The sequence below is a fragment of the Pseudopipra pipra genome, chromosome 8 (assembly GCF_036250125.1).
Source record: "Pseudopipra pipra isolate bDixPip1 chromosome 8, bDixPip1.hap1, whole genome shotgun sequence".
Classification (NCBI taxonomy): Eukaryota; Metazoa; Chordata; class Aves; order Passeriformes; family Pipridae; genus Pseudopipra; species Pseudopipra pipra.
Window position 1 is genome coordinate 18,317,956 of NC_087556.1, and position 144,179 is coordinate 18,462,134.

General features: G+C 42.1%; 4 protein-coding genes and 1 long non-coding RNA gene across 5 annotated transcripts; 1 reads left to right on the forward strand and 4 right to left on the reverse strand.

The window, feature by feature from the left end:
• Positions 1-977: 977 nt before the first annotated feature.
• LOC135418002 (uncharacterized) lies at positions 978-8,252 on the reverse strand. Its single transcript, XR_010432292.1, has 2 exons — positions 8,104-8,252; positions 978-5,384 (listed from the first exon to the last, which is right to left on the reverse strand). It is a non-coding gene; the product is annotated as an uncharacterized LOC135418002 (long non-coding RNA).
• Positions 8,253-11,552: 3,300 nt separating this feature from the next.
• Positions 11,553-25,080, reverse strand: LOC135418003 (annexin A8-like). Its single transcript, XM_064662783.1, has 13 exons — positions 24,978-25,080; positions 24,820-24,866; positions 20,812-20,902; positions 20,460-20,554; positions 19,218-19,331; positions 18,302-18,392; positions 17,641-17,720; positions 16,965-17,024; positions 16,306-16,399; positions 14,515-14,610; positions 14,203-14,261; positions 13,231-13,353; positions 11,553-11,937 (listed from the first exon to the last, which is right to left on the reverse strand). The coding sequence occupies exons 2-13, from the start codon at positions 24,838-24,840 to the stop codon at positions 11,881-11,883; spliced, it is 981 nt and encodes a 326-aa protein (XP_064518853.1). The 5' UTR covers positions 24,841-24,866; positions 24,978-25,080; the 3' UTR covers positions 11,553-11,880.
• A 15,577-nt stretch (positions 25,081-40,657) lies between these two features.
• Positions 40,658-94,764, reverse strand: ANTXRL (ANTXR like). The gene is made up of 18 exons (XM_064662784.1): positions 94,241-94,764; positions 82,737-82,808; positions 82,531-82,602; positions 80,370-80,451; positions 80,234-80,267; positions 78,192-78,271; positions 78,002-78,070; positions 77,722-77,802; positions 77,560-77,620; positions 70,830-70,928; positions 68,491-68,560; positions 67,306-67,384; positions 63,032-63,127; positions 62,608-62,646; positions 59,399-59,497; positions 58,115-58,282; positions 56,888-56,968; positions 40,658-41,139 (listed from the first exon to the last, which is right to left on the reverse strand). The coding sequence occupies exons 1-18, from the start codon at positions 94,399-94,401 to the stop codon at positions 40,909-40,911; spliced, it is 1,674 nt and encodes a 557-aa protein (XP_064518854.1). The 5' UTR covers positions 94,402-94,764; the 3' UTR covers positions 40,658-40,908.
• Positions 94,765-98,636: 3,872 nt separating this feature from the next.
• Positions 98,637-123,632, forward strand: ZNF488 (zinc finger protein 488). Its single transcript, XM_064662786.1, has 4 exons — positions 98,637-98,810; positions 111,475-111,697; positions 115,535-115,763; positions 117,693-123,632. Exons 2-4 carry the CDS (start codon positions 111,482-111,484, stop codon positions 118,859-118,861), a joined length of 1,614 nt encoding a protein of 537 aa, XP_064518856.1. The 5' UTR covers positions 98,637-98,810; positions 111,475-111,481; the 3' UTR covers positions 118,862-123,632.
• Positions 123,633-123,945: 313 nt separating this feature from the next.
• RBP3 (retinol binding protein 3) lies at positions 123,946-142,135 on the reverse strand. The gene is made up of 4 exons (XM_064662787.1): positions 138,043-142,135; positions 130,439-130,629; positions 127,576-127,718; positions 123,946-125,701 (listed from the first exon to the last, which is right to left on the reverse strand). Exons 1-4 carry the CDS (start codon positions 141,085-141,087, stop codon positions 125,373-125,375), a joined length of 3,708 nt encoding a protein of 1,235 aa, XP_064518857.1. The 5' UTR covers positions 141,088-142,135; the 3' UTR covers positions 123,946-125,372.
• Positions 142,136-144,179: the final 2,044 nt, after the last annotated feature.

A 144,179-nucleotide genomic window follows, 5' to 3' on the forward strand; every position in this document is an offset into this window, starting at 1 on the left:
TGGTTCTGCTGTTCTGCTCATGCAAACTGAGTGACTGGGTGCTGCTTATTTTAACTGTCTTCAAACCACGTCATCTCTGTGGATCTTCTCTGTGGATCATCTCTGCTGGGAAGAGTGGCAGACATATGGAGTTTATGAACTAGTCACAGCATGTATGTCGCCAGTATCACCAATTTCACAAATGTGACTCTAAGATACTCTTAATTAATACATCAGTTTAGAAGAAATCATCTGGTGTGCCCAGGCAACCCTGATCACATAGCCTGGGCAGTGTCAGAGCAGAAGTAGAAGCAGACTTTGTACGGAATAACTGTCCAGTCTCTGCCCTAAACAATAACACATGGGACCAACAAAAAAAGGAGGCTCAGCTCTCAGAGCATGGTCAAGACTGCAAAGTGGGAAACTACTCCTGGGACTAGTATTCACATGCAAATCCTTTAGACCTTTAGAAATATAAATCTTGTGCTGCATATATTTATAGGGCAGACATGTAACACAATCTATAGGAAAAGCAGGACCCAGGTAGTGATCTGCCAGAGCTTGCAGTGACAGATTCTTCTCAGTCTTTTCACATTGCTGTGACTCAGCATCTACTTCTGTCTATTTACTATGACAGGCACTTGTTACACATACATTTATTTATTATTAGAGGTGCTTAGCATCCACACCTCTTATTGAAGTCAATGGGAAAAGAAAGTTTTGTGCAGCTCTCTGCTTCAACCGTAGGCCATGATCTCAAGAAGATGTTAATGGGACCCCAGCAACCCAAGAGAACTTTGACAAAATCCATGGTCCTCAGTCACAGTGTTGAGTCTGTCCATACAAATCATCTGCCAATACTGGAGACCAGACTAGCTGTGATGTTAATAAATCCTTTTAAAGTGAGCCATTTCTGGGGTAAGGTTTCAATTTCCTTCACACACAACATCAAGGCCTTATTGATGGCCACATGCTAAAATTAACAGGAAACACAAGTGTGGTTTTTTCAATTGGTTTATTCTAGAAGAAAACGGGAAATATTTTAAGAACTGTGTTGCAAGTTCAGTCTTGACCCCTGGGATTATTTGGCCTTAAGCCTGGATGTAATAACCCTGTCTTCAAGACAGAAATGTTGTTGTGCTTGGTAGCATGCCTGTCTCAGCACAAACTTTTGAGACTTTAGCATATAGTGTCTCCACTGACCATAACAAGTGCTATAACAACAATTAGTGGGACAATGTCCTTCGTTAAACTGATGTACAAACAAGTACTTTTAAAAATAATTTTGGCTTCTCTTTGAAAGGCTGCTGGCTCTTGCAAAGTAGGACCTGTAGTGGTGTTGAACTCCAAGCTCCTCGGCTGGCAAGTCACAAAACCTGAAGTCTATATGCAGACATACAACTATTTAACTGGTGAGTGGGAGGGAGGGCTTGCAGGTTGCCACCTCATCAGGTAGCTTCACATGTCAGGTCCTTACAGGTCACCTTTGCACAGGACAAAAAAGGTAAGCACAACTAACTTTATTTCTACATTATACACAAGGCCTTGAAAAGGGCTGGTTACAAATACAGCTAACTTAGAGTTATGTGAACAGTCCAAACATCAAAATTCAGTTCCCAGGCAGAAACAAGCCTCAAGAGCTGGTTCCAAGTAGACAGAAAGGCAAATCATCTGTCCAACAGGGTGGCAGGTTCCTTTAGAGCTCAAACTTCATTGCTTGTTTAAGGGAGTGTCAAAACCAAGCTGTACCACATAGTGAATCCTGCCCTGTATGTTTGATAAAAATTATTTACTTTTTAGCAGAGGGGACTTGGTATCTGTCAAAACCTTCAGCTCTAGAGAGGAGGGAATTTCAACTTACCCAGAATACAGACAAGGATAGCTCAAACTTCCACTTTCCTGACATTGGTGCCGTTCTTACTCTGGGAATGGGATATAGACACATCTTTTCTTGGTCCCTTTGACACTCATGTCACCCTAGGACTGAGTCTGATGAAAGTTGTTTAGAGACTGTACCTGGATCCACAATAAAAGAGGGAGATGCAGTTGGCAGAGTCCCAGCCTTGGATCTGGGAAGATGTGATTTTGTTCCTTGCAGCATCACCAGTTTACTATGTGACAAAAGGCACAGTAAAGTCCTGCTGTAGGGAGTAGTAATATCCCCCATATTCGCTCAGTTCTGTACTCTAAAACAGAGGTGAAATATAACAGGAATTATTCAGATAAAACAATAAAGGTGATGTATAAATACCTTCAAGTAACAGCAAGGGATGTTTGTTCTGCATGACTATCATAATGACATCCAAAACTCCCTGTGCCAGATTTATTTATCAGCAAGACACAGTCATAAGTACATGATGTCTTTCAAGCACTGTGACATTCCCTTCCTGCAGATGGCTGGAAATGTTCTTAGATACAATATTTGCAATTAGCTTGCTGATGAAATTAGTGCTCTGAAATGGTTAGTTTTATAGATGTCCCTGCTAGTGCCTCTGTGGCTATTACTGATTTAACCTCTTTGAGACCTTGGTTGAGAGCACTTTCCCGGGATGTCAATTTTGAGAGCACAGATCAGAAAAGAAACATAGCCCGACATGAGCAGAGAGAGAAGGTGGAGTCTCCAGGTGGGGAATTTACCTGGGGCTCTGATGAACCGCATCCTAATTCCTGCTGACACTGAACCAGTCACTCACCTCTGTTTCTGCCTCAGCAAAATGCAGACAGTGCTACTTACTGCCTTGCAGCCCTTCTGCCCCTGGCAGAGGACATGCCAGGGGAGAGCTCAGTGATCAGCGTTCCCAGTCGCCAGTTCTGGCACCTCCCTTTTAAGGATTCTTGACATGTGCTGCCCTGCCCCTCTCATTTATGCAGCAGGAGGGTTTGGAGTATGTGATCAAACCTTTAGGAAAATTCCCTCCAACTCCTGCTCCTGAATTTCCCAGGAGAACTGTCCTGGTGCACGCTGCTGAAGATGCCTTGCCCTTGCTGGCTGACTGGAAGAACATCAGTGATGGGAAGGATTTGTCAGGAATACAGGGACTTCATAGGTCACATTGGGGATCTAGGGGGATCCCATACATTCAGGGCACTGTTGCTTCAACACATTTGACACTGTTCACTGCTTTGTGCCACTGGGATGTGCAAGAGCAAAGTTTCTTCCATAGGAAGCAAGCAGGAAACTCAGAATTTGATGAAGCTCCTACTCTCTTTGCACCAAAGCCCATCGATGTCTCAGGCTGGTTTTCACCTTTCACTGACAGTAATTTGCTCATAACAAACAGCTGCTCATCTGAAAGAGGACTGGCATGAATCATAGCGGAGGCATGAATCAAAGAGGACTGGCATGAAAAGCTCATGCTCATTTTTGAACACTACATTATGCCCTGATTAATTGGCAGTGGCTTATGGCTCTATCAATAGGACACGCTCCCTGGAAGAATGACACATTTCCGAGAAATCCTCAGCAGACCCAAGCATGTATTATTGATGAGCTAGGAGAAAATCATCTGGATATTTTTACAAACCCAAGCTTTAAATCAGTTTTGCTGAAATGTCTGCCAGTCTTTTTGATTATGCTTCCCTCTGAAATAAATTTCCCTTGAGGCAAAAGATTTACTTACGGCACGAGCCTGCAGCTCAGGGGACCTGACCTTCCTCCTTGATTCTGTGTCAGACATGATGGGTGATCCTGAACAAGACATGCTGAAAAGGTTTCCTAAGCCTGCTGAGCTAGAGTCTCATTTTTAAAAGCACCTGTATGGGTGCTCAAGGAGGGCAGCCAGCTGGATGACTAGCATAGCCCTCCCCTCCCCTCCATCTATACTTTTTCTCTGCTCCAGTGGTAGCCACAGCCTGGTGACCTGATTAGGGTGGGGGGCTGAGCCAGCAGGGAAGGAAGGAAGTGGGTTTGGTATTACTGCAGTAAGACTTCCCTGTCCACTGAAGGGGGCTTCTCCTTTGCCTTGACTATGATCTCAGCTTAAGCTGAATGCAATTTTCTTCCTGGGGAAAGAAATACTAAAGCAGTTTTTTGCTATTAGGACTGGCATGTGATCAGACATGGCCTGGGAGCAGTGACAGTGAAGAGTGCGTGGTTGGGAGCCAGGAAGGGGGAAGAGAAGCCTTCAGTGAGCTGTTCAGTTGGTTCAGGCAAACCCTTGAAACAAATTGGCAGCCTCAGGCTACAAATACCGAGATAAGTTCCCCAGAACCAGCTTATCTCCCAGCCAGTTAAGTGCCAGGGTAAGGGAGGTACATCAGGTCTGCAAGGGCAGCAGGTAGCTGTGATCACAGCTAATCTGCCATTAAAGCACAGCCTAAACTGCTTATTTCCCCCTTAGCTACATCTACCACCTCTCCCATTGGTTGTGTGATTTTCTATTTAAACTCAGCCTTACAGCAGGAGCTTCCCCTTAACATTCACTTGTGCAATGCCTAGCACCATGGAGATCCAATCTTAATTGTATGCCTGAAGATCATACTCCAAGTAGTCTCACAAAAAAATGAAAAGCATTCAAGTGCTGCCAACTATCCTGGCTGTCCAGTAGTGCTCCCTCATCACTGCAGTATTTGCAGACCTACTTTGGAGAACTTTTCCATCTTCTCCTGTTTCCGGCAGGGGTATTATCTGTGCTTGTGAGGATTCAATTAATGCCATTGATGTGAAATGTTGTTCCATTCATCACTGGCCACAGCATCTAATGAATAGGATAATCTAATTCTGCCCAAATAAATATGACACCAAATTAAAAGAGTTCATAAACAGCCTCCAAAACAAGTGAGTTTGTTTCAATTTATTGGCTTTTAAATTACACCGGATCCCTCAAGTACCAACCTAGCTATAAACAAATCTGTGCCTGAGTTTGAAAGTTTATTATCACTAATGTTTGCCTTTATTTATACTAGAATTGAGTGTTAGTATTAGCTGGAAGAACAGAAAAAGGGAGGTCATCCAAATGCCACAGTTTTTAGCCACAATTTTCCTAAACTAGTAAGAGAGCTTTAAGGCACAATGTATTCTAGACAATTATTTTTGCTTTGTTTACTGTCACTGAAACATTTAACAAAGTAGTTATGACCGATCATTAGAACCATGTGAAAAGTTCACCAGGAAACCAGAAAAAAGAAGCAATGCCTAGTGGGTATTTGGCTAGTTTAAAAACAGACTCCTTTCCCTATCTGCCACCAAAAACCAAAGCCACAGTTCTAAGTTTTTTTCTGGTATAATTTTATTTGGGAATCAGCTGTTAGAAAAATTATTATGTATGTAAAGACAGATTATCTTGTCAAGCTCTTCTTTGAATTTAGCCTGGTTTTCAGTATCCTAGGTTGTCTGACCAGCCTTTACAGAATGGTTGGCAGGAAAAGAGGTAATCAGTGTGGTTGTGGATTTCTTACAGGATGATCTAGATAAAAGAGAAAGAGGAAGGAACTGTAGATTCATTGTGGTTCTTAAAACATAGATCATAATAGATCACTGATTTACTTGTGGACAATACCTGGTGCTTCAGAAGAACCCCCCTTGTGCTTACTAATTGAAAATCCTATTTATTTAACAGCTTCTATAATGGATTCTGAACCCTTTCATCAAAATCAATTTAGCCTCACTACAGACAGTCCCATGAAGAAAAGATCTGTCTCCACCTGGCTTTTCCAGTTAGCACATTACTCATAGTAACACAGCTCTGGCTTAGAAATCCAGAGCTATCGTGTCTGCAGAGCAGAAAACTGCCTTGTGCATGGATTTTCTTTCAGTCCCAGATGCATGACAAGCAGTGAGGAATAACTGGATTAACCATAGAATGGTTTGGGTTGGAAGGGTCCTTTAAAGGTCATCTAGTCCAATGCCTCTACAATGAACAGGGACACTCTCAACTAGATCAGGTTGCTCAGAGCCCCACCCAACCTGACACTGAATGTTTTCAGGGATGGGGCATCCACCACCTCTCTGGGCAACGTGTGCCAGTGTTCCAGTTCTGGCAAGGCTAGAAATTATCTCCTGTACTCCTCCTATTGCTTGCTGTCTGGATCTTTTGAGATCTCTTTAAACTCAGCAATTAGACACCACAACACTGATCTCTTCTGTTAGAGAAGATTGCTAGTGACATTTAAAGCAATGACTCTCCCTCCCTTTTGAATAACATCAGCCTTTATCATGGCTAAAATAACAAGGAACCTTTCAGCTCAGTGGCTAAGCCAAGGAACTGAAGGGGAAACCATGGTTCTTTTGCTTAAACTAAAATAGAAATTTAGGAGCTATTTCAGAAAGTGAAAAAAAAATGTTCTCAGGAAAATTGAAATATTAAACTTTCTCCCCTCCAAAATGTCATATTTCAGCTTTAGATTAATGAAACCTTTTAATAATTGTTTTTCAGCTTGTATTAGTTTTTAAAATAAAGTTGCCATTTTAAAATCAATACATGGAAATGTTGACTTTTATCTTTCCCCATATTTTTCTGCCTGATATCCATTTACAAGCTCAGTTAAATTTCATTTATGTTCACCAAATGCCTTTTTTTCAGTGAAGATAGTACTGTCAATAATATTTTTTCCACTACCGACTGTGATTCTATGTTTCCCTAGAACATTACTACACATGACTCAGTTCCTGTTTGGACTGTAACTCAATTTCAGAGCTCACTGCCATCTATAACTCCAAAGAGCAATTTCAGCTGAAATCCTAAATTGAATTACAGATTTGTATTGTGCTGCTCACTATTTATTAATAATATTGTGCCTACAACATATCCTGTTCTTCATTACCATGGAGAGAACAGTACTGGTTCCTCTGTGGGACCCAGAGCTATTTATTTTTTCAAATGTTAGATTCTTGCATGTACAGAACCTACAGACATCTGTGTTTCTTTTGTAATAAGTTCTTTTATCTATCCAGAGACGCAGAAAAGGTTTCCCAGGACTATAAAACTGCTTGGATGTATCACATGATTTATATATCATAGAAAAACATCACCATAAGTATTTCTTTGCAAGTAGAAGAATGCAAAGTATTATGGGATAAAGTCCTTGGGACCTTTGAACTCCCATACCAGTGATGCTCTTAAGTGTCGGGCATGCAACTTTCAATCAGAAATGCCAGTCCTAAGCCTCCAACAGTCATGAGCAGTCCAAGGTGTGATGCTGATGCACCATGGTTAATTAGGATTTGTAGCAGTAAGGAATACTGGGGAAACAAACACAGCTTGAACAAATAATACTTTTCTCAGAAAGGTACAGGAGCCCAGGTTCCCAGGGCTGGGTGTTTCTATCATCTTCTCAAAAGAGAGGCAGATACAAACCCTAAAGTATGAATTCTTTTCTACAGCCTAACATAAGGGTTTTATTAAAAAAACAAAAACTATAGATAATTTCTTGGAACCTCAGGGCAGAGTTCTTTGGGTTCAAATGGATGACACCAGCAGACTGAACAACTATTTACAAGGCCAGTAATGTTTGCAAAAATGGAAGTGATGGAGAATTGGAGTTGACCTTGTTTACATGTGGCCTGAGAAGAGCTCACTGCACTGTGTCAAACAAAACATCTCTTGCTGCTGCAGTATCCCAGGCATGGAAATGTTCTTCAGATATTTATCTCAGCCACTAAAGGGCCTTTGGAATCAGCTCAGGCATTTGGTTTCAATGCAGAAGGGGAAGGAAAGCCCATCAGGTCTTTGGCACAGGCCCATCTTAGCATGTTACAGTTTGCTGTTATCTTCCCTGCAAGGGAGATTCCATACAATAGCCTCGAGGAAGATGTACAACTTATTATCAGATGGCCACCTTGCCAGCAGAATGGACTGCTTCAAGAAAGCCAAGCAATAAGCCACGACACTAGGAGACTCCATTATCCCATCTGGATGCCTGTGGCAGGAAGTATTTCCTCACTGCAGCATGTTACATTAATAAATCAACACTAATCTACCATTAATTTATTAATTTAAGAAAAAAAAACAATCAGCAGTTTCCATTTAGAAAGGCTCCCATCTGCCCAGCGATGAGGATGCTCTCCTCTCGAGCCTTTCTCCAGCCCACCCCAGAGCAAATACTGGGGCCATCCACACTGGCATAGCCCACCTTCCCTTTCCCCCAGGCCACACACTGTGCTGTCCTGTGTTTTGCCAGACTCACCCTCTGCTCGGAAGAGAAGAAGTGCTTCTGGGCTTCTTCAAAGACTCTCCAGTGTCAGCTCCGGTGCCTCGGGCAAGGCTCTTGACCTGCCCCACCCCAGCCCCAGCTCAACAGCCTACAGCAGCCGGGGTTGGCTCTGTTACTGGCAAGGAAACTGTAGGGAAAGAGGAAGACTGAACATCTTTCTGAGATTATTTCCTGCCCTTAAAAACACTTTCTTAAGCATGAGGAGATAGGAAAGAGATCTTCCACTTTCCCAACTAAGATATTTGCTATTTTCTTCATCTACTTCCCAACAGGAACAATGTATTTTAACATCTGTTTGAACACCTAAATATATTTTATTCAAAAATTACTCCAAACTGTTGCAAAATAGAAATGCAAGTGAAGCCAAACCTATCCAATCTTTTCGTCTTCTCTCCAGAAGTCACAGTGATGACATACTTCTTAAGAAGCAGAATCTTTGCCTGTGTCTGGCCTTTTGGGATTCAGGCCACATATGGACTGGGATGCTGGGAGAACTAACAACACTATATAAAGTGAGATTTCTCTGGAATAGAAACCTTCAGAGGTTAAATGATGTGTGCATTAGCATCCTCTCTGGAATAGATTTTTGTTAGTTTTCCAGGCATCAGGAACAGAGCCAGTAGTTGGAGACAGCTATTCCTACGGACACCTGGGTGTGAGTTGAGCAGAGAGCTAAAGTACCTACACCCCACCAGGCTGATGGATAGCACAGCTCCTGCTGTGTGTGGACTGCATCTCAGGACACCAAGCAGCCACCTGGGGGGGACAGCAAGGTGGCATTACTACAGTCCCTGAAGACTCCCTATACACAGGTCTTTCTGCAGCACAGGGAGGGAAAAAGACTGGCACATAGGCAGCAGAAGGCCTGCATAAGTCGTGGGCACTTTTTACATTGCCCGTATTACCTTTTCCTTGCTGAGCTTTTATCTTGATTTTTGTGCAAGAAAATCATGTTAATAAAACTGTGAATGAATAGAAAGGCCCTAAGTCAATCTTTGCATTTAGAAAAGTCTGGTTAGAACAGCTTAGGAATTGATTCCGATTTATTAAAGTACCTGTTCACCCAGGGAACATTTTAGCAGCAATCAATATGTAATTAAATCTTTATTGATGTTTTACAATTGTTTTGTTTTCCAGCAATTACAGTGATAGAATCAAGCTTCCCGTGATTGTTTCTCCTTTCCAGCTTTACTACCGATCTTGTGTGAGCATACTGGCAACTCAACATCTCCCAAGCTATTATTAAAAAATTGGGATCACAAACAGTGAAACAGCTCTAATCCTGACCCACTGTGCTAAGCACAGGCCAACAAAAGCCAACCTCTGACTTGAATAACCTGATAACAATAATAACAGGGAGCTTTGGGATGATATAAGCACAAATGTTTCAGTGAAATCATCAGATAACTCTGAACTAAAATATGTTTGAAGGGCTGAATTTCATTAGGCTTTTCTAGTCAGAGTTTGGGTCCCTCAAAGTTGGGATTGCTTTTCATTTACTGCTTGTCCAACTTCAGGAAACGGAGGTGTTGCTGGTGCAGCCATGTAAATCATTCCCACTCCCTGCTCAGGCAGCCACGAATTCCCATTTGGCCTTTCTGCAATAATACCTCAAACACCGGGAATGGGTCATATCTACGCTAAAACCTCATCACGTGAGTCTGGTCAGAGCAGTGCATTCCTGCAGAGACCCTTAGCCGTGCCAGCGCCAAGGGACTGCGGGGTGAAAGCCCCGAAAGTGGAGTCCAAAAGGGGACAGCAAACGCATCCTTCCCCCTCCCACCCCTCGCCCCCGTTGCAGCCTTTACGGCAGCTGGGAGGGAGAGCAAAGGGGGAAAGAGGGCAAATCTCGCCTGTTCCTCGCCTTTCCCGCGGGAGCCCTGCCCGGAGAGGCGAGGGATGCCCGGGGTGCAGCCGCCGGGCTGCGCGCAGGCTGTGCCCTGTCCCCAGCAGATGGAGGTGTAAGCACGGCTTTCCCTGCCTCCCCTCCTCCTCCCGACCCTGGCATGCCTCTCGTGGAAACCAGCGCCCGAACCGGCTCAAAAAACCAAACAAGCAAATAAAAAAAAACAATCAACCAAACCAAACCAAAACACACACACACACAAAACCCAAACAACTCCCTCCAAACTCAAACAACAAACAAACAAAACGAAAACAAATAAAACCCAAACCCCAAACCAAACAAATGACAAAACAAACCCCACAAAAAACACCCAAACAAACAAAAAACCCCCAACTCCCTCCAACCCAATAACAAACAAACAAACAAAAACAACAACGAAAGAGAACCACACCACAACCCCCCTGCAAAAAAGAAACCCAAAACCAGGGAACGCTGATCATCGGTATCAACTAGAACAAGTGGGGCCTTTGGCCAGCAGAAGGGACGTGCAATTCCCTGTCCTTTGGTGCCTGTAGCCAGCCCATATCCCTCAAAAACTGAGAGAAGAACCCCTACCTTGAAGCTCAGTTAAGAGACCTGTCTCCAACTGATTTTAGTCCAGGTGAGGAATTGGGATATCACTGAAAACACAAGCACTTAAAGGGGCAGGGATTGAAACCTCCTTCTCTTTGTGTTCACCAGAAGTGTGCAGACATCCTGAGCCCAGGTCCCAGGTCTGTGTCCTGGACTCCTTAAAACCTTTTAACTCACCACTCTGACTGCACTGGTTCCTGTTACTTTGAGCAGTGCAAGGAAGGTATTACCCCATGGCCAATAAATTCATCCACTTGATTGGAAAAGCTCCTTTCCCGAACACAATGCCTTTTGGTAATTACACATTTAAATGATTTGCTCTAAGTGTGGAGAATCAGTGGTCAAGGCAGACCCGAGCTTCTCAAACCATTTTATCCTGTTCTCTCTGTATCTCTGTATCACTGTCCACACATCTGGGGCCTCACTCAGCAAGTGGTAGGTGCAGTCATGGAGGTTGGAGGCAACTTCTGAGGGAGTGTATGGACATCTGAGGAGTTACTGTGAAACTAGGAGCAGAAACAGGTCTGCTCCCAAGGGCAGGATATACTACAGTCACTATAAACAAATCATCTACTCCAATTCTGATTCCCCCATGGTCTGACATTGATGTCAAGCCGTGAACTTGCTGATCTTCCTCAACAGACAAGCAAGAAGGAAATCAGGCGCACAGCTTTCAACTTTCACGTGCTTACAGCCAGCTTGGCTCTGCCATTCACTGCTCCTTGGGGAGACCCTACTGAAGTTATGCAGATAAGGCTGCTAAACCAACCCCCGTGGCATTCTGACCCATGCCCTAAAGCCTCATTAATATCAGGGACTCCTTCCAGACCCACCCTGCTAGCATCAAACAGTCCGCACTCTACCAGCTTATGCTAGTGAAGTTAGCAAGGCTTCAGGACAGCCCAAGCTCTGTAGAATTGTTCAGACTTGTGAAACAACTATAGAGGGTTTAAAAGAACCTTTACTTTCTCTTCAAAGCATCATACTTCACAAAGAATTAAAACAGAAGGGAAATTACAATGAACAAAATGGAAACAAAAAAAATAACATTCCCCCTTGTGTTTGAAAAACTGTTGGGGAAGTCAATAGCATTTAATGTGTAATGAGCATCCACAACCTTCAGAAAGCTTTGGAAATCTTGACTATTAATTTGATCTTCTTTTTCTCCCCACTTGGATCAATGGAAATATTTTCTACATGCACATTTTCAAGACCCTTGTTCGCTGTTAATTTTCTCTGTATCCTTTTCAACATCTTCCTCCTAAAGTTTGTCAGTCACTGCCACAGAGATTCATCAAGGCTGTCTTGTAATCACCACTGGTGTCATCCTGACAGGAGAAAAAATTAAAAATAGGTGAGCATGGAAGTTCCTCTATATGCTCAAAGTGCTGACTTTGTCAGTCTGTGGAATATGCCCACACAGGAAAAGGATTTTGGAAAGAGCAAGCCAGAGTTACTGCCAACTGACACACCATCAAAAGTGAATGGAGAAATGAAGCCTGTAGCTGCCACCTGAAATAACATTTATCAAGTCTAATTCTTTCCTTTGGAATGCAGGTGAGCAATTGGTCAGGGTTCTGTCCTGCAGAGCAGCACGAAGTCAGCACAAATGAGAGCAATCAAGCCAGCTGTGTTCAGATTTTATATCCCTGGATATTTGTGTACCATCTCTTCCTTACAGGAAGGGAAAGGGTAGTAGAGTTAGCCCTGACACATGCTATTTTTTAAAAAGCCAAAACCAGGGTCATTTTTATCTAGAAGCACACACAAAATATTCACTAGATAAAAAAAATTTGCTCCCTTTGAATGTTTTGTCATGACAGGTGTAAAGCAGTTCCACTTCTCAGAAGGAATGAATATGCTGTACAGATCCTTGAAGACTGATCATTAATCAACATGACAGACTCTGACAGTGTCAATTATAGGAAAGGGCCTTCATTACAGAACCATTACTTCCCATGGGGACTACTAAGGATAGGGCTTCTGTGCCATTTGCACAGGGGGAGAGGAATGTCCCAGCGTCCTTAGGACAAACGGTAAAAAACAGCATTTCAGCCCTGAGAGGGGAGGCACATTCAAATGCTGCAATAAGCTTTGACAAGGTTCAGTTTCTAAACCTGTCTCATCACAGTATATACCAGGCTTTCACCTGGGGTAAAGTCAGCTAAAAAATCCCAAACAACAGCAACAACAAGAAAAAAAAAGGAAACAAAAAGAAAAACCCCCAGCACTTAATATGGTACCAGCTTGAGGTAGTTAAGGATAGCAGAGAGAGAGAAGAAAATGGCACAGAAGTGTGGGATAGGTGTAACAATTTAGATTCATCTAGAAGATCATGCAGTGCATGGATACAGAGTCTGGTCCATGAAAAACCTGGCGCAGTCTCTTCTTGGGTTTGCTTTGTCCAAGTCACTTGTAGAGCATACAGTCTGACAACCTGACTCACCTTGCAAGCATATGTCTCTGAAGGGGATGATAGTTAATAGCCCTAATGAAGGAGAGCCATGATCACAGCTGAAATGACATTGTTACTGCAAACAACCATGGAAAAATCCCACAGTGCTAGACAGGTTAGGAATACATGTAATGGCTAAGAATCATCATATCAAGATTCTGCTTACCAAAATCATACTGGAGAGAGACTTTCCTGCAATACGCTGGAATTCAGGCTTTATAAGATTCAGGTCAACTTCACTTCGAGAAACAATCACCCTTATAAGAGTTCCATCATCTGTGCCAGCCCCCTGGAATAACAGATAGATCAGTCTGTGATGTTACTGGGTGTTCAAGGGATAAGCTGTGCAAACTGGTTCAGGACAGGAGGAGTCAGCTTTCGAACATCATTTGTCCTGCAGAACATCTGCATCCCTTTCTGGAGGGCCAACCCTCACACCCGTCCCAGGGGCCACCATCAACACCACATGCCCACCACGGAAGTGTTCTACAAGGTCTGTTTATGACAAATGCAAAAGCAAACATGCTACAGAGTCAGAAATCAGCACTGAATACACATTGTGTAGCATCATCCATGCAATGTTTGGCTTCAACCAATATTGTTTAATCACTCACAGGAAAATTAAGATCACATCTATAACAAAACAAATCAGTTATCTCAGCTCTCCAAAAAGTTGGGAGAGCTGATGTCTTTTACATATCAATTAAGCATTACAGGGGCACAATCTGCAAATGCCTTATGTGTCCCCATTTAGAACTCTCATTTTATACTGCCCTTGAGAGAATTGCTTCCTAAAAAGAAAATACTGTGTTCCAGTCTATTAACATGGAATGCAAAGCTTCACCATAATCAACCCCCTAGAAAAACTTCTTCCAGAGGTTTTGTCTGTGTTCCAGGAAGTGGGATTGGGCTTCTTGCAGACTCTTAAACCAGAAAACCCAGACTCCCTTGGTATCTCAAGCTTAAAGGGTACTTTTCTACCAAAAGTTTTTGAAAGAATTCTGCTACTTTTTGCAAGAATTGCACAAAACTTGCTGCATTTCACCAAAACTTTGGCTCTTCTAGTTTGAGCTGGTGGAAGCCAGGTTACAAGTTAAGTCCAATATGAAAACAAGTGTGTTGCAATGAAGAGCCTTACCTTTAAAGCATGGTACAGCCTCTCTGCAAAGTAGCAACGGATGTTCCTGGTGCATTTCACTAGACATACAAAAAGGTTCAGTAAGAATCAATGGTAGTTCCAGTCCAGGGCAGCAGGTGATTTAGACACAGATTCAACATCCTTTCCATTAATTCAGTGTGCTCCAGAAATCTGAGTTTATCTTACCCAAGAGGCATCCTTTACTACCTGCCAGATACCTTTATAAAGTAGATTCACCTCATAACAGTCAACTACTGCAGGAGAAAAGGCAGCAGATTCAGACAAAGCAAAGGGAAAGATCATCACTCTTACCAATAGCCAGCATGGCATCCTCAAGCGAACCATGAGTTTCACTCTTGATAGAGTCTTCTATGCTCTTACCAGCCAGTTTCTGGTATTCTTCAAACACTGTTTGAAACACAAAGAACTTCAATTTTTTACCAAGGAACCTCTGAGGCATTTTGTGCCCAATATTTGCAGGCACTGCCTGTGTGGTTATATGAACACACAGATCCTGCTAAAGCAATGGTCACATTTGCACCAGCAGGAGGCTTTAGTCAACATCAGAAATAAGGTACAAAAATGGATGGCAATATTCACAAAATCCAAACCATCCCTGATTCTTAATTTCTTGCCTTCATTTGAAAATGTAATTTCAGTCATCTCAAGTTCATTTGGAAATCTGACCCTTCACTGCTGTCTTTAAACACAGAAATGAAGCAGAATACAGAAGGTGAGGCACACCTTTGGTCTTGTGATTGGTGATGTCATTAGCTTCAAGAGCCAAAATAAAATCAACTTTAATCTAGGACTATGCTGCTCATGGCCCATGGACTTTAAAATGATGACCACACATTTTGGGAAAACTTACTATTTCAACCACAATTTTAAAAAAACAACTGAGAAAAGATGAGCAAAACACAGGTGCGTATTCCAAGATATTTGACTTCCCACATTAACAAAAGCTCAGGAACAGAGTCACTTTTCACCTTACACACTTTGTATACTCCAGGGTTCAGAAACATAGATATCTGTTTTTATTCCTAGCTTTCAGACTAACAGAGAGGGAAAACTTCTATATAATACAATGGACATCTTAATAAACTTTGCTCAGCATCCAAGACCATCAACACTCAAGACACTTTGAGGAAAGGGAGTACAGAATAGATAGATGGATACAAACTTCTCAACTCAGGCCCACTCTATTAAAAAAAAAAAAAAAGGCTGCAACAATTATATGCAGATTTTAAAGACAATCAGCTCCAGGCTGCCATAGCACAGAGGAAATTGCCTGGTGCCACAGTAGGTTTCAAAGATTGGTTGCATTATGACAACAACTAGATGAATTTTGCTTTTTAAAGGCAGATACAGACAAAGACTCTAGAGGCCCCTTTTTTTTGTGTGTTTATTTTTTAAGTGACCTTGGGAGATTGAATTTGAAACACAAGGGGGAGCTGGCTTCCAGGGCATAGAAACAGCCTCAGGAGACCTCAGCTTGAAAAAGTTCAGGCATGCTTAATTTATCACCAGCTACATTTATCAGTTTAGGTCCAGCTGAATTACATAGTACTTGATATGCTTAGATTAAGTCAACATAACAAAATCTGTTATGCCTCAAAAGTCTTGAGATGACAAGGTCGGGTCTCTGCTGCATGGACAGTGAGGAGCTGAGGTTTCTCTTAGCTGGAAAAGGGTTAGTGTCTTCCCTCCCAGCAGACCTTGATGCCTTTTTTAGTGATTTTTTTTCCCCCAAAGGAACCAGATTCAAGGGGTCATTTGTTTGTCCACCACATGCTCCTTGGTTAGAAAGGGACTCACTTACTCACTTCTTGGGTTTATAAAAACAACTATACCAACCATCCTGTTATCAGCACTGTATAAAGGACTCCTAGATAAGCCACTTGGTTTTCAGCAAAACTAAGTCTTCATAATCTTTCATAGAAGCTGCTAGCAGCTTTTGGTTACTGAATGACTAAGGATTAGAAAATAGACTCAGGTACTTATTTCCAACCACCCATCTCTTCCACCTATAGCCCTGTCTCTTCTTTTTGGCTGGAGTGATTTCTCATTCCAGAGCTTGGGAGTGTGGGCTTTGCTCCATACCTTTCAGTAAGTGTGTGGCACTCCTTTTGCACAAGATGGTGATGAACTGTATCTCATCAGTGCCCCGTATCTTCTCTCCAGCAGCGTAGAGAGTCTGTAATTTAACACACAATTATTAGTGAGATGTTCTGTGTGTGCAGCTGATAAAGGAACAGAGTTTGTCTGAAGGCATCACTAGGGTAAAGGGGTTTGAAGCAACTTAAAACACCATGTGAACTAGGGTCTTCTAGAATGGTTGATTATGAAAACCTTTGACTGTCTTCTAGACAAATTGGAGCAGCTGCTATCTCCATCCTTTCCATCCCTCCTGCAGCAGCTGGAGCAGCCAACAATACTCTGGAGGTTTCTTCCCTTTTCTTTCCTCTTCCACTCTACTATATCCATACACTTCACACATCAAAAGCAGCTGAGCACAAGCCCAGGTCTCATCACTCCTCTTTGGAATTGCAAAGCTCAGCAGTGCAGGCAAAACTGAAGAACCCCAAGTTGCTTACTTGAAGATCACCCCACCCCACACTACTGGGAGTCCAACCCTCTGATAACCAGGACTCTGTTGCCCACTGAAGCACTCTGAATTTCAGGAAGGTGGGGATGCAGACATATCTGAGGCATATCTGGCATATCTGCAGGCATATCTGACCACAGGCATTTGAGAGTACCTCTGCATCCTGGAGAGCCAGGGCTGTGTCCACATAGAGAGTGGCATTGTCTCTCTCACCCTGTGAGAAGAAAAAGAAAGGTAACCATTTTGCTTCAAAGATTCTTCCATCAATAAGGATCACAGCATCTGTTCTGGGCAAAGACCAATTATCCTTCTCAGCTATCTATTACTGCAGAGTGCTCAAGCAGTAATGCTTCAGACAGCACAAATGCTAACTCCTTCTCTGAAAGGCACTGAAATCAGTTATGGAGTAAAAAAATTCCTCAGTTATTCTGCTGCTAGGCAGAAAAATTGAGAAAATGTGATAGAGCAACTGCATCCAAATACACTGAACATCAAAGGCACAGACCCTAGAAAAGTGGTGAATCATAGTGGAGGGCCACTGTTTTCTAAGGCCCTTGTAGAGTGCAGTGGCTTTACACATACAGAAAAGTGAGGTGTCTCCCTGCAGCAGAGCTGGCTCTAAGATTCCATCTCTTATTGCTGCTAAAGGATGGAGAGTTCCCTGCTTCAGTACATGGAAGCTGAAACAGATCCACTCCAAGTGACATGGTTGTCTCCGCAGTTTATCTGGTGATCATGACTGTACTGGCTTTTCTATTGCATGTTTTCTCAGAAAAGGAGGAGAAAAATGTGATGATCTTTATACCCTCATTTCTCTTTTCTAGCATTACCTGAAGAAGGCAAACCAGAATCTGTTCTAAGTAGCCACTTGTTTCCGATTTTATATCTTCTTCCAGATCAGAACCATATTCTACCCAAAGGAAAGAGAAGGACAAGGGAAGGATTTGTTATTTGGGTGGTATAGTCAAGATATTACCAGTAACCGAAGGACGATGGTCAAAAAGGTAATTAGGGAACAAAATAGGGCTGAGACCACACCCTCAGTGATACCCAGGCTGGCACTTGCATCCAGCTGAGTCACTAGCTCCCCTGATGCCCAAGGAATAAACCCAGAGCTAATGTTAGAGGTATAGTTGAAGGGATCAAAGAGATCAAATATTTACAAATACATATTTAATAAAATCCCATCTATTTAATGGGGAGAAGCAGTCAGGTGCACAGCTCTAGTTTTGCTTGTGTTCTGACAATAGCCCTTGTGGCCGAACTGAGCCAAATCTGTGGTTTGCTGACCCTCTGCTGTAGCTGGATGAAGACCTAGAAAGGGATTTTCAAATTATCTCAGCACAGCCATGCTGAAAACAAAGTTAGGTTCCACCTTCTGGCTTTTAAAAAAGCCATTTTCCTGCTGACAGTGCTAGCTGGTAACACCATTAGTGCTGTGCAATCAGGCTCATTGCTCTGACCACAGAAATCTGAGCCCCAGGCACCTACCTTCTTTGTAAGCCTTGATTATCTCTTTGATCTGTGCTTTAGTCCGAGATGCCAAGATCTCTATGATAACACCTTCACTGGTTCCCACACCCTTTAATAGAAAACACAGTGGAGAAATAAAGGTGGAGAAAAGGATCCAGTCATGGAGTGTGATTTATTGCTAGAAAAGTATGGTCAAGGGAGGCGTTGGATAGCAGCAGTGTCAGGCTGTGTGCTGAGCTGTAAGAAACTGTCATGATGAAAGCTGGAGACAGAAAGCACATTTGATTTGAACACGGTTTCTTTTACTGAGGTGCCTAATTTGTCAAGGATGATTTTATGTAACCCCACACTTCTGCAACGCATTTCTGGAGTCAGATCTTTGACAACAGACAGCATTAGAGGGATGTGGGGAGACCAGTGCTTGGCTAGACAGTCATCTTTAGACCACTTTAATAGACCACTCTACATCTGAAACATGTAAAGATACAGTACCAATAGGTAGGATCCCTGCTAACCCCAGCCTGGCCCTTTTACCACCACTCCTTAATTTCTTAAAGGTTTCATGGCTCAGGTGGGGCATCAGGGTAGCAGCTTTGTGTGTGAATTTAGAATCAGAGAATATTCTGAGTTGGAAGGGACCCACAAGGATCTTCAAGTCCAACTCTTCAGTGAATGGCTCCTCCAGGGACTGAACCCACAACCTTGGGGTTGTGGCAACAGCAAAACCATGAGACACACATTACAGAAATTCTTTTATAGCCATAACCACAATATGCATTAATAATACAATTAACTATTTCTCAAAGGCTACTGCTAATAACAAACTTAACAACGTAACAGTCCACTTATTACTAATTACATTAATAAGCACAGTTACAGGAATTTAGCACTGCATTTGTGCTATTACGTAAATATCAGCATGCAATTTGCTTACCTTCATGGCATCATACAGCTCCTTGGCATCATACTTGAATGGGGGGTACATGAGAGCTACAATGAGCCTCTCAAAGTTGCCACTCAGTTCAGACTTCAGACTTTCAATCAGATCCTGTTAAATATGCATCACATAGTTACATAAACAGCTTCACAGGATCTTTTTACTGCCCATGCTGTTTCCATCCCCATGGCCTAAGTAATGAAGCTGAATGACAGTATTGTGTTGATAGTTCATTAAAAAAGGTCCTGGGACTGAAATGGCACCTAACTCCAAAATGAGATTTGTCTAGGTGCTTCCGCATTCCCTGTTTTCTCAATACTTAAGCTTTTCCCAGGTAGTAAATCATCCTGCAGCAAATCTTTCTCCATCCTGCTCTAGTTAGTGAGCAGATTAGGCAGCTGAAGGCCTTGAATTGAACACAGGTGTAGCTTCAGGGAAAGCTGATTCCCAAAGCCTGAACATAAAGTTGCACCCGGGACATTTGCAGAATCAGGCATGAAGTTTGCTTGAAGAAACACTTCAAGTTTTCCTTTCACTACAGTGCAGGTTTTTTGAGGGTATGACTGTCTTTGTTTTAGTGGGATGCAAGCATTCTGTTTATACATTGTTCCATATTTGCCACTCCCATATTTGCTTCCTTTTCTGGGGCTCTTGCATGGCAGTTCTGTTTCCAGCAAAGGGTCATTGGAGACTCCAGAGTAGGGCTGGTAGCACAGCTGGCTTGTGGAAAAGTTTTCCCATTAAAAGTAAGATTTTTATCAAAGAAACAGAGAGCCACAGGAAAACATGGTTGTCAATAACCAAGATTGTTTTCATGTTCAGAATTTCCAAAGAACTGTAATTAAATAAGTCTTTAAATTGAACTTTCCGTGACACTTAAAAAGGCCTGAAACCAAACCAATATTTTACTCAAAATATCACTTAAAAAATATCAATTTTTGGTACAGCTTCAAAAACAATAAAAAGCTACACTCTAAGTTGAAACTGATTTTTAAAAAGCGTTTCTTGTCAAAATGCATTTTACAAAAAAATTTAAATCTTTGGGAGAAAACCAAGTTTTTCTGATCAAAAAAAAATTTCCCACATTCATCCCAGGCCTTATAAATAGATATTAATCTAGTTATATGCAGAAGACCTGCGTATTGTTTGCATCATGCTTGCAGGATGAACTGTACACCCATTTACTACATCCCGGCTGCAGTAAAACAGTGATTGAATATGGGTTTGCTTTGGCAGAACCTTTCCAAACTGTGCTTTGAAGGATTTGGCAATCTCTTGACGCTGTATATTGCTCCTCTTGGTTAGGACATCAATTATAGCTTGTTCATCAGTCCCTGTGGAGAGCAACAATAAGTCATAAACAAAGGTCACAGAATAAGCTGAGACTAGTCCAAAATCCCAGTTTGAATATTCAGATAACTCTGCCTAGTTCATTGCCTTCATGTAGAAATTTAAGTACATACTAAGGAAACTTTAATTTTTCACATGAAAAAAAGTTATATCTCCGTATGCAAATTTCCTAAGGAATGGATTTCAACTTAGCAAGTATAACCAAAACTAGAATTTACATATGTGGTTGGAGTCAACTCACCAAGCCCTTTCATGGCCTTGTACAGAATCTGGGCATCAGGTGCAGCATCAAACCGTAAAGCACCTGCCACAGACTTGCCCTCTTCTTCACTCTGAAAGAAGAAAAATACAGGACTTTTCACTGCTGTATTTCATCAGCTGAAGAAAAAGCATTTGAAAAGTACAATAATGCCATTTGTTGCCTACACATGGGGGAGTTCCAGAAAATAGGAGAGCCTGTTTCAAAGTTTCTCAGCAGAGCAAAAAGAGAACACAAGTTTCTCTCCAAAGAGAACACAAGTTTCCTGTCTCCACCTGTCTGTACCAGCCTTTGGCTCCCGGCAGAAACATGAAGTGCAAAGCACGGCTGACGCTGCTGCAAGAGTCAGCAGGCAGTGCAGGCAGTCTGGCAGAAAAACCTCAGACTGTAATAGATTGGACTTTCCTGTTCACCCCTTCAATACAGTGCTTCACAGCATGTATGCTATAGCATCATACTGCATTTCCCAGTGGGTTGGCACAGGCTAGTTTTTAGGTAGTTTTTTGATTTCCTGGAATAGTCTTGCTCTCACAAGCAATTTTTCTAAGTAGCTGCTGCTGCACTTCTGCACAGCTGGTTCCAGGAAGGAAGCATCTGCACTGGAAGGATTTGGGCTAAGAGACTACTTTGAAGGAAGAGATACATCCAGAGGAGTGCAGGTTTGAGTTCTTTGCTGTACCAAGGGCCAACTACACAAGAATCCCCCTGACAGACCCCTAAGGTGCCAATAGTGCCAGAGTTCCAGGGCAGAAAGACACACTGAGAATTATTTCAGTCACCACAAGGTAAGCAAGGCAATCAACCAAAACCCAGGCATAAAAGCTTTGATTTAACATAGCTTTTAGTCAAGGGACTGGCTTGGATATAGTGTCACATCTCTAACAAGCTGGTCCTATCAACAGGAGAGTCATAATCACTTTATTCCAATAAGACAGTTTTCTCTTTCTTAGCAGCAAAGATATTTAAGTTGGAAACAACTATATTCTCATAAATTTACTTTCAAAGATTGTGTTAATATTGAATTAATGGTATCAGTATGACCTGCTGGATTTTTCAATGGGGGTGACTTCCCGGCCAGAAAAAAATCAGAGCTCACAGACCAGAATGTCCTACCTGACTTGCATAATATGGACCACTAAGTGCCACCCACCAGCCTCCTGCTGTGATGCAAATACCCTCTGTTCTTATTTCCTGTGAGAGAGTACCAGTAGATACAGCTGGCACATGTTTGCTTGCTGGCCCCTTTGCCAGCCAAGCTCCAGGAGCAGTGACAAGGGACCAAGAGGCAAGGATGAGTATTGAGAGAGGCAGTATGTTCATCAGTCAGCAAGACTTGGAGAAGTTTGCTTTACAGCCAGCACAGACTCCTGCAATACCACACCTTGTCCCAGCAGAAAGAGCAGCTGTGAAGCAGATGGTGTCAACAGGAAACTTCTCAACAGATGAAGCTTTGAATTCAAATAATCACTGAACAGCAAGTTTAAGGCTGTGGTGAAGCTGTCACTGCAGAAAAAGCAGTGACACACTAGGTAGCATTGCCATCTCCAATGGTTTGTCATTGGCTGAGGTGTCTGGCTGAGCTGGCAGGTGTACCTTTTGTAGCCCTCTGCTAAGACAGCCAGCACCATTGCAGCTTTCTGGGAAAGCAGGTTGCACCCATCCCATGTGACTTTGCTCTGAAAAAGATGGTCAATCCTCTCTAGCTGCATGCAAGCAACATGTGAAAAAAAAACAACAACATTCTGGACGCATGCCTGGTGACTCAGTCAAAGAGGGAGTGCAAAGCTGAGCTTTCATTTGGAGGCAGTGGAAACAAATTAAACAATGATCTCTTTTGATACTAATTCCAATAAACAGTTAGGGCCCTTCCTGGGTCAAGTAGCACACTCATGACTCACTCATACACCTCATTCTCCATGAACATAATTGTTGCAGCACAGGTACAACCACATCAACTTTTCAGAGAAACCCTGTTCAGTATGGTCTTGTTTCCCGGTTGAATTGATCCTACTACTACCTAACCGAAACTATTCAAGGCATTTGTGTCACTCTTAATGTAAATCTGAATAATTGGCACGAAAGCAGTAGAATCAGTGTACCTGACAACTGATGCTCTGAAAAGTTTTACCTATAAATGAAAGGAAGGATTAAAAGCTTTACTACCAAAATATCTTCAAAACTAAACAATAATTTATTGAAAAGCTGGAATTTGGGGACAGGTAGGATTACATTTTGGGTTTTTCTCAGTAGCAAGTTTCTCAGAAAGTTTCACACTTTTTCATTCTTTTTTTTTGCCTTTGAACTGTATTTTTTATGATGGTTTTAGAAAACCAAAACAATTTTTCCCCATCCTTCCTTGGGCCTCTCATTTTCTTTTCATGCCTCCACCCCCTACAACACCAACTAGCAAGAGATCACTGGAGTTTTCAGGGGCTTTTCTCTTTCTTTTCTCATTCTAAGTTTAGAAATTATTTCCAACTTGGAGTAGTGGGGAACAGATCAGCAGAAAGGGAAAAATTAAAGTGAGAGCTACTCTAAGCTTTGGAAATGCATCTATTTGATTATACTAAACTTCCAAAAGGAAAGAGCAAGGCAGAGGGAACTCAGCAGAAAGGAAGATTACAACTTTAATCTTTTTTGGGGGGGAAAAAATATTTTGAGATTATGAAAGTTTGCTATCTGAATCCTACTGAAGGAAAGTAGGAATTAGTTTGGCAATCTCTGTTCCACAAGGTATTTTGGGTTTAGTTTGTTTTTTTTCTTCTGGTCCTTGCCCCTCAGTTGCAAAATTTTAACTGAGAACCTGAAAAATTGGTCACGTCCATGCAGAGTAGTTTCTTCCTCCCTGATGGCTGCATTGCATTGGAGGCAATATAATACACTAAAACAGCTCTCCTATGATTCCCAGGTACTTTTGCTGGCATGTGGCAGGGAGGCCCCTCACCCCCTGCTCAGCCACCAGCAGCACTACCCCAGCTGGGAGAGGAGCAGCAGCACTGGAGCCTCAGTGCAGGTTTACCCTTTGCACAGGCTGCTTAAACATGAAGCTGTCTTCACAACAAGAAGTGAGGGAACTCTGGGACAAATCCTTCAACAAACAAGCCAAAAGCATTCCAGAGAAAGCCTGTGCACTACTGGCAGAGGTGCTGGGCAGGGGTTGGAACAGTAAAAGAAGACTTCTCTACCAGTACTCCTCCACTGCATGTCTCCAGCAGGTCTCTTCTAGGCTGTGGCTTATAGTTATCTGGAGATGAAATCTGGGGGTAAAACCTGGCCTCCCACAGACGCTAATGGGAGAGCTGCCATGGATGGCAGCAGAACTGGGCACATCACCAGAGCTACCTGCTGCCTGGCTGGAGCTCGACCCTGGAGGCTGCCTTGGCACACCCCATGAGCATCTCCCATCCTGCCAATTCCTCTCAAAGCCACAAGAGTTTACAAGAGAACATACACAGCATTTCTGGCTCCTAGCAAACAGACAGGGTATTCAAGGACACGTTGTTGCAATATTAAAGACCTACCCAAGAAAGACATTATGGCTTGACTATATCTTTCTCTGTGACCACAGCCTGCCAGCACAACAGGGGACCACAATGGGGACAGACCAGTGCCCTGAACTCACACTTGGCCACAAGAGAAGGGAGCAGACAAGGAGCCCGCAGCTTGCAGACCTCAACTGTGTAACTTTGCTCTTCCGTGGTACCATCTCCCCGTGCACATAGGCACACAAACACACAAACACCCCCCTGCACCACTCTCAACTGAAGGGCCAGGCAGAGTCTACTCCTCTTCTTATAGCCAGCAATCATGTTAACACCTTCGTTCATCAGTGTTTTTGAAATGCTGAATGCTACTGTGCAGCCAGAAGAACAGTAAACAGGTCTTGCTGATTTTTAAAGGAAACTTTTCTTTCCCACACAGTGCCTGATACAACTTATAAGTTACCTTATTATAGTGTCAAAAAAGGGTGTCAATATATCCTCTACTTACCCAGGCCTTCCACCACGCCATTGCAGCCTCAGTAGTGATACCTGGGTCTGTTGATGAAGAAAACCACACATATCATACCTCATAGTTAGGGAATCTGAGATTTGAAGGGAGGCATAGGGAGAAGAGGAAGAAGCAAAAGTTCTTTTCAATAAACTTACCACAAGAAAAATGGAATAACTGTACTCCTCTGGAGGCTTGTTCCCTCCGGAAGCCACAGAATGTAACTGACCTCTCTGTGTTAGGCACACGCAGGTATAAAGCATCCTTATCTACAAATTCCACAGGGCAACACCCTCAGACATGGCTCAACCTGTTTTTCACATATGAGCTCACAGGGAGAGATCAAGTTGCTTAATAAACGAGGCTTCCCTTGTGAGGAGCCCTACGTTCAACCTGGTTGACTCATTGTAATGTTTCCACTGCTTCTCCCAACATACGCCCTTCCCTGCTAACATTTTGGCCTCTGGCACAGACACAACATGCAAATTACAACTAGGTAATTTCTCAGTTTAAAACTCCACTGAGACTAGGTGAATTCTGCTACAATAGAATAAGCCATTCGTTATTACCAACTCTTGCTGTCTCTACCAATCTGGAACACTGCAAAATGGAACTCTAGAAACTTAAACTCTCCTCTACCTCCCTTCCTTCAAAAACTTAACCCCCCCCCAAACAACCACAAAAAATCCAAAACAAACAAACAACACACCCAGCCACACTCCATACCATCCATGTCCCACACCTTAGAGTGAAACTCAGTAAAATATCAGATTGTACAGAGACTTAGGAGGTTCCCCCATCCTACACCTAGACTTTCACAATATCAGTCACAAACCATCTCTAGGGTAGCATAGGACTGACATATCTAAGGCTAAAAACTTTCAGTAGTGCCTCAGCAAAGTGGTCATAGAGCTTGCACCATCTGCTGTGACATGTTAGGGCTTAGGAACTGAGCGTGAAAGTTTTCTTTTTTTAAAAAGAAAAAACCCCCCAAACCCCAAACAGCTGAATAGCTCTAAGCACTTTAATTTGGAGAAATGTTTCTGTGAAATCATCTGAAATATCTTATGGTTGTAGCAATATTTTCCTGTCTAGACTTTAGTCAGAATCCACCCATGCCAGCATTTATTTATTTACTTTCAGTGGGAAGCTACCCTGATGGAAACATTCCCAGTAACTATATCTTAACCCTTGCTATGTAGGAGCTTTGTGCCCTCCCACATTTACAGACACACATGGGATGCTGGGTAAACACCAAGCTATGGGCCTCTCTTATTTCCTTTGCACACACTGCTATTTCATTTAACTCGGAAAGGTCTCTGATGGCCTGGGAAGTTGCCCTGGCTATTCCCAAGAGAATGAGCTATTCCAGCTGCTGCTGCCTCCAACACATCCATCATATGGTGAGGGCAAGTTGTGAAGGAGACATTTCCCTTGGTATAACAAGCATTCTGCTGGGTCTGCACTGGCTTCGTTTCTAGCCATGTTTGAGAGGCAGGTTGATCAACAGTACACAGCAAGGAGAGCTCATGAGCGGTCCTTCAGTCCTCCTCCTGGGAGTAAGGTGCCTTCACAAGTAGGGTGCATTTACTTTTGCTGGATCCCAATATTTGCTGCCCTTTTCCCTGGGTTGGGATTTAATTTGGTTAGCTTGCCATGGAGGTAAGCTTTCTTGAGGACTCCAAGGATAAAGAAGCCCTTCTAAACAGAAAGTCACAGAGTTAAAGCAAACAGCCATAGGTCACAGAGGAGAGCAAAGACCAAACCAGACAGAAAATAAGAAAAAGTCCAAATGGCCATTCTTGCCATCAGGGACTACAAAGGATATGAAGGGACACACCAGGAGATTTTAATGCATAAAAACACTGGCCAGGTTTTAAGAAATCAGTCTCTTGCCCTAGAAGCCTGCAGACAGACTTACACTCTTACTGTGCAAACTACACTAGTTTCATCCTACAGATTTTAAGCCACGATATAAACAAGCCCAGAGACCATGCACTATCTTCTGCTACTCTTTTTTTTGTTTATTTTCTTCTTCCTTTTCTTCCTGCTTAAATGGATACAAGCAGCTGAATGCCCTCATAATTCTTAAGAGCAAATGCCTTTCCATATACTAATCAGTTCACCGTCACCTGAAATCAGATCTCTAAATGGGAGAGCTGTGTAAATTTGCCAGCAAACCAATCCAAACAAAGTTATTGTCTGTTTATAAATGAAGTGTGAGCTGGGTGGGGAAAAGGGTCAGATGGTGAAGGCAGCAGTTTTGAGCAAGAAGAGTATCTGTAATGCAAAAATAAAGTTGCTAAAGCCTAAAAAAACCTGTACTCACCTACCTGGCAGCTCACTACTCACCCTGCCCTTTCCTCTTGTGCTTTTGAACCATGTTTCACAGTGAAAATGACCTCAAAAAAGGTTTATTTCCATTTGAAAATCAGTAGCACAGCTTAATTTTCCCAGTTTCCTTTCCTCACTACAGCAAGCAGCTATGAGCCAAGTATCATAAGAGAAAATTCACATCTGTATGTTGTAGGGGATGTTCAATCACAGAAGAAGCAATAGAGTAAAAACTCGGGGCTTGATTCCCCTCAGCATCTGGGTAGCTCAGGAGGTCGAGCCCCGGTGACAGTGGGTACAGCCAGTGTTGTGGGGACTCCACCCAGAGGTTTGCAAAGGTTAGTGAAGGGTGCATTGTCTTTGCTTCTAGGATCACCTTTGCTGCCCGGAGTCTGTCTACTGTGGGTGGGAGAGTGAGGGCGAGGCACTAACACGGACGCAGCGGAGCACATCCCTTTGGCTTGCACTGCCTCTGCACTGCTGCTGACTCTGGCTGAGCATTTTTCTGCTCATTCCTTTCTTGGGTTAGTACTGGTGCCAAGGAATTCCTCCCAGTCGCCCTAACAACCGTTCCCTACACAAAGCAGGCAATTGCTGTACTTGTTTAACCCCAAAGGCCAATAAGGAAAGCAACTTCTGAGTCCAAATGGTCGAAGGCAGCTCCCTTGGGTCTGATGAGACATGACAGATGCCAGGAGTTCTCAGCAGAGAGTGGTAGGCAGCACTTGGGAAGTCTTTGGATACTTGCCTGTGAAGTATTTTGTGTATGTACCTACCTCCCTCTGTGGGGATTGGGTTTTTGTGTACTCCTTGATGGAGTAAGTACAGGTGTATGTACACAATTAAACACAGTTCTTCTGCTTGAAATTACCTGTGATGGAGACAGACTCACACAGAGCAACCTAAGAACTAAAAAAGAGAAAAATTTTCTCACATCCCTGAATGTATATGAGTCCAGCTGCTTGTAGCAAGGCAGCAACATACCCTTTACTGCTCGCATTAACTGGCATGGCCAGCCTGTCTTGGTAAGATACTATTTTCTCCAGCTTTTACATGCTTACTAGTAGGGAGAAGACATAAATTACTTTTACTTACAGTAGAAAAATAGCAGGTTTGTTACACTGCCTGCAAGGTGTACAGTGTAGTGTCCAGCCTTCTTGACCAGCTAAGGTATATACCGATATCATTATGACAGGGTCATGAGGCACAACTCACATACTACGTAGCTCAGAGAGAAGCCTTTGGTTAGGCACAGGAGACAATCACAACTCTTCAGAAATCCTACTATTCTGCTGAGGGCTGGGGTAGGCTGGACACAGGTGGGACGAGGGACCACCAACACCTGATGCCATCCTTTGTAGCCCCTAGTGGCTTGCTTCACTCTGCAGCAGGAATTGAACCAGCAGCTCCTCTCACAGGCTCACCCTGATGCTGGTCTTGCAGTACTGTCCCAAAGTAGCAGCTGCATCTGGATGACTGAAGATTCACACAGAGTTCAAGGATTGTGGAGTAATCTGTACCGAAGGTTAAAAACCAAGAGAATATGGTGTCACTTCTGATTTTCTGGTAAAATTAAAGGTAATACTTACTAGTGCTTCAGGGAACATCCAGCTTTGGCATTGGCTCCTCATCTGCTTGTATATCTCATTTTGATTGCATTTAGTGTTCTTTTTCATGTTCTTCTCCACAACTGGTTTGCCCTGAGATTTGAAGTGGCCATATTCCAGCCTAGAGCTGGCTACACTGAAGACAGTATCCTCGAGAACACTCTGTGAGATGCTACTAGTTCAACTAGTCTAGCAATGATGGCTTATAATTGCTCAGTGGCACAGTCTGGGAGCACTGCATAATAGTTCTGTGTCTTGGTACTAGTACCAAGGGCCTAAAGCACTTCAGATCATGGCCCTGTTGAGTCTGAAGAAGTAGGGAGCCAAAGAGTAATCACTGGTTTAAAGAGTGCACAGATTATTAGGACATGATGTTTTATCATGACATTGTCATCAAAAGAAACAGGTGTGTACAATTGATACAATAGGAAGAACATTTCCATGAGGTGTAGATACTTCTCTGTGTTCCTCTGTCACCTGTAAAAGCAGTGGAAAGTCCCCCAGTCATTTCTGTCTGAGCTGAGCCAGATGCATGGCCTTTTGGTTGATTTTGGTTCTTCTCCCTTTGCTGCAGAATTGCAGTGACACCACTGAAGTCAGTGTGGTCATGCCAGTTACATCAGCAACACTGCAACTGGTATCCAGATCTCTTGGTGGACATAGAAGAGGCATCTCAAAATCTTAACAAACTTAAAAAAAGGCAAAGAGACATAAAGTATTGCTTCCCTCTCTTGGGACTATAGCATTCAGTCTCTATTCAAGAACCTATGAGCTTCATCACATAAGCAGATTGGGAACATTTAACATAAGCATTCACTTGCACTGTTGGGCAGGAGCAAGGCTTTGATAACCTGTCCATTCAAGGTATGGACAGGTTGCTGAACCAGATCTGACAACAGTGTGGACACATACATCCTCCCCTCACCCAGATGCCAGGACCTGTTGAAAAATTCACAGCTACTGGGAATGTGTGAGGGGGAATTGTTTGGGTTTGCATTTTACTGTGTGCTTACACAATAGCTGTTCCTTCCTAAGATAAACCAACTTATTTCATAAATTGTTTTTGTAGTAACAAGAACAGAAAAGAGGGCAAATAATCTTATAACAGAGAAGACCTTTTTATTATAAAGGACCTAAAAATAGCAATACCACTGCTGAAACAGCCATCTCTCCTTAAACTGAGGGCTGTGGTCTAGCTGTGTTAGTTGAAAATCTTCCAAGTGTTGAAAGTTTTTCTTAGAGACCTCTTCCAGATATTGGTGGGTGATCTAAAACAAGCCCTTCTGCAATACTGAGATGATTAGAGTCCACTGAGTCAAACCAGAGAGGATGTGTTCAGGGTCATGGAGAGAGCAAGCAATCAAAACAACCTCTCCCAAGAGTCAGCCTCACAGGACCACAGCGTCTCAGTTGCAGAATGGCACCAAGTATTCATTCATGTCTCAATGGACCACCTTGTGTCCCAAACTGTGGGTTATTTCCAGTGCCAAATTTTGTCAAAAAGGTGATAAATGAGGGCAGAATATTTCAGACAAGGAATCATCATCAGCTCACAGTTAAGTGTAAGAAAAAACAGGATCGCTAGTCAGAGCTTGTTTGCCTGGAAAATTTTATTTGGCAGATTTCAGGTTTGACCTGTGTCTCTTTGATAGTGATACAGCAAGCAGGTCACAGCTCAGTGAGTGTGCCTGTATGAACTCCAGTCTGGAAAACAGCACAGGCTCATGCACACTGCTGCATCACCAGCTTGGCTCTGCATGGCAGCTGCAGGAGGCAGGGGTATGGCCAAGCAAGGAGTAGCTCTGAGGAGGGTGAAGGAGAGAGCCTGGAAAGAGGCATGAATTAAGCTGGAGAGGGAGTGGTTTTGTCAGAGGCCTAGGAGCGCCAGAAGGAGGAAAGGTGACAGCTCCAAGGCACGTCCCAGGCTTCCTTCATGGATCAGCCTGCAGTGTAAACACAGAGCACAGAGCAGTGGGATTGCCAGGTTACAGTTACTTAGCTGTGGTTCTGCTACTGAATGGTCCAGGAACATTGAATCCTTCCCAATCCAAGAATTGAATCTTAGCTGCAGCCTTTAGCTGTCTGACCATTTTTAATTGCAGAGAGGTGGTTTGGTACAAGATGCGTAACAATAGATGCTGTTGGCTTCAGAGACAGTCATCTTCTCCAATGCTGGACATTAGTGAAAGCACCATATTGCTGCAAAAACTGTATGATGTCTGGGGGGTTGCTCTTGTTAGGTCTGATTATGGTCCTGTGAGTTTCTGAGGATCTCAGCAGAGACTTGAGCAATTCCTATACAGGCAGCAAAAGTAACCCTTTGCTTCCCAAGTCAATGGTAACTGGGAAACAAATGAAAACTCTTATCCCAGAAGAGTTTTACAATTCCCATTTCCAATTCCCATTTGTATCAGAAGATGGTTCTCTCTCCTGAGTGTGTGCCTGTGTCTGTCTTGGGGAAGCAGTTCGATCACATAGATATGCATCTGCATACACTCCCTTCTAAGATTACTGGCAGCACTGTGGGCAAAAGCATCCTGATCTACCAGGGTAAGTATGGATTTTCCCCCTGCTTAGTAACTGTGCAAGTTCCAGCCAAGCATGTGGACTTTGCAACGGCTCAGAAAGTGAGACGGTCCAGAGAGGACAGATGAACAGAGGGCACCAGGACAGCACTTACACTTTGTGGGCAGTAGAAGAGGCTGTTGCTGGAAGTGGAACTGCCAGTTTATGCAAGATTTCCACAGCAAAACCAGCTTGAAACAGTTTTTTTTTGTTGTTGTTTTAAAGCAATGCCTGTTTCCCAGTCTGTTCTGGCTGATTTCCCACTCTGCTCTGGCGAAGTCCAAGTGGGCTGCTCCACTGTGGGACACAGCCTGCAGAGTCCTGCCCTACAGTGGTCCCCACCACCATGGCTGCTGCCTCCCTCCTTTGCCCCAGACCAGCACTGCCCTTAACAGAGCTCTGAGTGCTGCCAGGATGCCACCCCAAATGGCCCCTCTGGGGTGGGGCCATATGCCATAATGTCCCAGCACCTGTGTGCAGTGGCTTCCCTTCCAGAAGTGACAGCCATGCCAAGTAGCATCTTCTGGCAGCATCTTTGTGGGTCTCACAGCATCCATGCTGCAAAAGGCTCTGTCAGCCCTCACTGGACAAACCCTACAATAACAATCCAAAAGGCTTCGGGGTGACATCTGACCTCAGCCTGCTGCTTGAGCACCAACAGACTTGCAGAGACAAGAGCTTTCTCACAGCTCATCCCCTGCGTGCAGCTCTCCAGAAGCTGGTTAGGAAAGGGGCTGCTGGGGCCAGATGCTGGCAGAGAGACATCATGCACTTTGCTTGGCTGCAAACGCATCGACAGGCTATTTTTATGCTTATTTCCTGCTCTTGAGTTAGGGCTGCTCCTGAACTACCAAAAATACTGGAATGCCAGACATGAGTCATGTGGATGGCCAGCAATAGGAGCTTCTCCAGCCTCTTCTCTCTGCCCCAGGCAGAGCTGCAAAGGTATCCAGAGAGAAAAGCTGGCAGCTGCCAAGTGTGAGAGGAGCCACCACAGCTACAGTTGCTGAAACTGCTTGGCCAGGAGTCCAGAGCTGTAGTGCTCAAATAGCCAGAGCTGGGATCTGTCCTTACAGCAAGGGAAACTGAGGCACAAAATGGAGGGCAGAGAAACAGCCATAGCCTGATTTGCCTGCACTAGCCTCACAGGAGGGAAGAAAAGGCTTGGTGCTGGCTGTGCCATCCCACAAATACAACTCTGCAGAGTTGGTGAATGCAGAGGTGCTCCATCAACCCCTCAGAGCCCCTCTTGGCACCAGCAGACTGCAATTCAGACCCACAGGAAGCAGACAACTGCCACCTGTGCGTGACTCCGGAAAAGGAGAACAACATGATTCATGAGGAATGCAAAAAACATATCCTCCGGATAAACTTCCAGGAGACCATGGCAGAGACGCTGCCTCAGGCCACCTGGGAAGCATCCTGCCTGCTCTTCCCAGGACTGTGCTGGGTCCAGCTGGCCTGGGTTAGAGGCAGACCTGCTCCTTTGCTCCTGCATATGGCTGGGAGGGAAATGAGTTATTTCATACTTTGACTTGTGACTCACTTCAGCAATGCAAACCATTAGTATTGGCAAAAATAGACCGAGAGCTGGAGAACTCCAGAGCCTGCAGAGAGTTACAGTTTCTCCCCGCCCACTTTTTTCCCTAGAGAAGGATAAGTACTTCAAGGCATGAGTAGTCCCTGGCCACACCCACTAGCTTGGGCAGAGACAAACCCCAGCAGGATCTCTATGACTGTCCTGGTAGATGGGCTGTCACTCATGGTGTCTCAGAGAGAGGCTGTATGCATTCCTGGAGCAGGAGTCTCCTGGTGAACTATGGTAAACCAAAGTCTACTGTCATCATGATGATGGCTTGCAAGGCTTATTAACTACCTTCTGAAGGCACCTATGTCTGTGGAGGACATTTTGGCATTTCCAAGTTGGAACCAACAGCCTCACTGATGTGTTGGAATCCCTGTATCACTGAGGATCCCAACATACGTTACACAGAAATCCATTAAAAAATAGGAGGAAAAAAACCCCAAAGCTGAACCAGGACCAACCCCTACCTCTAGGCACATTCACTGCTAGCTAAGCTATTCCTGATGCATAAGAAAAGAGAGGCACAAAGCATCAACAGTTGTGCTTTTGAAGGGAATGAGCTGCCACATATGCTTGCCATATTTTCTCCTTGGCTTTGGTTGGCCAAATATGACTTTGATGATGAAGGGGAATCTTGGGGCTCTTGCTTCTAGCTCAAAACATCTTGCTATGTACTGAAAAATGGAGACTAGAAAACATTAGAGGGCATTTAGTATTTTACCCTAACAATGCACGAGGCACGATCAGTAAAGAAAGAGTTGCTGGATGTAGTAACCTGTGGCAAACACATGGGTGTTTATTACATGTGGCTATGTCTTGACAGCTATGTTCCTGTGTTCTCTGGGAAAACTCGTGCTCTAAATCCATATCCCTCTGCCATCAGAGAAAAGCGTATACATCCAATGTGAGGTGTTCTGGGTCATGGGACCTAGGACATTTCTGCAGGGCCCCTATTTCTATCACAAAGAAACAGATGGTCTGTGCCCCAGAATCAGCAAGATGCAGGACACCAGCATGGACAAAGGGCAACTCAGCTACTACATGGCAATGATAGGCTGGTGTGAGGAGAGCTCACTTCAGTGAGTGGACTCCGTGGCTGAGACAGATGGACTTATCTAAGGACCTTCAGCGAAGTATTTACCCATGCAATCCTGCATCTCTGGAAGCTTAAAAGAAAACATTTCTCAATCTATGTTGCAGGGAAAACCTTCCAGGAGGAAGCCTTTCTTTCAGGGAACTTGTTCATCTCATTAATAGTCTCACAGTTTTCCTGTGCTGCAGTCAGAAATCAGAGTAATACCTGGCTAGGAAACTCCAGTGCAACCTCCCTTGCAGTGAAAAGGAGGGCCCTCAATGTGCAGGGAGAGGGGGAATTTGTTGCAGAAAGAGATGAAACTTCAGATGAGTCCTATTCCAAAGGCTGATCTTCACAGAGTAAAGATCAGACAACTTCCAGCATGGGCAACATGCTCTGCCTGTGGTTTCTTAAGGAATGGGAGGATAGGGGGAAAGAGCATTTTTTCAGTTCCTGGCTCAGGTTGCTGAAGCCAATGAAATTCTCGTTGCTGACTTCCATGCAGCCAAATAGGGTACTTTGGCATATGTGAACATGTAAATATCACTCCTGAGACTGTGAAGTACATTTGATGAAAGATTCTAAATCAGCACTAGAAGCTATTTATAGACAAGTCCATAACCAAAGACCTGGATCTGCACATTCCAGTCTCTGGGAAAGTTCAGGTCAAATCTGAATTTTGTTGTCTCAGACATGCATAAACCTAACCAGCCACAGCTGCAGCCAGTGTTGGGTTTTTGTTAATGCAGAATAAAAGTGCCCAGAGCTTTGGCTCCAGGACTGCTTTTGTTTATCTGATCTCTTCCAAGAGCCTGAGCCTGCTTTTTGAGTAAGAAGCAGAGGGAAGAACAAAAAAGAGCAAAGGCCACAAAACCATACTGGATGACTATTGTCTTGCCAGCTTGAGCAGAGTGAGAGCAAGCTGGGCTTTTTGTCAGAGCCCCTGACTTCATGAGGGAGTAGCATGGCTCCAGGCCAAGGATTTTGGTTCCCATTAATAGCACAGCCAGTTGGAGCTGCCAAGAGGGAAGGGGATGCTTGGCTCAGCCACCACGCAGGTCCCACCTGCTTTGCCATGATGAGTTCATGTGGCTACCAGACCCCCAAAAATCCGTGTTCACTGCTTTTTGCAGAAGAAGCTCACATGCGCTCAGGGAATTGCGTGCATGCAAGGACAAGCTTCCTTTCCCTTGCACACAGGGCTGTGGCTGGCATGCTCGGCAGATTGAGTGCATAGCAGAGCTCAGCAGCTTTGCAGCAGCCTTGATTACCCATAATTGCAGCCTGCCTACTGGGGTTGGAGATTTTTGTGGCCTACCTCCTTGACCTTCTTGCCTGTCTGATGTTTCCATCAGTGCCCCCTCCCCATCCTCCATGGGGCTTGAACAGATACAGAGGAAGGAGTAGAAGCAGGGAGAGAAGAAAAAAAACACAATCAAGGACAGTGAGGGAGAAGGGGTCTTATGATCCAGTCCTGTGTCCTTCTGAGAGGACTCCTGAAAATCAGTAGTTTGATCTGAAGCCCGGTGCCCTCAGTGTTTTCAGAAGTGTAGGTTTTGCCATGAAATTTCTCTTTGTTAAAATCTTGAGCTCTAGCATCTTGCATGGCTTTTACTTTGTTTCTATGTGTTGCCTGACCTCAAGATATCAGCAATGAGTTCAGCCCCTGCCCCATGTCTAAATGAATGTTGAGCCCAGACTCCAGCCCAATTTACTCAGCATGTCTACCGTTTCAAAAAAACAATGGCTTACCTTTGAATTAGGCAAAGACTGGAATTCTCAGGCCAGAAACATGAAACTGAGGCACAGAACATACCCTTGTCTCTAGTTAAATAATGAATCAGTAGCAAGTTGGGAATGGGAATTTGACTGCCCAACTCCACATTCTTCTCCTGACCAATGGCTGAGCTGATTAGAAAGACAGTACAGACAAGCTACTCACATCTTCATTCGCAAAGCCTAGCCATGACAGAGAAGCTTATCACCTCTTAAAATGACCCTGCAATGAAATTCTCTGTAGTGTTTAACCAGTAAGCACTTTTATTGTTGATTTTGAATTCATTAAGACTACATTATGTTGGATTATAAGATTTTGGCTACATCTCCCACATTTTCATGCAGGCATTACATTTGCAAGGTTTTCTCAGAAAAATGGAGCACATGCCTAAAATGCATAAAGGTTATATGATTATAACATGGAAGCAGCATGTCAGTTACAGAACTTTGTAGCACGTGTACCAGTAACAAACCCATACCCCCATGTAAAGCTTCTTTGTCCCTCAAAAATCCAACTGCTCCCTCTGGCCCTCATCTCCATGCCCCAGCTGTGTATCAGCCACATCCCCACTGTTTTGAAAACACACATCTTTCTAAACAAAAACAAAACAAACAAACAAACAATTGAGTACAGTATATTTTTCCCCCTTAAAAACTAAAACATTTCTCCTTCACTACTCCCCCTTTTTCCTCCTAAATGAAAAATCTATCATAATCTACACTGTTATATGTTAGGAATCTCTATTGCATTATTCAAAAGTATATCAGTAACAAAATTCTAAACAAACTAGGATGACCCAAAAATTCCCCTTACCCCAAAACTACAGAGAACTGAAAATGCTATACTGCATTATCACACTTGCATGCGTGTATCCTGAGCCACCTCTATTTATTCACCTTGAGCCCCTTTTAATAAATAACTGTCCAGCAGTAACATCCAGAAGTGTGCTGTCTCCTCCAAATTAAACTCTATATTTACAGAAGTAGGGCTGTTTTCTCAGTGAAATGTTTCTTTAAAAAAACAAACAACAACACAACAAAACAAAGTAATAACAATAAAAACAGCATACGATTAAAGAGAGAAAGCATATTACTGATCATGTTGTCTAAAGACCAACAGGAGTAAAAAGCATTAGGAGCACCAGGTGCACATGCATTTGAACTGGTACAGTTCATGAAATAATGTCATTCATTGTTATGCTCACTCTTTCAGACGAGGAGCTGATTCTTTTCCTTTCTTTTTTTTCTTTTTTACATTTAGGACCGTCTGCTCTGCAGGCTACTCTCACAGATGGCAACACATGCACTGAGGTTGAAAGATGGCCATAAATATGCTTTGATCAATGTGGTTCTGTATCATCTTTAAACACACAGGGTTTCCCTCCCTGCTGCTTTGCACCTTGTGTCATTTCACATCTGTGCTAAGTGTGAGCCAAAGATCCCCTGAATCCACATTGTTCTCTTGGATTTGGGGAAACATTAGATACTCGCTTTTTGCAAGTGTCAAATCATGGATTTCCAAACTACTGGAAAATACAAGGGAATCATCCACCACGAGAACATTTCTTAGCAATGTAAGTACTGTAATCACAACTGACATACAAGAATACCAAAACAAACATTGCAACATGGAGCCAGTTAGAGGGATTTTGCTCCTTCATTTATTTTGCGACAGTTCTCAGCTGATGGACAGCAGTATTCCTGCCTTGATTTCAGTTGGCCTATTTTGATTTATACCAGGTAAAGATCAAGATCAACAGACAGTAAAATAGCAACCAGTTTCTCCTACTGCATTGTTACAATGCCTGAGGTCACTGCAAACAGCTACATTTCTACACAACCAAAAGGCTTTTCTGTAGCCACTGCAGCACATTCATTTCCCCCACCTTTGCAAAGGCAATTCAGTTTGTGTTCACTTTCTCTTCTTCCTGCTTTACCAGCAAACTAAACCTGCAGGGCTCCCGTCACAGAAGCTGCAGCCAAAACTTGAGTTACACACCAAATGCTTAGTTTTCTACATATTCATGCAGGGAACTCCATTTATGCTGAATCTAATTTTCAAATCCATGGTGCTTCCTGCTTTATCATATCTGATCACCTGGAAGCCCAAGCTGTTCCTATTCTTGCTGCACTTGCAAGTTACACAGAAATCGTTAGTATCTGTTATCTCTGCAAGACTATGATCCCAGGAAAACAAAAAAGAATATTCCCCTCAACTGCAAACAACAGGCATGTTGGACATGTGACTGTGAGAAGGTCTCTCTTAGCCAACACCTCCACTGTTACTGGTAGTGAGTCAAATTTTACCAACATTAACATCAATGCAAATCTGCAACAACTCTACTCATCCTTTCCAAGATCTGTAGGGGTGCACGACAATACAAAGTCTGGCTCATGGCCTTTTTCATTAGCTAAACTCTTGACCCATCAGTTCACTGATTTAATCTCATCACTGCCTGCTGATAAAGAGACTTGGTGTCTACAGAACAGTGGTCTTCTGTGGTCTTCCCACAAGCAGCTAGAACTCTAATGCCATGTTTTGTCCTGGCACAAGAATCAGTTTTATTGCCCTCTGCTATTTCAATTCCTGATTAAATTTGTTGGGTAATTTTTCTTCTACAACCAATATAAGAAGCTGCTGGGTTCAACTGTACATACACATTATTACAATTAGTCTTAGACTGAGCAAGGTTATTTCCCAAAGGCTTCTGTATAATCAACATAAAGTCAGTCAATGATCTCTGCTTGTAAAGCACCTTCCCCCACATCCAGGTTCCTACCCCCTCCCTGCAGTCATCCAGTTCCTTTCACTGGTGTCAGAAGCAGAGCTTCACCAGAACTGCAGTGGAAAATTGGATCTGTTTTAGTTTCACCTTTCACCGGAAAGAAACAGAGACAAGCGATGACTTTGTATCACACTGGCTGCAAAAGGTCTTTATATTCATAGCAGTGCCACTCTCGAGCAATTTTTGTAAAGGAAGAGAAACCCAACAAAAAACCTACACAGTTCCCACACACAAACACAGACACACGCACACACATACACACACTCTTTTTTCTCTTCCAAACAGAAATCCATTCTTATGAACCAAAATATGCAGACTTATTCAAGTGTCTAAAAAGAATGAGGATAGGGTTGAGTGCATCCCAATTCTCCTTTATGATCACAATGAAGTCACAGGTCAGCAAAGCACTTGAGCATAAGGAAGTTTCTCTTGACCTGCAGGACATTTTAAAACATGCAGAAGTGCTTTGCTGGCTCAGGCCTAAATTAGGAACAGCTCCAGGGGCAGCTAGCACCCATGACTGTAATTCCACTACCTGCACCAATACACATGAGGTAAGAGCATAACTCAAGAGAGCAGAGCAGTGCAAGAGGAGAAAGAGGCTCTGTGGTTCTTCTGAGTTTACATCTGACAGCCTCAGCTGCATACACACGGCATGTCACAGTGATTAGCATAGACTGATGAGAGCTTGGTGTGACGTTCTGCAAGTGGGACTTCCACTGGAAAGACTAAGCCTGATTTCTGTTTGTACCAGTACAACTTTATATGCCTATAGCACCTGCATGAAAAGGTCATAAATCTGGACCAATTCCATGATACAGTTAGTGTTTTATCTTAGACTTAAGTGCCAATAACTGCTGTGATGTGCTACACACCCACACACAGATGGAGAAATAGATATATGCTGTGTTATAATGCAACATATCATTAATTCTACAACTATCCTAATAACACAGCCAGTGCCAAAGCGAACCAGCACAGGGATTTGCAGTTACCCTCTCCAATACAATATGATAGGTAGTGGTGGAGAAAAAGCAAGCTCAGGTGTTATTTTGATTCACTAGGGAATGCTCTGGTCACAACCCACTCAGGTATTGCTCAGTGAACACTAATCATGGGCTGACCCACAGTCCCGCGTCATAAATTCCCACCTCTGTGTGGGTGCTCACATCTCTTTCTGATGACACCCAGAATTGAGGTCATGGATGAACAGCCACAATGTTTGGGAAATCCTCTAGCCAAACATATGAAACAGGGATAAAAGCTCAAACTCACACTTCACATCATGCCTCTCAACCACAGGTAGACTGCAAGGTTACATATTATTGGGACCTGGGCTGTCTAAAGAAAGAGCTGCTTATAGAGGAATTTATGTTTGAATCACAAAAGGATCTAGTTCTGCTTGGCAGTAAGATCAAAAGAAAATTTATCTAATTAAATAACAACAGAATCAGTCCCTCAGTGCTACTGATGTAAGTAACACACGCTGTTTGCATATTACAGCATCTACGCTCAAATTGAATGTATGTTTGCTCCATGTTGGACTATATTTTCTGTAAATGAAAACTAAACACCTAGCCAAAATGCTTTTCTCAAAATTCCTCTGAAATTTGGACAAATATGAACTGAAGTCTTGTGCAACATTTGGATTTTTAGACACAGTAGCTGGCCTTCAGTGGTTATCCTATGCAACCAAGTCTAAACATATGCTGAGATGGTAGACTCAAAACTGATTTTTCCAGGTGAAAAAAATGTGTCTCGCTTATATGCTAGATTACTGAGCTAGATTATTGGCACATAGTCTCATTTTACCTCATTATTTATGTAGGCTTCTTATAACTTTCATAGAAATTCCACCTGCAGAACCAAAGGCAGAAAGTTATCTTTACAATTATTGATCCATACTAACATCTGGATGCAGTACTGTTAGGGAAAAGAAAGCAAATTCCTCAATGAGCTATGTTTAACCAACCTGCAGGTGGCAGCTATCAAAACCACTGATGCACATATACCAGCTAAAGTTATTAATGAATGATCTGACATACCAAGTCAGACAAACGTCATATCTAAATAGATTTTCAAATGTATACATACAAAAGCTGCTACTGTATCTAGATGATCATTTTTATTTGTTTCTATATCCCATAGCTCTGAATCTATCCACTGAATGTTTACTCAGCACGTGTGGTATAAATATAGTCATATACTAAAATTGACACTTAGCTATTTTTCTTTTTTTTTTTCCTTCTTTTTTTGCTGACCAGCAACAAATTCTGATATCTTTAACTGTAAACCAATACTCAATAAATATGCTGTGTTCAGCAAAGAGACATGTTGTGTCGATCAGGGTTTTGCTGCACTCTAAGCCATAGGCTGCGGGGGTGGGCGTGAAGGAGGAGGTCCAGGAGGGGCTCGGGATGGCGGTGGTCCAGGAGGTGGCTGCCTGGAAGGGGGTTGCAGAGACACAGGAGAAGAAGAAATCCTTGGAGCATTGTTGAGGGGAATATTGTCACGTCGTGGCAGCTTCGGTGGCGGGCTGTAAGGGGCAGAGGTTCCATCCGATTTCACACGAGTGAAGTTTATGCATCTTCCCTAGAGGTAAAGAAAAATTCATTATTTGTAAAAAGAAGATATTTTGACTCATCAGCAGATACTCAAAGGGACTATTAGTAGAGGGGCCAGGCTGCACTTCATCCAGTATTATTCACTGGGTCCTAGGCATGACATTTAAACCATGCTGTACTAAAGCTCAGCACTAGAAACCAATGCTTTCCTTGAATTTCAGAGTTCCTGCCTACAGGGAACAGCCTAGGACTAGCTTAAACCAAAAGGGACCACAGCATGACTTGGCTCACATGTGCTCTCTGCTCTGCTACTAAAGCTACGAAGAACATGCCCAAAGTTACAGCTCCACCAAAGTCATGCTTACCTTAGTGGGATCCCTGACTGACAAAGCTGTGCTTGAAAAAAACTCATACAGGATTATACCAGAGGAAGAACATTAGCAAAGACATAAGCTGTAGCTTTCATTTTCAGAGTGATCCAAGCCTGGTTGGTATCCATGCTTTGAACATTACACTGGGATAGTACATCTGTTTTCTGTGCTCCAATGTAGATGTGGCTTCCCTCAGAAACACCAATAAGGTGTGGGACTTGCACAGAGAGCTCTCTAATGAATGTGTTTTCAGAATGGATGTGGGATGCAGGACCTGCAGATTGAAATTTTAAAACAGGAGTAGCTTGGGTTTGAAAAAAATGCACTGGGGATGTCCTAGTCAACTAGAGGCTAAATGCAAATATTTCAGGGTTTCCTTTAGCCAAAATAAAACTTTGCACAGGTTCCCACTAACCAAGCTCCAGACAGGAAGAGAGACAGACAGACCCCAAAGACCACCTAGCCTTTCCTGTGGGGAGCAGCCAGAGGCTCCTGAGTAATTCAAAACTTACATGGCAACCTCAATCAGACACCTCAGGTAGGTTGCACGCTAGAATCCGCAAACTAAATTAAGCTAAAGGTTATGCCAACATCCCCCAAGCAGATTCAGGAGAAGGACTCCAAATATAGAAAACTTATCTCAAAGCTAAGCAGCTGTAGATCACAATTCCCCCCAGCTACCGATGGCTGTGATAACAGGAATACAAGAACCCACACCAGTGACAAATTGCTCTTGGCTCAGTGCTGTCCGGCATGAGAAAACTCTGAAGGTGTTTAGGGAATAGGCTGAGTTTCTGTGGCAAACCCACAAATCACAATTTTCCCAGGAAACCAGGCAAAAACCATCACAGCAGCACCACAACTATCTGTTCTGTTAAGTGACTTCCAATGCCTGCACCTTTATTCATGAAAACTATTTCTTTAAAAAGAAGGGAATCACTCAAGTCTATGGCTTCACTGAAGGAAGGCAAGCAGCATTTCAATAGAAGCTTGTGTAAGCTCCAGAGAGCTCAGAAAATGACTCAACAAATGTGCTAACACCCAAAGGGTACCACCCTACCACTTAGTTGGACTGGATGGCTCGGGGATTCAAGAGCTCAGCTGCCGACATGAGTTGTTTGAATGGGCATGTTGTTGCCTGCACATGAGACATACTCAGTAGTTCTCTGTCCCAGCTTCCAGCATCACAATTCACCACTACACTTAAACAACAGCATCATGAGTAGGAAAAAATTGCCTTTCTAAAAATCCAGGCTTGTTACAGCAGACTTTGGTCATGAACTAGGCAATACTATACTGGGGCCAGAGTCTTTTCATGGAGGCAAATGACAAAAGCCAAGGTCTTGCTTACTTCTGCAACAAAGATAAACTACTGGATCAAAAAAATCCAAGTCAATGCTTTGCTCCACTCCATCACAGAACTCAAGTTCTCACCAGCATTGCAGTGAGCAGCCCTTCTTCTTATCTATTTGTCTTCTGCTGTGCTTAACTCTATTCAGAGCACATTTGGAAATTCAGCACTATTTACTGACATGCAATGAATGTTACATATATATTTAACAGTTGTACATCAGATTCATTAAAGAAAACTCAGCCTTGTTATTTATAAACTTATGAATTTAGAACAGTTAAAGAATCAGGACAAAAGTAAAAAAAAAAAAAAAGAAAAAGGTCAGAGGTACTCATATGAGATGCACCATATGGGGAAGGAAAAAATTTAGGACAGAACAATCTCCCTCACAGTAAATGCAAAGCTGAAACCCAACACTAGTGCTTTTGCCTACAAGCCTTTCCTGCTTCTCTGTTGTGTCTCTCTCCCAAACATCAATTCCAAATATATTCATAGTCTATAATCAAAGGGGATCCCATAAATCTGTTTGCATTACTTTCACTTCAGTTAAAGTGATAGGCGACGTCAAACTGCTGCCAGTTTCTGCCACACTCACTGATTTGTCAGACAGATGGGTAATTTAAAGGCCATGCGCTGCATTGTGTCAGGAAAAATACGGTTGGGTTGGGGGAGTCTGACAGATAGAGGCTTGGAAGATCGATGTATGTATTGTGACACTTCCTCACAAAAGATTATCGGTGTTAGCCTACAATCTCATATATCAAAGACTTCTGGTGAATACTGGAGCAAATCCTCCTGAGCGCTTCAAGCAGCCATTGATAAAATGAGGCTGAACTCTTAGCCAGTGTTAGGATTAACAGCTGAAAGGGAAAGGGAAGAACAAATGATATTAAATCATAAGTGGTAGTTTGGACTTATCAAGTGTATTTCATCAAAGGATTTCTAGGTTGAAGAAGCCCTCCACATATCACAGTTTCCTAATAACAGAGGGCCACTGCTATTCTACCTAACACGTGGATCCCTCTGGGGTTAGTTTATAAAAAGATCCATGATGTTTCTCAAATAAACATGCTAACCACAGGATTTTTAATATTTTCTGTTTGAAAGAATTAAGTCATTTCCTCTCCGAAGGCATATAAAGGCTTTTAAACCCTGGAGAACAAGGACAGAAATGAAGTATCCTGCACACTTATCTCTGCTCTTCCTGCACAGAGTATTAACAGGGATTAAGAGCCATCCCAGTTTAGTAGTGGAAATAGTATATTTTTTCCAGAAGCATGGTATACACTTAGTGTTTCAGGGAAGGTGTCAGAGTTGCAAGGTGCAGCAGTACCAGGATGATCTCAGGCACAACAGCTGTCGGTAGCCGCTGTATTGTTTTCTAGGAGGCAGATGATCTGCGTAAATCCAGTTCTGTCTGGTTTCGGCCCCGCTCCCAATGCAGCATCGCTCAGATGGTGCGACCCACACCGCGTACTGTCATTCAAGCACCAACTGAAGGTCAGCAATGTGCCATATGGAGTTACGCCCTTACTTCAGCTCACATCTGCACAGTCTTCCTAATGCACAATTATTTTGCCTTCCCATATGTCCATCCACTTGTTAGGCTCTTGTTATGCTGCTTGCCAAATTGGCTTTTCAAAAAGTACAAATACTGAAGCAGCAGGATCTGCCCTTGTCCCAACTTCAGCTTTCATCCCAGTGTAACAATCACATGTGCAATTCAGGCACTTTGTACTTCTAGGCAATGCCTCCTCGACCACCTAGGATGTGTTTTTGTGTGTGGTTTAAGGGGGGAGGGGGGGAAGGAAGGGAGGAACCTCTTGAAAGCCACTGCATCATGCTGCTGGGCTACTTCCATCACAGTGCTCAGTACATCATTCCCCAGCACTCATTTCTCCAAAATATCTAGCTACTACTCAGCAAGTTTTCAGTGGAAAGAATTCAGGCAATTCAAAGAGTCTCATCACCCATGATACTAAGAGCACTTCAGCAAAAAGAATTTAAAAAATCCAGGCCCATCTAGCAGTAGCTGCCCTTTTCTCTCTTCATCTTAATACGTGCATCGTTTTTTAACAAAAATCCAGTTTCATCTATGTGCACACCAGAGTGTTTGTACATATAAAAGTATGCCTGTTTCTTATTTTTAGCTACATTAGTTGACTTAATAAAAGATATTCTTCCTGTTACAAATCTTGAGTTTCCATTCCCTCTTGGTTTTGCTTATAGAGTTGCAGAGGTGACTGAAAAAGAGTTGGCTTCATTTAGTTTACCAAATTTTCTTGGTCTTTGACCTTGTAAGAACATGATACTTGCCTTTACATTTTAGAATGGATTAAAATAAAATAATTCCTTTAAAATTTGAGCATAGCCATGCAATACACTATACCACCAAATTAAAAAAACAAAGTAGCTCCCAGTAAGAAAGTATTAAAGTTTTTATTATTTTTTAATAAAAGTATTATTTAGGATGCTGAAACATAAAATGAACATAATTTCCTTAGGCTCAACTGAATAATCACCTCTCTCTCTCTCTCTCCAATTTTGTTTATGGATGTCACTGGGATGACTCTGCCAGCTTGCTGTGGACATAGTTTGTCAGCATGTAGCTTCACTTCCTAAATATCTATTGATAGTTCAGTGTAAAAATGTAGCTCTAAAACTCAAAAGAATAGATTCAGGCTTTTATGCTACCTATAAAATCACAAGAGTGAGCATCTACAAGTGAAGCATCAGCTAAGTGAAGATTTTGACCCACACATCCAGAAAACCATGGGATATATACCTTTAAGATCAGTGATAATGAAAAAATTGGATCTTGGAAAAATTAGGGATTACCCTGTCCTCTAATCAAGAACAGAAGTCTTCTAGCAGAAACACCTACACAGAATATCCTAAACAAGCCACTATGGGAAACTCATTTAGCAAATTTATTTATAGAGGTAGATTATGAATACAATAATTGTACACAGAAAGAGCAGAACTGAGGCGGTACAGAGCTTTCACTATTCAAGTTCCCTGGGCAAGTGTCAGGATTAGCAGCTGGCTCCTCAGGAGCCAGGATCTATGTGCATCAGCCTTTGCCAAAAGCTTCCTCACACTGCACTGCTTCACGCTGACTGTGCACTCAACATGTCACGGCTCATTAAAACCTTCATGGATTTCCTGGGAATTGCACTGATTACCCTGAAGCACACAGGCTAGAAATTAGTGAGCTGCTGAAACAGTTTGTCACGTAAAACCTAAGGTTGCCTGGTTTTCAGGCATATACAAGTAACTTTTACTAACTCCTACTTTTACATTTGGGACACAGATATGGTTTTTATATTGAAAAATCAAGTACTGGAAGTGTCAGAGATTCCCATAACACCAATTTGGTGACTGACCATGGTTCCAGGCCAATAAATATGTAATTTATCATTATTTTCTAATTATATTACTTAATGATTAAGTTCTAATTATCAATAGCAATTATACTGTGGTTACTGCATTAATCATTAACAATTAATTTATTAAATTATAATTAATTTTTATATGTAGGCATTTTAAGTTATTAGGTCTCAAATCAAAACATTAAATATCATCAAGTTAAAATATTTGTTTGCATGATAACCCAACTCTTTACATATCTTCCAGTTTAATAAGTCCTCTCTTGTAAAGAGCAATTTTCTGGGAATCTATTTGGTAGTTCCGCAGTGTTGCCTATAATTATGGTAATCCAAAACAATGAAAAGATAAGAGAAAATGGGGTTGACTGAAGAGAGGAGGATTTTAAAAGTAAGGTCCAGTAAAGTGACAGTGTCCAACAATGAGAATATACTTATTTCCTTTCATGCTGCTTTTAAAAAGGAAAATCAGTTCAGCCCATTCTTGATGCAGTGTATTAGCTGTTCTTTTTATAAGTAAACTCATATCCCTTCTGCTTCCTCCTTCCATGACTGAGTTATTGGAGGGGAAGGAAATCACTGCACTGTGGATTGTGAATCACTCATACTATAAAGTGAGGACCCTATAATGGCCCTAGGCACATCAGATTAATTCAAATCAAAAATTACAAAATGATGAATGCAAATGAACAAGGATGATCCAAGCAGTAGCAGAAAACTGTTTACAGCACAACACGAGTGAGGTAGTGCTGCTAAGAGGTGTAACCTACTGGGCTCACTGAACGTGCTTCACACGGCAAAATGAATTAGATTAAGCTTTAAGATGTGGGAGGTAACACAACTTTAAACAGGACACACGTCCTGATGCTGGAAGGGGCAGTGATATTTAAAGGAGATGAGGCATGTGTGTATCCTTCACAGAGTCTACAAAAACCCTCTTATAAGCAAATCTATGCTTTTTCTCTTACTTTTCAGCTACCAAACTAAACCACCCACAAATCCTGGCTCACTGGTGCAGCACCATGGAGACACAGCATAGAAAGTTAATCCCTGCTTCAGAAACTCTGACTCCCAAGTCCCAAACAATAAGATAGCTGCACATGGACCAGGAACTGATCCCACTGTGACAGTGAGACACAGCTAAGCAATGTCTTGGGCTACCGACACACTCAGAAAAAAACCTATTGTCTTAGCCAGGGTATGGCCAGCATTGCTGCCCAGAAAGCCCAGGGAAGATGCCTGAGCACCTCTCATAGAGGCAAAGGGGCACCAGCCTTGATTTGTAAAGCAGCTGGGAGAAGAAATCCTTCAGAAGCCCAGTATGCCCTCAGACACTCTGGCTATGGGAGCCAAATAGCTGAGAAAATAGGATTTATGGGGTGAGGAAGGGAGGAGGGAGCACAGGAGCTCCTCTTTTGACATAAAATGTGTGATAATCCCATCTAGAGGATCCCCTAGGGACCATGGGAGGTATGTTGCCAGGGCAAACTCACAAACAGATCCATGGCATGCACTGCACATAACAGCAGCAATAAAAGTGATCTTTCGGTTCACTTGCTGGTCAATGGAAAAGTCAACAACAACCAAAAGTCTTCATTTTTCAGGCAAAACAAGTATGTCAAAATAAATTTAATTCAGGATTGAAACACATTCATTTCAAAATAACTTTGAGTTTTGGACAGAAAAGGTGTTTCAAAACAGAAATTGAAAATACTGAAACTTATTCAATGGGTATTTTTTCCACTTCAGCTAATTCTACTAACATGAAAAAACATTTACAGCTTTTAGTCAAAACAAAGACAGTCTTATGGAAAGCAGCGTTCAAATCTACTAGGGAATTAAAATAGGAACTGTTTTGCAGTCAGATTAATAGCTGCAGCATCCCAGGCTACTGTAGCTTCTTTAATCAGAATACCAGGAGCTGAATACAATCATGTACTGATAGTTTCCCAAGAGACACGCATCTGCAGACACTAGTCCCCAGTTCACAGTCCCAACTGTGCACAGCACTGCTTGAAAGGAATGGGTCTTCTGGGCGCAGCCTATTCAGTTAGATTTAACACCAGTGCAGAAATAAACTGAAGAGAAGGGGGTTACTGCCAATTTACCACTGGAGAGACCAGCCAGTAACGAGGCATCTGAGGGAGGAATAACTCAGACAGGGAAATCGGCCTTTTAAGCTAGGACCAGGATCCTTCAGCAAAATAAACTTTGTGCTGAACACATCCCTACCATCCAGCTCTGACATGCCTGATTCCACTTTTTCAGCTTAGGCACATAAGAAAAGCGACATGGAGAACCCATCCCAGTCTTGAAGACAGGGCTATTCCAATAATATGCATCACACTCCATTCAGCAGGGAACTGCATATTGTTTCCAGCCTTGCCTTAGCAAGGAAATGCAGCAATGGGCTACAAACACCTCCTGAAAGAATGGCCAGAGTCACAAGATATCTTGCAGGAATGCACAAAACATCACATGTCTTGGACCTTGCTGAGGCTGTGGCTAAAGTAATGCACAGTGCAGACTCATAACAAAGCCTGTTGATTCTGAGCCTTAAAAAAGCTTAAGTGACAAAGGGAACAGAAAAGAAAAACATTGGGCATAATCAAAGTTAAGGTCTACTAGATATACTTTATATTCAGTACCAATCTCAAAGTACAGTAACACAGACCAAATCCTACCCAAACCTCAGAGAAATACCTCAACTTAAACCTGCACTCACAACGTGCGATTTACTGCCTTCCTCTTTTCTGACAGCTTTTATGGAGGAGGATCCCAGAGTGGAGGAAGTGAGGAGAGCCACTGTCAGGTCACGTCATTTACTCAAGGTTATGCAGGGGAAAAAATGGTATTTACGAGTTCAGGACTCGTGATTCACATCCCTTGTTTTAACCACAGCACCACACATTTCTACACTTGAATGCTGACCAGACTAGAATGTGGTTCAAGAAAAAAACAGCCGTGGTTGGTTTGCAAAAGATTTTCCTCCTTCCTTTGGCGTTTTCAGGGAAAAGGACATTGCATTTGTCCATCTTCTAGAATGGGGAGGGCTTTGGAGCATAGCAACAAAATCAACAAACATTTGCTGGGTGCAACAGGCTCAGCCTTGAGGTATTGGTGGCTTGCTGGCAGCAGCAAATTAGGCCACAAAGGACTGTAACTGGTCTTGCTCAAACTGTAATTAAGTGTCATCATGCTTTCCAGGGTGAATTATTTGACTGTCTCTCAGGAGCAAGCTGGGATTACAGTGTGCACAGGGGAAGAGCACAATGCTCTTTACCTGCCTGGGGTACAGGATAATGATAGAGACTCAGAGATTTCTGGAGAAAATGGTTATTATTTTTCCTTGCCTCAGACAAAAATGTAAGGTCCTGGCCCACCACACAGGCTGCCTCTTTGTCTAGAGTCTGGAAACAGATACAAGTATCCCCAACAGTTCTCTGGGTAACTGGCCCTTAAATGGCTCTGCTGCTACCCAAAGCACATAGATGGTAAACCCGCAGTTCACAACTTCCTCTGTGCTTATCTCACAAAGATTTTCTTCTCCTGGGATGGGACTCACACAGTTCATTATCAATGCTGGCATACTGGTAAAGCAAAGAAAACCCCTCCTCCCCCAAAAAACTCCTTTGTTAAGATGGATGGCAGATCGCCTTGGGACACAACTACCTTATTCTGCTGCAGAAACCTCCACTGTTGCTGCAAAAAGCTCTAAGTGTTTGCAGTCCTGTTGTTCCAGGAACAATTCCTATCCAAGACTAAAACTGGCATATAAAACTGGAACATTCAAAGCAAGACTAAGTTAAGATTAAGACCTAACATACATAGATCTAAGCCCTTCAGGTTGTCTAGTATCTTTGTGTTACTTGTACAGACCGTGATTTGAGTGTTTTTTTTGGTACCACGACATGAATCACAATAGTTTATACATAAGAACAGAGACATCTGAAACTACAGCTCCTCTGTAGAAAGTAATAAAGCAATACCTTTTGATTTTCAGTTATCATTCTGAACAATAACTTTAGTATGAATATTAGTATGAATACACCATCTTACACACTATTTTTTATTTCTGGAGCTTATGAAGAGCTCAAAGTGCTGTTAGGAACATGGTCTCACCCTCCTAGGATTTATTCTTCATCTCACTTATCACTGTGGAACTACAGTAGAACAGAAGCAAAGTAACTTACGTAAGCTACAGCCAATGTCTTAACCACAAGGCCAATCCTTCTTCATCCTGTTGTGCGCTAAATAACACCAGCCCTGGGACTTGCACCCATCCTTCACAAGAAGGATGTTACCGAACATGCCTCTGTTTCCCAAAGACATGGACAGACTACTAGTTTAACCTGGCAGCAGACAGGCAGCATCCACCTCCATAACCTATTTGTGAATTCCTCTTCCACAACAGAAATAACATGATCCTGGCACAAGTGAGAGGTAATGCAGTATGTGGGCTTCTTGCAGGACAGGAAATTCATTAGTCACTGATTACATGTTTCCAGCTGCAGTGCTCAGCACATCCTGGGAACTGTGCATTAGGACATTGGTCCCACACGAGAGAGCGAGAGCTTTTTTCCCTCCATGCCATCTCTGCTACAGCAGGAACGAACCTTACAGATACTGGTGTCCTTTGCAAAAAGAAAAAAGAAAGTAGTATAATGGGAGCTACATTTTCATGGAAAGTGACAGTGAGATCACCTACTGCAGCAGGCAATGTCCCCGTCTCTTTAATTTTTCAGCAGCTTAAAGATAATTGGCTCCAGAAAGGTTAAGCAAAGGGAGAAAAGCCCCAGTAACAGTCTGAAGGAGCTGTGTGTTGCTTCTCCAGCACCCTGTGTAGCTCTGCCAATTATTACTTGGGCAATTACAACACATCTCCAAGCAAGAGGCAGGGAAGCCTATTAAAGCCATTGCTCGGTCTTGAAGAGAAGTAATTAGAATGAGCTCCACATAGCACTGGTACGTGGGCAGCTACCATGGAGTGACAGGCAGTTGCTGCCATCACTGTGGGTTGCATTCAAACTGCTGACCACCTGTAGGCAGCAGCTATAAAGTAATTACTAGTCATTAATAATCCATAAGCTTGGTGTCCCATCATTCATCTAAGGAGTCCCAACTGCCTGGCAGAACACTACACCTCACAGCTGTAAGGAAAGTAAATACATGTCTTCTCATTATTATTTTGCTGTTGGGAAAACCACAGCACACAGATGTCATGGTCAGCATTACAAAGAATCACTCAAAATTTTAGGGTAATCACACCTTCTGGGCTTTAACAAATCTATCAGATTAAGAGCGATCACTCTGAAAGGGATGCACAGAATAAGGAACCCAAATACTCTTCATTTCAAAGGCTGCTGTTTAAAATTCCAACTGTTATGCCTTGCTCAAAGTCACACAGTAACTTAATGGTGAAAACTTGAAAGGAGTTTCTAAAATGGTTTCTAAAATGACCATCAGCTCCTAATTTGTGACATTTCTGGCTGCACAGCAGTCTTTTTATCTTCAGTTTTATGGAACAGAAAAAGGAAAAAAAGCTTTCAGAGTTTTGTACAATCAGCCTGCTTCTAGTCCCCTTCCCCAGGGAAGGGCTTTACATCTGCAAAACCACAGGGTAGTACTACTAAAGCATTGCTTTTTATTAAGTGGAGTCTCATCAATATACAAGGGTGATGATGATAGCAAAATCTAGTCTACACTCTCACTCTCTGTTTGAGTAACAAAATTTGCAGTGACAATAACGAGATCACTTTCTAAGTCTTTAAAGTAAAAGAGGAATTCTGTCTGAGGAGAAAAATGTTGGGTTTTAGTCAAGGTTTCTGGTAAACTGAGCCTCTAAGAATTTCCTGTGTCAGTATGTGTTGAGAGGCAAAATGGAATGGATCTGCTGAAAGCAGCTACTAAACAGACCATTTAAAAGAAGCACCTCACCTTCCTCTCTGCATATACTGGGGGTTTCAATGTTTACTTGCTGGCATTGGTAACAGTCCCACTTTTGATCCATTAGGTCAAGGGGAAGAGTCTGAAACTTATATTTTATAGAGACTACTGACATCCCGCCCTACCAGCTACTGTGGTTTCTATGAAGTAATTCGAGATAACCAGACATTAGTATTTCCCAAACTCCAATCTTCATAGCAGGCCCCTGCAAGCTCAGAAGGACAGTAACATAGTGATGGGAAAGTCCTCAATGAAGTCAGAGTACCTTGAGCAACACACAGGTCATCAGGCCATACGGCCAGTCTGACATATTGCCTGTTGATGGATGAGCAGTCTCTGTACTTTAGAGCTTTCTTGGGCCAAAAGACTGACTGTTGGTCCTCTAAAACCTGGATTTCTGGGGGAGGAAGGGACAAATAGCAGCCTAGCTCCAAGGGGTCCATCACTGCAGCAGTGGCACAAATGTCTGTGAAAGCTTCACTTTGTATATTCCTTCAAGGCAGAAAGCCCAGCAACCCACACCACAGAGCCACTAGCCCTTTTCGGTCTCTTCACTCCTCTGCTGATGCTGTCTGAGAGCTCAGCAAAAATCCATCCCACAAATAACAGCCTAGCTGCTAATGATGGGGTAGAGCTAAGTGTGTTTATCCATTGCTGTCCCATCTTGATGCAACAGAAACTCCTGCTAGAGTTGACCTCAGGAAGCCAAGTGAGGAGGATCCTGTGACCCTTTACTGAGATTCTTGCCAAACTAATAACAAATTTCAGTGGTGGTGGCATGATATGATCTTGAATGAGGAGTAAGAGGAGGAGGTGTCTGTAGAGCCAAGCCAAACACTGTGGGCACAGCTCCCAGGAGAAGAGGCAGAGCTTGTGCTTAGCTGGTTTTCTTTAAACAAAAAAAAGCTCCTGTGACTTTCTCAGCCAGTCCTATCAATGTCATCCTGCCTAATATTGATGAGTCATCCATCCTGAGATCCTTTTCTGGGTAAATCTGTGGCAGGCATGAGCCAAGGCAGGGAAGCTCTTGGAGCCTCAGCCAGTTCTGCAGCAAGGCACCCAGAGCATGATGCTACCAGCAGCTCAGTTCCTGCAGCACGAGAGGAACAGGGTAAGGAGGCTTGTGACATACCCATTGCTCCCAGAGAGCTGGACTGCATGGCACCACTTGATCTCAACCAAGGGGAGGGGCACAGAAACAAAAACTAAGAGAGAAAACAAGAAGAGGAAGAAAACACAGAAGGAAATGGAAGGGAATGTCTAGGGCAGGAGTCAAAGTAAGGCACAGGTAAGGAAAAGAGCAGGTGGTTTGGGAATAGCAAGAGGACCATGACGAAGGAAGAAGCACGGATGGATGGAGAGCAGACCTGGCCACCCAGAACAAAGGACAACAGAAATCCCTTAGAGCAGTCAGTCCTGTATTCGTACACATGCTTCAGATTGTATTTCCACTGCAAGGCTCTCACATACACTCTGGAATGAATTTCATCATATATATATATATATATATAAATGTATATATGTAAACAGTGACATTTTTAACTTTGCTTCATTGTGGGAGTGGGGAAGAAGTCATAATTTAAAAACCTGGGGTAGCAATACTGCCTTTGCTGTGTGGTTTGTAGATCCAAAGAGAAGAGGCCTGTGTTGTAGGGGAAGATGTTGAACAGCTGTGAAAAAGTGTAGCAGAATTTTGCTTCTCTGTGACAAAGTCAGATACATTGGTAAATATACAAAACCCAACAAAACTATTACAGAAAGTTTTTCTAAAAATATTTTTCAGATTTTTTTTTGGGGGGGAATAAAAGCTCTCAAACCACAGTATTCATTTTCAAATGGTAAGAGAAATTACACTTTTCAAAATATTTTTAAAGACTTTTTAATGTCAAAACCAAAAACAAGTTGTCATCTTCCCCCTGTCCCAGAAGCCTTATGAAAAATATTTTTCTCCCTGTACTGTGGATGTTCTCTTCTCCATAATTAGTATTTTCATTATGCAGAAAAAAGTGGTTTGCTATAATTTCATCCAGTGTCTGCAAGAAGGAAACATATGCCCAACTGAAGCAGTAAAAATGGAAAATGAAAACTTTTTTTTCAGTGGAGGTAAACTGTGAAAAAAGTTTGGAAAATGTAACTACAGTGAATCTTGTTACAGTGGGAAACAATCTATATCTCTGGTAACTCCTAAAAATATAAAGGTAATTCTTTGACTCATTCTGGGAACTTCAGAGGTAGGAATTTTACAAGTTATGAATCCAAATGTCACTCCCAAAACAGAGTTAAATTGTGTTTCTTCTGCTTTCTAAGTTTTACTGAACAACCAAGACAGCTATGAAACGATTGTAAAATACAACAAAAAAGGCACACTTGAAAACCACAAAGAACTCTTTCCCCTGTCTCCTACCTGCCCCAATCCCTCAAAACCCCACAAATCTAAGCAATCCCTTACTCCAAGATCACCACACAGCCTCTGGATGTCACAGTCTGGAAGAACACCATGCACTAAGGCATGTTAGGCTGAACTTTCGTGTCTGCCCAATACTACACTAAATCCATTGACTGCTGTCAGCACAGTTGTACAGGAGTGACCTTGTCTCCTTCTAGGGTGAGCCAAGCAGAGCTGTGGGCTTGTTCCTGGGGCTGCCAGGCTCCTCCATCTCTGCACAGCCAGAGTTCCAAGGTCTCCGTGCTGCTGCTCACTCACAGCACTGGCCTGATCTTCCCATTCTTCAGCCACAAAGTGTGTGCACATGTGTTTACTCACAGGCACTCAATGTGTACATACAGGTATATATATACATATATCCCCACCAAAAACCTAACTTACAAGGAGTCAATTCTCTACTGAGAGACTGTTAATAGAAGAGTTACTCAAACAATAAATAATAGCCTTGCTCCTTTCTACACTAATTTTCTCCATGAAATGCAGGCCTGTGATTTTTTTTTTAACAGCAGAAGGATGTCATTTTCTTGTTTCACTTTCAATATTCTTCAGCCTTAGTTAATTTCACAGGCCAGGGAACAGAGATGATTCTATGATTCCACTGAATCTGGCTCAATAGGATTCTTTCCACCCTATTTCCCAGATGTACATTTGATTTTTCTAATGTTCTCCCCGATAAAATAATCCTACAGCTCACTCTGTTTTACATTGCCTCTTTTCAGCCCCTTGCTCTCCTCGCAGCAGAGCTGAAAGGCAAGGAACTGAGGATCCCTGTTCAGAGTCAGCCCCCTGCATGTTTCTTGACCATGCAGGCTAACAGAGGCTCTGTTGTGCTCTGCACTGATAGAAATGTCCCAGCCAAGGGAGTGAAAGGCAGAGGATAGATTCATATTATACAATGTTAGCTATCAAAATACAGCTGGACCTAAAGAGCCTATTCAGAACCTCTAGATCGTGCTTTAAAAGTAAATAAGGTGTCTCAAACAGCTGCCTTAAAAATGCAGCTTAGTGAAACAGTTAAGACCATTTTACAAAGTAGCATAAGAGGCTGGGTTTGTTCTATTAGTTTCCTTAAAAGCCAAAAGAAAAATGCAAGAGATTAAATACTGAAGTGGCATATTTGGTTAATAACTAGACAAACGCCATAATAGGATTTTGCTAAAAGCCAGAAACATGCAAATTATTTGCCCTAGATGATGCAAATTGGGGCTAGTTTTAAATTTTGTTATTAACTTTCAAAATCTGTTATTAGGTGTGAAAGTCACACAGGCAAACAGGCCCAGCATTAGGGCCTCTCTACCACTCCTACCCCAGAAAAGCACTTTATGGCCCCTATTGCCACAACTGTAACTCCTTCCCCTGAGAGCAAAGGTGATGAAATGTATGGAGTCTGGCCACAGGGAAGAGAAAGATGCTGTCATCTCTGCTTAGTCCTCATGTTTCAAAGTGCCATCACAGAAATCCAAACCAGCACTCAATTCTTAGGGAGCTGTCCCCTCAGAATAAAAAAATAGAGACAACCATAATGGTGCCAGGCTCTCATGAGGAAACTGAGAGCTCTGAACTAAGCTGTTGCCAGTGACCAGGCACAGTACACAGACATCTTTGTGGCTCTGAAAGGCACAAACTCCCTGTTTCCTCCCATGAGGAATCTACTCCTGACCTATTTTTGGCCAATAGACTTCATCAAGGCAGGAGATACTCTCTGCCTATACATAGAATACGATTGCGAAATGTATCTGCACAGAATTCAACAGCAACTTGGCTCTCCATTAACCTATTTGTTTTTTCATTACCTGCACAGTTCATGATTTCTCTCATTAATCACTAAACTCCATTATTAAAGCCAAGAAACATTTTTATGAAGTTGAGTAGAAAACATAATTACTGTTGTAGAACAACCACTGCATCTTAAATTTAAAACAAGCAGAACCCACGAGCAAAGAACCTGTCTTTTGACTTCAACATATTTGTCCTGGGAAAAAAAAGGCAAAGAATTTATATGACTGAAACAGTTCTCATATACTATTGTGACCAGCCAGCTCCTTCTTCATTCTGCTCAAATTATCACAGTGGAGACATTGCTGTTGACCTTTTGGGACAATACTTTTAAACAGATGCCACAGCAAACATTTTAGCTTGTTTTGAAATATCTGTTTCTTGTCAAAAAAAAAAAAAAAAAAAAAAAAAAAAAAAAAAAAAAAAAGGCTGGTTGGGAGGGAACAGCATTGCTGCTGCTAAGAGAGGAGTGACATGCCAGTGCATTTGTGACACCTTACCTTATCCCCTGGCTGTGGTCTCATAAGAGAGACTTGATCATAGCCCCGTCGAACCAAAGCCCACAGTGCGTCAAGTTTGCCCTGGAATACAAAACCAACAAGATATGACCAAGAAATTTGGTGAAAATAGCATGAGATGAAACTACAGGTGAGTTAATACAGCTTTCCTGTATTAAACTGTCTGCACACACACTGGTCCTGTGCCCTCGCCCTCTGTACACTGCTTATCTGGACAACCAGAAGGACCTCTATGGGGTAACACATACCCAATATGCAGTGGGCCAAATTCTGTCTGCTCAAAACTCACTGAGGATGACAGCAGTTTAATGTGAGCAACTCCCTTAGGAGAGACAATCAGACAGGTGTTACATTAAGGTATTAATGTTACTTGAGGTGTTACAAAAGGCAAAACAAAACTACTGTACTTATGGGAAGAGAGCTGGAACACTGATAAACAGCCACAAAGCTTTAAAATTCACAGATACTTTCCTGACAATAAATTCAAGCACTGTTTAATTCATCTGTGACTATGGTGGGGAGGGGCGAACTCATCCCACAGAGTATTGTTTTGGGACATGGCCACAGATTTCTGGGATGAGCATGGTATGCTGCTCCCTCGGCCATGCCAGCCCTCCAGTCTTCTTCTCTGTAAGCAGAGATAACAGCTATTCCCTGCCTCAAGGGTTGTGTGAGGACACATACATTAAAAGACATGGAAAAACTAGATACTATAATTACATGGGGGAAAATGGGGATGAAAGTGTGGAGAGACTGAGTGACTTGCCCAAAAATCAAACACTTGGTCTTGTGGCTGAACTAGAGGGAAACAGAGCTGGACTCCAACCCAAGGCCTTAGCCACGATGCAGTCAAAGCAAGGATGGTGCACTTTATCCGATCCTCTTTTTGACTGCCTTGAGATGGCACAAAACAGCATCCTGCCCCCCAGCAAGATTTGAGCAATCTGCTGTTACAATCCACACTGTATCTAGAAAGACAGTGTGAGTTGAGGAAAGGCTCATGCCCTTCACTCTTCCTCAAAAATCTATGGCAATACAGTGCCAGGTGAGATGCATGTTCCAAGAAACAAGCAAAGCTGAGGATTAAGAGCTACTTTTCCAAATAGGCTTTCCCAGCTCTGCAGAAAGAAAGGTTGTGCTAAGGAAGTGGAATGTAGTATCATATATGACATGAGAGACTTAATAAAAAATGAGGGTCAGACACATTACCTTGATAGGAGTGTACCATTTTCGCTGGGAAGGTGGTTTTCTCACATGGGGCTTCTTTGGCTTAGGTTCCCAGGGCTCATACTCCTGTTCTGGCAACTTAATAATAGCGTTTTTGGGTTTCTCCAATTTTGCTCCTTCCTCCGTTGACCCCTTGTCTCCCCATCGCACCTGAAGACAGGAGAGCACACTGTAAGTAGAGACACTTCAGCAGTCCCCACTGTCAAGTGGTTTCCACAGACATTAATCTAGTTCCCATCGGATGTCCCAGTGCCACCAGAAATGAAGTCAAATTTATGAAAGCACCGAACTCCCACCATAATCAGAAATACACATTTAAGAGTAAAATAGTCTCATTCAAAAGCTTCTTGAACTACTAGCCTTTTCACCTTCCAGTAATTTAAAGTGGTGTGGGAATTCACAGCATCTGGGGCAGATGAGAATCATTAAGGTTGGAAAGACCTCTAAGCTGATTGAGTCCAACTGTCCAACCATTAACCCAGCAGCACCATGTATGCCATTAAACCATATCTCAAGTGCCACATCCACACACCTTTTCAACACTTCCAGGGATGGTAATTCCACTTCTTCCCTGGACAGCCTGTTCCAACTCCTGATTACCCTTTAAGTGACATTGCTAGAAATCATCTTTAGGCCCTCAGCTGATACAGGTGAATGACAATCACTGACTCCCTGCAATGTACATGCCACAGGACACCACAAGGCAGATTCTTTTCACAGTGACACCTCACACTTCAGGACTGACTTGTGTATGAATTGGATTTGATTCATTGGCCAATTTCAACATAGATGTGCTTTTGTGTATCAGGAGTTAATGCTTAAATGGAAAAAAAAATGCAAAAGAAAAAGAAAAATCACTGGTTTAAATTCCTCAAACCAACTGCCTTCAGCCTTTGCATAGATGGCACCCTCAAATACTTAAAATCAGTGCAGCCCTGTCTGAAGTCTTTCTGACAAGAGAACTGGACACAACTGCACTGAAGAGTTTGACTGGGTAAATTAAAACCTCTTTTGGTGTTTATCTCATTTCTTCCTCTGCAAAATTTCTCTGGCTTATAATGCTAGATTCATTTAATTATTCACGCAAATGATAGCAGCTTGATCTCTGTTACTTGGACAGCAGGTGCAAATCAGGTAGACAAGCTCTAATTAAATCCCAGTCTCCAGTCCATCAAGGTACCTTTTCAAAAGTCACATTAAAACATATTGGTACAATTTTTAACTAAATGTGACGGGTTTTACAACACTAAAGAATAAGCCAAATACCTCCATCCTCTTAATCCCACCAACACCTCGACCTCCATAATAAGATGCATCCACGGTTGGCCACTTTTTCTTTGGCAATCCATCTTCATCATCTGATTCCTGTGGGAAAGACAAGGAGATATTACAGCTGTTCTCACATAAACAGCAAAAACTATGGAAAACAGCTGAATATCCTATGGTCCAGTCATTGGATATCTGGCTCTGTGTGTTATGCTTATTTGCTGATCAAAAAAAAAAAAGAAAAAAAGTCTCTTGTCTCTGCAGCTGCAATTTTAACTAGGAAAGCCAAAGAAGACTGTCTATTCCTCTCCCCAGGCAGCTTTTATTTAGTCAAATATGCACTGAGCTCCAAAATCCCAACTGACTTGTAAGGGATGGCAAAATGCAGATGAATCTCACACTATACTGGATTGCCACTATGCTATGCAGAAAATGCAGCAATCAGTTAGCCCAAATAACTAATTTATTAGTTGCACTTTTAGAAATTATTGTCACCTAACAGAGGAAAACACAGTGAGTTTTCTACACGTTCATCAGACCCTTTTCTCATGGCAGTTGTAACAAGTTATTCTACACCACTTGATTCTTTGCAGGCTCAAGCTGTACAGTTTGAAAGCAGGAATCAGACAGGAGCATCTCCAAATTGTCAGGGAGCTCAGATCCAGAACAATTATGAACACTGCAGGTTATTTTTAAGGAACATGCAAGTCAGAATCAGGGACTTACTTCAGGTTCATTTTCTATTCTTGCTTAACTAAAAATTGGCAGATATTTCTGGTTCGACAACCCTGGGGACACATCTCCAGCTCTATCATCTTGAGCCAATGGAAGTCACTGATATATGAATAGATTTCTCAGACTCCTCATCATTACACTGACTTAAGGCACCTGAAAGTCACACCATGACACTCTCCAAGTACACACATAAATGAGGAAAGGGCCCAACAAGCCTCCTACAATATTATTTTCATTCCTCACACACTAACAAAGACAAATAACTATACCTCGTGCTGGTATGCAGATGTGTGTGCTGCTCTTGGACTGGCCATGCACAGTGCTCTCTGCTAATTTTCATCAGTACAGGTATGTTTCTAGAAACACTACCTGGACTTAACTTTTAATAAAAAAAATAAAATTAAAAGAATCAAGTGAAATCCAAATACTGTAGATGGACATAAATTACTGTCACATTACTAGCTGACAGTTTCTCAAAATTGCCTTTTGTGTTTCTATTGGAATGACAGGAATTAACAGCCCAAAAGTCAAGAATAGCTTTTTAAAAACATGATTTAATTTTTATTTGTTTGTATTTAGCTCTTAGGTTATGCCTTGGAGAAAGGATTCCATCAGTTATTCAGTGACATGTGATCTCTCAGCTATGGTTCAACGGGTCAATTCCTCCAACAAATTCTTCAGTATGGCCAGGAAAGGCTAGAGTTGACATTTCCATGAACTAGTAAGGGGAGTTTGAGTTTGGGGTTTTTGTTGTTTTGTTTTGGCTTTTTGGTTTGGTGTTTTTTTATGATTTATTATTGCTGTGTTTTGGTTTTATCCCAATTCAGGGAAATAAATATACAAGAAAGGTATTATGGTTTGGTGTTGGGGTTTGTTGCTGTTTCACTTAGTTGTTTTTTTTAAAGAGTATAACAAATGCACAAATTTTATCCCACTTCATGCCACATCTAAACCAGTACCCAGTGAACTACATCAGCATTTTTAATACGTTTATATTTAATTGTGAACCTGAGTACTATATAAAATATTCTGCCTCTTCTATGAGATATAACAGAGATTACAAGCATTCATGTCTAACAGCTCTTGCTGCTGGCAAGCCTGACACTGGCAAGACACAGTTAATAATGACAGCTGATATTTTTCCAGCTAATACAGGATTTATATGAAATATCCCCAATACTGAACATACAGCATAGAAACATTCACAGCTACCACATGGAAATCTAATGCTTGTGGTTAAGTTTCACATAACTATATACTGTTTAAGAGCAGCAACACCAAACTGCATCAGCTAAAGGGCAAGTCACCATATCTAGAGAGGCTAGTGCTAAGTGTAATGAAACAACAATCCATACTGGATAAAGACAAGGCCAATTAATGAGATGGATAACATCTGTATTCTGCGTTATTCCTGGAGGCTTACATCAGTTTAGTCTCTTTTTTTGCATTTAAAATTTCTGCTGATGACAATAATTGCAAAGCATCTGGGAACTCTGCTGCAGGGGTATAATGCTCTCTGCAACCTTCAAACACAGCATGGCTGCAATTGCACACTTTGTGATAACACTAATCACACTAAAAACATGAATTTTGGTGTGTATTCTGAAGTTAAATTGTTACAGTGCTCAGGACAAGCAACAGGATCACATACACAGTAATGGTGGCCTCTAGCAACCTCAAAACAGCAGCTGTCGTTGCCTCCTCATATTCATGCCAAGTTACAGCAAGTTAGCAGCAAACTGTAAGACTCTCTTGTGGGTTACCAAGTATTTTTCCATCATTTAACTGTCTATGCCTATGAAAGAAATAAAGGCAGGCATAAGTTTTCTCTGGAGTAATTTTATTTACGTCTTCTATTTTCATGAAATTAGTACAGTGCAACTAAGCTGAGGTCAGGGTCAGTGAGTTACTGTCTCCAAAAGAGCTAAATAGAACCCTGCCTCAAACAGCACAACCTAAATGACGAAAGGCTAAATGTCCTTCCAAAGGTCACTCTGCAGAAGAGCCACTGCCAGGGCAGGCTTTTGTCTCCCTCTCCTGTAGCAAAGCCACAAGAATGTGGCCTTTGCTGTCCTTTCCTTCAGCTGCCAGACTGTTCCTTACTGCCAATCTGTGCTAAACTCCTGCTGAGAACAGTGTCAGCTTTACTGGAGGAGGGACAGCTGTCAGCACAGACTGAGAAGCAAAGACTTGCTTACACACCTGTTCGAAGCACAGCAGAAGGAACGAAATACCATAGGAACTGTTGGTCTGTGGACTTCTGAGTTATGCAATTATTTCCTCTCTGGATGGAAGCAGCCTTGCTGTATGTATATAAAGAAGCCAGAAGGCAGAAATAACTGCCCTGACCGAGAGGACTTCCTTTCACAGCCTTCAAGGTGTCATTAAGACACCTACAGGGGTGACATTCCTGGGCAACACAATACACTACAGTGGCTGCAGAAAGTGCAACAGCTCCAAAATAGCATACTCACAGGCTCTGGGGGTGGTGGTGGTGGAGGCTCCTTGATCACCTGGAATATACAAATATTGGGAGAAATCTGAGACAATGGTAGGGTTCATCCATCTCAATGCTTTGTTCTCTTTGTTTTCTTGATCATATCACAATTGAGCTGTTGTGCTTCATTCTCATACATGCAATCCCTACAGAAACTTAAGCAACACCCACAAGCTTACTTAAACTTCTCATTCAGCGTAAAAATCACATATGCCTTGAAACAATCAAAACCCCAGACTAGAGTGACTTCAACAAGCACTTTAAGCAACTTGTTGAATCAGGACTTTACAAATATGGCAACATTTTTCTTAAGCAGTTAACCACCCACTCCAACACTTTAGCTGTGTGCTTTTGCCGAGAATAGATAAAACTAAGTCAACAGAATAAAAAACTGTACTTACCACTGTGCAGCAAAGGGGCCAAAACCACCACAGTAGAGCCAGAGCCAGCAGCAGGAAGAGAATCAGGAGAGCAATGAAAAGGATGGTCCCAGTCAGCTGCAAATAAGATGATTACATCTGGGTTATCTGCTATGTCTCAAAGAAGGCAGGAGCCCTGAAGTTACACATTTAGAATCAACTTTCACTCATTACAAGGTCTCAGGAAGATTGTGATCTTAATCTTCATTAAAATCGTAACAGTATTTGATGTGACAAACCTGTATTTGAAGCCACGAAATCAGGGGAGCATCTCCTGTTTTGCAGTGTGCATATGTATAATTTATGTATGAATTTTTGGTATGTTTATAGCCCATTAGATTCAAGAGTCTTAAACCTGTACACAATCCATTTTGTCCTGACAGGTTCCTTAATACTGTCAGAGGGGCATTGCAAACTACATCACCACAGACTCTCAGGCATGCAGAATAACCTTTCATCACTAGAGATGCAGAATATGCAAATGCTGATATCCAAGGAATAGGAATACTGGAGACAAGACCTTATAGGTAACTGTTTGCACATCAGTATCACAGAACAGAGAACAACTTACTTGCCCAGAGCATCAGCTCCAAGCCTGCCTGTATTGCCTTGACCCAAACTGCACACACAACCCTTGCCTGAGTGATTATGCAAACTAGTCAATAATGCTGTTGGTTCTTGGTATGCTTCTTAGGGCTGGTTTGACAATTTTTATGAGATGCTGTAATCATTATCTTAAGCACTTCTGATTCTTATACTCCATTGATCTCTCTGCAGAGAACAGTGAGACTCTGGGGATGGATAGCTAAGGGTCTACCTTCAAAATCCAACTTAAATTTTCTTTAAAATTACTAGAAAAAAAAAAGTAAGTTTCAACACTTGAATTTAGCTTTCTGGAGCAGGTAGGCAACCAAAGAGAATCACAGCTCTGATTTTTCCAGATAAATCTTGATGGATCCTTTGAACTTGTAGCATTTCACATCAGTGCACTCAGAAGAGGCATTAACTCTGTGTATTGCTCTGATGACTACAGGAATCAAGTTTTCATATGCTCCTTGGCTCCTGCAGAACACAAAGAGCACATGGCTTTTGGAAATTAAACACTTGTCACAGATGGGCACTGCTGGGATGTGCCCTATCCTTGGACTGCACTGGTTTCGGGAATAATGTTAAGATTAGCTCCAGCTATATTTAAATTTTTTTTTATATATTGGGAAAGAAACCTCTTCAATGGTAGATTTTCAGAACTTCAGAAGAGGTTCAATTCACCAGCAACATGGTAACAAAGACCAGGCAAAACCTGGCAGCAAACTAGAGGAGAGCCTGAGTCTAGGAAGATGTGAAAAGAGCTTGAAGAAAGGTCGGTGAATCAGGCTGAGGAAATAAGAGTTGGCTAGAGAGGAAGCTGTAAGAGATTTTCAAAAAAGGACAGGTGAGAGGATAAAGTGAAAGAAAGCAAATTCCAAAAAAGACTTAGAGATGACAAAACCCATGAGATTCACCTTATTAAATCTGAAACTACTTACTGAATTCCCATGACACCAGAAACTGATCCTTAGCCCCTTCTTACAAAAGGGGCTGTTCTAAGTGCATTTGTTTTCCCTTCAGAAAACAAAAAGGCTGAGGGTGGAAAAGAAAGTATTAGCTGATAAGAACTTGCAAAATCTGGGTGAGATCCCAAGTGATTGAGTTGAGTGATAGTTAGTTCTTTCTCAGGCCAAATCCTAGAGCTGTCAGGACTGACATGTTCAATATGGGATTTACACAAACACAGCACCTACTCCATGCCTTTAGGTGGGTAACCCAGTACCCCCTATCTGTGTCACAGCATCACCATCCCTCCACTGCTCCGTGGCTTTTTGTTATAAATACAACAAACTGACCTGTTTGGGATAAGCTATTTAGCTCACCTTCATTTGGTCAGGGAGCAGCTGGAGTGCTGCAACATGTGTACCAGACTCCCTGCTCAAAGAAGTCTTGTTAGAGGACACACTACCCAGCTGCAGTTCAGCACTACAGCCCCCCTCTCTGGCCCTCCTAAGGCCCCGTGTAGCACTAAAGCATCTGGAAAGCAAATACTTGAAGAGGTATTAATTCCCAGTGAAGTCAGTTTGCTGAGAAAAGGGTGAGTAAAAATCAAGTATAGCTTTAGGAAGTATTGTTGCACTCCTTAAAAACAAATCCAAGCACAGCAGCTATGCAGTAGCACTGCTACTATTACTCCAAACACACATTACCTCCTTGTTTTGTCACCTTTGTTCTCAGGCATTGCTTTTCTCATGCTAACTGCACATATAAATTGCTGTTTGCCATAGAAGCTCAGGAGCTGCTGGCAGCAAGAAGCTAGTCTTCTTTCAGTGATTTTAATGACACAAAGCATCACAGTGAAGCTGGACTTTGAAAAGAAAATAGCAGACTTCATGCAGCTGAACAGAAATAAGCATCCCAATCACACAGAGGCTTTAGAAGTAAAGTGAAGATACTTACTGTATAGAAAGGACAGAAGGACCAGCTGGGGAGGAGAGCTGAGCAGGCCAGCTGACTGCCACCCACAGAAAAGGAAACAGGAGAGGAAAGGAAATAGAAGGAGTCTCTAAAATGAGAAGAGTGAAATGCATGAATTAAGATAAAGTTGGAAACTGAATTGCCAACCTCCCTGCTTATGGGATGTAACTGGAGTGAGACAGTATTTTTACACCAGCTGTGAACGAGGCTTCCTGCCTCCTTCACATTAAATCTGCAATAGACTGGTCAAAAACTGTCAGACTGACAGGACTGGAGATTGGATTCCTCTTTTTATTCTAAGGCTACCAAGAAGAAAAGCTTTCTCAATCCATGCTCTGGCCTTTAGGAACCCCAGCTAGGGCTGAGACTTCAGTCTTCATCAGAAATAGGTTACATACGGGTAACTAAATGCACCATTTAACACTTTTGTTACACTGCAGACTTGAAAGGTTTTATTGTACTTGAGGTAAAAGAGTGGAATAAAATGTGAAAATATCAGTCTTCAGTATTGAAAATCTGGAGAAAAGTTCTGTAAAATAGAAACGATCAGGTAAAGCAGCAAACACATCACTTCTAAATTGAGTCCCTGCACCCCAAAGTATTTCAGCAATCTGTTGTGAGATTTCCCACTTTCATCACTGAAAACTTCAAAAAATGAGATCTGCAAGTTCCAGTCACTGCCTCTATCTGCATTCCTGCCCTTCTCCTCTGCAGCTGTCAAAATGGCCAACAATGATTACAAGCCAATATGACAGCATTTGGCATAGGCTATAAAAGTCCTTTTGACACTAATAATAATAAAGTTCAAGTTTGATACAAATTGTTTGCTATCAGGTACTTCAGCCAACTTGGTTTAGACCAGAAGCACCGGGTTACATCTTTAGTTACAGTGCTCACTTGCATCAGCTATGGGCATTGCCTATTTTTACCCCAAAGGTAAGGAAGACAATTGCTTATCTAGTAGTCAGTTTCTTAATTTTGATTGTTTGATTCTAAAAATCAGACTTTGATAAAGGATTACTTCTAGCTGTTTTCCCTGACACTTCACCTGGTCTTTCTGACCATGAGATTCTTGTATCCTAACCATCACTGTCCACAACAGCACACTCTCTCTTGGTTGGGCTAAGCAGCAGCATTTTATTAAGATGCTCATATCAGGATCTGAGAGTTCTATTTCTTTCTGGTCATCCCACAAGACACCAAGAGAAAAAGCAAGCAGACCCTATCACTAAAACTTAGAAAACACCTTAGCAAATCCTGAATTAGTAAAGGAAAATTGTGGTGGTCAAAGAACAAATGCTGTAAGCTCCAACCAAAAACAACCATGTCAATTTAGAGGACCTTTCATTCTGTGGCCCTTCCTGATCAAAGTCCTAACAGTTGCCTTTTTACTCCAGATCCCATTAGGTATCCCAAAGCTCAACAGGGTGTTGCTTCCTGATGCTCCTTCCATCATTTTCTCAGATCACCTGCCAGTAAGATCCTAGCTTTGAGGATCTCTCTCTTGGAATAGGAATGCCTTTTGTTGTAATTTTTTATTCAAGTAATCTGTCATGATTGTCTATCATCAATAACAATTTAATCTTAAGTAGCCCTGGTTATTTTTCCAAGAGCTGCTTCCATCTGGTCAGTAACTGTGATGCAGAAGCTGTAGAGAGACCACGCTCGCTCAAGAAGGCTTTGCCTAAACAACCACAGTTTCTTTCCAAGATCTCCTAGTTTCTCTGTCAAGCCCCATTGCAATTACTTACACAATGTGTGCTGGTGATGCTGACAGAGCTGGAGATGAACGTTAGCCCATTGTTCATGCTGACTTGTAGGAAAACCACCCTAAAGCACAAAACAGATACACTTACTTTTAGTGTCATATTTACACCCACTGTTACCTTTACTCTGGCTCTCTTTTAGCCATTGGCTCACAAACACACACAGACAGTGTGTCCTGCTGAGTCAAGGCATTTTCATGGCTCCAGGCACATACCTGCATTTGCCTCTCTGCTTGCCCAGGAACTACCCTTTTTATGTTGCCTTAATTGAGATGGGACATATCCTCTTTATAAAAAAAACTTCTCCACCTGGGGCAAAGGGCACTAGGCCAGTGAATTAGAACAATGTCTCAGACATTTGCCATACTACCCTAAAGAGCACAAGAAACTAAGATTTTTTTTTAACCCCCTTCTGCAACTTAATGCACGAGAATGTTTCTTTTGTAATTCAAGTAAATCCAGAATACATGCACAGAGGTTAAGGGTAAAAACACTGAAATAACAGTGAAATTTTAGAAGATTCTGTCCTTAGCCATTCTCCAATATTAGAGAAAGGATCTAAGGGGGGAAAAATAAAAAATAATAGTAATAAAAAAGGACAAAACCCAACCAAACAAATTTGCTTCACCCACAAATACAAAGGGGGATAGAGGCCCAGTACAGTATTTAAGCACCCACAAGATCACCAAGGGGAAAGGTAGGGCATTATGCCATGTCTCCTAGGAGTCTAAAGGATTAAAACAGCTGAAAAATACCAACACTAGACAGAGCAGGGCAAAATACAGGAAGCAATATCTATAACAGCAGCAAAGCAATTAAAATCAAGCATCTCCTTTCAATCAAAACTAAAAGTTTGCCTGTAATTTAATTACCTTTTGGTTTGAAAAAACATGATATAGGAACAAAGGAGGAATCACCATTCTATGATATGGGGCCATGGTCCAGCAAGACCTTTGGTTAAACTGTGCTAAAGACCCAGCATTGAATAGGGCTATGCTGGCTCATACTAGGAAAGGATTTGGCACAAAGGGGATGGCTGCAATCTGACACACATATACATAAATTTATTAGCTAGACACTTTGGGCAAAATTGTGAGCCTTTGGCTCAGTAATGACATCCTCATCCAGAAGTCCACTCTCTCTTGATACATGCTGGAAAGAAATACTTACTGTCCAACATCTTCTATCACTGGTGCTGGGCAAAGTAAGTAAGTATCGTGAATAAGAGTCGGTTTTTCATCTGAAAAGAAATTAATATAACTATCAGGGATGAAAAAAATAAATTGTTCCAAGCAGGCTACCCCTTGGAGAAGTGCTGACATGAATGACAGCCACAGATCAACTCAGTATATGTGAGAGTACCAATACTCCCCAGTGGTGCTGATTACCAACTAGAATAACCATTCATGTTGATGCCAACATGATGCTACCAGGCTAGAGGTATCACAGCTAAGAAATGGAAGTGTACCTCTGTTCCTGACAGCAGTGATCAGCCATTTGGAATTCAGCTTTGAGCAGTATCAATCATCCCATCTGAAAAGTGCATGCAACCTCTACTCATACTGAATACTCTGACCCCTCAATTACTCAAGGGGTCAAAAGTTTAGCGTTCAGTTTTTATCTACCCACTGTCAAATACACACAGAGCAGAATCCAAGGTTGCACTGTTTGAGCCCAGGAGAAAGGAAGGACAGAGATGGGGCAGAGCTAAAACTGACAAATACTGGAGAAAAAAACCCAAACCAACCAGGGCTGGTCATTTACAGGAGCCAAACAGAGAGGGGCCATGACTGGTGTTCCCTTGAGACCTACCCTGCACTAGCTGCTTCTGCTGTACCTGACCTCCCCTCTGTGGCAACATAAACTGCAAATAGCCCATGTTTATAAGGGTTTGGTACACGCAGAGCCAAAAGCACGGCCATGGGTGTTTTCCCACCTTCTTGCACACCACTACTCCAGCAGCCAGCAGTGTTAATCCTTTAGCTTTCAGAAGTCACATCCAGAAAGCCAAGTCCCATGAACATAGACAGGAGGCCCAGCAGTAATCCTGCAATGGCATTCCACTAGAAGTGGGTAAACTGAGGCAGAAGAGCAGACACAGTACTGCTGTGACTACAGCTTAGCTCTAAATGGCCAGCAAAGCAGCTCTGGTGCTAGCCTGGAGAAAGACTGGTCTACAAGAGTTGTACCCAAGTAACGGGCTGATAAAAGCTGCCATCTTATTTACAGATATTTGTTTACTCTTTTTACCTAGGGAAAAAAAAATAATTCAAGCAACAACAAATCTAAGAGTTGGTCCTTCATGCTTTACCCACTTCAAGCACACCTGAAGACAGAACTCATTTCCCTGCCTTGGTAGAGATGACAGCATAAAAATCACTGGTGTGTTTTAGGGCCAGCCTGAGGGCAAAAAAAGCTGGCCAGCCTAAATCAGCATCTCATCACAACATCTGTTGCAGACCTAACCCAAGGAAAACACAACATGGAGCTGGAATGGAATCAGAGTAGTTTTCCTCCTGTGTATTTCCAGGCCCAGGTCAGCACTCACTGTGTGAAGTCCAATCAAGGTGCTAGCGGATTGGGGACAAGAAAAAAAAAAGCAAAAAGTCTGTTTAACTGATAAACCACAAGAAACAAATCCTGGTTAAAGGGCATCTGTAAGTGGAATGAGAGCAAGACCACCAGAGCTGATTTAATGAAGTATCCACGTAGACAACTTGGACAAGAAATGAAGGAGCAATTCATTTGCTCCCTCTTGTAAGTGAATTCACTGCTAGAGAAGGCACCAGTCTGAGCACGACAGGATGTGAAAGCCTCTACTGTGCTCAGCCAACAAGGGTAGCACATACAAAAAAGGAGCAGAGCTTCCCCTTCCCACACCATGCTTCACCCTGCCAGACATACACAGCTTCTCAGGAGTCAGGGAACTGCTGAGAAACTGGACACTCAGTCTTTTTTGGAGATTCAGTCCTTTGCCTAGCTGCTGAGACAGCAAACAAAAGACCCTGTCCAGGGCAGCAATGACAGGGAATTTCCATGTTACACAGTCACTGTGGTGGGACCAGCAACTGGTGTCAGAGAGGAACAGAGCAGGCCTGGGAGGGCTTGGTTTTTTTATGGCAATTGTCTCCTGAACTGGTGAATAAAAACTGAAAACACCACCACAGGATCAAGATAACGTTACTTCTTTTTACTTGGAATGGGAAGTAATTTTTATTCTCCACCTTAAAACCTGATACCCACTCTTCTCTGCCATATGCATCACCCATGTGCATCACTACAATGATGCTGTGCAGCAGCATGCCCCATTTAAGCACTCAACACAATGCCCACAGGTCACAAGACTGAATAAGAATGAATTTCAAGCTTTCTTTAAGCGTAGATCTCTGCCCCAGCTCCCCCTCATATCTGCTGCAAGGACTCCCCTTAACATGGATGAGTGTTGGCCTGTGTTCCATGAGGTGATCCAGCCACAGGCGTCACTAGAATACACCAGCCTGCAAACTTACTGATAGTAAGGCTGTCATTGAGCTTGAAGCTGCAGAGTACTTGGTCAATATTTCTTGCATGATAAAAGCCGTTGCCTCTTACCACAACTTGAAAGGATTCTGCAAGTGAAAATATAGAAAGAAGATTTATGAAAAATAAATAACAGTATTTCAGTTCAGAATGACCTGAATTAAAACATGACAATTACTGTTCTCTGCCCTATGCCTGAAAGAAAACATTTCCCCTGACACTCTCTCTGTTCAGCAGCAATGGCCAAGAGCATTACATGGCATTAGTGCTTTACAGAGTCTTCTCTTTGTCTTAAGTTGGCTTCCACAAGCGTAACACGGATCCACAATGCCTTGAAGGTGCCACAGTAAAACTAAGTCTGACTTGACTGATGTTATCTCATGCTTCCTCCGTGGCTTTTGGAACAGACACCTTGCACAAGGCACCAGTCCTTCCTCCTCTCTCCACGGCAGATGGCACTTGGCTGTAAGCAGCAGCTCTGTTCAGGGAGATGCTGACAGGCAGGACTCCCTCTTAAATCCCCTGTGAACTAGAGAGAAAGCTTTGCATCTGGTACAAACCCTGGAAAAAAAAAAACAACCAACAGTCCTCCTGCCCGTACAATAATTGAGTCCATGCACAGCCCCACTCAGCATCTGCTCTGCATGGGAATACCTAAGGTGCCATCATTTTCTTTGTGCTCTTCCCCCACAACCTTGTCCCAGCAGCTGAAACCACCAGTGGCACAAGAAGAGACCTGCCACAACTTCTGTTGCTTTATTCCTGATAGGGGAGGCACCTGTGATTTGTCATTACTGTGATAAGCAACTATGATTTGTTCATTCAAGCAGGAGAAGCATCATTGGGGTTTTTGTTTTTTTTTTTTTTTTTTTTTTTTTGGCTAATGTTCCAATAGTCTTTTTACTGACAGAGCAGTTTTGCATTTGAACGAAGCCAATATAGGAAGGGTACTGTCAAAAGGGAGATCCCAACTGCACACGCCCTCCACTGTTGGCACCACTGATCACATTGCAGAGCACTGACTTGCTCATACTCCTGGAAAATAACTTTGTTGCCAGAGACACCAGTAAAGTGACTTGCCTAGCTGAGCATCAGCTGGAAAAAGCAGCATAAAGGAGAAGGTAAGGGAGAGTGACAAGTAGTGGTAGCACCAAATGAGTTTATGTCTATCATGAAAGCACTTGGTGTCACCATATCTTTCCTGTCCCTAACTGTACTGGATAACTTGAGAAAGAAAATTATCAAGAAACCTGGCTTTGTTTTCTCAGCTTTTCCCCAGCAAGCTTTTAAGGTTATTCCTTAGTAACCTATATCGTTAACACTTCTCCTCAGAGCATTAACAATAACAAACTGTTGTTTGCTGTTCTTCCCTCCCTTTTATTGCCATAGTCCCCTTCCTCTTGAGGTGAGCATGTGTTGCCAAACTATGCATAAGATGCACTAGGAAGTGAAGTGGCAAGGGAGACTTCCCTCTAGGACACAAAAATACACTGTGGATGCTACACTGACCACAGAGATAACATCTTTAATGCAGGCAGGTGGAGAGACACTTCACAAATTTGTTCTGTCCCCAATGCATTTTTGAAACTCCCTTTGATGCTACACCCAAGCAGTCAGCTGACATCCCCAGAATGCAGCAAGGGAAAGCACAGAAGCTGCATTTTCACACATAAATGTCCTACTTTAGCTGAATCCTTCACAGGGCTCTTCCATCAGCCTCTGAAGAGCAGTTGAGACCAGCCCAATACAAGGGGAATACCAACACAGGACCTATTAATCCTCAAGCTTCAAATACAAAATCAAGAATAAACTACATAGTTCTGCACTAGTAGTGAGTAAGACCATGAACAAGTCCACATGCATTATCATTTATACTTTGATCAACATACTAAAAAGGAGAGCAAAACAATGTTTATAGGTGCATAGTTTTTAGTGATTCAGCTTTTAATTACCATTTCATACAGTGCACTGCCATATTATTTGGAGGAAGGAATTGTTATTGGATAACACTACATGAGGCCCAAAGGCAGCTGAAACACATTCAGCTCCATCTGCCTTTTCTTCATTATCAAGCTACTGCAAGGCAGGGTAGCATGAAGATGTGGGGTGCTTTAATTTTTCCATGCAAACAGCTTGTTCTTGCCAAAACCACTCTCATTTGTGGTCATTCTCACTGCACTGAGGTCTAATGCAATTCCAGGTGAATTGGACAAGGGCATTGGCAAGTTATGATCAAGGACACTCTGGTTTTCATCATAACTTGTCCTTAGAGCAGGCCTTTGAACTGACACTGGCTGCAAGAAACATGGGAATCTGAGAAGGTATTTTGGGAGGAGAAAAAGAAAATATCTGCTGGAGTGCATATTTAAATGAAACACATCCTTTGGCACCTTGCTGAAGATGATAAAATTTGAGACCTCACTGAGCACACCAAGAGCCAAATGCACAAGTCCAGCATCAGAATTTAGCCTCATTTTTATGGGAATGGTTATAGCTCCTTGCTCTCACTGGGGGTGGAAGGCACTTATTTAAACAAATTAAAATGGACTGTAGGGCACATTCATCTGCTTCTTACTCCAGAAAGAATCTTGAGTTACTCTCAGTCAGATTCATGCCTTGAGCCGTTCCACATCTAACCTAGCTGATATACTGAGAGTTGTTTGTGATGAGCATCCCTTTTTTGTTGTTAGCAGAGCTGAGAGTCATGACCAACCCTGAAGGCAACTGGGCCTCTGCCCACCCACCAGAACTACCTGCCTGGTACCACACACTGCTAGACTAGCTTGTGGCCAGCCCACTCCATAGTGACTTGCACACCCAGCTAAGATGATAATTTTTTTCTCATTTCAATTTTATATTATAAAGAAGCTTGCTAAAACAAAATTGCACTTGGATTTTTCTTGTCTCCTGAACTAATGGTCTTAAAAGGCAGCAACCACAAAGGTTTAATTGGTAGCTGTTTCAGTGGCTTTAAAAAGATACAGCAAGTAAGAAAGTTTCAACACAAGACATCAAAGGTAAAAGCTACATCTAGAAGTTTAGTCTTGTCAAGACAGTTTACCTCTCCTGCCATTCTTTTCACTGTGACTGCCACTCTGCACAGTCAGTTGTGAGCCGGTGACTGGGCAGTAACCTGTCTACCAACATAAGCTGACAAGACTTGCAGGGAAACGTAAACAGTTGGTACTGGATTTGGTTGTTGCTGTTAAGAAGCCTGCCCCTTCGGTTGCTCTGGAGCATTAATGTGTGCTGGATGATGGTCTGTTGAAATGGCTAATTCCATTTAATTTTGTGCTCTGGCTCTGGCTGCGTCCTTTTCTTCCTTAGTTACTGTCAGATCGTAGATTGCAGCTTTTGACAAGACAGCGAAGGGAAAAAGGTCAGCACTGAAATAACCGGGCAGCGCTGGCAGCGAGATGGTAGGTTGAAGCTGGTGTGCGCTGGCTGCGCTGTCGGCTCCGCTTCTCTGACTCTGATGAGAAGCTGACTGCTTGCATCCACACCTGGTAGTTGATGTGGCCAGTAGGATGCCACATCCAACAAAACCTTTCAATCACATCTGCGTACCGTGAGCATAATCAAAGCAATGATGCTGTCAAACGGGATATGAGGCACCTCCGATTCTGCACTGATAGCCTGTTTACAGGCTGCATGTCTTGGTCATTTTAAATCAGAGGGAACAGGAAGGACCCGACTACATTGCTCCACATTGGGGACAATGAATTTGCAGGGTCAAAAAGCATTAAGCATCAGATAACTGTCACAATATGACGAGATGAATTTGTAAATGGACTTGCCAGATACGTTCGTCAAAGAGAGCCAGAGTCCCAACTGGAATTGTCACCACATGGAAATTATTCCATCAGCATTTTACTAAACCTCTAGTAAGTCAAAAAAGAAGCCAAGATCACCAGTAATCACCAACACAATAGTAATTATGAGAATACTTACAAGCAGTGGGTCAGGCCCTGCTTTAAGCCCTGATCGTGACTTGCTTCCACTGAGCCACACAAAACCCTCATGATCTCATACTAGACTGCAAAAATTATTAGCAAGGCTAACTAAGTAAAAGCTAAACCCATTCTCACCTCCTCACTCCGATAAGTTTCATACAAAAAGCATGGACAGACACATTTCGAGGCTGTAAACAGGCAAGTGTCTTTGCTGGAGAATGTGATAATATATTGCACTCTTTCCAAAGGTCTATTATTTTTCAATCATCATTTTGAAATGCAAATTTCTATTATCTATTTTTTAAAAAACAAACAAACAAAAAAAGTCTAACTTAAAAGGGGGAGGAATGTTGCATTTCTAGAAAATATTATGTTCTAATTTTCAGTCACTGTGTACATACACCATGCAAGTGTATATATATATTTTGATATATGATTCAGGAGCTATGTATCTTAAGTATACATTATCAGTAAACTGTATCACTAATTACCTAAATTTAAAATGCATAAAAGTTCTAACATTAATAAAAAAATACTGAAGCCTATGAAGCAAAGCCGAAGGAATTACATTATAAAAATAAATCACATAACATATAGAGTAGAACTGTAACTGTCCAGTGAACTGGATTCAAGATCTGGATTGACACTACCATGAAAAAAGTTGTTTAATCCCAGGAGATTCCTTCCAGGAGACAGTAGTGCACACAGCTATGCACATGAACCTCCAGCTATATTGGAAGCAAGTGGGATAATAAAGGATAATAAAGCTAAGCACAAATGTAAATATTTCAGCTATGGCTTGCAGGACTAGACTCATAATAAATACAATTACAGGCCTAATTCTTAGTGCCAAAACCCATTTAAATACAACATGATATAAACAGCGTACACCATTTGGAGCTGCAGCTTTGGCTTCCACCTTTTTTCAAGTTCTCTGCTGCTTCAGACAAACCTTCAAGCACGTGAGATCCGAATCTTCCCGCCCTGGTGACTGAGCACTGTGCTTCATCATGTGCCAGCCCCTGCTTTGTCACCAGGGACAGAACAAACCTCAGAATTTAAGTGAAACAAGTGTAGTACCTTGCGGAATCAGCAGCAACACAGTGAAACTGCTGAATTTATATTGGTCTTATGTGAAAGCCATTAAGACAAGGAAAAACTTCTACAGAAGCAAGTAAGGTGATGATATTTTTTCTTTTTTTAAGGACAAACTATTTTTAAAATGTACTTGTGTGTTCTTCACATTTCTGATAAACTAGTTACCTAGCAAGCTTAGCAAAAAATGAAGTGGTTTGAACTCATTATCCTTTGGAAAAAAAAAAAATTACTTTTTTTGCTGAAATATATTCAATTTTGAAAAGAAAGTATTTTCTTGAAAATTTATTTTCTCAAATATTCCAGAAAAATATTTTCAATTTTCCATTTGAAAAAATGGTTTCAAGTTCAACTTTCCAATATTCTTAATATTATTCCAAACAATTGCAAGAATACTGCTGAAATCCCTTGTATTGGAACACCATGTTTTCATGTAGCTAAATGAATTTTTATTGAACAGGACAGCTTGCGCTAAGCTGTTGCACAAAAAAATTTCCAGATATACAGTAAGCAAGCAAAAATAGGAAGGAATTTATCACTGTGAAATAATAATTTAAAAAAAGCTTTAAATGCCAAAGCTTTAAAACTGGTTGTTTTTTTTTAATCAACTTCACAAGATTTTTAAAGATATAATCATTGCTTTAAGTTTTCCACAGACAAGATTTTACCACAAACTTCTAGTCCATAATTATATACTTAGGAATAATTCAAAAGATGCAAGGGTGTTTCATGTTGAATTGAAATATTCAGGGCAGGATCATATTGTGATCAACACGTGGAAATGAACAGTGAACAATTTCTCTGTGATATTTATCAAATTTTTCCTGAGTTTCATATTTTTTATCTGTTTTCAAGGTCAGCTTTCATGCATCACTGATATTTTTATGTTCTCCTTTTTACAGTGTACAAGGAAATGAACACAAGACAGTAACACTGGAGCTAAATAACCATGCTGTAAAACCTTCCAGCAAACTTATGGTGTCACTCTTACTCTGCTGTAATAGTCTTTTAAGCAGACAAAAATACAGCAAGAGAATGGCTAACATAAACCAGAACAAACCCAAGTTAAATATACAAGACATGAAAGGCATGAAATTATCAACAGCTCCTCTGGGTGTCCCTCATGTTTACCATACAGACTAATGGTTCTTTTAAATAAATAAAACATTAGCATTTTAGAAAACACAAGAGGTATCTTGGCCTATGCAGCAAATCATATTTGGTTCAATAAACCTGAAATTTCTATGAATGTTTTGCAAAATCTTGTTCTAACTGCTGACAAGTCCTAGCAGATCCCAGGAGCACAGTCTTTCCAGAAATTTGTGAGATGTCGCCTTTAGACCACAAAACACCTCTGTCAGTCTGGCTTTACATCACTTTTGTGTCTCTTCCAGATTTTTTAAAAAGTGGTATCCCCAATTCCCAAAGTCCTACCTCTGTCAACCCTCCGAGCTGCTACTCAGCCACAGCAGCTACATGTTTATTGGCACAATGTTTTTCTGAAGCTGAGAAGGAACACGCAGGGCTTTAGCCATGGCCCAAGAGGATGCTCTAACACATCCACGGGCTTCAGCTCCAATACCATGTGTACTTAACATGGCAGTTAGGTAGTTACTGACATTTCTTCAGTGTCAGTCACTCACCTTATCACACTGTTTTTGTGGACACTTACCTCCTGCACAAACACTGGACGGCTCAGCCGCTAGGATCTCAATGCAAGATTTCTTGAGAATCTGAAAGATTTAGAAAATGGCACTTTTGGTAACCATTTTATCTATGCTTTATTAATGCAGGAAAGGACGCCCTTTTCTGGGTTTCAGAATATCAAACTTACTGAATCAATTGTTCCTCTTAGGGCATAAAAGCCTCCCTTTACTGGAAAAACATGATCGATGCTGTCAGCAATCGTTGACAGCTGCAAAGAAAGACAATCATAAATCATGAGGAAAACAAAATTACAGTGAACAAAACCGGGTCCTTTCATACTTGCTAGAAGACATCATAGTGACATGAAATGATTTATGCCTCGAGTAATTAAATAAATGCGTTCATCTGATGCTGTTACTTGTGCAGTAGTATAACAGAAAAACAAAACAAGAAGAAAGCAAAGTTACCTGAGTCTCATTGAAATCTTTCACTCCAACACAATAAACAATAGCTCCAAAGCTTCTGGCTCTGTTGGCCTGAAAAAAAAAAAAAAAAAAAAATTGCCATTAAGTGTAAAGCCATATAATCAGTGGAGCCAGCAGTAAACGTCTACAGGTTTGACATAAACTAGTTTGGATAAACATGAAGGTGACTTACTTCTTGTTCTGCATAATAAAACTGAGCATCTTGCAATTCTCCATCCGTCAGAGCAATAATCACACTAGCAGTCCGAACTCCTACATGGAGGACAGTTAACAGATTGCATACATATGACACAAGACTCAGCAATGAAAAACAAGTTTGAAGTGAGGCAATCCTTTTTGCTGAAAAATAAATACAAAACCATAAGGCCAGACTCTCAGCCTAATTTGCACGGACTTGGTGATATACCAGCTGAAGGCCAGATGCAAAGCATGCAATAAGCCAAAAAACCAGTGCACCTTCACATCACAAGCATCACTGAAGGAGCAGCGCTGCTCTAACAAAGTCCACACGTGGACTTTTCTGTTCTGCATAAAATACAGAACCTACTGAGTTTACTACCTTTCACGTGGAGAACTGACAAAACGGATCTGCAGAGAAGGAGAGGTTTCCTTTCTTCTTTTGACAAACTTGTTTGTAGATAAACCTTGTTCAGAGATTGTAGTAAGAGATACCTCTGCAAAAGGAGCTTCCCTGCCATTCTACCTTCCTCTCCAGCAGACTTTCAAAGAGCAACCCCACTGAACGTGGTATGAAGTGTGCTTCTGGGGGGTTGTGGGAGTGAGTGGGGAGGGTGTCAGTCCTACGCTTCTCAAGCAACAAGAATTTCCAGTAAAATTCACAGGAATTCAGAGCATGTGAAAACCTTAAGATCAGGGAAAAAAATTCATGTCTTGCGAGGCGCGTATCCCATATAAGCTTAAGTGAAAAGGTTGCATAGGCTGCAGATATCTATATATGTAACGCAGTATAGGATACAATGCTGCCTAAAATGCAACAAGTTCACAAAATTAAACCAAATTAACATGCAAACTATCCTTCAACCAAACATTCTGAGTCCATAGTTCTTAAGCCAAGTAAATAATATACACACATGTTACTTTCAGGGAAGTGTTTGTTATTTTTTCAAAATAATCTGTTACAATTTCAAGTGTCTTCCCCCATATTGTCTGAAATTAAAGACTGATTAGTTCTGACAGGTTTCTTATGCCACGCAGTCCTTCCCATGTCATGTCAGACACAGACATAAATCTTAAAAAAACGACCTGCAACTTGGGAGGAAAAAAAATACCTTGGATTTCCATATTCCTCTTTTTTTTTTTTTTTTTCTGCCCAGCATGCTTTAAAAAGGCTGAAAAAATGGAGATCTTATTTTGTTTTCTTCTCTCCACTTGTTTCTTCCCTGATAATTTTGTTTATGAATCCAGATCTCATCTACTCCATTTTCCTCCCTAATAAATCTACAGAATACTTGATTAGTTCTTAGCTATATGGTATAATGAGGTAAAATTGTTTTCAGCTGGACACTTCAGGACTCCTGATTTTACTGGCAGAAGTGCCTGCAATGCTGTGCAGAGCTGCTGCTGTAGACTCTACTCTCATAGCCTATTTTAATAAAAAAGCACTGGCCTGTTTATCCATCTTCCAAAAAGACCATCAGCTCACAAGAACAACCTCACACATGGGTATGAACCAGGCAAGACTTGTTAACTAATTAGGCCTTCTTTTGGCACAGACAAAACCCACAAATACGCTTTTCTCTCAAAATTTAGTGAAAATGTACAGTTTAGCAACTTGGAATCTGAACCCAAATCATTCACACTGATGTAAAAACTTCAGCTAATTGTATTCATACCCACAATAATGAGAATGAGGACTTGGGAACACAAAGCAGAGAGGGTTGAAGGCATCAGGACAGAAGGGCACAGGAAAACCTGGGTATTCCTGTCTCCTGCGTGCAGGACGGGTAGCTGTAAATGGTTTGGTCTGTGTTCTGCAATGGTCAGATCTGGGATCATACTGGTCTTCTCTGGTCTTAATAAACCATGAATCATGCATTTAAAAGTAGGATTGTAGTCAAAATAGAATGTAGTATTGCATAACACCAATTCCTTCTCCAATACTTCTTTCAGCGGGTTTACTGCAGGTCATAAAAAGAATTATAATTCCTGTCTTTTCAATGCAGATATATAACATGAACGATATACAACACGTACCTCCATAGGTTTCGTGGTAAATTTGCTCATTTGCCTGCAAGGAAGTGCAGAACATTGTTAGCCCTTAAGTATACCAGCATCAAGTAAGCAAAGTTTATATGTATAAAACAAAGAAAGTAGGTACTGTGATGCGTACCCTTTTAAATCCTTCATGCATGAACGTGTCTCCTCCAGGCACTTCATCCCGAAGAATGTCGAGCCCTCTTCTTATGGCTTCCCTTTGGATTGAAAAAAAAACAAATACAAACAAACAAACAAAACCCCAGGAGAACATTTTATTAAAAGTTCTTCTTTTCTTTTGTTGAGATATTCCTGTACCACAGCTAGATTATGCACCCTGTCAATACACTGCACAGAGTACAATACCATCAGCCAAAGCACTGGTTAAATCGAGTTTTTTTTCAAAATCCACAATTTCTCAGCCAAGCACTCATAGGGGCACAAAATCAGATACATAGTACAGTGTTAGGGTAACATATTTTACGGATGCAATTCTGTCCCTGCTCCCTCATTCTGGTATACTGTCAGCCAGGATAGGATTGAATTAAGGAATATGCCAGATATTAAACTCTGACAAACTGCAGACCAAAAGAGAATTTAAAAGCTTATGACTCTGTCACGAAAATGGGAAAAATTAAAACTCCATATCCAATCAGTCAGTTGAATATAAAGACAGAGGCCAAAAGATCATAGAAGACAATGGGAATGATGAGAATTTCCTATCCTCGACCAGGTACTGATCAACTTTCCTGGGGCAGAGCTTTCTCCCTGGAACCTGAGGCCCCTGGATACCATGACCCCTGGTGCATAGCTTCATACACCACAAATACCTAGAATAACCTCAGTGAAATTAATAATTTAATTATCACAGATCACTAAAAGACCCTGATCCTTGGCAAAGTTTTCGTTATATTTATGGAACACATATAAGGCAAAAATATTCAACAGATAAAGATGTAGGTAGTTCAAAAATCACCTTAGGATGCCATGGGGAATCCTTCATTTAAAAGAATAGTGAGAACCTATCTAAACTCCATTTTGCAACTGGGTATTTTACACGACACAAGCACAATTACAGAGAATACAGGAGTCTATGTAGGATGAAGGTAAAAATCAGGAGCTGGGACTGGGCAAAAAGCACATTTTTACCTTAGGGCAAAAAGCACATTTTTACCCTTTCGAAGTACAAAATGAGCTGAAAAGGCCCACATAGAGAGAACAGAAGTTTAGGAGAAGGAACACTCTAATACCATGTTCAACATATTGCCACAAGGTTCCTGTCTACTTTCCACCTTGCAAAGAGTAAATCCACCTGGGAAAAGTAAGCAAGTTTGAGCTCTGTCACCATGGTACATGATGGAGACCTGAGCAAAAACTCAGGGGAGCCAGCAGAAATGCAAGACCCCTGCAGGGTTTCTGGCTTTGGATAAGGCCCTAGAGTACAAAGCAGAGGAAGTGGTTGTTCTTTCAAGACTGCTGCAGAGCCCCCATTATTTATAGGGTGCCCTGTACTATTGAGGTCTTCTCACACAGACAGCAGCAGCAGCAAAAGTGAGGACTTTAGGCTGAAATGAAAGAAACACCCCCAACAGGGATTTGTACGCGTAAGGCAAATTAAATTATTTTTCTTTTTGAGACGGGGGTTGGATTGGGGCTTTTTTGGCGGGTGGTGGTTTTGAGTTTTGTTTGTGGGTTTTTGTTTGTTTAAAAAAGATAATTTGTGAAGGTCGCGACAAGAATTTTGCTCCAGCTTCAGACTTTTCTTACAAAGCCTGTCACTTGGCTTGCAAACCAGCTCTGGAATGGGTGCTGCCTGCAGGCAGCCCAGGAGAGGGGTGTGATACCCTGGTAAGGGACTGCTCCAGCACTGGGTACGAGCACCTGCTGGTGTGAAGTTCAGGGCTTTGAGTCTCTTGCAAGGGCACTGGGGGATTTTCATACAGTCTTTCGCTCATTAGCTCATGCTCTGAGATCTCTTCCACAAAAACAGCCCTTATTTGGGTAGTTTGGGATAGCAAGGATGTACCTGGATCCTCAACTGGAAATGCAGTTTCTCCCTGAAATACTGCAGTAAAGAACAGACAGCCTAGTGCTGCCTTTCTCTTATAAAGCTAAAAAGAAAATTGTAATGGGAGACCTAAAGGCTTTCTAAGCCCTCCTCCAGCTGGGAATGGTGGAGAGGATTTCAGTTGCTGCCACACCAAGGATGAAGACAGACCTCCAAATTCTGAGGAGACTCACTGTTTGAGAGGAGGGATGGAGGGTACTTCTGGATGAAAGCTGTGGGGAGTACTTGCCTGTTCTCTGTTAGCTTCATGATTGTAGTGCCTCGTGAAGAAAACACAATGAAAGACATCCGCAACATTGGACTGAAACAGAAGAACAAGCCAGAGCCATGTCACATACAATACTTCGGCAAATTTTCATTTGCTAAGAAGCACTGAACAAAAAAATAAGTTGTATAAATATAGGAAATTAAAATATCATCTTAAGAAAACTTTACCTTATGAACTTCTCCGCTAGGCTTTCCACAAAAGAGTAAATCTCAGTCCAGTGATTTCTGACACTTCCAGATCTGCATACAAAACATAATTCATTATATTAATCTGTCTTTGCAATTAAATTCCTTGTTCCACTTTGAATTTTAAACCTGGCCTACTCCAAAGGTAGGGAGGGACATAAATTATATATAGTTGTGCTGCAAGCTGTAACAGGAACCATGAAGACAAAATTGACTGACTCAAAGACAAGTAAAATAGGTCTGAAACAGTTTACCATACAATATTGAAACAAGTTCAGTAACCCTTCCATCTGCTTTTATTCCTTTTATAGCATAAAATATACATATCTTCTTCTAGTTTAATTAATTTTATTTGACTTTATTAAATCATCTGCTAGCAGGTTATTTACTTCCCTAGAGCACAGCTCCGCCCTTGAAGCCACAGAATCTTGACTGATCTTCTATTCTCCCAGAATGCGTGGGAGAATGTTTCCATGAATTACTGTTTGTTTCAAAAGAGAAAGCTTTTGAAATAATTCAGAAAGGAAAGGCAGTACTCTTGGCTAATTTGCTGGACTAGTGTTCTGGACAGTCAATCCCTGGCTCCATTATAGATTTCTTGTGAAAACTTGGGTAACTTAGTTACGTGCAGAGGACTTATACATTCATGTTGCCATTCCCATTATATACAACTGTATTACTGGCACTCCCTGGCTTTTTTTTTTTGCCAAGTCTTATCAGGGACCCCCACAGTCTGATGGGACTCAGACCGCAAACAGAGCCTTGCACACAGCAACTCTACAGTAAATTATAGGCAATTTCTACTGTGTTGTTCTATACCATACACTTTCAAGACATTAAAAAGGCAACAAAGCATGAAAAGTCAATGGTTTTAAAAGCCCTCCCTAGGATTGTGACATTTATGAAAGAATGACCCATTTGCTTTCCTTGCTTGCCAAACTCATCTCTCAGGTGTCTTAGGCAGAACAATAAATGAAACAATAGCACATACAGAAGAATCACAAGGGCTTAGATGCAGAACTAAAAAAGTTCTGAAATTTAACTACTATAAAGCAGTAGGGTTCCTCTTAACTGCTGCTAGGCATTTTTCTGTGTAAACATGAGAAAACAATTTCATATTACAATTCTCAGCTCTGCTATGGGCTTTCCAAGTGACCCTGTGCCAGTCACTCCTGCTCTCGGTATGTCAGGTACAGAGCAGCACACAGAAGCCCACATGTGCAATGTAGTATGGCACTGCCTGCCCTGCAGCAGTGCCAGTAGAGTGGAGAAGAGCAAAGCTAAAGGGACAAGGACCAAAAGGAGTCTCCTGAAGTACAAAAGCTAGAATAAGCTGTCTTGTGTAACCCTGTGCTTTTTATGCTGCTCTTCTAGAGAACTGGTGATTCATTCACAGAACGAACTGGTTATCAGAGAATGAAGAAATTGCCAGGCACTCAGACAGGGCAACAGAACACCAGGGACTACTCAAACCAAGGGTCTGGATCCTCTACAATCTCTCATTTATATGTGCTACACAACAACATGTCAGTGTATTTGTGAACAGCACCAATGAAAGGTGCTGGCACTATTACCAAATTAACCCTTTCCTCATCATTAAAACAATAATCCATAACTCATGCAAGGTATATAGTTTAAAGACTGCTTTTCCAAAAGAGATCCAAGACAGTTCAACACCTATAATTCTCCAGGATTTTTCTGAAAGTCCCAGGCTAAATCTCTAAACATGAAGTCAGAGAGATTTTCCTTGAATCTCTCCAAGATGCATTTACAGCTCCCAATTTTTTTGTATTCTTTCCCCCCTGGAGCTGACACACTCAATTTCATTCTGAGCTTGCCATCTGACTTAAATTCAATTCCTGAAATTTTCAATGAAGTCAATTCCCTACACAGAATACCCACAGTTTCTCACTTGGAAAAGACTGACCTATTTTGGACAAGGTATCAAATTTCTACTGCCAGCTGCAGAGGCACTGATGCAATCCAGAAAAGAAAGTAGCAGTGAATTTTCTTTAGAACAGCAACAAACCATTTTCAGTATCTTCTTGGGACTGTCAGAATCTTTTTTTTTCCCCTCCCTTCTCTTTTTTTAATCTACTCCTCAGGCAAAGAACATCTTGGTAAAACAGCCTAGACACCGAAAATTCAAGAAGATCATAAGTCAGTAATAGTGGAAAAACATGAAGACTTTTAAAGTGAAAATGCACAGGTAATACTATGCACTTCCACGTACCCTGACTATAATGAAACACCCTTCTCCCCTAAGAAGAATGCTGCACTCACATCTTTCTTATCAGCTGGGAAGTATCAAAGTGTCCCACCTATCAATGGGGAAATGTCAAAGCCAAATAAAAATACTAGCAAGAAAATATAAATGTTTTTAAATCCCATGGAGAGAGTAGCAGTGAAGTGGTCAGCACTTAATCACTTTCCCCATCACACTCCTTCAAGCCCAGGTGTCATCTCCCACTGCAAATGGTGCCCAAATAACACAAATGCCAGTCATTTCTAACCCATTATGAACACCAGTGGGAGTGGCCTGGCTTATAGAAGAACCTGATTTCCCCTCCCTCCCACCAAACCTCACCTCTAAATATCCCTGTTTGTAATGTACTTTTATTTGCCATTTCATATATACATGTTTTGGAGGCTTCTTGGGTTTGTCCTGATAGTTTCATATGTTGCCCCAGAGGCCTGACTCCATACTACCAGCAACAGCAGTTTTAATGGCAGATTAAAAAAAAAACTTTAACAACAAAATGTTTGCTAAATTACATAGTAAGTTGCCAAATGCTGTCAAATATGAGCCCCAACACTGACAAACAGAACTGCCCAACACTACTGAAAATCCTGACCTATTTCACTGCCTTTGGGATCTTATCTTTCACACTGCAGAGTCACTGTTGCTGTCAGCATAAACTAACTTGCTGCCCTTCATGGCTGAATCACTCAGAGGCTTTTGCCTTGGTTTCCCATGGCATGTGGGAAGCTCCAAACATACTCTAAGCTCCTTTCTGACCACGATCAATGCTTGAAAGCCGTACTTATATTTAACTCCACAGTTACCAAGCCCAGAGAAAGAATAGGGTCTTTCAGTGATGCTCTGCAATACAGGTTACTCTTGGACATCCACACAGCATAATTTTTACAGCCATTTTGGTGCTTTTCTTGTTTCCCTTCAAACTTTACAGTAAGTAAAAACAAACTCCTCTTAATCAGTGTACCTGTGCTATTAGGAGCCTGAGATAGAGTTGGCATGTGATTCCCAACATACCATCAGTAAATGAACACAAACAGATTCCTTGTCTGGCCTGTTTGACCACCAAATGATACTCTCCTGTAAGATTCCTGAGGAACTGTGAAGACTTCAGAATAATGAGAAAAGAATAAATGAAGCACAGAGAAGATCAGCACTATGCAGAAAAAAACACTGGGGTGGGACATACACTCACCCCCCCCATCAGCAACTAGGAGAAGCCATGGGGAAGTGACACAGCCAGGGAATCCTATGTATCCTGTTGTGGAGTTCTATACCAGCAGGTCCACCAAGACAGCACACTGTGGCTGTCTGCAAAATAAAGAAAGCCTGTGTTGCAGCCATAACTGTCTTGCAGGCCTCATGGGTTTCCTGCTTTCAGCCATCAGCTACCTGGTTCAGCTCCTCACATCAATCGAAGGCTGCCATCACTCAGCCAAGCCCTGGCCTTCCTCCCTGCACTCTCCCTGCTAAGGAAGCCCAGTGAGCCTAACATTTTCTGTAAAGTATTGAGCACCACAAGCCAAAGACTTCTGCAGATGGTGACAAATGGGTGACAAGCAGGTTGTATGCCTTTTGGAGTCAAGCAGGATGGTGAGGCTTCAGGCCTCAGAGGTTGCATAATTCTCGTGGTGAAGGAAAGGGCAAAGCAATACAGAGCTGCTGTGGGCAGCCAGAATGCCCCAGAAAGCATCTCAGGGCTGGCTTCTGCTGCCTGTTCCACTGGGGTGAACGCAGAGTGGGACCAGAGAAGCCCTGGTTTATGCCTATGCAATTGGGACCAGAATTCGGCCCAAGTGAAGTTAAGAAAAAAACCACAGGAGTCATTTGTCTTGAGCATGCTCCCTTCTCCACAAGCTCTGTTCCCATTACACGAGACAAAGAGAAAAGTCAGCAAACCACAACACAGGAAAGAATGTCCTCCCGGCCTCATCAGGACTGGGCTCGGAGGAGCAGCTGCTGCCGCAGCTCCTGCTGCTGCCGTTTTCCTTAATTTCACATTGCTACCACTTGATGGGAGGGGAAAAGAGGAGGTCAGCGAGTATTTCTGGGGGTGGAAGGAAGTGATGTGATTCCAAGGCTTGATTCTGCTCCTACTGACTTTGGAGAGATTCCTTCTAGTTTAGCGGAGTTCCGTGTCAGTATAAAAACAGTGAGCACGTTAAGAGTTGTGCCTACCCAACCTGAAGTATTTCACTGCTGTTTGTTCAGACAACAAAGAGCAAGATGGATTGGAAACATTCTCTTCTTTCCTAACAGGCTCCCAGAGGCAGAGGAAGCTGGAGCCCAGAGAAATGAAGCAGCACAACCCTAGCATATGGGATGCTGCTCTCAGCTCAGTCACTTCAGCAAGCAAAAACCAGGAGGGCCAGTTCTGTCTGTCCTAGAGTACTTGATGCACAGTTACCACTAAATTCACTGTCAGGAGCACATACAGATCAACCCAGTGCAATATACAGCACTCATGCAGCTTTGCAGTAAAAGTTAAAACTCCAGCCCTACCCAAACAGTAAATATTTTTATTACCATACACAGAGAGAAGGCAACAGGACCCAAAGCCTTTCATCCCTGCTGAAAGTGACAAAGTGAAATCCCTTGAGAGCACAGCACTTTCCCTTGTCCTATTCCACACATACACACACACCACATGCACATTTGCCTCCATTACATATTTAGCTCAAGGCAGCAATTCTGAAGATCATGAAGCAAGAAAAAGAAACATTATTACTGATGGGTTTAGTCTGAGTACGGTGTCAAGGGAGCATACCTCCTATTGAGTTTGTATGTCCCAGTAAATCTCTACTTCCTTGAGCTAATGGTGGCACTGCACATGGCCCATTGCTCAGAAATGCAACACTGTTATTTCGAGGGCTCTTTGTGGTCACAACCACATTGTAGACAACAAAATTCTTGCACATGGCTAATAATGGCTCTGCAATAAAAGCAAACCCTGGGGCATTTAGTTTGTTGTGGTTTCAGACACGCATGCTCAAATGTTCATCCACCCCTCTGCTGCCTTCTGAGCCAGCAGAGCATTCAAAGTGACAAGAATCCTCCTTTCCCAAGCAATGTTTCTTGCAAGCATGTAAGGGACCTTGACTGGGTGATTCATCCAGGCAAGGAAGGACTAGTTTCTATTATCTGCTCCAGAGGTAATTAGAAACACTGGCAGAGACAGCCATTCTGAGACAGTCCTTGCTTCAGAGTACTTGTAACATTAATGGACAAAACAAGGGCTGAGTGGGGAGGGGAAGATGCAGGGAGGTGACTGCAAAATGGATTTTAATCCTAGGCCAGCATCTGAGCACAGGATCCAAAGTACTTGAATCCAAAAGTTTTCATGACCAAACCCACTACTTTCATACCTAGCTTTTCTCTTATAAAACTACTGATAAAGTCTGCAGCAATATTAGAGATTTCTATGAAATCATGCCTCAAAACATTGCCCTTTAATCCTACAGTCATCCATCTGGTTCACAAATTCTGTCCACCTGATGCCACATTATACCTCTTGCTAAGTCCCTAGCCAACAAAAGGGCACAAAGTGAAATTCAGAAGCCATGCTCCCACTGCATCCAACCACTTCATATCTCTCTGTGAAGCTCCAGAGATGCTCTAAGCAGCATCAGGGCAGGAAGACCCACTCTTAGCATCCTGGTACTCTCCAGCAAAACACGGGGAAAAAAGCAGGGCACACAATCCCAGTCATGCTGCAACATTCTTACAAATGATAGCCAGGAGCAGGGATATACAACTCCTAAGCTGTGAATACCTCACAGAAGTCAATTCATCTCTCCATTTGAGATCAAAAGGTTCAGTCCTACTACACCTCATACAAACTCACAATTTGCACCAGCATTTGGCCTGCAAGCCCAGACTAAAGTGATGAAATTCTCAATCACTGAACACACACAAACAAAAATCCCAGGTCAGTGGGAATCTTACGGTTTATTTCCTTGGCTCAAGCCCCAAATAAATCAGATTTAGTTACATGCATAAATAGACTGCAAATGACAAGCTGCCATGGCTTCTTCTTCCTGTTAACTGTACATGTTTTACGTCAAATAACCATTACCCATTAGCTTTACCTTGTATTTTATAAAGAATTTCTTTCTTGGAGCAGAAGGAAGGATAATCGATTTTCCTGAATTTTTTTTTTTCCTGACAAAAGTAAAAGCTGGCAGAATAATATCAGACAAAATACAAACAAATAAAACCTGGTTCAAATAACATAGGTATGTCTGAAGTGGAATAAAAATTTGCTTTGAAACATTCCGAGCAATATACCTGGGTGTAGGCAAATCACAGCACTGGCTGCAATAAAACCACAACAAAGAAAGATGCAAAGGCAAAATACCAACAGATTATGTTTTGAAAACAATAAAACATATTGCTTACAGGCAGTTGGAGATTATGAGAGGTATCATGTAGATTATGTGGTCAAATTGTAAAGGGGGAAGTCAGGCAGCAAAGGAGGAAGAGAGATAGTCACAACCACTTTTAAATAGAAATCAATGTTATCTAAGAAACAAAGGTGATGCTTCTGTTCAGACAGCAGCTCCTCTCAGCTGACCTGCATCAGGTTCTACATCTTACAATGAACTGAAGCCTGGCTGCAGTAGGTAGGTATTCTTGCTTAGAGAAAAGGTAGTTCAGCACTGGTTTAAGTCAGTCAATACAAAACTTTCAAATGTAATTAAGTTAGGTGATGTGTTCAGACACCTGTTTTTGCCAGCAGTCTGACTTCCAACCACAACAGTGTTGTTAGCCACTCTTCCTCTTCCCATACATTTATAATTATAAAAGCTGATATTGAAAAGCAGCTCCTGAAATGCCTTTTGCTCTGAAAGCTTTTTGGTTTGCCTGAAGCAAATTAGGAAGTATCAACCTGTTTCCCTCCTGACACTTCCCATCCCCACAAAACTGCCTTTTCAAGGGCAAATTGAGGAAAGGAACACAGACCCAAAACACAAAATCAGGAAGGAGGTTGGACAGGGTAGCTAATTCACATCTAATCAGAGGTTGTGTTCTTCCCCACCAGCTCCCTATCAGTGACCGTTCACTGCTGGAGCAAGGCTTACCAAGTTTAAAGAGAGGCAGCTGCAAAATGGATTACAAGTGAGAGGCTGGGCACATCATACTGATGTCTTTACCAAAGTTGCTGTTGACAGAGATGCTCTTGGAGCACAGGAGACAAAGTAAAACAAAGGCAATAGGCCCCAAAAGACAAGAGAGCCTCAAAGAGATACTACCCAGAACTCAGGGGGAACATGAGGAGTGGAGAGAGGGTAGTTAGGCCAGACTACCCAAAAATCAGTTATAACTAAACAAAACCAGCCAAGGCCTTATCAGTACATTTCCACTGCCATCATCTGGGCTGTGGAAAAAGGAAAAATTTTCTCAAGGCTGTGCAGCTCATTTTTCCTCAAAATCCAAACAACTTTTAGCAAGCATCCCAGCACAAAGAATAAGAAAATACTTTTGTCTATTTCACAGTCAAAAATAATCAGGAAGTCTCTCCATACTTGGTAAATATAAAACATAGACAGCTCTGCAGCTCAGATCTGTCATGTCAAGCATCACCTGAAGCAGATATTTACGGCAGTTATAAGTCCTTACTTTAAAAGACTTTCTATTTGTTGCACTAATAAACAATTATAATGATGCTACTAGGCACTGATAAAATTAAGAAACACAAGAGGCCAGTCATCCTTTCTGCTCTGCAAGTGCAATTCAGTATGATTACAAACAACAGCTGGATGTTAACAGCAAGGCAAGATGAAAGGAGTTATTTATATATTCAAGTACGTCACTACAAGACCTGATGGTCAAGCAATCAAATCTCTAACAGGATCTGTCCTCCACAGTTTGGGATGGGACTGAAACAAGTTCCTTGTGCATCTGGACAACCTAAGCAAATGAAGCAACCACAGCAAGTGAGAACTACTCAACGATCCATTATGTTGAGTTTAAGAGTTACGACTGTTTAAAGGTAAAAATGAGATCTTTGCTATCACAGGTGACTCGATCTTACTACATGCCATAGGAGAGATGGGTATGCCAACTGAAAGGTACATTGCCTTACCTCATGCAGAGAAAGTGACTTAGCTGCAAACAGAAAAATTTTTGCTGCTTCGGTATGATAATTTAAAGTCTTCCACTACACCTCCAAATAAGCTCAAGCCTGCATAACTCATAAAGAATGACACACAAACAGCAAAAGATTGCAGACTCGAGGCAGCCGCCTCTGCAGCCAGTGAATGTCCACTTCTCCTAGCTTCAAGAGATCTGCTCCTTGAGGCAATCTTAATGTGGCTCTGGCACGGTCAATCCTAAGGAGGATGATGGCTGGTCTCCCTCCCACACATGCTGCTTCTCCCTTTCACCATGCCAGCTTCTTGGGCATCTAAGGCTTAGTGCCACTGCTGTGATCTTGCCTATCCTATGGAGTTAACATAAAGGACTGCAATCAACTTCAGGCAGAGGAAGAATTGTAAGAAAACAGTGAGTTTCTTCTTCTAATTGGCAGCATATATATTATACCAATAACTTCACCAGAAGATGATCTTTTCCATCTGATGGTCGTTGCCCACAGGATTAAATCCCCACAGACTTTGCCTAGCAGGATAAAAAGCAAAAATCACTCCCCAGTATAGACATTGCAGTAACACACACTGCATAAGGAGAAAGGTTTGTTGACTTCTTCCAAATTGCCTCCTACTGATGTGTGATTACATCTTTCTATGGGGAAGCAAAGCCAAGCAGACTTAAAGTCATTTTGGTTCACTCAGGCTGACTTTAGAGACAGGGCCTGTCATTCAGCAAGAGAGCTCACTAGAGGGTCACAGGATTAAAGCCTGGAGTTTTCACAGAGCCACTACTTCAGTCCCACTGTTAGACAGCTAATTAAGACTGAATGCATCTAACTTCAGACTGGCAAGGCATCAACAAAGGGAGGTAATACCCAAGCCATATGAGGATACTCTGTGGTGTATATGGCTGGGTTTTTGGGGGGTTTCTCCCATTAGAAATCAGAGCCAGAATTCTTACCAGATATGTATCAGCATGGAACCAATTATAAAATAAGGTGTCCACTGCATTTACAGATTTACCAGCTGCTTCTGACTGGCTTCCTGCCTTATACCTATGGAATACCCTGACCCTTCTCAACACTAAAGAGTTACCTCGATCCTTCCTCATGAACTGTCCCAAGATCCAAAGTCTATTCACTTAGTCTCTACCTGCCTCCATAAAGCTCCTCGTGTTGTGCCAGATCTCACAGAACACAGCAGGGACTAAATACACCCTCAGCCAGCATGGGACCTATGGCTCCCAAGATCCAGTACTCTAATATTACCCATATGGATTGTAATGCAGTCTCATTGAGACAAAAAGCAGCTTTGCCACCACATTGTCACAGACTTGGTAGGAGCAGGCATAGATTCTAAAACCGCTCAGGAGCCTAAGTAACTCATTACAGCTTTTTACCAAAGAGGAACTCTTTGATGTAACTCTTACAGCTCATAAAGACTCAATTTGCAGCTGAAGCCAAGGAGAATTTTCCCGCTGGAACCCAAGCACATGATTTTTTTACTTCAACCATAATCAGGTCCAGTTTCCAGTGGACCACTGTAGTGAGAGGATAGCACCTGAAACAAAATAAAAGACCTGTAGCTTGCTAAAAGAAAACACATTATTTCAGGTATATAGTACTGGAGAGAAACTTGCTTACATGATCAAATTCCTATTGCTTGACAGATCAGTAACTCTGATCAAGTTGCTCTCTTCTCTGCCTTTATTTCCCCAAATACAACATGAGTAATAACAGCCAATAAAGTGCTTCCTGATCTACAGATGAAAAGTAGCATAGAAGCACAGTGTGGGGATTGCTGGGAGTACTCAATGTCATTGTAAACAAGGAAATTGCACTATAGAAGACAGAGAACCCATATTGCAATCACCAACATTCGTTGTTACAGGGAATTCAATACAGGAACTGGGCATAACAACAGTACCAGTCACTCCTAGAAAGCCTGGCAGCAATAAATTTGAGAACTAACAATAGCCCTCCACAGAGCTCTTTCTAGACACATAAGTTACTTCAGGGACAAGTTCTTAGCGAAAGGAAAACAAAACAATGACCACTTCTATTAGTGCATCTTCTAGAAAGACAGAAGGCCTTTAATCTTCAGCTTCTTTTGCTCTAAAATCAGAATCACTACTTACTGATACTTACTTTTTTCCTTTTGAATACAGGAATGTACATCCTGAGTGATGGCGGCTTTTTGCCTCCTGCAGGCTGTGCAGAAGGCCTTATGGACTGAATAGCTCTCCCAACTGGGAAACAGCACAGTGAAGAGTTATACCTGGCTCGTGGGCAAGAATCATGAAGAAAAGTCTTCCATCTTTCATAATACCATGTCATACAGATAATCCAGGGTGTATTAGAGAACACAGCCATCACACTGAGTATATGTGGGAGACTAACAATTTACTCCTTGAGTTAAACCCTTGTCAAGCCAGCAGTACACCAGGGGAAACAGAAATTCATGCCTTCTGAAAAACACTTGTGGGTGCACCAGTTTACCACTTGCCTTGCTAGTGCTTGCTGTAACACGCCTATACCTGTGAGCTTAATCATACCTCCTGGCCATACCTGAATTCAGCTGACATAGTATTAAAGAAAAGTATTTGACAAGCTATTTTAATAGATGTTACTCAAACACAAGTTTAGACAATTCCAAAGAAGTTCAGCAAAAATAAGTTTTATAAAACCTTGTTATTATAAGCGAGTCATTAAAAAAGCAACCACTACATACAAGCAGTCTGGTCTTAACTTTAGGTAGGTCTGCACAGCCCTGGCACCACTAAGTCCCACAGGCGACATCTCAGCACATACCCCGAGTCTTGACACAAACCCCCAGGAGTTCTGGGGGCACTGACCAACATCCCCTCAAATGCAATGCTCAAAGCCCGCATACCAAGCACTACAACCTTAAAGCGACACGATCTCCCAGGTTTGCATGTGAAAATAATAAAGCACAACGCTACCCTAAATGCTCCTCTTGAAAACGTGCAAGTTTTGGGAAGCAAAAATACTCAACCAGCCCCACACATCATGTTTGGCATCAGGGAAAGCCACGCGGGGAGATGGGGGAAACAACGTCCCTGCCGCTGCAAGGAGTCACTCAAGGGTGAATAAACGTTTTTAAATGCGACTGTCACTTACTTATCCAGGACGAAGTAGAGATCAAAGGCACCGTGACAGGAGCGCTGCTCTTCTTGCTCTTCCTCCTCCTCCGGGCGGGCGCAGGAGATTAGGCTCCCCATTGCCAGCAAGAAGCAGCACAAAAATGCCGCTTTCTCCACGCTTCTCCAGCAACTCGCCATCTTTTCCCTTCCTTAATTCTTCCTCCTCCCCCAGTCTCTCTCTCCCCCTCGCTCTCTGCAAATCTTACAGGCACTTCAGAAGCACCGAGGGCAGAGAGAAAAAAAAATCACAACAAGCAAATAAACAAAAGAATCACTAACTTCAGGATCTCAGCTCAACCCTGAGAGCTCAAGGCAGCCCTGCCCGCCGGACACCGGACCGCTGGCTCAGGACTGGGGGCAGAGCCCAGGCAGATGATTCCCGGAGCCCAGACCCCATAACCCGCCGCCTCGGCAGCTGCCCCGAGCAGTCAGCCCCGTCCCACAAGGAGAGAAGAGGTTCCTCCCGCAAAGGCTAGAGGCAGGAAGGGGCAGAGGGAGGGGAGCGGGAGGAGGGAGACAGGATCTTATGGGGGCAAGCTGAACTGGGACTTTCCTGTTCCGGGATACTGAGGTGGGAAAAGCTGCTGCGAGCGAGGGACCGAGGTTAGGGATCGCTACCCCGGCGCCTCTCCATCGTCCCAGAGGCACAGCTCGGTCGTTCCTCTTTCCTTCCCTCTCGCACTGCCCTCGGGGCAGGACGGCGGGGAACGGGGCAGGAGACTCCGCCGGCGGCGGGAGGGGAGCCCAGGCAGGGACAGGGGCAGCCCAGCCACATTCCGGGGCATCGCTGCGCGTCCCGCTAAGCCTGTCTCTCCCAGGCTCGGGAGGGGAAGGAGCCTTGAGGTGGCCAGGGCTGAGGGGGGCAGTGGCCGAGGCGGAAAGAAGTTGCTGTAGGAGACGGGCGTCATTGCAAAAACCTGTGACGAACCGGAGGGTGGGGGGATGGCGCGAGGGGGCAGTTGTGAAAAATCCAGTCGCAGATGAGTGCAATTAAAAAGGTTATTGCCTGGGGGCGGGGGTAAGGGGCAGGTTTTCACAGCCCTCTCGTGCCACAGCAAATTGTTTCTCTTCCGTGGAAAACTTGGTCTACTCGCCCTGGAGTCTGCACACATCCTGCAGGCGATGAGCAACGATGAAACGCAATCTCTTAATGGAGGCTTTGCACAGTAGCATAAACACTCCCCGCCTGTTACACAAAGGTTACAAAGCACTGCCCTAAAGAGTTGGCCCAGCTCATCTGGATGCTGTCTCCAAAGTTTGAATAATTAGTGGCTTCCAGCCGCTTCCCCCTCCCCCACACCCTTTGCAGCCCCTAATTAATGAAAAGAGCCACGGGGGGGGATGCGAGCAGAGTCACTTTGCATGACGGAGTTGGGACTAGACATTTCTCTTTCTTTCTTGGGGGGAGGCTTCGGAACGCGAGTCAAGGTGGAAGGAATCCATCCCCTGTGGGGCGCTGGCGCGCTGCCCGATCAGGCATCAGTCCCCCAAACACCCACTGCATCGCTGAGACCTCTTCACTCGGGAAGCTGAGCCGTAAGGCTACGGCCAGGAGCCGCTTCCACGTGCCAGCAGTAAAAAGTGATACCTCCTCCTCCCGACCATGCCGGTACCCGCAGGGGCGCACGGCCGGCCCGGGCGGGCTGAGTTCGCTGCCCTGCGGGGAGGCGCTGAAGGGGCCACGGTGCGGGGGTATGGGCGTGGGGATCTGGATTGTTTCCCCACAGCACACGGCAGGTCTGCCCTGAGCCCTACCCGCCTCCATCGGGCAACGGTGGGATGTCGCGCAGGCGGCGGGCCCTTTCTCTCTGCGCCCGGCGAGGACACGCGTGGACACGGCGCTCCTGCCGCCTCCGCGCAAAGCCCCCTCCCCGTCGCATCCAGCGCCCCTTCTAGCAGCCCCTGCCGTGTTTTGTGCGGTATCAGCTGCTGCCTGCAAGTCTGAAATAAAATTTGCACTTCGGGGAAAGCATCTCGGTTTCAGTTCCCTATTTCTGTGCTGGACCAAGTTCAGACACATCCAACCGCGGCGGCGGTCGGGGGCTTATCAAGAAAAGTCCACCGGTTTTCAGCCTTTCGCCCGATTTAACTATGCCCAGCTAACAGCTGAAGGCACTGATTGAGCTCACTACTTTAAAGGTTTTTGAGCAGTGGCCAGTTGAGACCCAGCGATTACTTAGATCACGGAGAAATACAAGAAACCCACATCCTCTCTGGCGACATTCACAAAAAATGAGCAAGCGGCTGCTTGGCAGCAGGAATCCCCCTTCCTCCCGCTCCGCCGGCCGTCGGCCTCGACGGTGCCCACTAGTGTCCGCAGCCTGTGCGGTCCCCGAGAGCAGCTGCCCCGGCACTGCGTCCCGGCCGCCCTCGCCACCCCCTGTCCGAGGCAGCCATCCTTCCCCGCACACACCGTGGCCTTTCGAAACGAAATAAAAATGCTGATGGCTCCAGTTTCCCCCAGTGTCCTGTGAATATAGGACTGTTTCGTAAAATAACGCGGCAGACTTCAAGAGAGTCTCCAAAGCCGAGTAAGGCACTAACAAGAAAAAATCCGCGGTAACTATTTTCCGATAATGTGCAGAATGTGCACTGCCGTTTTCTGATCTCTAATATATTCTCTGACTCTGCAAAGAGAGATGGATGGCTCACCTGCCTTTTCCAAAGGGCCCGGCGAGGGGGACGTTTTAAGGCTAGGTGAGCATACGCAAAACAAGGATACGGCTGGGTCCTGCCACGGTTAGTGTTGGGCAGAAACACCCTGTGGAATGGAGGGCTATGGTTCTGCTAGCGCCCTTTCCCTGCTCCTCCAGCCCCTGCGAGGAGGGCCGGGCGCGGCGGGGGCTTGCGGGCTGCCTCTGCAGAGCCGCCTCCCGCCACCGCAGCCTCCTGCTTTAGACAAAACTGTTTTTCCGATCTGCGTGGCTGTCACACTCGCCGGGCAAGCCTGCCAGGTCCGAAGCCGAAGCGAGGTTTGTGTGGGGTCAGCGCTTCTGCCCAAAGGCAGGGAGCGGGGAGGAAGGGCGGGCCAGGCCGGGGGCGCAGCCCTGGGACTGCCGGTCACCCGGGCGCACGGGCTCGTCTGCTGGGGTCTTGCTCGACGGAAGATCAGACCAAGCACCTGCGAAGCTGACCGTAAGGTGCGGATCTTACCCTGCCTGGGGCACAGGTTACCTCACTGTCTCACACAGGTTCAAGCTCCATAAGGCAGGTGGCAATGTTTAATTGTCCCTTCTTACGCCTTCTGTCGCTATTTGCATAAAGTCTGCAAAAATATAACCTCTTGTGATATGAAGTTCACTGGGAATTGTCCATCCCGGTTTCCTGTCGCCTGCACCCCAAATCAGCAAGTGTTTTCCACGAATTATTAGGAGACGCCACCGGCACACCGCCCCGTTCCTGGGAGGGCGGTAGGATGCGGAACCTCCCAGTTCGGTGGGGCAGCTACCAAACCCCCATTGTCCTTAATAGTGTCGTTCGTCCGGCCAGTGTTCAATTTTAAAAGATTTTAAAAGAGAACACAAACTCTTGACTCCATCCTCTTTAATGCCTGTATCACAGAACACGGCGCGAGTGATTCGCTCTTTTTTTTTGGTATAAGATTACTCTTTAATTGCAGCGAAAATCCATCCTTTCAAAAGCATTAAAGTGTTGACGTTTCTTTTCCCGATACAATCCCATATTCAGATTACATGGACACTAATCAAATAACCCGAGTTATTTCATTTGTCAACATGTTCATAAAAATTTTCTACCAGGCGTTAAAGGCATTTATATGGAACGACATCTTTCAAAAGCAATGTGGCTAGTCCAGATATAGGGAATATTTGATTATGACAAGACGTTTGATGGTTTTATTTTACATACCAGCTGTGCCACAAATCGTTTCATACCTCAAAGTCCTAATTTTTATCCTGCGAGTACTTTCTATGAAACAGTAATTTTCATGTTAAGCCGTTCTTGTCAATACCTGCAGCTCCCAAGAGAGCATTGTGTTGATAAATGTTGTAAAATGCTCTAAAGGACAACTGGGAAGGAAGCTTTGAAGATGACTTTGGTTTGTTTATTTGAGGGGTGTGTGTGTGTGTTTTTCCCCCCAAGTTTAAAAGAAACTCCTCGTTTTATGGTACCGTTACAAGGGGAAATCCCGTCCACCTTCAGACTCTCCCTCGCTGCGGTCTGCAGCCGCTCGGGGATGGCTTCTGCGTCGGCAAGGGCTGCGGGACCCCCCGGGCGGGAGTGGCAGCGGGTCCCGAGGGAGGGGGGACGCCTGGCTGCCGGCGGGGGTCGGGGGCAGGCGCTGCGGTAGGCGTTTCCCGGGGTCTGCTCTGGGCGGGGAGCCGTGGCGGGGGAGGAGGGTGCCGCCGTGCTGGGCGGTGCGGCGGCGGGGGGCTGCCGGCGCAGCTCTTGGGGGGCCGGGCGACCCCGCCGGTGGGGTGGGGTGAGGGCTCCGCGGGGACTTGGCCGTAGCGGGATCCTGGGAGAGGGGAAGGGGTACGGCGGGGACCCCAGCGCCGCAGAGCGGCAGCCTGCAGCGGGACCCCCAGGTGAGCGGGGCCGGGGCAGAGGGTCCGGGCGGGGGGCTCGGGGCGGCCCCTGCCGCCGGCAGAGCGCGGGCAGAGCTCGGCGGAGCGGCGGCCGCGCCGTCCCGCCCGCCCGGGCTGCGCAGCCCCGGGGCCGCAACGCTGCGCTCCCGGAGCGGGGGCGGGCGGTGGGTCGGGGCCGGAGCGGTCGGAGCGCTCCGGGGGTCCCCCAGCAGCCCGGGCGCTGCCGCACCGCCGGGACCTGCCGTGCCCGGGGCCGGGCTGCCCCGGGGAGGGCGGTTGCCCTGGGGAGGGGGCTTGCCGGAGAGCAGGCGAGGGCACGGGGGTGTCCCTTGTGACTTGTGCCTAACCCCGACCTTGTCACCGCCCGCTTCAGTGCGGCAGCGAGGGGCCCCGAGGAGAGTCCCCCGAGCGGCAGGTACCGTCCCCGGGCTGCCGGGGGGCGATGCGGAGGCGGGGGGGATAAGGCGGATCCGCCCTGGCAAACCCGCCGGCAGTAGCCCTTTTTCTCCCTCCCGGCTCCTCTTCTCTCGCCGAGACCTCTCGAGCATCAGTTGCTCTTTTTATTGGTTACAGCTCTCCTCAACCTTCCAACTTCGACAGGTCATCAGAGCATCGTGACTGTTTTAGGTATTTGCTTAGGATCTAATTGCTTTTAAGAGATTGATGAACTTCTTTGGAATAGTTTACATTGTTATTCTCTATTCGTATCTAATACAAGGCTGTCCATGTCCCATGGATAGCCTTATATCATGGATATTCATGTAATAGAATTTTTTAGTGGTTAAGTAAGTTAGGAGCTGTTATTGCTGTCACTTTAAAATGTCACATTGATCTTTAAATTTGCAAATCCTTACATGAAAAGGTTTCTGTAGGAATTCAGTCCACTGGAAATGTTTGAAGCATTTTAATGATTTTATTCTGTGATCCGACAGCTACTAGTTGGAAGAAATGTCAATAGAAACTTGCTGGAAGATATAATTTTTAAATAGTTTTATATATTTTTATATACTTGCTTTTAAATAAAAAGCAGTTGCGCTCACGTATGAAATTCAGAATTTAATAATAAATTGTGACTCAGGAATTATCCCTTATATTTGGCTTTTAAAAATGCAAAATATAGCACTTGACAGCTTTTGTTACCATTTATTAAATATGATTGGAATTAGAAAGAGGGATTTCTTTAGGCAATAGAGTGATTAAATTTATATTTTAATGTGTAAAAATACACCAAAGCATAAGCTGTTCTTTGAGAAAGCCATTTTTTTTGTATTTTAATCATTTTCCAGTATTTCAAAGCTAAGTAGAAGTGCCTTATCAAACTCTGTAGAGATATTATATTATAGAAAAAAATAGCTTTGGAGCCATAGAAATATTAATGTAATGTCAAAATACTACTTTAGATTCCGTTATCTGAACATAATATAACTGGATGACAAAGTACAGAAATAAATTATGTGTAAGAATTACAGATTGTACCAGAGATTTTGCATAAGAAATTACTTTGCTAAATCCTAGTATGATATAGATGGATATTTTCATGTCTGTAGTGCTATGCTTTATTTAATATAATTTTCCTGCAACACAGTCTTACATTACATGCAATTGCTAATAATAAACACCAAGTCAAAGAACAGAGTATTTTTTTGGAAAACAAATTATTTTAAGTCAGATCTATTTTAGTTTAGAAAATCACTTTAAATTAAAAGGTTTCTTGGCTTTACTGTAGTGTTTGTGTTGCTTCCCACAATTTCAGCTAACATGTTCTTCAGCTCCATCACTTGCCGTTATTGGAGTTGACATTATGTATTTAGTTTAGCATTAATGTAAATAAGATTAATGTAAGTTAATGTTACTTAGCACTGTTGAAGAAATTTCCAGTATTAACCATGTGAAAGTAACTGCTCTTTGTTTTAAAACACTTCTCTTTAAATACAAAATCACAAAAAATAAAGAGCTGTAGCTGTATGTGTAATCGTGAATGTATGTATGTGTATATATGTGTTTACGTATATATATGTCTGTGCTTACACACCATAAATACATGCTTTCCTGTCAGAAAGAAACCTTTGAACAGATAGAACTTCTTTATAAATCTAGAGCTGCCAAAAATAGTAACAGGGACATACCTTAATATATCTTTTACGTCAACCAGATAACGCAATTTCTTTAGATTTGTGAAAAGGAGGCATAAATGGGAATTGTATGAAGAGAGAAGACAAATGTTTATGACTGTTTTCACAAGTCACACATTTTGTTTCAGTCTGTTTGGTTTTGGTTCAGTCTGTTTGTGTTTAGATCATGTTGGTTGGTTGTTCCTTCATTTTCTGTGGCTACGCATAGGGAATGGTGGTTTTGTCTGCATGGATGCCTGGATAAAGGACCAAATGCACAGATCTGTGTGAGAACAAATGTGTTAGCACAAACTGCTATGGTCAGGGCTGTTATTTATGTGAATCAAACAAGGATTTTGCTGAAAGTGGGTAGGTACACACATCTGTGAGACAAGTAACTTTCTTACACTATGTGACAGATGAATAATCGCCTTCTTTGTTCCCCCCTCATGGAATAACTTTGTTGCTTGAAAATGTGGGGGGTTTGTATGCTTTTTTTTGTGTGTGAGAAAAGTAGAGGCATTTGTACATTTGCTTTCTGTTCTTTCCTGGTTGTTCCCTGTAAAATTCAAACTTCCTGTGATGTTTTGGGGCATTATGTCCATTGCTGAATAGTGAACAATGCCAGAGCAGCAGGAGTAGAAACCAGACCAAATATCCGAGTTGACCACCAGCACAGTTCAGGCCTGGAATATGAAATACCTTGTGCTCTGAACTGAAATATATCCATACAGTGTACTGCATACACAGGTGTATAAGGAGGTGAAATTATGTTAATTCATAACATTTACAGTCTGATAATCCTTAATACTGGATGAAGAATTAAAACATGCTCCCTTTATCCTACAGAAACCCTCTTTTTTAGGTCTTGGGCCTTGAAACCATAAGAGCAAAGTGGTGGATAAAGGTACTGTTCTTCCATTAGACAGAATAGCTGTAGTCCAGTGAAGAGTCAGCGCTTCACACAAAAATAAAGTCTTTGAAAGCCAGCAGACTACAGAGCCGTAGTCATCTTTTTATCCACAGGTGGATTGCCTGATTTATGAATGATTTGTACAACCCAGTACCATCCAACAGGGTTCATTAGATCAGTTACAGTGCCAGACAGAAGAACTAATTCTGCCCCTGGGACCAACCCAACTGGAAAGAAACACTGACATTTTTTGAAACATGTACCCAGTCTGTCTGAACCACAGGTATTGCAGAAAATAAACTTATTTTATTCTTTCTAATTGATGCGGCTTGGTATTACTGTTGCTCATTGTCCAATTTGAAACATCAAAAGCCCTCCCAGTGCCTGCACTGCATTTTTTGTATTTAAGCCCTGTGAAAGGTGGAACAGAGCCCTGAATGAACCTGTTGTTTGTGTTCTACTAGATTAAAAACCTCCAGCTAAATCAAAGAAACCTTCGCATAGATCTATGCAGAGATTGTTGCATCACACATCCCAACAAATCAGTATTAACCAGGCCTTCCAGCTATGTGGGATATTGCATTCCTTTCCTACGTACCACATTTCCTGCCATGGAAGATAGTGGCAGTAGAAATAGGGGTTCGATGTGGAAAGTCCTAAAAACGTAAGGAAGTTTGATGCTGAGCTGCCATTTGAAAGTCAGTGGGGCTACGGTACGTGACTCTACTGGGACTTCATCAAATCTCATCTATTTTGTCATCAGGCTAGTTGTGATGCTCAGGCTCAGGGATTTTGTTCCTGGACTTCAGGTAGGGACTGGAAATTGCATCCTTGTGGTGGTCTTGGACTTAAAGCACATCTACCGTGGAGAGGCAGCTCTGCGTGTCTGTGGGGCAGCTACCATCCATCAGGAGAGAGCCCACTTCAACTTTCCCTGTCCTCAGAGAAAATAAGAAGAAACTTGGAGGCTTTTATTTTAATCTGCACTTCCTAATGGCTCCTCTATGTCACAAGACTTGCTTAAAGCACATGTGAAGTTAGAGGTGTTTACTCATTTTCAAACAGGGAGTTTAACTCTGTCTTCTTCATTATTCCCACTGAAGTTTGAGAGATTGTTCATAATAAAAAGCTTTGGCAGTTTCATGATTCACTGGGTTGGGTATCCAGCCAAGATATAATGATGGTTCATCAAGAGCTGTCAGCTTACATTGCATGTACTGGGGATTTCAGATGATAGAAGACAATCTGAAGACCATAGAGTCTTAAAATAGTAAGAACTGGAGAAATGCTCCCTGAAGACATCATGACGATACAACAACAAAATGGTGAGCACCCATAAGACTGGAGGCCTCTGATTCACAATAAAACCTCAAAAAGGGCCCAGTTGCAGGAAGCTCAAAGTAGACACCAAGCTTTTCACCTTGAGCTGCCTCGTGATCATTTCAGAGGATGCCAGGCAGTGAGTTTCCCTGTTTCTACTCATTATTTTTAGAGGCTTGCCAGATGAGAGTTGTGCAGCTGCTGTACAGAAAAGTATGATGAAAGAAAGCTGGGGAAGCCTGGAATGCCAAGGAAAAATCATTTTCATGCATCAGGCTAGTTCAGTCCCAATTTTATTTTTCTGTCTTTAGATTCAGTTCATTTCTTCAGTCAACAAATTCCTGCTTGATGCTTATTGTTGTATTTTCTTCTGCTTCTTCCCAGATGCCTAGCTCAAGCAAGCTAGTCAGGCAAGCATGACTGAATCATGCCATATGTTCAAATGAGCAGTACATAAGAGCTGTGAGGAACTGAGAAGAGAGGTACTCACAATATGCCCCAATTGTAGCCCTGGACAGCAAAACAAACAAACAAACCAACAGACAAACAAAATCAACACAACAAAAACCACACCACCAAGTTTCCACAGGTTTTATTATCATTATCTCATTTTTAATCCGTGCTAATTGGGCTGTTCTTAATGCATAAATGGGACATGACTGACTGGCAGGCAAGGATCCTCTTTGGATCAGCTGCCCTCTTTCTTTTATGCAGAATCACTGCTGGCATCCAAATTTGTGACCAATAAAAAGGTGAGGATGACAGAGCATACTCAATGCTTAGAAATTCAAGGTATATTGTCTTATGGGCTCTTTCTCAAAGATGGACGGGTTGCTAAACTTGAGACTCAGAAATGAGTGACATATGACTAGTTTTCTTTCTTAAAATCAAGAGCAATTCTTTCCTTTCTAACATAATCCAAGATCTTTACATACTCTGCTTGGGATATAATGTCTGTCTGATAGGTAGCAAACCCCCAGATGGCTTTGTTCATCCCAAACAGGCTGGGAATGGCAGCACATAGATGTATCTGCCTGTCCTCTCCATGAATGTTTGTAAAATTTTTTTAATGTGTGCAGGATTTTCAGCACTAAAGGTACAAAGAAACCACTTCATGCTCAAAAGGAAACAGCTCCCAGTGCTGCACCCAGGCTGAAGCACATAAGCTCTGTCTTGCCATGGCAGTGAGCTAAAAGAAATTACTTGTTTGGACTTTTCTTGCTTTTAAAGGACTTCTCAGCTTATAATTTAATTTAGGAAACAGGTTGTGATTTCTTTTAGGATTTATTGTGTGGGTTCTGGAATTACTTATTTTACCTTTTAAAAGAAAAATTTTGATTTCCCACCAGTATCCTTCAGTTTTAGTTTTGATTCTTCTCCTTTGCAGTTCACAGCTTAAATTAAAAAGTGAAGAAAACCTTCAGAAGAAAAGCGATTGTATAAAACCCGCAGATGGATTTTCTCACTTTTCCGTCTCTGATTCCTTTGAAATTTCCTTCATACGTTAAGAATCCTCAGTTCCTTATAACAACAGAGAATAATAAATGCTGCAGACAGAACCACTCTGTCTGCATCAGCTCAATTCCTTTATTATCTGTAGTTTATTGTGCATGACACTGCATGTCTGATCGTGGATTCCTCAGACCGACAGACCTATTGAAATCAAAGGCAGTTTTGGCAGCGGCCACAGGAGTGCATTGGCACAAAGTCACAGGTTATGCACTTCAGGGAAAATACCGTCACACTTCTGAGCAGAAAGGAGTAAGTTAAAAGGTGAAGGAAATGATGGTTCCAGTATTTAATATTTCATCTTTTTTTTTCTTTCAGTTTTGTTGACATTGCAAGTGCAGAGGTATACCCTTTACATTAATCTGTGCTCTGGAAAAAGTCTGAGACTCTGGGATGATGCTTTCCAGGATTAAATACTTAATTTTTTTTTTTTTTTAGTAACTTCCGTGCCATTTTCTTTTCCACCTGCAGTAATTGCTTTGAAAGTGATATAACTATATGGAAATTAATCTACAGTTAGAATGGAATGTATTGGCAAAATAGAAAAAGCTACTGACATTTTTTAAAATCAAATTAATCTAAGAGAAAAGTTTTTATTATCTTCTTCCATGTATGATTGTGAAGAGCTGAACTACTTTGTTTCTTTCACACTTGCATAGTTGATCATAATATTAAGCAAGGCTACCAGTGTCTTTATGATCACCAAGAAGCTCCAAATGATGCCACAGTTCAACATTATCACTGTGGCAAGGAGAATCGGGTCAGATCCTCTGAAAATAGGATGTAGGTGAGTCCTTGCTAAAATTGGTCTTTCTACATTTGGGAATTTCCAGACATTTTTCAGAAGAGCTTGCAGTGACATCTGAAGGCCATACAGTAGAAAGTCAGGGATCTGAAAATTCCTTTCTCTCTTTTCCTCTCTAGAAACATATTTTTCTCGTGAGGTGTGGGAGCTACGTAAACATTTTTCAGGAAGGCAGGAGTGGTAATCTTATTTAGTTAATGGTATGATATACAAGTGCTAGGAAATAGGGAGAGAGGAGGAGGCGGCTATCTGCAGAGCTCCAACTTGGAAGAACACTTAGGAAACCAAAAGATGACTGACAATTTATGTGCTGCTCTGGAAACAAGCAGGCTGGGAGGACTTGCTGTGAGCACCATCTATTTCATGTGCTTTTTAATGGAACATCCACAATTGCATAATCCATAAGGAGTTGCCTGCCTATAGGTGCTTGTTCTTTGACAGATCTGTCACACTTCTCAGAAATCAAGATGCAAAATCCATCACTCAGGGACATGGTATATATGTATCAAATACTCTCTGGGGGATGAAGAGTCCATTAAACAGCAAGTCCCTAAACTCATCCATATGAAGAATTCACATCTGCGACAGATAGAATATGGAGAGTACTCATCGTGCAAAGGTGATCTGAGTCTAATGTGCTAGTAAAGCACTATAAATATTAATTTTATTTCACCCTCTCAGAGACATGTGTGGATGAGCCCAGAGGGACAGGAACTGCTTATGCAGAACATGAGTGAGAATTGCAGGATTATGGTGGGATCATGTCTCTGGGAAGCGATGGCATTCCCAGCATTGGCACTTTGAGGCAAGCATGTCATTGCCTGCATGATACAGAGTTGAAGATATGACCTTCACCATGAAGCTTATAACAGAGTCCTGTGAAGTTTGCTACATAGTAGAAGAAGAGTGGATTAGTCATATGTAAACAGCTAGTGAATCTGTAAGAAGTGAAAACACAGCAGAATTACTGCTCCTTAGAGGAGGTAGCCAAACTACAGAAATCAATAACATAAGACAAGAGTAATCAGTTGACTGAAATCTTGAAGATTCTCTGTTATGATAATTTCTCTGTTCTTTGCTCCCTGGAAAGAATATGAGCAATTCACCTACTTCAGGCTGTCAAACAAAAATGCCAAGCATTCTAGTATACCTTTTCAATTTCTCATTATGACTCCATTTGTAGATTCTTAATGGCTTTCCTTAGACTATGAAGACTGTTGAAAAAGATGTGAGATTTGTATTGAGACCAGATTTGTAATTAAACAAGAGCTCAAGTACTGGGTTCATGGTTTGGTGTAGAATGCTCATTCAGATTCAAATATGAGGTTCCTGAAAACTAAGGAAAGTTGCAAAAAAACCTCCCAAGCATCTTGGCTGTGGCTGAAGTTTTTGCTTTAGATTATAACCAAATGAAAAGCATGTACTTCCATCCAAATTGAGAGGTATTTGAGATTTATATTCTGGCCTACTTACACATGATCTTTCTTTGTTCTAGCTCATTTCTGTCATCTGTTTTGAGTGCTGCATGCTTTGCTGCTCTTCTGAGATACCTGTTGGTGCTTTCAAGGTATGAGGTTGCATTGACTGTTATGCAGCTGCCTTCTGCACTGGCAAGTGCCATAGTGTAGTCATACACCTGCTGACCCTCTTTGAGAATCTAGCAGATGCCCTCTGGCAGCAGTAGGATCTGACTTTGCACACAGCTGTCTCTGGGTTTGCAGTAAATGGTGGCAGGACTGAAAAGAGCAGAACTGATTAGGGCCCTGGGCAACCTCATGCCCATACTCTGTTGAGATTTATTTCTGTAAAGTGTCAATGAGTATTTGACTGGAATTACTGGGGGAAGAACACTATGTGGATTTAGACTTGGGATACTGCTAAACTTTCCTGAGCTTTGCTGAAAAGGCACCTCTGTGTGCATTTTCCAGACACTACCATCCTCAAACTCGTGGGACAAAGGTAAAATCTGTGTTAGTAAACTTTCTTTAAAAGTGTCACACAGACTGATAAGTTTCTTTAACAGCAACAGCCATTAAAAAGTCATCTTGAAATGTAATTTAAAAAAGTCTGCAGTGTAGAAATGCATTACCTAGGTTGTCTGTGGGTACCCTCTTTTATGCTGGAGCTGCTGAGTTCCACACTCCAGCCACAGTATTGCTGTGATGCCAGTAAAGCTTTTATAGTTTTATACCTCTTACTCCTGTTGTCCATGGTCCTTTTACCTCCCTTCAGCTCATCTGTTCTGGTTTCCTTGGCTCCATCAGAGTTCAGAAAGTAAATCAATTAAATTTGTTTCTCTCCTCTGAAATCATGTTTCAAAACTCAGTCTACTTTTGAGGAAGTCAGTATTTCTGTTCTCCAGGATAAGGGCTGCAGCTGCCTGAGAACTCCCTACCACTGCTCACCTTTACAGGAGGCAAGACTTGTTCCAGTATTGTCCTGTGGATGAATCTCCACTTTGGAATGGAGCCCTCTGAGGACAGGTCAGAAAGCCCACAGGACGCAGCACAATCCTTTGCAGAGGTAGCAGCTCATTTTTGAAAGTAGTACAGTCGTGTGCTCGCTCTTGTCCCTCAGCTGATGGACTTGCCTCTGTAGCAGAAGCTGAAATCTACTTGGTACAGAGGGAAGAGCTTTCTTAATGCTCTTTGAAGACTGTAGAAAAAAAATCCACCCTTTTTCTTAGTAATATTGCTGAGTATCCACACTCTCCACTCTGAGTACGAGCAGCACATCTTCGGCCTCCCTTCGCTTTTTCAAAAAGTCAGCACTGTAAATTTAAATTACTCTCCCTACCTGACATAACGGTGACCAGACCCTATAAAACCCAGTACCCGTGGAGACACCTAACCTCCTGTTTGAGCAGAGGGTGGCAGAGAGAATGATCCACTCACGAGAGAAACGAGTCATGCCTGACAGTGCTCAGCAGCTGCGGCAATACCACACACCAACAGCACCAGGGACTATGGGATGTCCTGTGTTGCTTTGTCTTGCGACACTGTGTTATACTGAGATCTGTCACTAGATGGTGCCTTCGACAAATGATTGGAAAGATTGATCTTCCCATGCGGAAAGCTTTTGGCCCAAGGCTGATCTTAACCGATTCCATTTGCTGTGTAATCCTTTTCATAACTTTTTCACAAAGTTGACCTTTCTGTGCAGGAGTTGAGTTCCGTGCTTCCACAGCTGCTAAAGTGGCACTTTGAGTCTTTGGCATTTATGCCTGTAGATTTGAGGGATTTTTTTTTTCTTTTTTTTCTGAACACAGATTAAGTTAACAAGTCACTTAGAAAAAAAACAAACTTTAATGTCATACTGAGTTTGAGGGGTGCATAGAGGAGGTATGTTAGGAAGTATCTGATAATCCATATTAACCTGCATTTCCCATATCCCATCAATATGGGTAATTAAATGGAACTGAAGACATGCACATATTGGTTTATTTGCTGGAGAATAAATATTGATTTATTGTCCCATGGCCATTTACCTTTGCCATAGGGCAGTGCTCCTAATGAAGCTTTCCTTCCCCTCCCCTATGAGACAGGAAGAGACTCCTGTGTCCAGGGGATTAGTGCGTGCCCATCCCTTCGGGTGTGTGGAAACCCATCTGTATTCAGGATTTGGGGCAGGGCAGTGGGCAGCACAGCAGGCAGCGCACGCCTTGTTGGGAACTGTTGACACCTTCGCCAAGGAACTCAGAAGAAATGTCAGGGTTGGAGGTGTGGGCTGTGGGTGTGCTTTTCGAGCTGATGGTTGCAGACCTATCTGGCAGGAAGCAGTGCTAGAACGTGTCGTACCCCTTGGTGAATCTTTCTTTGGGGTGCGGATTGCATTAGGGATCACTAGGTGGTGCTCTTACACATCAATCTCACAGCTTCCCTTGGTATCCGCACGTTTTCAGCCTTTGGAGAAATGGTTCTTGTTACGGTTGGGTTTACGGTAACTCTCTGAAAAGCTGCTGAAATAGAGAAAGGGAGGAAACAGCAGTAGCTGGCTGGGAGGGAGTGTAGCTTCTTTAAACCCTCGTATATGTGCTTGGGCTGAGTTTTCCGGAGGAAAAATCTGACTGCACACAGGTAGCATGCATCCTCTTCCAATGAGAAGTGTGTGTGCTCAAATCCAGTGTCCTTCCTCATTGAAAGCTTCATTTTGAGGGCCCCGGTTTTCTGCTTCCCCTGGATTGACAAGAGTATGTCAAGGTACAGCACTATCTTAGTTTACATGAAAAAATTCAGATGAATTTCACGGAAACGGAAATCTTAGTAAGAGGTGTCGCCTTCTAGGGTCATAAGTGAATAAGTAAAATAATGTCAGAAGAGATTAGGAATTTCCTGAATGTGAATTCTTTAGAAAATAAACTGGCTCAGGTTACAATTTGTTTCTAAACTTATTTAGAGAGACTTTTAAGCATTTTAGATATCAAATTTAATTTCTGATCGGTTTGAAACATTTATTTTTGGTATTATTTTAAACAAATATGCCTTGACTGTTTCCATTTATTCATTGATATATTTTAAATTGAAACAACCACATACATATGAATACATTGCATTGATTTAGGTAGATTCCATATATTCTACAAATGTACACATATATCCTGTCATTTTGTTTTCACACCAGTAGTAACTTTAGGAAATGATTGGGAAACCAGGAAGTGAAACTTACCATTAAAAGAAAGCAGAAACCCAGTCTATCCTTCTCTTAGTGACTAATCCCTGGCAAGCCATCCAGTCTTTTTTTTTTTTACCTGTTATATCCCACTCTTTGCCTTGGTCATCTGGTTTAGGCCTTCATCCATCAGATGTTTACTACATACTGAATATGTGACCATGTATTCTAATATTTTTAGGGTAAGATCTTAAACCTTGCCTACAAGGAAAAAATTATAATGAATTAACTATACTGAATTAGAAATTGATTTAGTTAAATCAGTGGAACTCTCCTGAGCACATTATACCACTTCAGTTTAAGTAGTGAGTCGGTGAGTAACAAATCAATTCTGATGTCAGAGAGTGAGAAAGATTAGACTAGATTTTCAGCCCTTCTATCTCAGTATTTATTAGGCTAAGGCGTCTTCAGGGCTTGTTGCTGTTCTCTTTAATTTTCTCTGCCTAATGGACCTGATCCAGCTCTTGATGGCATAAATGAGGGGTTTTCCATGACCTCCAGCTGGGAGCTGGAGATGGCAATATCTTTATTAAAAACCTAAAGAAGCTTAGAATGATGGATAACTCAAACCTGCCTCCTCACTTCATATTGAGTTCACAGATTGTGGCTCGTATTGCAGAACTTACCTCTGCACTGAAAAATATTCTACATTCAGGGCAGGAAAATTCATCTTCTACTAGCATTGTACTAAAAGTGTTGCTATGCAAATAGTCATAATCTGATTTGATTTTCTCAACAACAGCTGATAACATATTTTGAGATATAAAAATATTTTTCATCCATCTCCACAGATTTTGTGCATTCAGGTTGGATAGACTTGGGACTTATTTCTAGTTTTGTGTCAGCTTAACCAGAAACTAGACTGATGTTGCACTCAAATAAAAAAGCACAGCTTTTTAAAAATTTATTTCAAAAAGTGCTTGCTTTTTTTATTGCCTTTCTCCTTCTCTACCTTTCTTCACACCTCTACAAACTATTAATAATTAAGAGGGATATCTGAGAATGTGCTGAACAAGAATATGCCAAGTTCTACTTACTGAAAATTCTCTTACTGTTCCCAAAATTTCTGACTGTAGAGAGTAACAGTTGAACTCTTGGAGTGTCTGCCTATTCCAGGAAGAGTAACTCACTTGTTTACAAACCTAAGATTTTGGTTTAGTGCAAAGTAATCTTTCTCTTTCTAAACTGGATGTTGTAATGCTTAAACTCTGTAACCAACAATGTCCTGGCATGCTCTTACAATTCACCTATAGTCCTCGAAGTCTCTGTATTGTAAGTAGTGATGCCCCTTTCCACTTCCATCTCTATTCCAAATGTGATTTTTTGTGTATTTTATAGGTTTATAATGGAACTTACATCTTTGCCTAAATTCCTTTGGACAAGTGACAACAAGCTTCTGCATCACCATTTTCCGGACATATTGGCTACTGTTCATACCACACAAGACATTCCTGAAGAAGTTGTTTTTGGACCATGCATGCTCCAGAACACCCTGCTGGACACTGTAGCTTTTATTGCTCTCAAGTGTTCTGATAGACGGAACATCCACTATGTATTTAAGGTATGAGAAAACATTGTTTAATGTCAGTCGTATCAAAAAGAGCTACACCATCTCTGAGAAGGTAACTTTGCAAGGGGTAGGTTTTTTGTTTTGTTCGGTATGAGTAACAGCTCCTTCAGAGGGGAGAGGTAGTCAATGCATTTCTGATTTGTGAGCTGTAGATTAGAGGGACCTCAGTGAAAACTGTTTCCTTTGCAGGAAGAATACAAAGTTCCACTTCTAGGCTGATGACTGATGAGCTGCTTCAGCACTGGTGTGGACTAGGAGGGGAGAGGGACAAATAGTTTAGAAACCTCACGCTCAGGTTTCATCCTTACACAGGACAAAGGATATTTATCAGGTGTGACAACCCTGTGAGAACAGAGAGGGAAAACTGTGGCATTGCACTGATTCATGCAGGTGGTGGATTCACAGCATTTATTGACAGATCCAAGCAAGTGCTAACACAGTTTGCTCAGTTATCCATAAAAGTGAAATCACCAGGGCAGTTGAGCAACTAGTCCACACAATCTTCAGGCAGCCACAACTCACTGCTGTTAGTACATGGACCTCCTAAAGTTACCTTAGAAACGTATGTCTGTTTTAGAGCTACACTTCTCAATCACTGTAGAGAAGGCAGAAACCCCAGCATTGTGATGGAGCGTTAACTTTCTAACTTTAATTACCAAAATTTTTTTGTTCCATAGCCACTGTTTATCATAACACTTTCATTTGAACAATGCATATTTCGTGCTGGCCTGTTACCCTGGCTTTCTGGGTCTTGGAGTGCCTTTCAGTCACCATTGGTCTAGATGAAGATGGAGAGGTAGTGTTTTACGGTGTGAGGAAAGCCAATTTCCCACATTCCATGGCATGGATGGATCTGGGAGAGATCCAGGTTCACTTAAGAGTTCTCTGCTCTGGAGGAGAGAAATCCCAGTGTGTGTGTGTAATATGGAAGATACAGTTGTTGGGATGTACCTGTTTTACACTTCTGCTTTAAACAGAGTAAGAAAGAGAGTAAAAGGCTTCAGGGTTTATCTGACTGTTTTGAGTCTGGCACAAGTTTGCTTTCTTGGACAGTGTTATTAGCACGCCAGGAGATCGATGAACTCTTTGGAGAGAAACCTGTCCTGAAATGAGGCTTTATTTATGGAATATGTCAGTATTTCTCCTGAGAGTTTTGAATTACTGTAGACTCAAGAAAGAGCCTCAAAGGGTTTCTACATTGGAAGAGCCCTCTGGAGAGATGGCTTTAGTGTTTTTCTACACTTGAGCTAAGTAATTGCTATGCAGCAATGAAATTGGATGCCTGAGTTGGCTCAGATCTCTGTCTTTTGGCAGTAAATGCATGGAATTCTGTGCAAGTAGCTGTTTTAGATGCAATCGGTAGTCCCATATCCTGTTAACTACTCATAATTAAAAGTAAACCTTCCAGAAATCAGGAACTACTGTTAAGCTCCTAACTCTGTGTAGTCAATTAATTAACAATTCAATCATGATACTTTGTTGTTATCATGGCACTGAAATGCAGAACAAGAAATGGGTTTTGCTCTGCTGGCTATAGTACAAACAGAATACACACAGGAATAATTTGGCAAGAATTTGGGAATATTATTTCTAACAATGGTTCCTCATCTTCGGCTTTTTTGTTTAGACCAAAAGGGAACTCCATAATTTTTCTCTCATCCACTTGGAGACCTTAATTTGAACTCCTTGGCCCAATTTATGCACTTGGGCAAAGCAAATGCCTTGGCAACCCTTGGCACAGGTAGTTCTTTCCAGCTGAGTTCCTCTACCCCTTACAGCTTCTTGTGGGTTTCAAGGAAGAGTCATATTCTCTCCCTTCTCCTCCAGTCTCTCCCAAGGAAGCCACATTGCTTCCATAGCCCAGCTATGATTGAGCCTGTTGGGCTGTGAAGCCCTTTCCTCCTATATGGGTGCAAAGGATTCATCTGAGGGATTGCCATCTCCAGAACAGGGTGGACTTGCTGGGTTTATTATAGTGACTCTAAACACACGGAAAAACTAATGCTGGTGTGTGCTTCTATTTGGCAGCACCCAGATCTCATGTCTGGTACTCCTCCACACCTTCTTTAGGCTCACTCAGCTCTTTCCCTGGACTCCTGGTTCCTGGAGAAGCTGTGCTCCCTTTGACTTTGCTTAGAGCGCTGGGTGGCTGCTCAGTATTTCTGTAACACAGCAACTAAAATATGACAGCCTCTGTCATAGCTATTAGTTACAACCACTGTGTGTGGGTGTTCTTGTGTCGCTGTCAGACACTTGTATTTCTCAATCATTGTTAATTACTGTGGCATTTAGAGAGAACCAGTTGCAGGCCATTCTAATTTATTTTCTCCCTTATACTAATTAACTCTCATCCTAATGGTCCCTTAATGTTTCATTCTTGTATCCAGGCTACTAATGTGATCGTACTTTTCACGGTAGGGAATAGTCAGTTAAAACTAGAGAAATAATTAGCCAAAATACTGTTTTTGATACCAAACACCACTGAGTGGCTGCCCTGCAATTAGTGGAAAACAAAGAGCTATACATTGCTTGGGGTGAAATTTAGATCATACTTGTCATTAGACATTTTTCATTTTCAAACTTTTTCCTTTCTAAACAATGACTTAATGCTTCAAAAATTAGTTGAGGCTTTTTATGCATGTAAATGCTGCCCTTGATCGCCCTGTGTTTCAGCCTTCAAGCTATGAAAATCTTCCCCATCTTTCAAATACTGCAGAGGGCATAGATCTGCTGTGGTAAACAGCAAGGAAAAACCTATAAAGAAATAAATCAGTCCCTATTCAGTGTAATAAACTAAGATGGGAGTCACACTGAAAGAGGAAGACCAAGCCAAATGTTTTGTAGTTATATTATGTCCAGAGCATAGTCAGCCTGTGACTAAATGACTCAGGAGTCCTGTGGATAAAAGTTTATATGTGACTGAGGACTACACTTTAATATACACACAGAAGAGAACTTTAAATAGCAGACTTAATATTATTTTTTAGACTTTTTAGTGCCTGACCTTACAACCTAAGAAATTATTTAATGAAGAATACTGATCTGATGAGGTTTTATCTGTTTAGATACCTTGAAATGAATTTAATTATTTATCAAAGGTAAGAATAGGAATATCTAATTTTGTTTCTTAAAAAGGAAAGAGATCATATAAGTGCTTCTTAATTATATTTAATAAAATCTATGTTTTATGTAATCTAGCCAAACAGATATGCAGATGTTATCTACTTGGGATGTTGAATCAAATAACCGAGGGTTATTCTTATACCTCCTGATCCATATCCTCTTATGTCAGTGAAAAACTCCACATGCATCTGCCAAGAGTGTGTGTTCCAGTCTCTCACTGCATTGATCCAGGGGTCTGCACATCTCTCATCCCCCCGGGCCACAGCACCCTGACTCGTATCCCATTTTCCCATGAGACTGAGACCCCTTCTTACAGAGGATCACACCTTCTGTACCTCTGTGATCCACACCTGGCACTGTCTCATGAGATAACCTGCAAAGGACAGAGAACATCATCCTTGCCATGAGTGGGCCAGAGACTGGCCAACATACCATGGCATTGCCATGAGATGTTACACATGAACACTGGTGTCTCCTTCTCTTTCCCACGCAGCTGTATTCCCAGAGTTCTTAGCATTCACATAGGGGAAGCCTTTTCCCTATGATGACTTTGGATTTGCTGACATGGGTGTGTGTATCAGGCTCACAGCTTTGTCATATTTGCTCAATATAAGGCAGAAAACAGGCTTTCTTCTTCAATGTGATGGAAATCTTACTCTGGCTCTCAAGACCTGTAACTTCCCTTTTATGTGTCCTGTCTCACAGGTAGACGTTACGTCTGTGCACAGTCCCACAGGACTGCCTTGGATGAGACTTGTACAAGCAGCTGCCAATAGCAAGGAGCAGAACTTGGAAGCTTACTTAGAAAACAGCCAGTTATATTATCGCTCCACCAGGAAAATCAATAAAAACGAGGAGTTGCTTGTCTGGTATGATGATGAGCTTTCCAGCCTCTTGGGTTTCAATGAGATAAAACCTCAGAGTCCCCAGAATGGTAAGTACCAAGTTGCTGACTGCAGGGGTCACTGAGGGCAGAAAGTGAATCTACAACTTCTTTAGTATGCAGTTGTTTTGTAATAAGTGAAATAAAACCTGTCTAAATCCTTAGCTGGTCAGCTAAGAGAAGAGACCTTCTGCTTTGGGGATTGGACTGGAGGCATAGAGCAAGAACAGATTTGCAGTTCTCAATGCCATTTTCATTCTACTTTCTAGCAGAGGATGGTGCACTAGGGATTCATGCAGAAATTTTTGAGCTATGTAATGGAAACCAGTGCACCTGACTAACCTGGAATCCTAAAAGTCTAAATTATCAATTGGAAATATGCCTTTTTTAGCTCATTGAAGAATCAGGTATAGGCCAGTTTCAGCTTTAATCTTGTAAAAGACCAGGGCTATAAAAATACATAATAAACCCGACAGTACTGCATACAGCAGTCTGCCTATTTGGTGTGGGATACAGTGGGAAGGAGGAAAAGGGCTTGAGTTTGTTTCTAAGGTGTTGGTGAAAATTCGTTGCTCCAAAAGAAGTTGACCTGGCAGTTGTTGAAAAAATAAACATCTACATTACGTAGACACCAAGAAAATCAGTCAGGTCCATGCCAAGTCTGACTACAGCTATCATTTGCTCCAAACTTTATCTAGTTAGATTGGAACAAAACCCCTTCTACATTCCCTGTAGTTGATTTGTAGAGGTTGGTTAGTAAAGGTGTAGGCTGGTAAAGGTATGAATTGGCAAATTTATATGATAATGTGCTTTTCTGTAAATTAATATTAAATTAATACAGACACATTCATAGCAGGAACTCACTAAATAATTCTAGCTGTTTTTAGTGTATTCTGTTAGCTTCTGCATAGACACACACTGTCAGCCCTTTGGACTCACCAGGGAAAAGTGTTATCTGCACAAGAAACTTTAAACTAGCAGATGTAATGTTCCACCCAATACAGCAGCCTTATTTTCTTACAGAAAGTTCAGTTTCTGTAATTTGGAAAGTGATCTGAGCTACGCTGAGCCCAAAATTAGGAATCTGTGGTACTACCTAACCAATCTATGAACTTTCCTATGTAGCCGAGGCCTCAGGTGCTGTCTGGCATCATTTGCATTTAAAAATTGCTGTGTGTTGTGAAATAACATAGCATGGATATAGTTTGCAAAGGTTAAGTTGTACCGTATGTGTCTTGGTTGCTGAATTACGTATCATCTGTTCATGGCAATCAATCCTCCCAGTGAACCCGAGATGCAGTAGGTCTGAAGGCCAGAAGGAAACAGTGTTCCCCATTCCTCCTGCACATCACTGCCATTGTTTCACTTTGAACATTATTTTCTGTGCCACAGACGGCTGTGCCTTAAGGCATATAACAGCTTGCCAAATGAGCATGAGTAAAGGCTTCAGGCTAAGGTCCGATGATTTGTGAATGGTATTAAACTTCCAGAATATCCTAAAAATAGAGGCTTGTTTCAAAGTCTTTGAATCCAGGTCTAAAACACATCATTGCTTGGATATATAGAGTTTAACATTCGTCCTGTATTAAAGCCAATGACTTAGTTTAGAAATGTAGACCCAAATCTGGGTTCAGACTTCAAATCATCATAAAGTCTATATGATTTTATCCAGGTCACTGTGTACTGGCCATTTTATTTAATTTTATGTAATATAATTACATTTTATGTAATACAGTCTTGGCTTGAGAGTCTAAATGAAAGCATTTCTGCAAGTAGCACATGGAGGCAAATAAGAGGGAACCATTTTGTATAGCAGGAAGGGACCTGATTCTGCACTGGCATTAGCTTTACCATGTGTTATCTTGTATGACACAAGAGGTGTTTCTGATTTTTTTGTTTGTGTCAATGACAGGGTCAGTATCTGCATCCATCCACGATTCTGCCTTTGCAAAACTCATCATTTTTTGTCTGTTTCTGCAGAGTTGAGATGCCAAGAATGCGACCGAGTCTTTAAATGTGAGCATTCCTACCTATCCCATGTCCGTTTCCTCTGTGTCCCAGAGAAGAGTGCCCTGCTGTGGAGGAACTTCCAGAACCCTAAGACTGAAAAGAGCAACTTAGCTGAGCAGACCACAAATTTCCACAGTCTGGCAAGGGATCTAGAAGTCAAAATGGCAGCTTGTAAAGACGATGCACATGGTCTTGTTGGAGAAAGGAGAGCAAAATCTGAAGAGGCTGAGAACAACAGGAGCAGGAAAACAGTGTTGTTGGAGAAAACCAATAATCTGACTGAGGAACGTAACTGTGGGGGCAAGGAAGAGGTTGGAGGAGAAAATGCATTGGCTGGTTCTTTCTGGAAGCTTAGTTCAGGGAGGCAGTCAGCTAGGAAGGATGTTTTAGAGCAGAAGCAGAGTGCTTTCACTGAGGTCAGGAGGATGAAGGAGAAGCTGAGGCATGAGAAACTGAAGGAGCCAGAGCAGGAGGATGGCACGGTCCCAGGTAGTAAAGAGCAGGTATCAAAGGAAGTGTTGGTGAACTCCTCTGGTAGTGCGTTCTCCTTTGTTTGGCCCACCAGAGCTCGAGGAGAACAGAAGAGTGCTTTCAGCAAACCCAGTAAGCGTCTAACAGAAAGAGCTGCAATAAATTCTTCTAATCCCATGAGTGAGTCAGCAAAGAGCCTGGGGGAGCTGTCTGGCTTCATTGCCACCACAGACATCATGTGCTGCAGCACTCTTCTCAATTCCAAGTTCTTTGTCAGTGATTTGTGTAATGCTCAGATGCTGCAGACAAGCATCACTCGGAGCAATGTTTTCCCATATACCTCAGAACCGTGGCCCAAACAAGCAGGAGGGCAGTTACAAAACACAACCACCACTTCTTCCTCCTCCTCCTCCTCTTCCTTGACTCTTCTTCCCCCCACCTTCACATCCTTTGGAGTGGCTGCCCAGAACTGGTGTGCCAAATGCAACCTGTCCTTTCGCATGACATCTGATTTAGTCTTCCACATGCGGTCACATCACAAAAAAGAATACTCCTCAACTGAATCCCAGTGCAAGAGGAGACGAGAGGAGAAGCTAACATGTCCCATTTGTCATGAGTACTTCCGAGAACGCCATCATTTATCCCGACACATGACTTCTCATAATTAGAGCTGTGCAGACAGATGTCACCAAGGGACTGGGCAGGTTGTATAAAGAAGGGAATCATTGTTCACTTATATACTTTTTGGGTTTACATTAATTTCTTGCAGGAAATCACTGTTTACAATAATTTATAATAGATGCTTTGCAAAAAAATTATAAAATGTTTACAAGAATATGAGTGGCTTGTAAGTTTTGAAAACTCAACCTAGCCCTTGTCAACTTATTTTTGAGGAAATAAAATAGTGAAATGAATGTGCATGCAGTGTTACTTTGCAGAGTAGGGAACAAAATTATAGTTTTGCAGACACAGTTTTCTTTGCTTATGTTTGATTTGCTGGTGTCTGTGTAGTACAATGTAAATACAGAAGTAACAACCACCTAATTGAATGAGGAACCTTTGAGCACTAAAAAAATCAGAGTTTATATGCTAAGAGAAAAGAAATTATTATTTCTAGCAGTGTTGGTGGACTCTTACTCCTTTATGTTAGCTGAATCAGCTCTCTTACCAGATTTGTGAGCTAAAGACTTATATCTCACTATCTCCTTGACTTTGAAAGGAACCTGAAGTTAAGACTGTCTGAAATCTGTGATCGTCAACAACTGACCAGCAGACTGCCAAAGAGGATGTGACTTATAAAGCAGCATATCTGAGTTCTGTTCTAGGCTCTGCTGCTTTTGAAATATCTTTTACAAAGTCAAATCAGCCTGATCTGTATTATAATGTGACCTGTTGTCAACATTATTGTGTAGACAGACAGGAAGCAAAAATTCTACCCTGAGATGTGCTTGCAAGGTCTGTGTGACTTTAGCAGGCATACAGATGTGATGGGGGTAGAGTTTAGCCTGTGGTTTTCAGGTTTTGGATATACCAAAGGAAGCAACTAGGGTATTTGAGTTACAATTAACTACTGATAGATAGAATCTGCACACTAATGGTGGATGATAGGCTCTGTTTTGCTAACAGGTAGAATATGAATGGCCTTCACAAAATGACGCAGGTATACATGAATTTTATTGCATTAGATGAGCTTATCTATCCTCTGGTTTATATGTGGGCCAACTCCAGCTTTTTTAAAAAGAAAGTGCCAAATTCTTTCTATTGCCTCTCCATGAGATTTGAGCTTTGCTGAGTTTCAGAAGCAGATGAGTTTTTACTGCCCTGGGTGGGAAGAAGCATTGTCTATTGTTACTGCAGCCCAGCTAATTAGCCTTCATTACTTTTTAAATCCATTTAGGGGCTTGCTCTTGATAGCTTATGACAATGTGTTCCTGAAGCAATAATTTCTCTCTCTCGCATAGAATTTTTTCAGGTTGTCTGGTGTTTTTGTGGCCTGTCTCTGAGCCTCATCTGGTTCATCAAGGGCTATTACTCGCTTCCAGACAATGATCAGAAACCACTCATTTTCCAGCTAAGACTAAAGGACATTGCAATATTCTCTTTATGTTCCACCATACTGATGATGTACTCCAGTGTTTGTCTGCTGCACACTGGACAGAATTTTGAGTTCCCATGACAATGCCTAGTCTGATAATGCAAGTATCAGCACATAAACACATCTGAGCAATAAAAGAGAGCCTGAGAGTCTTAGGCTGTCAGTTGGAACCAACATATTACACTCATTGTCACCTCTTGGGAGATTTCTGTAAGTCATGAGATTGTATTCCTCCCAATGCATTGCTTCTGAACATTAATACATGGTTGTTTCCTGTTGATGTAAACATTTGACTTATTGCAGGCCAACATTTTTGCAACATAAAGAGATAAAAGTGTTATATTATGCCTTTGAGTTGGATTATAACACAGCTTTCCAAGGTCAGTGGTGGAATCTCTTTCACTGGAGTCATTAAAAACCAAAACAAACAAAGACTTTGAAACATGGAGCACAGGGAACAACCTTGCATTGAGTGGGGGGGGACGATGTGGTTTCCTCTTAATCTTTCCATCTCTACTTTGTGTCCAATAACATTTACTGTGTAAGGAATGTATTTATGGCAAGGTTTAATGGACCAAATTTCACTCCATCTGGTTTTACCTGAGTGCCAGCCACTTTACTGTGAAGTCAGTGTCCATAAAGTGTAATGAAGGACTCCATGGTGTAACTGCATTCATCTGTGGTCAGGGCTATATTTCCCATTAGTAGTTTAGGCCAGATTGTGATCTCATTTATTCCAGTGTAAATCCAGAATAAGTCCATGTTGCTACTTCTGATTTACATTAATTATTTAAGATCAGACCAGTCCAGTATAAATAAGACTAAAGATTTTTTGGTACCATTGCTGCAAAATGTTCTCCTCTGTACTTACTGAAAGATGCCATGTTTTCTTAACAGTTTAATAGTTAGAAACCTAGCTTCAGATTTCGTCTGGAAAAAGATGGGTCCAGCTGTATAGTGCTCCCCAGTATTATTTTGGCACATCACTTCAATATTACCCTGCTCCAAGGGCCTGTTTTTCCAGTGTATTACACCTGGTGTACTATTTACATCAGAATGAAGCACTACCAAATCTAACTGGTTACATGATTTCACTGATTTTGCGTTGGTACAGCTGATCTGGAGAAAGTGTGGAAAATCAACCACTGATAAACAGCTGCTAAATCTCAAAACCTTCTGATGGTGTGTTAGACCTACCTCCTTAGAGTGCTCAACAGTAATCAAACTTCTTCACTCTGCTTATGGTATGAAGCTTAAGCAAGCAGCAAGGTTACGGGGAGAGATATAGCTTTCCTTTATGTCACTGATTTGTTTTCTCTAGGAAAAAAAAAGTGTAAGAACTCTTTTCAGTGTCCTTGTGGGCGTATCTCAACCACAGCAACTTACATACTGTGATGACAAGCAATCTATGAATGCCTTCTGTGCACAGAAAGGCAAGGGAACCAGTTATGAAAAGTGGCAGAGCTGATTCAAAAGGTAAAAATGAAGAGGAGAGGTTTTTAATCAGCTTTATTTCTGGTACTTTGCTCACCTCCTCCAGTGGCAGCAGCAGTGCAGTTTGGTCCTGGCATGTAAAGATTGAGGATTTTCCTCTTGTAACATGGGAATCACACTGTAGGCAACTGTGTGCAATATTACCCTTGTTCCTTTGGAGGTGGCCATTGGCATAAAAATTGAGTGAACAGATTGCTTCTTATTCTGGGCAGAAGTGCTTTGTGGACTAAGACTTATTTACACACAACCAACCAATATGACATCTTGTTGCCTGCTGCATCTGTGCTGATATCAGGGCAAACCCACATAGATGCCAACAGAAGCAGAACTTGCTATGTGTTAAATGAGCTCGTGTGTAAAGCTCCTTGTGCAGGCATGGTGAATGTCTTTTATGTGTCTCAAGTTTAACTGAGTGTCTCATCTAAGCTGGGTTAAATAAACCAGGGGGCTTGTCCAAAATTTTTGCAGATTTTATGTCTTTAAATGAAAATATTCATATTAAAGCTGAGTGAACCAAGTATTGCACAGGCAGAGGGAAGCCTAACGAGACAAAGAAAAACAAACTTCCTATAATTGAGTCATGCTGGAAGCTTATTTCCCCTTATGTCTAGAAGTCTGAAAATTTAAATTGGTGCAGATGAAATCCTGCTGGAAGGAAAGGACTCCACTAGAGCAGGCGGTTTGTGAAGAAATGAAGGGACTTAAGGAATTCATGAAGGGCTGCATTCTATCCCAGTGAAATACTGTGATTTTACAGCAGAGATCTCTGTCTTTTCTACAAGTAGAAATGCTAGGGAAAAAAAAAAGGATTTTGTTTTTAAAACAGGAGGAGACAAGCTGACTGTTTCTTTTCCTGTCTTTGCTAGCAACTGCCTGTTCATTTTGATCAAACCACTGTTTCTCATGACATCTGTTTCTGGATCAGTGAAAAAGGACACAACACAGTGTTGTCAAGCTTAGCTGTGCAGAGTGTTTTTCTGCAGTGGGTAGTGAATTTGCCAATAGGAAATGCCACATTAGGATATTTGTTCACTTATCGATCATTGATCCTCAAACTTCTTCCAATGAAGATGTGTTTCTCCATCAAAATGGCACTCAGATACGCCTTTGAAAAATACATATTTACTTGCTTTTTAGGGGGTAATTTTTCACTAATCAGTGCAGTCTGTGGGCTCCCTTTGGTCTACAGAGCACAGTTCAGAAATCACTGGACTAAGGCAACCCCAAAAAAAAAAAAAAAGGAAAAGCTGGCTGTCATTCTTTGGTTAAAGTTCTATGAATGCTAAAAGGAGAAAGATGATACTGCTAGGTGGTCTGATACACCAGCTCCTTTCTTCCTGCCTTTAAAAGGAACATGATTAGGATTAAAATTCAGGAAGTTATTCTAGGTTGGATGGTAAGGAAATGGTGCTATAAACTGTTGAATGCCCATGTCAGCTCTTGAACTAGATGAGAGAAAAGTGGCAGGTTCAGCATGTTTCCTGTTCTGTTGTGGAAGGGCACTTACCAAATTGCTTGTCCCTCCCTAAAAACCTTCCGTCTAACTTTCTCATTTAAGCCACAAATGATGGATTTTCCATACTAATTTTCACTTGTAGTTTTGTGATACTCAAATATTTCAATGCAGTGTAATTTTCTACACAATTACTGTCTGTAGTTTTGTGAGGTCTAAGTTCATTGAGATGGGAATAACTATGACGTAGCACTTTGTGAAGACAGGAAAAAATGGTTTTTTACACACTGACCTTTGTTAAGCCTGGCAGTTTCAATATTAATTAGCCAGTATATGACCTATGAAATAATAAATAATATTTTGTCAAGTAATAAAATTTCTCAAGGTTGCACATTAATCTTCCAGTGAAATCAATCACTTCAGTGAGCTACCAGCACTATTGATTTGAAATGAACTCACCAGCAAATGCATCTTCATTGTTTGTTTTCCCAACTGCATTCCAATTTCTGGGCATATTTATTATTCATAAGTATGTATCATATTACTACAGGAAGAAAGTTTTACTATTTGTGCCCATATGGTATAACTTTTTGTCCTTGAATGGATGGCTAAAGTCTTTAAGTATTGGGTTTAACAATTAATATTGTTTGTACATGACAGCACAACTGATTAATTTTAGGAAAACAAAGCAGTATATCTGAATCATTTAGACATTAAAGAGGCTTAAAAGATATTAGAAGAAACACATTAGTATTCTTTACTCATTGACTACTCCAGTTTTTTCCATATTAAGAATATTTAATATTCTTCATACATGTATCACTTTACACCAAATTCTGTATGAGTTTTAATTCATTAAAATATTTTCCACAACACTGAGAAGTTCAACAACAAGCTAGTGCATAAAAATCAGAACATGAAAATGAGTCAAAAGAGTCCAGGTTAGTGATCACACTGAGTGTAGCTGGTAAGACAAATAAGTAGTAAAAAAGATGGAACGTCTACTTGGTTCTTAAAATTATTTTCCTGTAAAAACTGAAAGTCAGATGTTTAACACAATTTATAAAAAAAATGGCAGGAACTTACAAATGAGCAAGCGAACACCAATGTGTAACTACTATAGACTCTAATTGAATTTTGAGGGACCATTTCCCTGACTTAATTACCTTAGAGCTGGTATTCTGTAGAGATAAGAAATTTTGAGATCTAGATTAGAGTTACATGTACTACTAAATAATTACAAAGATGATGTTCAACTAAGAATTGTAAGAAAGACAAGGAATGTTGTGCATTGCTTAAGTTCATGTCAATATCTCTGTTACTTGCCCTGGAATACACCATTACTGAAAATGTAGGTTGTTAGCAGGGTGCAAAGAATATTTCTCAGCTTTTTTTTCAAATTTTTCCCCCCCTCTCTTTAGGGCAGGACACGTAGCAATCTATTTTTAGGCCTAAGTAAAAACATATGATTCTTTTCCTTGAGATGGTTGATCTGAGCACTGAGTGAAAGAGTCAATGTACTGCCCTTCCCTTGCTCATTCTCCCCTCCCTTTGACAGATACTAAGAGAGAAGCAGGCATGTACCTTTGAAATACCGGGAGTCTGGGCAACCCTGACAGTCTGGGAATGGTTATTTTTGGTACATCTAAACGGAGAGGAGACTTGATTTAGCTCTTGCAGTTTGGAAAACAGTCTTCCAACTACTGTTAATTCTTAAAGACATACAAATAGGAATGTACACAATTTCCAAAGGAGAAGAGGTGCCTTTTCTGCCTTTGAGGTTGTTCACATGCCATCAGTAGTGATGGCTGGGATTTTTCTAAGGTACCAAAGAAAATCTGTGATTTTTAGCTAAATCTTCAAAACCAGACACACTGACCATTTATGTTTGGCTACAGGAGGGGAATCCAGAAATCCCAGTGAATTATCCAAGTATCTCCACCACGCACAGAAAGAGCTGGGTTCCACAGAATGGGGAAAAATGTCAGCATGTTGAAAAGGAGTCACTTTGAGCTACGTACAGGGACCCAATCACTGACCACAGGGATTGAAATGAAGTTCCCACTTCTTTCTAGGGTTTACATTTGGGAAGATAGCTCTCTTTTCCTAAGAACCAGGGGCATGTTCCTCCACTGGACTATCTAGAGCTGTGTAGGTGAGCACTGAGCATCTCCTTTGCTTTGATGAGTGCTGTTTCAGCTGGTGTTTCAATGTGAGGAGGCACTCCTTTCCCTTCCCAAGAAGTGCTGTCTGCAGAGATGACTGATCTGGAGGTGGGGATGAAGATGTAGAAGTTGGTATTATCTACTTGATATGTCTGTGGGGAATGGCAGTCACCACTGGTTTGTTCCCCAATGATGAGAGCTCTGCCCAGTCTCTTCATTATGTACACAAACTCTTCAGCAGCCCCGGCCGTCACAGCACTTGTGAGGATTATTAGCCCCTTCTGAGAGCCATACCTCTCCCCTGTCAGATAGGACAAAAAACATCAGAAATGCATCCATTTTCAGAGATTTATTTGTATAAATAGAGCAAAGAGAAGCCAATGTAGAGGCTTCATTCCCTATATGCTATTAACAACTCAAGAAGTTTGGAAATTTACTTTGCAGATATGATACTATTAAAACACTTTAAACACTAGCCCAGCCTCTATACTGTAAAATAGGCTGTCTCCCTATGTGGTGCTCTTCTGCCATCAGTTTCTGGCTATAAGCTCCAGCAGCTGGGAGGTCAGCTCATAGTTACTACTGATAGTAGTAACCATGATAGATACTACTGATAGTAGTAACTGATAGATACCACTCTTCTGTGGCTTTGACTTTTACAGGAGTTCTAGGTCCCATCAGAGTAGTGGAATAGACCAGTGAGGAAAATGACATTTTCCACGCAGGAATACTCAAAGCTCATCCAGAAGCATCTTCAGTTTCACTCTCACCCCTGCTCTAGGAACATGGCTCTCATAGAGCTCGGCCTGCAACTATGTATCCATTATTTTATGAAATGATAATTACAGTGGTTTCCCACACTTTTTTTATAGTCTGTAAGTAGAAGCTGTTGCATGGCCTTTGTCCCAAACCCTTCAACAAATAGCCCTTTATTATTAGGATCTAAGCCAAGTTATCTCATTTTCTTACATAAACGAGCTGACAGGAACAGGAAGGTTTTTGCACCTTATTTTCAATATATCTGAACATGCTAGATACTTTTTCAGAGTTTAGTTTCTTTGAAAAAGTGGCCGATGTGTTGTGACTGGGACCCAATAACTTGAAAACTACTCTAAACTGGTCTAAAAATGTTCTATAAGTTACAGTATGAGATATAATTCTCATACTAAACTCTAAGAGAGGGGCCAATAGCATGGTAATTAATTTTCACACCATCTTTGGTCTTTTCATTTCACTATAGCCATAATAACCATTAGAAGACCCTTTTCACAGTAGATATATATAATACTAGACCAGATCCAGCTCCTTTGAAGTTAATGTGAGTCTGCCTCTTCTCTTTGATGGGAACTGGAATGTGTCCATAGAAATCAAATCCTTAGCACAACCCACCTCTGACTGCCTGGGAAAATAGATGGACCTTGCAGAGTGTGACAGTTTAACCATTTCAGCATGCTCCAAGCCAGTAACTGCAGACACCATCATGACTTTTTTGCTACTGTCTTATCTTAAAAGGGGAAAAGAATTAAAATCTATATTTAAGGCTTCTTACCACTGCAGTTTATGGGCACTGCAGAGCTCTGTTTTTGCATGTTGCAACATTTTTCAGCTTCTATAAACAGTGAGGCAGGGTGTGTGTGGGGTGTGTGACACATTGCCAAATGCTCCAAACTCACTCAAAGGTGCAAAATTTAGTATTTTTCTTTCTTGCACCCTCTGGACAAACTGGGATATTATGATGTTTTCATCTACTGAAATAGTGGATTACACAGGTAAGTAGTGAGGAGCTACATACAAAATTTATGTGAGTGTTGGAAGAGACATTACTAGAGGTCTAGGCAACACAGGATTTATTTTTAATTTTGGCAGCTTTTAAAAGCAACAAGTCACAACTGCTGTACACAGTATTTGGCTAAACTTCTGGGGACCAGTTTACAAACCTCTATGCCTAACATACACCTTTCCTAGGTGTGATAAACTGTTATTTGCAGATGGCATTGAGGGACATGGCTGAAATGCACATTTTTTGGTTTTTTTTTTACATTATCTGCACAGCTTGAGCTAATTGTGGCAGGTCCTTTCACCAAATGAGTTTTGGTGTCTAATGTCTCACTTCAAAATACATGAGGATAGACATCTGAAATGAAAAGCTACTCTAAAAAGAAATCACCATTTTACCTTTGAGCTGTGGCTGGGTCCATATTTCCTTTACTGAGTCACTGGGTCTGTCATAAACTTTGTCCAAGAGAACTGGGTGTCCTTCATCAAAGAAATATGAGCATAGGATTGCTATGGGTGTAGTGGAGCCTCCAATATTGTACCTTTTCAAAAAATATTAAAGAAGCAATTGAAAATTTGTGGCAGGCAGTAAATCTCCTTTCAGATATTGTTCCTTAACATCAGTACTGAAAGGGCTTATGGCTACATTTTGACACATTTACATTCATTCTCCCCTATCAGCATTTGCACATTTATCAGATAAACAAAATCCTGTCTAAGAGACTTGGACTTCAAAAACAAACACAAAACTTAAAGGTCTATTTTTTTCTAATTTAACCTAGAAAAAAATCAGAAAGTAAGCAGAGACTCTTAATCTGCAGAGAAACATCAGATTCTTGTTATTCTACTATGGGGTAGTTATTCTACCTGTGCTGTTCCTGATATAGGCAGCAAGGAGTAAATGTCTAAAACCTAATACATAGAAGTAGATACTAATTAAAGCAATATACGTTTGTGGAACTGTTGTGTTCTTATTTTTTTGCTACACACAATGAGAAAACCTAGTGTTTTAGATCAGGCCATTTTTTTTGTGCCAAAGATTTTGTTAGCTGCTTCATTTAGCACAGTTGTATTTGAAAATTTTGGTTGCAGTTTAATTCCATACCAGTCTCTGAAGATTAAATTCATTGAGAAGTCTGTCCTTGGAGAACCCCTGCTATGAATACACACAATGGACTATCGAATTAGGTTTTGCTTGTCATTTTTCACTAATACTAGAGCACATACAGCACTAGAAATGTTTGAACTTTTCCCACTAATAGGAGGTGGATACAGTGCTTTCCTGTAGGTGATGTTAGGAGTGCCTAGCACAGACATTCCAGCAAAAACCTGCTAGAAAATAAGTTTATTCAGTCCAGTCCATAGCTAAGATTTTTCACCTCCAGAGAAGGAACAGACCATCCAGAAGGCCTCTGTTCCGAAGAGTGAAGTTACATCTTTATTCTGCAGCATTTGGGAGCTGTATAGTGCTGTCCTGCCAGGAGGTCCTGCTGCTGCTGCACAGCCAACGAGACAGCTCAGCACAGCAGAGTTCGGTTTCCCACAGCTGCTGGAGTTACTGGCAGGCAGAGCAATGCTGGAATGCCCTTCCTGGGACTCTCTTGCACACAGTGAAACTGCAGTAGCTTTAGTTAGTAGTAATACCTGAGCAGTTGCTAGAATTTTAGCTTAACTTTTGGGTGCAAGTACTCCTTCTTACAGGCTTCTTGTGTGACAACAGAGAAGCTGTTCAGTTTATCAGTGTCTCTTGTCAAGGCTGTGAGGGTTAAAAATAGGAAGTTCATGAGTGGCACAGCTGTTCCATGAAGAGGAACTATTAAGGTGAGAGACATTATTCATTATGGTTAATCCCATGCAAAATCAAAATTCTCAAAATATTAAGTTCATGATTGGCCCAGCTGTTCCAGGGAGGCAAACTTGTAAAATGAGAAACATTATTCATTCCAGTTAATCCCATGCATAATTGAAATCATCAGCCTTGCCTTAAAATGATAAGATTGGTTTAGGGAGAATTTCAAAAGGTATTCGGGATTCTCTTTTATATGCCTTCAGAGACTGGATCTTTTGTGTGCACTCAAAGGACTGGAAATACATTAAATATAAAAAAAACCCAAACAAAGCAAAGCAACCCAAAAAAAGAGCTATAATGATGCATTTCGGTACCTGAGAGGATTTAATCTTTGTTGTTTTATTGCCCCCAGTCCTGAAATTTTTAGCATAGGAGAAAACTGGGGAAAGAAAGAGGAAATTCTGAGTCATGTCTTGAGTCTGTTGGAAGATGGTGGTGCCTTTGGTGAATTCAAATTCAGTCGTGGGTGTGTTATGTTTGTTGCTGCCTTGCCTCCTCTGCTCACATAGTGAGATCTCTCTCTCTGCTCTCATCACTGTGCTCATCTTTTCCTGCCTATTCTGTAAATCCCACAAGAGTATTAAGATTATCAAATATTAAGAGCCCCATGATGACAATGGACACAAGTGGTTCTGCCATTAAAACCAAGTTCTTACAAAGGCCTTCTTTTCTTTTGTTGATGTTGTAATATCTCTGGACCAAAACAAGGGCATTACCTAAATATTGTATGGGAAACATATATTTTTGATATTAATCTAATTTGATAGCTGGCAACAAATGGATGCCATCTTCTGGCTTGTAAGATCTGGAGCATTGTTGATACACTGGAGTGTCCAACAGAATCCTAAGATGAGAGCAGGCCTGTGATGCTGCAGCTTGGTGCAGCAGGGTCTAGGAGTGCTACAGCACCTCTAAGCCACCTTTGTGCTCTGTGTACAAGGGCCATTTTGTACAGAGCTGATTGCCCAGGATTACTTAGCACTGCAGATAAGGCAAACTAGATGTTGTAACACAGCCTTACACATGGCCTGCCTTTTTAACTGTTGAATCACTTGACCACTGCATGAAGTAAAATATTTATTTAAGCCATATATATATATATAAAATACAAGGCACATACACAGTTAGATTAGAAAGAAATTAGAGAAATAAAACACATGTGACACCCAGGATTGCATTCTACAACCTATTCCCTGGGTTTGCCTATTTAGTTCTAAACACCTCAAGTGATGGTACAGTTTATCTTTAGAATACTTCCAGACTGTTATTGTTTTCCTTGGCTGTTTTCCTTTTCTCATTTAATCCCAGCAATGTTAGCCTGTGAACAGGACAGTAAGCCATGTAAAGCTAATTCACTGTTACAAATAAAATGCTGTTTTGAAAGAGCTTTGGTTATTTGCCATTCAAAGTTACCTCATGTCTATGATTAATGCATCTGTGTGAACAATCTTCTTCCAAACATGCTCTATCAGTAGGTCGGACACCTGGGTTAGAAGTTCAGCGTCTCCAAACATATCGAATCTCACGTAGCCGATGTTGTTTTCAAATACATTCGTGTGGAATGAAACTTTAATCAGATCTTCAAATACTTCTGGAGAAGGGATCTGAAAGAGTTTGGAAAAACAAAACAAATCATTTGCTGGCACTGATAGCTTGGCACAAAATATAAAAAGAATGATGTGGGTCAAGTTTAATCCAGGTGGGACATCTGTGAGGAATGTGACCAAGTTTGAAAAAACATAATAAATTATATAATATTTTTTCATAATAAACATAGGTTAGCATTGGCTGATGCATTTTTGTGCACCAATAACATGCCCAGAATCTGGATCAGGCACCTAGATGCCAGGGCTCAGTGTATTTTTCAAAAATACAGGAATTTTCTTGGACTGGATAGGCTGAGAAGGCTACAAGAACAATCTTGCTAAGATTCAAAAGATTCAAATCAAGCAAGCCTTCTGCATAAGCCACTGTCCTAGGCCTGCCACTCAAGCCCACTTGACTTTATGAGTTCTTTCTAAACTCGTCACCTGGGACTTTTATAATCTTGATTAGCCTCATCTAATAAACAGCTGCTGGCTGCAGATGAGGTTGGCCCCAGCCCCTCATAATGACCCAGTTCCTATGACAGTGAGGAACCTGATGTGTTGGGCATGTGCTGGGATACTCGTGAAGTAGATGTGCTAAATCTCTTATATGGTGGCCATGTGCCTGGAGTCTCACGTGTTAGGCTGTGACTGATTTAGTTTTGTTTAGCTTGTGATAAACAAAATGTCCGCTTTAAACAGCAGACACCTTTTTAGTATCAATGTGTAGCCAAATAATAGTTATCCTAGTAACCCCTATATGCACTGAGACATAACTATTGCCAAACTTCTGTTTTGCATGCAGTATCTGAAAATGGAATTGTCTCCTTCAGCTTAAGGAGATAAGACTTTAGGATACATATGACTTATGTGACCTTCATTCAACCATTTTGCCTTTTCTCCTCAGGGTTGCCATGAAAATGATTTTATACCTTCTTTTAAATCCGTTGCCCTTTGCTATAGCTCAGCCCCAGACAATCCATACTTTTACACTCAGAAGAAACAGGAGTCAGAAGTGAGCCATGTGCTAAAAGGTGCTCTTCCAGCCTGTGATATGCCACAGAATGTGGAAGCATTTGGGCTTTCTATGACTGTAGAGGAGTTGAGTAATCTCCTGCCCTCCATATAGTGCTCTGGCCTGCAGTTGTGCTCCTGCCAAAAGCAGGTCTGCCACAGCAGAAGGAGGTTTTTCCAAGGTGTGTGGATGCAGCTGTATTTGAAACAGTGCAAGACTTTACCTAGGAGGAAATTACCCACCATATTACACTTCATCACTCAGTCCCTTCTGTATGCCAGAATTTCCAAAATATCAATCATTAATTTAAAAGCCCTGTTGGTTAGTAGTTGTTGATCTGATGGTAAGAGCAAACTCCTTTCTGTACTCTTCTTTCTCGCTATACCTTGTGAAAATAACCATTGTATCTGGACTGTAAACATATTAGTCCAGCACTGCTGAGTTTGTCATTTCCAATCCACTTCCCAGTGACAGCAACGCTACGTGACCTCCCCACTGTACTTTGATTAACAAATCACAGTTTTGAAAAATATATCCAGCACGCATTGATTGTTCTGACAGAGCTTCTATCTAGTTCAGCGATAGTGGTGCCCCCAGGAGGAAAAAAATCATCACTCATTGGTAACATCTACAAATAAAATTGATGTGTTACTCTCAGCCACTTCCTAATGATATTTTAACTGAACCCACGGTTGTCTTATCTCTGTCTCCAATAATTGCTAGATGCATACCCATAAACATGTTGATTAAGAATAACCTCTCTGTCCGGTAAACTTTTTCTCTACTTGTTCTTTTATTGCAATGTGTCACATCTTTGTTCACTGAGAACTTCAGCACTGCTAACTCTTGAAAATTCATTACAGATTTCAAAGTGGGCAGGTTGCTCTTAAAGCCTCAGGTCTCGTGGGGTTAAATGAATGTGCAAGGATCTAAATGAAAGGTCTTCATGGCTTCATGAAAATGTATGAAAATATATCTATTCTAAAGGCTATAAGACTGAAAAGCACTTAGAATGTAATTTTGGGGTGCCAGGGAAAGCCTCTTAATTTTTTAGCAAAAGAGGTGAGGAGGCTGGAATTGCCATTAGAGAGTAATTGTCCTGGAAAACTGCAGGTTCATGACACTGGTACGTGGCCCATGTGCTGCTGGTACCTAAGGAGATAAGTCTAGCTTACCACAGGAGCAACCACACGCTCTTCTTTGGAAGGAAGGGCTCTGTTTGTCCTTGATTAACAAGGACAAGCTGGGACAGGATGCAGCTGAAAGTAAGATCCTGCTGCTCAGTCAGACAGTGTTTACATACAAATAACTTGATGTTACATATAAACCCTCAGGTGCACACTGTAAACTAAAGGACCTCCAAGCTAACTCCACTTTAACCCAAGGAAAAATGTTTTTTCATTAACTATATAGGGTCTCTAGTCCTATTCTGCAGACTGCCTTCCACAGGTGAGAGGCTTTACTGGAATACATGATGTGACAAAACATAGGATCCAGAATGCTGCCCTTGGACTTGTGCATGGAGTTGCATCCCTAGTTCTGTGACTGACACATATCCCAACAATTGGCAAACTACTTTTCCAGCTATGTCTCTTTCCTCTTTTCTATTTAGATGGAAACTGTATTTTCATAGCTATTTTTGTGCTGACAATTGTAAGGTAACTGATTTCCATTAAGGTTGCTAGTGCTCTCAACTGCTAGATGTTTAAATATTATCAGCCAACACCCTTGTGCCATTGCTAATACTGAGATTAGTTTAAGAACCATGAGATCGTGGGGGCTGAGTGGCAGGGTTGTGCCTTTCTTAGGATAACATTTGGGTTCCTTGTGTACCCTCATAGGCTGGAATGGAACCATCCCTCCTAGTAGGGTTCCCAGCTCAAGGACTGAGCAAGAAGAGAGATATCCCTGACAGCTGATTCTCAATTGCTCTTAAAAACAGCCCTATTACTGGGTGATTTCCAGGCAATCCAGTCTAGTACGTCACTAGCCTTACTATTACAAAGATGTTTTTAAGATCTAGTGTAAACAGTCTAAGTTCACTACTTCGTACAGTTTAAATTCAATACTTCTTGGCCTATTTACTATGGACAAGGGAACAGATTATTCTGTTCATATTTAAAACAGCCTCTTACGTATCTGAAGACTGTTTTCATGTCTCCTCTCGGTTTTCTTCTCTCTGGAATAAACAACTCAAATATTTTAAACTTTCTCAAGATTGCTTTTATTCAGTCTTCTCTTTATCCCTGTTCCTCTTTTCTGGTATCTCCCTATTTGAGCCACATCTTTCCAGAAAAGCATTGCCCAAGACTGTGCTTATTATACTCTAGATGAATTTTCTCTAGAGCTAAATGTAGCAGAAGACTTCATGTCTTACTGATTATATTCTTCCTTTTTCATTCCAGTTTGATGTTTATTATTTACTACAAAAACTTTACGCTCTTGACTTGTGCTCAGCTTATGAACTCTGAAGATCCATATACATTTTTACAGGACTCCCTCTAAACAAGCTGTTTTCCTCCCAGAATTGTGCAGTCAATTACTATAACCCTAGAAACTGTGTAATAACCCTGTAAGTGTTCGTATTTAACCTCATTCTTCTTTTCAGAGATCATTTCTCCATTTTTTCCCCAGAACTGTAGCTTTGAATTTTAATCCTGCCCTCCATTGCACCAAGACAGCTAGGATGAGTGGGTTATTGCAAGCAAAAACTGATACCCTCTGGAATAGTGCTCTGCAAAAGGATTAAAAGGAGTTATTTAAGGCTATCAGTCCCCCTTGAGGGAGCGCAGGGCAGAGTGAGAAGCTGCACTTTCAGCCCACAAAGGGCGGCACTGCACAGCAGTGTGTAAGCCTGTTCTGACAATACATGGCTTGTAACACACTCATTGCAAGCGAGTGAGCAGTTATTTTCCTGCCGATGCCCTCAAAGATTACATTTGAAAGCAAAACTTTAAAACACAATTCACAGTTAAATTTTGATTTTCATGCAAAATCCGTTGAAAATCCTTAAAGCAAATGGCCAAATCTACTGTAATGTTAATGGCAGTGGAGGAAAGTGAGCACAAGCGGATCTCTGTGGTGGGATTGTAGCTGCAGCTGTAGCTGCATTGACACTGAGTATCAGGATCAGAAGACGAAAGGTACCAGGAAAAGAACAAAGTGAATGACAAAGTGTCATATGCTTTTCTGCACCAAATACAAAAAGCAAGCAAGAATTGCAAAAGGTGAAGAGTCAGTGAGAATTAGTCTGAGACACTTTTCTGGCTTGCATAAACTTGCATAGTTCCACTGACTTTACTGTGGTTATGTTGATATAAATCAGTGTCATATGGGCCTACATTTTTTTTTCCCCACCTGTCAGCAATAGATGTAGCAATATAATTATCTATCTTGACATTTCGAGGCTGAGGATTTTGATTTCACTCATTAATGAAGAGACATAAGCAAACTGCACTCCTTTCTGGTGAAACATCTGTAATTATTGCTTCCTTTGGCAATTACAATAGTCTGCTATAGATACGTATTATTTATCTGGGAAAAAGAGGTCTTCAAACACAGAAATAAAAATCTTTATAAAGAATTCCTTTTTTACCTTTACTCTGATCATCATTTTCAACTGCTTATCTAAAACATTAGTATGTAAATTCTATTAGATATGAACACTGCATTAAAAGTATTTGAGCATTATGAAGGGGCCAAAAGTCACTCAGGGAGACTTGTCACTTAAAACTGACATAATGCATTTGCCAAAATCAGGTAGCAATTATTCCACAGATAGACAGTCATGAACAGAAATGTTTCAGTATGGAAAGGAAGGTATGACTGGAGGAGGGGAGAGCGAGAAAAACAGGAGAATAAGAAGTAGGATAAGAACTGAACTGCATGTCAGCAAGTTTACAGAGCTCTGTCTTAAAAGCAAAATGTTATTTTCTTAACCACAAACACTATATACAAAATTTGCTTCTAGGAAGCCTGACTTCGGAAATTGGCATTTATGCAGCTGACAACTCTGGCTAACATTGACCTTGCTGCTGCATAGAGGAGACATATTCACTACCCTGTATCATGCTTCAGCAGCTATTCTAGTGCAGCAGATGCAAAGGTCTACACGCATTTCACTTGTCTGTCTCCCATGTCCCAACCCATCCTTCCCGCAGTTATTCATCATCACTTTCAGTTAATTGTGTTGGATCTGCTTCACTGTCAAGGTCATTAACAGTAACATCCCACTGTCAAGGAGAGGGTGGTTTGGAAGATAGGTAGCACAAGAGAGAAACTGACTCTTAGGTTTTTGAGGAATCAATCTGATACAGATTAAGAAAGCCACTATGAGGGTGCATAGGACTGCCAAATTTTTATTTTTTTTTAATTAAAAAATTTAATTAGTGCCATCATGTAAACTTCACTGTAATCTAAAGACATTTGCTCTCTGAGGTATCCCTGAAATGCTCCACAGAAAGCATCCATCTTAATTCTACAAAGCAAAACAAGAGATTAAGGTACTCCTGCTGTACAAGGCTCTTTCTTTTACCTCCATCTCAAGGAAAATCCTTTACTTCAATGACTTTAATGTCTTTGTACACATTTTAACACTGCTCTCTTGTCTCTCTGCCTCTCAATTTCCTCCAGCACTGTGAGGGAATACTTATGCGTCTGGAAACTATAAGAGACATATGATTTTATACATTATTTTGGCTTGGAGAAATCTCACATTTGTCCTGATTTTCATCCACACTGATGTGATTTCCTTTTTATGGATGTATCCCTCTTCCAATAATTTTTCTTGACAAAGAACAATGGTAAAGAAAGGCATTAAACAGTATAATGGCATTTCTTCACTAGCTCTATCAGGATGAGAATTTCACATCATGTGATAAATAATATATTTGTCCTCTACGTCTTGTTCTCAACGTTCAAGCTCTGAATAAAGTAAGTAGGATCTGAACAAGTAAAAACAGCCAACAATATTCATTAACAGCCTTCACTGTGAAAACAGTGACTAATTTGAAAGATGAGCCAATGCTGTGGAATGGGAAGAAATTATGATGTATCACTACTGATGCATCGATAATAATTTAGCAGGGAGTTCTGTCAAAAACTTCGAAACATCTTTAGAGTGAAGTTTTCTATACCCAAGCAAGTTAGCAAAGAAAGAGAATGATGGAATGGAAAAAATCCTTTAATTAATTATTTCCATTTAAGCTTAGAGGCAAGAATGAGCCAGCATCTCTTGGGTAACAAACCTGAAAAGAGTGCCCTCCCCTCTCAATGCTTAGACTTTGTCCTTGACCTTAGTGTTTGTGATAATACCACAAAGGTCATGGCCACTTTAAATCACACATGCCAAAAACTTCAGAGGGTGGACGTCCACAGATTTTCTCCCCCAGGAAACACTTAATAGTTACCTAACACTTGGTCTACTCAGGTTCATTGCAAAGGCAAATGCATTCTCTTCAAAAAGTAATTTTATGAGTCCCTAGAGAACATACATCTCTGGTAGCAATTCTAGCACAGTAGCCAGAAAGGAGCTAACTCCATCCAAGAAAGGGATCAGGTTATCCTAACCCTCTATTTAATTTGAAGATGGAATTTTAACAAGTGCTCCTGGGAGCTCCCTTCAGCACAACAATGAACAAGAAAGATTGCCAAGGCAGACCAATGTATAAACACTCAGGCTCAGAACAAAGCATGGACTGTTATGCAAACCACACAGCAAGGGCAAAAGTAGATTATTAAAAATCAATTTTTCCCTGAGGTCACCTAACTTCCACCCAGATACTTTTTCCAAAGTATTTCTAGGTCACTGGAAAACTGTCTGTCACTGAGCATGAGATACAATCAGAACAACTTTCCACTGTCACTACCAAAGGAGTTGCTAATTGTTCTGGTATAGCTTGATGTCAGCTACTACAGTTTTATATAGAAAAATCTGTCAGAGAGTATGTGGCTACATGTTTAGTCTGTGTATGCATTTACTCTGGTCCAACCAAATTCCCCTTAAATTACAACCTGGGTTTGTAACTGGTGGATTTCTGCATTCATTTATTACAGCTTGAAAAGTGGTAGCACTGAAAGAGCAGGGATCCCAGAGACAATGAGATATCTTCCCTCTTACTGTGAAATCCTGTATATTTGCTTGTGGCACACAGCAGTTGAAAGAGATTCACAGCCTGAAGGTTGTTCTCAAAATGCTTGCATCCAGAACTATCATCTACTATCACAAGCTACTACCCTGACGTGCCTCAGTGTCAGAGACAGCTCAGCATACGAAACCTACTCAGCTGTTGGCTTCTCCTCTGGGTACAGGTAAATCCTGGTGGGTTTATGATATGGGATAGAAACAAGACAGAGTATCTGTCTCAGTGCTCCCATTCTAGGTGGCATCACTATACTTGGGTACAAGAAAACTATACCTGTTTTGGCATGATTCCGGGGATGCTGTCCTTAGCATGTTCAGGAATGTAAAGTAATTTCAGGTGTTCATCATCAGAAAGAGCTTGTAAGATGGTTGTCACCTTCCTGGCCAGCTCTTCTTCTGTATTAATCCTTTTATAATTGTGTTTGTTGATGTTCTTGGTGAGGTTAGATGCTATAACAGTCCCAATGTCCAGAAAGGCATAATTATCTGCCACAAGCTTGCCTACAGTTTGCAGTGTCTGTGGCACCTGGGCACGGAGGTTGGCAATGTGCTGAGCTACAGCCATGGCTTCACTGGCCTGGATGGTGATGTGTGGCTCCACCCCAGAGACACTCCATACTTTACCAGTGACTGGGCTGAGCACCACTTGGCTGGGAATAGAGGCATACAGGGAACTGTTACCAACACGATAAATGCCCACTGAGAGAGATCCACCGACTGTGGGCTCACCAATAACTGTGGCCCGGTGCAGGTCCTTCATAGAGCGAGTGAAAGCTTCAGCTGCTGAGCCACTCATATGGCTTGTTAGGATGTAGATGTCCTTGAGGGAGCCATATCTCTTGCCAGTGAGTTGGGGTAGAGTCCACACCTCTGTGCTGCGGGAGGTGCTGCGATCAAAGATAGTGTAGAGGTGTTGCCGAGGCTCAGGCTCAAAGAAGTAGGAACAAAGTATTGGGATAGCAGTGGAGTAGCCCCCTGTGTTGTACCTCATGTCAATAATCATGGCATCTGTGTCCACTAACTTGTTCCATACCATCTGCAACAGCTGGGGCCCAATGGCCTTCACTGTTTCTGCCTCAGCCATCATATCAAAGCGAAGGTAACCCAGGTTTCCTGGCAATACCTCAATTTTGAAGAGTGCCTCAATGATGTAGCTCAGCTCTTCAGGGCTGGGAATCACGTTGGGAAGCTGTTCTTCTGGTGTTGGTTCCACATGGCTGTGGAAGACGTGAAGCCGATGGTCCCCAGAGGCCTCCTGCAAGTCACTGGTAAGCTGGGAAGCCAAAGTCTCAGGGTCTATCGCTGACCGATAACCTCCTTGGGCCCGTTTGGCGTTGAGCATAGCACTGGCCTTACCAGCCACTTCTGGGATGGCATAGTGGGCCTCTAGGAGTTGCCCGGTACCCTCCAAAAGTACTCCCATGTTCTTGTGGAAGGCTAGCACTTCTCCAGCCTTCTCCAGTGCATCCTCAGCCAACACTATGGCATCAGGAACAACTCCTCCACCCATCCAGCTTTCCCCATGGTTGTCAATGAAGGTGATAACAGGAACTGTGATAGTTAGGCCACGGGTTATTCCCAGCTCAGGCTGCAGCAGAGGGAAGGTACGGGTGTGCAAGAGGCTTCCTGCCGTGATCTCACCAATCAATGTGGCACGGCCCAGGGACTGCATGAGGTAAGCAAACTCCTCAGCAGCTGTGGCAGTGTGGTGGCTGGTGAGCAGGTAGATGCCACGTTGAGCTCCATAGGATTGACCCAGCAGTTCTGCCTGGCTGTTGTGCTCCTGTGTGTGGTTGGTGCATCTGTGATAGGTTGTGAAGAGATGGACAGGACCAGCAGCAGGGTCTTGGAAATAGGAGAGTAGCACAGGCACAGCAGAGGAGGATGGGCCTCCAGGGTTGTAACGTAGGTCTATGATCAAGTTCTCTGTATTTTGAAGAGGCTCCCACACTTTGTGGACAATGTAAGGTCCCAGCTTAGCAAGCACAGAGGCATCTGCAAACTCATCAAAGCGCATGTAGCCAACATTGCCTGGCAACACTGACACCTTGAAGACAGTATCCACCAAGGCATGCAGCAGTTGCTCATTGTCAGGTAAGTTGGCTGCCATTGCAATTGGCTGCTCAGCTGGGGGAGCAGCAGTTTCACCTGGCATCATGACTCGGACTAACAGGCGGGGGTCTTCAGATAAGGTCTGCAACTCACTGTTGAGTTTGGTGGCCAGGTCCTCTGATGACTGCACAGAAGAGAAGTCAGAGGTGATGAGGTGCCGCACCAGCGGTGGCACTCGCTCCACTAAGCTGTAATAGTCCTTTAATATGTTTGTGAGGTGGCTTAAGGTGCCAGGCACTGCTCTGCGCACTGCCAGGATGTCCAAGGATTTCTGCAAGGCTTGTTCTGCTTCAGTAGCCACACATGGCATCACCCCACTCACCTCCCAGCTCTGTCCACCCCCACTCAAAGGGCTCACAGATCGTGACACGGGAACCATCATATAGAAATTGGAGGGGCCAATACGCAGCTTCTGGATGTCCAGTGAGCCCCCAGCTGTCTTCTCTCCAACAGTTATAGCCCTATTCATGTGCTTGAGGATGTAAGCCACATCTTCAGCCACTCCTGTGGTGTGGCGGCTGATCAAAACAATGACATCCTTGTCTTTGCCGTACCTCTCTCCCAACACCTTTGGCAGTGTCCATATCTCTGTGGTGGTGTTGGAGGGCCGATTGTATACAGTCTCAACATGCAGCACCTTGTCTCCATGCAAGTATGAGATTACGAAGGGGAGGCCAGAAATCTGTCCCCCAGTGCTGTGACGAAGGTCTATCACCAGGGCAGAGGTGTCTATCAGTGTCTTCCACACCTTGTCCACCAGGTAAGGTCCAACTTTCTGCACAACTTCCTGTCCTATGATATAATCAATCCTCAGGTAGCCAACATTTCCATCCAGCTTGTCGTACATGATCACATGCTCAATAAGATTCAGAAGTTGTTCACGTGTAGGCGAAACCTCAGCTTCTTGTTTGGGAGCTGCATGTGGTAATGGCTCATAGGAAATCACCAGTCTTGGGTCATTCAGAGCGCCCTGCACTCCAGCTGTCAAGACACTGGCCAGCAATTTTGGATCTGAGATGTCCAGGATCTCCCCGCTTTTGATTGCTTGTTCAATGGCTTCTTTCATTCCCACTAGGTTTTCAGGATAGCAGTAATTGTCCAGAAGAACTTTAGCCATGTCCAGCACTAGAGTTGGCTGAAAGATTTCCTCAGCAGGTATGCTGCACATGATCAGTGCTGAAAACAGCAAGAAATGTGTCCTGATCATTTTGTCTTTGTATGGAATAGAAAAAAAAGTCAGAAGCTCTTATTGATCAAGATGAACATAGCTCTGCAATGACTCTGTGAATCACACTGAAACCCTTGTGTTGAATCCAGGTGCACTGAACAGATCTTTTAACTGCATTAAACCTTTAATCTCATTAAAATGGAGTACATCATCCAAAGTGCACCAATAGACGGAGTTCAGCTTCTTACTACTTCACAGACCTCTTATGAAACAGTAATAAACTTCAATCATTAAGGAAGATCTTTCTAGCAGTTAATTGTTTCCAAAAGGTAATGCATTGCCTGTTACAAACTGGTCCTGGCTTATCCTGCAAATGAATTGCTTAAATGCAAAACTAATTTTAACCACAGTTAGAACAGCAATCTAACCTTTTACCTTTATTTATGAAAAGCTTATATCAATAAATTTTTCAGTGACTTAGTTGTATCAATATTTAATATCTTTTTCAAAATTGTTGATAATACATTGTCTTTGGTGTTTTGCAGCCTGAGATGCAAAGGACTGTTCTTACATTCTCTGACTAAGGGCTCCAAACAAGGAACTCCAGACATTTAGCACAGCTCATAAAATCCAAGGTAATGACAGCCTGTTAATTTCTGTGCTGAGAATTGCCAACATTTTAAACAGGACTTTGAAACACATTTGCCTCAACATAATACAGCTAAATCTGAGGTGACTTTAATCTTCACAATTTGCACTCAATTAGGATTTACTTGTAATACTGTTGGGTAACATATGGTCATGTCTGATGACAGCTCCCAGCCAATAGACTTTAGGCTCAACATACCAAAATAGAATGTGGGGGGGTTGTTTGCTTCTGCTCACAATGTATTTGAGACCCTATTGTATTAAGAGTTTGAAAGAGGATCAGAATATGGGGGATGCGGCTGCAGGCTGTACTCCTCCTGAACTTCAGCATGACATGCCAAAGACATGCAAGAACAGATTCCTGGCTTTAAGTGTGAAAAGAGTTGCTACCCCAGCCATTCTGTTTGCTGGAGGTAGTGACAATAATAGGCTCGGGAATCTGGGAAGAGCACATTTTGTAATCTGGGAAGAGCACATTTTGTACTGCTGTCAAAATGTTGTTACATGTGGAGGGAAGAGTCTAAAGATGGTCTAACCCTGGCTAGGTGCACTCTGTTGCTGTCACATGTGTCTTGAATGAAGCCTGACACTCATGAACAAAGTTTAGTGAAATCCTCTTTCTGGGTAATTCAGTTGTAATAATAAGGGAGTTCTGTGAAGTTTCCTTGTTTAATGTGTCTATATAGGAATAGTCTCATGTTTACATGCAGGTACTATTTCATCCCATGGTTGATTTGAATCTGTGTGTATGTAAATGTACGAATGTAAATCCATCAAAGAGAGCAATTAAATTGTTCTAAGAGTCCATTAGAGAAAGGACTGCTCTATGACAAACAATATAAAACTTGATGTTGCAATCCCAGTTATCTCTGTCAACCAGTCTGTGCTATCATCTGTAAAAATCTCTAGTTTAAAAAATCTTGCCACTTCCCTTGTCAAAGGAGAGGCGTAGGATATAGTTTAAACTGTTGCTGATAATGTATAAACAAGTCATTAAGCTCCAAGGATGCCACTGCAACATTCCCTGTGCCTCACTGGTAAAGAAGCAGTGAGATTCATGTCTGTTGTATCCTCTTAATTTCAGAGGGTATCTGTATTGTACAATGTGTGACATCCATTACAGACTGAATTCCAGGGCATTATCACCAGTTTGAATTGCTCTTCTTGCTTTCTTCAGGCAAAGAATAATCCAGCACTACAGGGTAAAGGTAGCTGGACAAAAACTCTCCAGTATAACCACATTGTGTCCAGAAACTGCCTTTTGAGCTACAGATTTATTGCCAAAGCTGCATTAACTCCTGCGTGACTGATAAGTGGACAGGACCCTAGGCAAATTGATTTCTAATGCTTTTCTAACCCATGGCTCCTCTGTTTGTCTAGCTTGGAAAGTTTTTGGGGCAAGGGGTCTCTTTTGCTATGTTAATGTCTACCACATATCCTACCTTTACTTCCAACCTCTGATAGTGTCTCTAAATGCTATTACCACAGGAATAATGGCACACGCTGTAGCGTACATTAAGACAATCAATTAAATAAAAAAGATCTTGTATTTAATAAATGCACAACTGAATTCTTAAGCACCTGGTGCTCTGCACACTGACCAAAGCAGGAGAAAATAAAACCATTTTGAAGTAAATACATTATGAGCTGTGATTGTGTAATTAATGCATATCAGCAAGAGGGGGGTGGTACCTATATAATCATAACTCTGACATTTGCCACTTTGGAGTGCTTAACATTTTAATATTACTTGCAATTTTTTGTGTGTTCCAACCCCTTTCAATTAATTTGAAAGTGAAGATATAGATTAACTCATTTTGTTATGATAGAAACAAAGAAAAACAGTAAGGAAAACATATGTAGGATCTAAACCAATGAAATAAAAATGTATACACGTGGAGTGGTTAGATATTTCGCCTGCTGGGCTGGGGTATTGGGTTGTTTGATGGGTCCCCTTCTTTGTTTCTTATTTCTCTCTTCCTTTTACTCCTGCTGGGTGCTGGAGGAGGGCATGCCCAGAAGCCAGGAAACAGGATTACAAAGTGGACCCATTGTGACAGGAATTGGGAAAAAAAGTACAATAATCCATATCCCTAAGAGCATGTCAGGATGGATTTCTATTTATGTCTGTCTGTACAGTAGCTTTAAGCATGCAGCTTTCTGTCCCAGAAAAAAGAATGACATTGCATGTTCATGGACTATAGTACTTTCCCTTTCAATCCTCCAGTACACAGTAAATAATGGACCCATATTTATATGAAGCTATTTAGCAAATACAGGATAATGGTGGAAATAAGGTTAAATTATTTACCATAAAAATTAGAGAAATTAATATTTTCTAGATTTCTTGGAAGCAATTTAATTTTGCTGTTTAAATCACAGCAAATCTGAAAAAAACCCCCTTACTTTTTAAAGTGCCTTCTTTTTCACTGTATTCTCTGCCACTTTTTGATTTTAGAATAGAATTTAATGTAACTTTAAAT

What these genes read in the sequence shown, in the direction of transcription:
- LOC135418003 (XM_064662783.1), bottom strand. Translation starts at nt 24,840, where the DNA reads ATGGCGTGGTGGAAGGCCTGG. An exon ending in TCAAAGCACAGTTTGGAAAG is followed by an intron (nt 19,332 to 20,459) that starts GTTCTGCCAAAG and finishes CATATTTAACAG; the next exon opens with GATCTGATTGAAAGTCTGAA. An exon ending in TTCTGGTTTGCCTTCTTCAG is followed by an intron (nt 17,025 to 17,640) that starts GTAATGCTAGAA and finishes TTCTTCTCACAG; the next exon opens with GGTGAGAGAGACAATGCCAC.
- ANTXRL (XM_064662784.1), bottom strand. Translation starts at nt 94,401, where the DNA reads ATGGCGAGTTGCTGGAGAAGCGTGGAGAAAGCGGCATTTTTGTGCTGC. An exon ending in TTTATTATGCAGAACAAGAA is followed by an intron (nt 78,071 to 78,191) that starts GTAAGTCACCTT and finishes TTTTTTTTTCAG; the next exon opens with GCCAACAGAGCCAGAAGCTT. An exon ending in AAGATTTCAATGAGACTCAG is followed by an intron (nt 77,803 to 78,001) that starts GTAACTTTGCTT and finishes CTTTCTTTGCAG; the next exon opens with CTGTCAACGATTGCTGACAG.
- ZNF488 (XM_064662786.1), top strand. Translation starts at nt 111,482, where the DNA reads ATGGAACTTACATCTTTGCCTAAATTCCTTTGGACAAGTGACAACAAG. An exon ending in ACATCCACTATGTATTTAAG is followed by an intron (nt 111,698 to 115,534) that starts GTATGAGAAAAC and finishes CCTGTCTCACAG; the next exon opens with GTAGACGTTACGTCTGTGCA. An exon ending in ACCTCAGAGTCCCCAGAATG is followed by an intron (nt 115,764 to 117,692) that starts GTAAGTACCAAG and finishes CTGTTTCTGCAG; the next exon opens with AGTTGAGATGCCAAGAATGC.
- RBP3 (XM_064662787.1), bottom strand. Translation starts at nt 141,087, where the DNA reads ATGATCAGGACACATTTCTTGCTGTTTTCAGCACTGATCATGTGCAGC. An exon ending in CCGGAATCATGCCAAAACAG is followed by an intron (nt 130,630 to 138,042) that starts GTATAGTTTTCT and finishes AAACTCTTTCAG; the next exon opens with ATCCCTTCTCCAGAAGTATT. An exon ending in GCATTAATCATAGACATGAG is followed by an intron (nt 127,719 to 130,438) that starts GTAACTTTGAAT and finishes TTTTTTGAAAAG; the next exon opens with GTACAATATTGGAGGCTCCA.